At 38.0% G+C, this 140,731-nt stretch overlaps 14 protein-coding genes and 3 non-coding genes across 26 annotated transcripts; 5 read left to right on the top strand and 12 right to left on the bottom strand.

Annotated features, from left to right (window-relative positions):
• The first annotated feature begins 7,939 nt into the window (after positions 1 to 7,939).
• On the top strand, positions 7,940 to 13,696 carry LOC131304842 (uncharacterized). The gene is made up of 14 exons (XM_058332276.1): positions 7,940 to 8,188; positions 9,410 to 9,554; positions 9,964 to 10,031; positions 10,148 to 10,201; positions 10,292 to 10,375; positions 10,458 to 10,543; positions 10,833 to 10,913; positions 11,340 to 11,470; positions 11,608 to 11,649; positions 12,232 to 12,308; positions 12,386 to 12,476; positions 12,557 to 12,638; positions 12,932 to 13,004; positions 13,291 to 13,696. Exons 1-14 carry the CDS (start codon positions 8,085 to 8,087, stop codon positions 13,457 to 13,459), a joined length of 1,287 nt encoding a protein of 428 aa, XP_058188259.1. The 5' UTR covers positions 7,940 to 8,084; the 3' UTR covers positions 13,460 to 13,696.
• Positions 13,697 to 14,142: 446 nt separating this feature from the next.
• LOC131304839 (protease Do-like 1, chloroplastic) lies at positions 14,143 to 19,712 on the top strand. The gene is made up of 8 exons (XM_058332272.1): positions 14,143 to 14,595; positions 14,853 to 14,975; positions 16,419 to 16,590; positions 17,031 to 17,068; positions 17,838 to 18,040; positions 18,199 to 18,347; positions 18,527 to 18,661; positions 18,995 to 19,712. The coding sequence occupies exons 1-8, from the start codon at positions 14,186 to 14,188 to the stop codon at positions 19,070 to 19,072; spliced, it is 1,308 nt and encodes a 435-aa protein (XP_058188255.1). The 5' UTR covers positions 14,143 to 14,185; the 3' UTR covers positions 19,073 to 19,712.
• A 217-nt stretch (positions 19,713 to 19,929) lies between these two features.
• Positions 19,930 to 25,259, bottom strand: LOC131304840 (carbonic anhydrase 2-like). Its single transcript, XM_058332273.1, has 10 exons — positions 24,945 to 25,259; positions 24,074 to 24,132; positions 23,543 to 23,689; positions 22,947 to 22,995; positions 21,971 to 22,087; positions 21,491 to 21,544; positions 20,979 to 21,064; positions 20,628 to 20,733; positions 20,349 to 20,507; positions 19,930 to 20,125 (listed from the first exon to the last, which is right to left on the bottom strand). Exons 1-10 carry the CDS (start codon positions 25,230 to 25,232, stop codon positions 20,087 to 20,089), a joined length of 1,104 nt encoding a protein of 367 aa, XP_058188256.1. The 5' UTR covers positions 25,233 to 25,259; the 3' UTR covers positions 19,930 to 20,086.
• A 1,478-nt stretch (positions 25,260 to 26,737) lies between these two features.
• LOC131304841 (uncharacterized) lies at positions 26,738 to 28,570 on the bottom strand. The gene is made up of 2 exons (XM_058332274.1): positions 28,014 to 28,570; positions 26,738 to 27,859 (listed from the first exon to the last, which is right to left on the bottom strand). The coding sequence occupies exons 1-2, from the start codon at positions 28,256 to 28,258 to the stop codon at positions 27,781 to 27,783; spliced, it is 324 nt and encodes a 107-aa protein (XP_058188257.1). The 5' UTR covers positions 28,259 to 28,570; the 3' UTR covers positions 26,738 to 27,780.
• A 547-nt stretch (positions 28,571 to 29,117) lies between these two features.
• Positions 29,118 to 36,616, bottom strand: LOC131304836 (phosphoglucan phosphatase LSF1, chloroplastic). Of its 3 annotated transcripts, none has more exons than XM_058332268.1 (10): positions 35,967 to 36,616; positions 35,602 to 35,721; positions 34,426 to 34,878; positions 33,925 to 33,993; positions 32,530 to 32,651; positions 32,045 to 32,260; positions 30,956 to 31,061; positions 30,624 to 30,736; positions 30,344 to 30,488; positions 29,118 to 29,892 (listed from the first exon to the last, which is right to left on the bottom strand). In XM_058332268.1, the coding sequence occupies exons 1-10, from the start codon at positions 36,339 to 36,341 to the stop codon at positions 29,773 to 29,775; spliced, it is 1,839 nt and encodes a 612-aa protein (XP_058188251.1). In that variant the 5' UTR covers positions 36,342 to 36,616; the 3' UTR covers positions 29,118 to 29,772. The 3 variants fall into 3 exon arrangements, with proteins under 3 accessions (XP_058188251.1, XP_058188252.1, XP_058188253.1); XM_058332269.1 differs by having other exon boundaries at positions 34,426 to 34,882; positions 35,615 to 35,721; positions 35,967 to 36,612; XM_058332270.1 differs by lacking the exon at positions 35,602 to 35,721 and having other exon boundaries at positions 34,426 to 34,882; positions 35,967 to 36,612.
• A 3,355-nt stretch (positions 36,617 to 39,971) lies between these two features.
• LOC131304837 (uncharacterized) lies at positions 39,972 to 42,938 on the bottom strand. The gene is made up of 2 exons (XM_058332271.1): positions 41,910 to 42,938; positions 39,972 to 40,333 (listed from the first exon to the last, which is right to left on the bottom strand). Exon 1 carries the CDS (start codon positions 42,766 to 42,768, stop codon positions 41,947 to 41,949), a length of 822 nt encoding a protein of 273 aa, XP_058188254.1. The 5' UTR covers positions 42,769 to 42,938; the 3' UTR covers positions 39,972 to 40,333; positions 41,910 to 41,946.
• Positions 42,939 to 54,431: 11,493 nt separating this feature from the next.
• LOC131304826 (probable phospholipid-transporting ATPase 8) lies at positions 54,432 to 64,069 on the bottom strand. The gene is made up of 11 exons (XM_058332247.1): positions 62,954 to 64,069; positions 60,062 to 61,410; positions 58,330 to 58,440; positions 57,969 to 58,245; positions 57,494 to 57,582; positions 57,293 to 57,401; positions 57,013 to 57,222; positions 56,766 to 56,891; positions 56,379 to 56,477; positions 55,845 to 56,036; positions 54,432 to 55,262 (listed from the first exon to the last, which is right to left on the bottom strand). The coding sequence occupies exons 1-11, from the start codon at positions 63,344 to 63,346 to the stop codon at positions 54,669 to 54,671; spliced, it is 3,549 nt and encodes a 1,182-aa protein (XP_058188230.1). The 5' UTR covers positions 63,347 to 64,069; the 3' UTR covers positions 54,432 to 54,668.
• A 7,775-nt stretch (positions 64,070 to 71,844) lies between these two features.
• On the top strand, positions 71,845 to 83,072 carry LOC131304828 (serine/threonine-protein kinase BLUS1). Of its 8 annotated transcripts, none has more exons than XM_058332255.1 (22): positions 71,846 to 72,055; positions 73,640 to 73,733; positions 73,825 to 74,310; positions 75,378 to 75,632; positions 75,906 to 76,030; positions 76,174 to 76,218; positions 76,323 to 76,404; positions 76,518 to 76,586; positions 76,656 to 76,826; positions 76,933 to 76,998; positions 77,746 to 77,814; positions 77,914 to 78,057; positions 78,203 to 78,276; positions 78,767 to 79,021; positions 79,928 to 80,019; positions 80,150 to 80,214; positions 80,912 to 81,037; positions 81,118 to 81,160; positions 81,253 to 81,299; positions 81,649 to 81,722; positions 81,803 to 81,854; positions 82,790 to 83,072. In XM_058332255.1, exons 3-22 carry the CDS (start codon positions 74,143 to 74,145, stop codon positions 82,835 to 82,837), a joined length of 2,070 nt encoding a protein of 689 aa, XP_058188238.1. In that variant the 5' UTR covers positions 71,846 to 72,055; positions 73,640 to 73,733; positions 73,825 to 74,142; the 3' UTR covers positions 82,838 to 83,072. The 8 variants fall into 8 exon arrangements, with proteins under 8 accessions (XP_058188240.1, XP_058188238.1, XP_058188239.1 ...); XM_058332252.1 differs by having other exon boundaries at positions 71,847 to 72,027; positions 80,147 to 80,214; XM_058332254.1 differs by having other exon boundaries at positions 71,847 to 72,027; positions 73,640 to 73,750; positions 80,147 to 80,214.
• Positions 83,073 to 90,444: 7,372 nt separating this feature from the next.
• Positions 90,445 to 90,583, bottom strand: LOC131305852 (small nucleolar RNA snoR77). The gene has a single exon (XR_009193405.1). It is a non-coding gene; the product is annotated as a small nucleolar RNA snoR77 (small nucleolar RNA).
• A 494-nt stretch (positions 90,584 to 91,077) lies between these two features.
• Positions 91,078 to 91,175, bottom strand: LOC131305797 (small nucleolar RNA snoR1). The gene has a single exon (XR_009193355.1). It is a non-coding gene; the product is annotated as a small nucleolar RNA snoR1 (small nucleolar RNA).
• An 11,081-nt stretch (positions 91,176 to 102,256) lies between these two features.
• Positions 102,257 to 104,083, top strand: LOC131304835 (uncharacterized). Its single transcript, XM_058332267.1, has one exon. The coding sequence runs from the start codon at positions 102,498 to 102,500 to the stop codon at positions 103,017 to 103,019; it is 522 nt and encodes a 173-aa protein (XP_058188250.1). The 5' UTR covers positions 102,257 to 102,497; the 3' UTR covers positions 103,020 to 104,083.
• A 3,996-nt stretch (positions 104,084 to 108,079) lies between these two features.
• LOC131304834 (universal stress protein A-like protein) lies at positions 108,080 to 110,934 on the top strand. The gene is made up of 4 exons (XM_058332266.1): positions 108,080 to 108,355; positions 110,008 to 110,129; positions 110,355 to 110,473; positions 110,703 to 110,934. Exons 1-4 carry the CDS (start codon positions 108,172 to 108,174, stop codon positions 110,809 to 110,811), a joined length of 534 nt encoding a protein of 177 aa, XP_058188249.1. The 5' UTR covers positions 108,080 to 108,171; the 3' UTR covers positions 110,812 to 110,934.
• A 994-nt stretch (positions 110,935 to 111,928) lies between these two features.
• Positions 111,929 to 115,089, bottom strand: LOC131304827 (PWWP domain-containing protein 3-like). Its single transcript, XM_058332248.1, has 2 exons — positions 114,964 to 115,089; positions 111,929 to 114,813 (listed from the first exon to the last, which is right to left on the bottom strand). The coding sequence occupies exon 2, from the start codon at positions 114,748 to 114,750 to the stop codon at positions 112,234 to 112,236; it is 2,517 nt and encodes an 838-aa protein (XP_058188231.1). The 5' UTR covers positions 114,751 to 114,813; positions 114,964 to 115,089; the 3' UTR covers positions 111,929 to 112,233.
• A 3,484-nt stretch (positions 115,090 to 118,573) lies between these two features.
• Positions 118,574 to 119,359, bottom strand: LOC131304832 (large ribosomal subunit protein bL12c). The gene has a single exon (XM_058332260.1). It carries the CDS (start codon positions 119,288 to 119,290, stop codon positions 118,721 to 118,723), a length of 570 nt encoding a protein of 189 aa, XP_058188243.1. The 5' UTR covers positions 119,291 to 119,359; the 3' UTR covers positions 118,574 to 118,720.
• An 828-nt stretch (positions 119,360 to 120,187) lies between these two features.
• TRNAP-UGG (transfer RNA proline (anticodon UGG)) lies at positions 120,188 to 120,259 on the bottom strand. The gene has a single exon. It is a non-coding gene; the product is annotated as a tRNA-Pro (tRNA).
• Positions 120,260 to 122,190: 1,931 nt separating this feature from the next.
• LOC131304829 (monodehydroascorbate reductase 4, peroxisomal) lies at positions 122,191 to 127,531 on the bottom strand. The gene is made up of 7 exons (XM_058332258.1): positions 127,190 to 127,531; positions 126,104 to 126,155; positions 125,116 to 125,196; positions 124,577 to 124,695; positions 124,171 to 124,390; positions 123,304 to 123,422; positions 122,191 to 123,108 (listed from the first exon to the last, which is right to left on the bottom strand). Exons 1-7 carry the CDS (start codon positions 127,307 to 127,309, stop codon positions 122,377 to 122,379), a joined length of 1,443 nt encoding a protein of 480 aa, XP_058188241.1. The 5' UTR covers positions 127,310 to 127,531; the 3' UTR covers positions 122,191 to 122,376.
• Positions 127,532 to 136,801: 9,270 nt separating this feature from the next.
• On the bottom strand, positions 136,802 to 140,090 carry LOC131304830 (MYB-like transcription factor EOBII). Its single transcript, XM_058332259.1, has 3 exons — positions 139,897 to 140,090; positions 139,640 to 139,769; positions 136,802 to 137,553 (listed from the first exon to the last, which is right to left on the bottom strand). The coding sequence occupies exons 1-3, from the start codon at positions 140,030 to 140,032 to the stop codon at positions 137,139 to 137,141; spliced, it is 681 nt and encodes a 226-aa protein (XP_058188242.1). The 5' UTR covers positions 140,033 to 140,090; the 3' UTR covers positions 136,802 to 137,138.
• Positions 140,091 to 140,731: the final 641 nt, after the last annotated feature.

Raw genomic sequence — 140,731 nt, 5'->3', positions numbered from 1 at the left:
TCTCCCCTCAATGTGTCACATCCATCCTCTATTTTGGAGAAATAGAGGTGGATTGGAGATGCTCTAAATGGGTTTTCAATTGGACTTGACATTTACTTTTTCTCCCCTTCTCTCTCCCTACAAACACCTCCATAAGGAAAAATTATCCAGTGCCTAGGAGCTACCCAATAATTTCTATTCAAATTGAGTTTTGCAACTTGAAATTTCAAGGTTTTAATGTTGGTTTAGGACTTAGAAGAATAATGTTAAGCTAGAAACTACTCCTATATAGGACATATTGTCAATCTTAATTGTTTGATTCTTTTTGCAAACAAATTAGAGCTCTTGATGTATCTTTTGATTGTTTGAAAAAAATTGGTCTTTATTTACTTACTAGCTTGTTTTTGAGTCCTGCTACCGGTACAGATTTTTGTGCACAGATTATGCACAGATTTCGTTGTGGGGCCCACCACGGGTCTCACACAAATCATCCAAGCCGTTCATTAAATGTAAAACATTTTTTCAAGGGTCCCTGTAAAAAATAAGCTCAATCCAATACCTATAGGTGTTTCATCCAACCATCTAACTTTTCATTCAAATTTTCGGATAATGAAAAGTTATACGATTGGATTGAGTATCTATAGGTATCGGATTGAGATTATTTTTTACGGGGACCCTTGAAAAAATATTTTACATTTAATGAACGGCTCGGATGATTTGTGTGGGACCCGTGGTGGGCCCCACAACAAAATCTGTGCACAATCTGTGCACAGATTGTATGTGTGTGTAGCATTTCTGCTTGTTTTTTTACCTCAATGACGGATGCTTTTTACTACTTATTTTGTTCCGCATAATCGTGCTTTATTTTATTTTTTTTCTTAAAAGTTTGTGCCCCTCACCTTGTGTAAATTCTGGATCCGTCATTGCCTACCATTGCATTTCACCGCTCATTGACGTGGTGGTGGGCCCCAAAAAACCTACCACTACTCCAGCCAGCGGTGGGTGTAGACTTTTTGAACCCACCAACACTCGGGTTTCAAATTTCGGCTTTTATAGAAGGCCAAGATTAGTCAAGGTAAAAAAGGTTAGATAAATTGGGGCAACCAAATGACCCAGTTTGTTAACCCTTTCAGCCTTGGGATTGGACTTAATAATCTCAATGGCTTTCTAATTCCTTGTTTGGTAACCCAAAAACTACTCCGGGCTATGAATCCCATGGAATTAGCAAGACCCCAAATTGGGGGTATTAGCAATACCTCTTAAGACTTGGTATCCATAGTCCAATCCTAACCCCTTCTCATTAAAAATATTTGGTTAAAAGTCATAATTTTCTACTTTTTTTATTCGCCTTGGTAAGACAAACCAAATATTTTTTGAAATATCGAAGGACAAAACAAGAAAAAGTTCAAAAATCTTAGCGAAACTTAACCTAGGAAGGGAGTAATGAAGAAGTGATTGACCTAATGCTATGTTTGTTTCGAACTTTTGATAAACTGTTCCTACATAAACTTTGAATAGAAGTGTGGCTAGAATGACACATTTGCATATATTTTCATGCATAGAAATAGGAAAAGACTGGGATCGTTGGGCCTCCACATGGCAATGCGTCTGAGGCATTGAATATTCGCTCTTTAGTTACATACTTTAAAAAAAGAGAGGTGAATATTCAATTGTGGTGTCGTTTTTTTAACTTCTTAAAACCGCAATTCTCTCTCTCCACCACATGTGTGTTGGGGAGAAAGTTTGGGCTTCGCACGGTAATGCCTATAGGGCTTTGAATATTCACTCCTTAATTATATACTGCTTCTAACAAAGGTGAATATTCGATTGTGCATGGTGTCATTTTTTTGATTTCTTGGATCACATGTGTGGTGGAGAGAGAGTCGGGGCTCTACGTGGCAATGTCTGTAGGGCATTGAATATTCACTCCTTAATTACATTTTTAAAAAAAAAGTTGAATATTCAATTGCGGTTTCATTTTTTCGACTTCTTCATGGTGACCTATTTTAAAATATTTTTTGAAGAAATGATAGAAAAATACCACCATGAAGACTGAGTTTGGTTGTGAAGTCAACTTGTAACTACTAATAACCATAAAAACTTCATTACTTTTCATAATGAGATAAAGTAAGAGAATAAATTCTTTACATTGGCAATCCCAATAAGGTAAGAAAGGATTTGGGTGCCGAGCGGATACCCATGGCGGTACCACGGGGTACCCGCTTGGCGATCTCAGTCGTCCAAACGTATTTTGGACGATCCAGATTTTGTCCCTCTCTCTCTCTTCACTCGACCGCTCTCTCTCTCTCCTTTTTTTTCTCTCTCTAAAATCCGGACCCTTTAAAACACGTTTAGATGGCTGCAATCACCGACCGTCCAGCACCCAAAAACTTCTCCAATAAAGCAATAGGACTAAAGTGGGCCCACGGAGAATTGGAACCTCTATTCATAAAGAGTGGCCAAGTTTCCTATTCGTGAGGTCCAAGGGCCCAGCCCATTGGTGCATGGCCTTTTCAATATTCTTGGGTGACAATGACATCGTCTGGTCCACTGTGTCCGTATCGTATTAGTATTATTATTTTGATATTAAGAATCATGTAAGCTAAAATACAAATCTTTCGAAAAGATGTCATCCATGGTAATACTTATTCGACGAGCGCATAATCGAATCGTGTTTGAGTTGACACGACTGACACAATTAATTGCAGCATTTGTAAAGGTCACGTCAAAAATATGTGACCATTTTTTTATTGATAGGTGGCACCGTCGAGTCATATTTTGTTCGTGTCATGTTATTCTAAGAATTGTGCAATGAAGAATGCGAATCAAAGATTCAGTTTGCGTAACAATAATATGTAAGTTAACAATTTGCGTAACAATAATATGTGAGTTAATACTAATTTATTAGATAGGTGTATCATCGTAGTGTAATTGAGTTGACACGACTAACACAATTAATAGTGGCATTTTTAACGGGTCCGGAGGAAAGTGTTGCGCAAACTCATGCTGCGCACCGCAAAACGTTGCCACCCCAGTCTCGCTCCGACAATCGAAAACGTTCACTTTGTAGAGCTTGTCAAGTAGAACAAGTGTGCTAAAAATCAGCTCGATCGGATATTATTAAGTGCCTCATCCGAATATTATTATCTTGAAATTATTAAGTGTTCCCAAAAAATAGTGGATTTTATCTAGTGTTAATAATTTCAAGATAATAATGTTCGGATTAGTCACATAATGATATCCGATCAAGCTAATTTTTGGTACACTTGTTCTACTCGACGAGCTCTATGAAAAGAATGTTTTCGATCGTCGAAGCGAGACCAGAACAACGGCTTTTTGCAGTGCACAGCACCTTCCCCCAGTTCCTTTAACGGCTTCCAAATTTAAAAAGGCTAGTTGGATATCTCACGATTCTATTTCACAACCCCTAGACAATTAGGCTCCGTTCCGAAACTAAAACTAAGTCCTTATTTTTGAAGAATGCAATTTCAAGTTCAAAAATTATAAGCTTATTGAAATCTAAAAATATGCAATATGGATCTTGTTTGGAAGATCTCGATGAGATTTTTTATACGATGGAAAAAAAATTGAAAATTTATTTTTCATTTATTTTATTTTTGAGTTTGAAAATGTAAAATAAGCTGTTTATTTTTTAAGAAGGTTTCTGTAACGGGCCTTAATCTTAGATTCAGTTACTAAAATATAGAGGGATATAGAGGGATGAGACCATTCTTATCCCACGGAGTATAATTTTACATACATGGTTAGTTAGGGCAACAAATATTTTGACACAATTAAATCGGAGATTCACGCAAATAATCGAAGTCGTTCAATTTGTTTAAAATATATTTTTAATAGCTCTTGTGAAAAATTAACTCATTCGGATATAAGTAAAAGCTTGATCGATTCATTTAGTTTTTATATTGTCAAATTTAGAGATACATACCGATCAAGCATTACTGATATCTCGAGAAAAGGAAAAAAAAAAAAGGGAAAAAAGAACTAGGGAAAATGACGGCCAATGACGTATTTTGATAATTAATACCCGCCAAAAACATTTTCAATATTAACAAATATTCTTAACTTATCGTTAACAAATATTAATTATCAAAATACGACTTTGGCCGTCATTTTCCCAAAGAACTACGGTATGAACCAAGGAAGAATTTTCTTTTGGAGCTTCTTCGAAAAGGGGGAAGAAACCGACGCAGAGAGTGATGAGGATCCTGTGGCCCCCAAAAAAAGGAAAAAAAGATTGGATTTTACAAACTTTTTCAACAACCACCACAACTGTCAGTGGAGGAAAACAAGATTGGATTTTACAAACTTTTTTTAGGATCCTTCTTCCCGGGTTCGGTCAGAATTGGGGGATGCAGGGTGCTGTGCAGTGGTCTGCGCAGTATCGTACTGTACACCTTTGAATCGTCGGATCGTGTATTTGAAGGCTAAGATCTCATCTCGACAATGAATAACTTTCGATCGTTGGTTGCCAAGATGAGATTCGAGCCGCTGAATTTACGATCCGAGGATTTAGAGACACGTAGCACGATGCGGTGCACCAACCCGAAGTCCGGTCAACAAAGAACAAATTGGATTCCAATCCCTCATCCCTTTTGTCAAACTTTCTTTGTGCGGAGGACATGCTATTGGGTCCACCACTCCAATTTGATGTGATGGACAAAAGCAAAAAGTACTAGTACTATATATAACCATGGTGGTGTGGTCCTAAAATAGAGTATATGGTCTAATTGTTTTAGTGATCCCAGAGCACGGTCATGTGATAGCTCTGGAACCCTCTAAAATCATACGTTCTCGTTGAGTTTACGATTTAGTGTACAGACCCCACATAAATATATGGCCGTGTGAAGCTTGAATGATTCGGAGCACCTAGTGACTGTGCTCAAGGACTAATGAATTACAAGTACTCTAGAATACGCCATCCTCACACCATCACTGACCCCTTTTTTTTTTTTCTTGGGTAATGCAGGGTAGTGTTCCTACAGGCACCCTTCCCCGTAGCTTTTTCATTACGTGTGAGGTGAGGTGACTCTAAGAGTTGCTGATTAGGAGAATCGAACCTGAGATTATCAGAAGAAACAAACTCTTAAGTCTTGAACCAAGACCACTTGGCTAACGCCTTCGGGTTCTGATCCATTATTTGTGTCTTCTGAAAATGAGTTAAGGTTGGCAAATACTACTTCCATGCACCATGTTAACTTCTTTGTCGTGGCTTTTGATACAATGACGTTATCCTTATCTACGTTTGTTTACTCTGAAGAAGATCCTTATCTACGTTGCATCCGAAGAATTAAATGATCAACTGAGAGCAAGTCCACCGGCTTACAAATTCCTTATCATTGTCAAAAACCAATAGAAATCTAGGTAAAATCGCGATTCGTGCGTGCCAAACAATCAAATCGCTGTCAACATTTGGCGATCGAAGTCATTATTTGCAGCAAGTTTGGCTTTGCCAAAATTTGTCATATAACCTCAAACCAATCGTTTTGCGACAAAATTAGAGCTCCAAACCAAAACCCTCTCCAAATTGATCTCACGTCGATCTGAAGGGGCAAGGGGGGGATCTCATTGTTCTTGACACAATTTAAAAAAAAAAAAACTAAAAAGTTATAATAATCAATAGATGACTAAAAAACAACCGTGACAAAGCTATTTTGGCAACAATAGGTGTACTGAACTTGTTCTAATAGAATGAAGTTGGGTCAAGGTCCTAGATAGTTCTTCTACTTGCTTGCTCTTTATTTGTTTCGATAGGAAATCATCCATTATCTTTTATGATGTTTGAGGTGACTTAAATTGATATATAGTTGAACAAAAAATATTTGGTGACTCTCTAAATGGAGATGAATCCCCGTATATTTAAGATGCAAATAACTTACTACGTATATGTCTGACGTAATTGAGACAAATTTAAATGTGTTGTGCGTTTAAATTGAAACAAATGTTAGATATGTTTTTATGAAATATCTAGAAAATATAAGTTTAAAAAGTTTGGAGAGAAAATTGAGTCTTGGAGAGGAAATGAATGATTCTTTTTCACAAAAACAGTGATTTCATAAATGCAGGTTTTGAATAATACTTCGTATGTTTCAATTTGTTTGTTTGTTGTTCTACTATACCGGGGTATAAATTTGCATTTTTTAATTGATCATATTCTTTGGATGCAATATGGACTTTATTTCATAGACGTCAGTTAGCTCTATTAAATGAAGTTCTAAAATTGCATAAAATCTTATATATAAAAATTCCTTAAGAAACGAGATTAAGGTACTTATAATTTATTTAGGTTCCCTTGCTTGTTTAGAAATGATGAATGCAATGGATTGAGTTAAGCAACGTATATAGAAATAACATATAATGAGGCCCGTTCCACTTTACAAGACAGATCATTCTCTCACAATACATTACCTTTAAACTTATTTTAGTTAGCGAAACGGGGCCTGAGTCATAATTCATAGATTCTGACACATATTCTCCTCCATAACTACATGATCTTATGAGATTGTTACACTTTATCTCAGGCCACATGAATGTGTGATTTGTAGGGCATTGGGCCGCTGCAGCCCACCCTGTAATTTTCTGTATTTAAGGCATGGGAAGAAATGTGTGTGTGAAAGTCCAAGGAAAAACCCAGATTCTCTTATATAGGCCCCAATGATAAAGACCCATTTAGTGCCATTGGCTGCCCAATGGAAATATGAGATAGTAGACCCATTTTAATGAAAACGAAAAGAATGACTACACCATACATCAAATGTGCATACAGCGCATATATACAGATTTTGAACCCGTCTCGAATCTTACAAAAATGATTTGAGCAACTCGTTTTGCTATAAATGGTTTGTTTAAGGCCCTGAAAAAACCCAACTCAATCAGATATCGGTAAAGATGCTTACATTTTAAAGCAAGATTGGATATTTCGTAAACGTCTTTACCGAAATATCTGATTGAATTTATCTTTTTTAGGGACCCTAAACAAATCACGTGAACAAAACGAGCGACTTGTATCATATTTGTGAGTACGACCCGATTATGTCTCAAGAAATATTCTCTAAATTAGCCACATTATAAACAGACAATTATATATGAAAACAACTTGATTTTAAAGTCTTCATCAGTAATTTTGCATCCCAAAGTAGTAGAAAAATATATTCTCAATAAATAACCAAAATACAAAACTTAAACTTGAATCTGGTTTTTAAATCCTAAAAGTCTAAACACCTTGAAAAGGCTTGGGCCGCCTATTGCTCGAGAACTTGCACACTTCGAATGGCCGCGAGAACTATATTCGGATACAATTTGTGAATAATACTTCGGCGATTATCGTTGAGTAATATGTTTTGGGTACCGTGTCATGTGTCACCAGATATGAATCGGTAAAATGCGCTCCATCTGTTATGTAATGAAGCACATCCTACTAATATTTTGGTGACACATCGCATGATACTCAAAGATGGTCACCATATATAGCATTACTCGTTCGGATATGCGTCCAAAGCATTTTTCGATTCCTCGAAATTCAGAAACCATTTTTCATAGCAACATAAATATAGCTAACAGGGGAAAGAGAATAGCTAACGCATGCATGCAGTTTGTGTGGAGCTTACACGCTCATGAGTGTGGGTGTGGGTGTGTACTTGGGGAGAGATAATTCAGTTCCCTTGTGGCAAGGATACGTGATGCCTCAACTCCTCTTTTCCACCACACATTTGTATGGGCTTCACAAACTTTGTGATGGGATCCACACAAATGTGTGGTAGGGAGTGGTGTTGCGGCACCACGTGTCCTTGTCCCGGGGCAATGAATAATTTTTTCGTACTCAGAGAGTCGAGTGTGTAAATGGACGTGGTTGTATCATTTTTTTTTTCATAGAAGTGCCACGTCACTCGATTCCGTTATTTCGAAACGCTGAAACAGTCGTTGAGGGCCGAGAGAAATGGGCGGGAGGGAATCCGAAATTCCCTGTTCCCAAACAAACCTCCTCCGTCCTCCCGACACTCCCTTTCTCTCTCACTCCTTTGATTAGTTCTTCCATACAAGAGAGAGAGAGAGAGAGAGAGAGAGAGAGAGAGAGAGAGAGAGAGAGAATGTGGTCCATGTGGAACTGGTTCACGGCCGCCAAAGAACCTCCACCACCACTGGTGGTGGTTCCGCCGCTGTTTGACTTCCCTCCCCTCGCTGCCCGCACCAGGTTTTCCTTCACCCCAACCTTCGACTTTACATGTATCTCGATTGCACGTGATTTCGTTATTGGACTTTTTCGCTGTTGGGTAATTTCTACATACACACCACCTATTAGGAGTGATTCTAACAATCTGAATCATTTAGTAAGCCTAGAGTTGATCGGGCATTGGCGGCAATCTTAGAAATGAGTATTTTTCTTGAGAAAAATGGATGATTAAATTTCATCCCATTAATCAGAAATGATTTAATTTAGGAGGTCATCAAGATGTGATCAATTTGCTTCTTCTTCTTTTTTTTGGAGATGTATGAATTACATGCCTGGAGCTACAAAATGAATGGCTCAGATTGTCAACATAGATTGTGGGACCCCATGTGATTGAGTGATGTGTTTGAGAGGTGTGTTCGAAAATGGTGTGTACCTAGCAAGGCTCTTTCCGTATCTTGCTATATTCACTATTCTGTTGCTACGATCGAATAAGTGTTAGCTATTCTCGATATTGCTAGGGATAGGTGATTAAATGAAGTTGGATTTTAGATTGAGAAATGCTAAGTGCAAAGAAAATGGGCAAAGAAAAAACCCTTAAAGTGTACATGAACGGCTCAAATTCACTGTGCAGTAAATCTGAACCGTTCATGTACACTTTAAGGGTCTTTTCTTTGCCCATTTACTTTGTCCCTAGCACAACCCTTTTAGATTAGTCTTTTGAAATTGGAAAGGCCATGGTTTGTTCAGACCTCAAAACATGTAACTATGATTGCAGAAATTATTATCCCCAAAATATCCTCAGTTATGTCACTTATGTGGGATCAACATGGGAATGGTGTTAAATTATATCAGTCTCACATTGATCGGGTATGGATTCTGCGAAATGGGTGATTAGTTAATAATATAATATAATATCGGGACATCTCACCTAATAGCTTAAGCTGGATATAATTTTTCTTCAGATGGCCTACTAAACCAAAGTCCATACTAGAAGTACCTAAACCCATTCCCTTCTAGAAGGAAGTTTTGCATTTCATATTAAAATCAAGCTTTTTAATGGACGGAGAAGTTTTTTAGTTCATTTTGCTTTGCTGCTGCTATTTACATTTGTCGAATCCGTGTTGTTATTAGAAACAAGCATTGCTATATTTTTTTTTCCATCGAGTTCGGTACTTCTTTTAGTTATGTAGAGATGTTTTAGAAGCAATCACAACTGTATCGATCCCTGGTGTGGTGATGCAGGATGTTGGAGTCATCCTATAACTTGTTATTTGGAAAGCTTGCTTTGAGATGCCTCTTTGAGGATTACTTTGAAGAAGCTAGGCATTTTAGCACAAGGATCATGCTAAAGCCCATTGATGACCCTCATGTAGATTTGATTGCTACAGTATCCTTCTGTATGGTTACAAAGATAAAGCTAGTAGTAGTTTGTTTTATTTTGCATGCTTATGCTTTTTAAAAGTATAGAGGCATACCAAGAATACTGTTTTAAGTATCTCGATCGTTATACCTACATGATATTGGTGATACATTCCACTGATGCATTTGTGACACAACACATGGTACCCAAATGTGGTCACCATAGCTTTGCACTCTTCAATGAATGCAGAGTTTTCTTTCTGTACATTTAATATTGCAACTTTTAGCTTTGAAGCTGCTAGGCGGAGTTGGAGGCCATGCTTTTCATAAACTTCTTTTTGTGAAACGAATTATGTCACTGTTCAAAGGGTATTTTTGGTTCAACAGTGGTTCGGCCATTGGATCAAACTATATATTGTGCCCCTTAGCATGTCCAGGTTTCAGGTCCACTTGAGCATAAGTCCGAGGAGAAAGTCGTAGGAAATGCACAATTCCGCTGGCAAAGGTAGTTTAGTGTTTGTCTTTATCATGTGATGTGCATCAACTGCCTCATTCTTCAATTCAGTTGAGATACTGATATTATCATTAGACAATGAGTGACGATCTATCATTTCCTCGCAGTGATGTAGATGATCCTCACACATTTGTGGACCTTTTTGCATCAAGTACCGATCCGTAAGGAGCACTTCGTTCATTTAAAGTTGTTGGTATTCTGCTACAACTTATCATCATTTGTTAATGTATGTCTTTGTGCTTTCATCATAGGGTCCTACTAATGAGGTCATGTGCATACTACCCTAAGTATGGTTTTGGAGCATTTGGAATTTACCCTGTGCTTTTGAAGAAAAGGTCGTATCCTATTCCGACACTAATTAATGGTTCTAGCTCGTGGGAGCAATGCGTCATCTTTGAATGGATTTCTGTCGTGCAGAGTTGCTTCTGAAGATTATGGTGTTATGGGCTTGAGATATGGCTCATCAAATCTGTCAGTTGGAGCCACAGTAATGCCTTTCTCTTGTATGTGACCTGCCTTGCAAGTAGATATTCTTTGTTGGGATTGCAAATGCTTAAATCCATTCATATGTTTGCATTCTACGGCAACTTTCCTAAGGAATGTTATCCTATCGTGGTTTCAAATTTGCTTGGAAAGCCACGTTATCCGCATTTCATTTAGCCATTGCTTGGCTAACCTCTAGGGGCCACAATTTGTTCAGTGGACTTTTGGAATTCTGGATGTATCATTTACAGAAGTATATTTCAGAGATATGAACGACTGATGTTGAATGTGTTGCTTTGTTCTATCCAGCGGGAGATGAACTGCCAAAAAGTGCGTGGTTGGTTAGCAAGATGGGATGGCTAACTGCTGGGGTGCAATATGAACCACAATGTAAGTACTTGACACTTCATGTATCATCATCACATACCCGTTGGATGGTTTAGATAACTTGTCTTATGTTTAGTCTGGAAGTCTGCTAGAATAACTGCTTATGAATGTATTATATTCTTATTTTCTGGTGTACACTTGAACATAAAATTTCCTCGTAAGAACAACAATAAGCCATGTTAGATATCACCCTTTTTGGAACCTGTGTATAAAGACGTAAGCATTTAGACATCGAATGCCAAGAGTTTGGTAAAATGTGCACCTGTTCGCATCCAGGAAAATGCCTTGCGAAATTTTTTCTCAGGCTATCTATATCTAATTAGCGGATGGTGTACTATGTTGAACCATATGCCTGATTCATCTCTGCTTATTTCATTTCACGTGTAGAATCTGAATTTACATTCTCTTGGTTAATGCAATTGTGCACAGTTGGAAGCAAAGATAGAGCAAGATACAAAGATTTAGCGAATTGGAGTTGTGCTATTGGATACGGACTAGGATCAGGCAGTCCTTTGAGCCCATCTTTTAATTTCGGTCTTGAACTTGCCAAAAGTTCTCAGGTTTGTTTCGTTAGAAACTCGCAACTATGGGATTAGTAGTGCAAGTGTGTCTGCAAGTTTTTGACTAGCATAACCATGATTCTTATATAATTGTGGCCTTTTTTTTCACTGATATCTTGATGGAACCTGCACTGCAGTTCATTGCCTCTTTCTACCAACACGTGGTGGTCCAAAGAAGGGTATGCTACCATCTCTCTCCCTCTCCCTAAAATATCAAAAACAAAAAAAAAACAAAGAAAGAAAGAAATTTTAGAACGCTGTGAAGAGGGGCAATACAATGACCTTTTTTCTGAAAAACTTGAATAGATTTGAAAGACGGTTAAGAGAATTAGTTGATACTGCATGTTGTGTAGTAATAACACAGCTAAAGCGACATGGATATTAGCCCATTAGGTACGCGGCATAGGAGTATCTATTTTATGCTCTGTACCATGCACCAGATGAAAGTGGGGAACCTAATGGAAACTGTTACCAAGAGAAAAAAATTGGCGAATAACTACATTAAACACCGAGGGAGCATATAAATGTGAAATATAGCTTACTATTTCAAAATTGGTTATGGTGAGAAAATTGTTCATTCTCCTTTAGTGCTGAAGTTGAACCACTGCCCAGCTTCATTTGGTAAGCTTTTTACTTGACTTCAACAAATTTTTCAGAAGAGCGTCATTGTTTCCTCTTAGTGTTTGCTTGCAACAAGCTCATACTACTAACCATGGCTTTGAAAATGGTGTACATAAAAGCTGTTTGTTGCAATTACACAGGTGAAGAATCCTCTTGAAGAAAACGAAGTGGTTGGAATTACCAACTACATAGATTTTGGTTTCGAGTTACAGACAAGGTACTTTTAAGTGATTGCTGCGATTCAATTAGTGCTGCTTGGAATGAGATCTAAAGTTGTCTAATCTTTCGGTAAAGGGTTGATGATGTCAAAACCTCAACGGCGAATCCTGATTCCACTTTCCAAGTTGCTGCATCTTGGCAGGCCAACAAAAACTTCTTGTTGAAGGTAGGGCTTTATGATAATCTGCAGCTGAATCTACGGATGATTGCATGTTTAATGACCATGTTCATGCACCATCTTATCAGGGGAAGGTCGGACCTCTTAGCTCATCTGTAGCTTTAGCATTCAAGTCATGGTGGAAACCTTCTTTCACTTTCAACATTTCAGGTAACTGTAGATGGAATAAGATTTCTGAAAATAGAATTGTTGGGCTGCCAAAATCGTTGAGCTCTCTCTCTCTCTCTCTCTCTCTCTCTCCTGTTTGGTTGAAATTTTCTTGTGACATTGTCAACTTGCCTTCTGTTTTACATCTAGATTTTCTAGCTTGACAGATTTTTGAAACTAGTTTTTGAAGCAAAATAATAATGTCGTCAATGATTTAACTAGTCTTTGCTCACAACTTCAAAAGACCGAAGTATTCACGTATTTGACGTCTCTCTGCTGATAAAAACGGTCCACAGCTACTAGAGATCGCGCGATAGGAAAGACAGCTTTAGGGTTTGGCATCCGCATCGACAACGTTAGAGAAGCAAGGTCAGTGTATTCACCTTGTTTCCTTCAAACTTAGTATTCCCATCTCTATTCATCAATTATGATGGGAGGGCAAGCCCTGTGTTAACAAAATGAGATTGTCTTATTCACGGATGCTCCATGAATAAGACATTCACGGAGGTGAGCAATTTGGGCCGTCCGTTTTGACTTCAGACGGTCCGGATTTAAATGCAACTTTTCTTGAAACGGACGCACGCGATTCACCTCTGTAAATCCCTATTCACGGAAAAGATTTTTCCTTATGATGTCCGTCTTATATCAAATGCAGTTACCAAAGAGCTGATCCAAACTTTGTAATGCTGACACCAAACAAGGAGCATTTGGCAGAGGGCATTCAGTGGAAAATTGGGAAGAGACCTGTGCTTCAGTCGGATTTAAATTCTGGCAATTTTGATGGCATGCCGAGGGAGTTGAGACCTCTGGGGAAAATTTTGTAGTTACACTGTTAAAAATGGTTTTGAAATTTCTGTTTCTGGCATGTTTGGAAGTGGGGCATGAGAACTTTTGTTTTCTTCCTGATCATTTGGGTTGTGGCATGTGGCAAGAATTAGACCAATTGATAAGGTTTGGATAGTCATGAAATTTTCCACTTTTTCCTTTCTTGCTTTTCTGGCACAATGTAGAACTTTCCTTCTCATGCCCAACAAATCATTTTTTGGGATTTTGGGACTTTTTTTTTGGGATTTTGGGACTTCTAAAGTCAAAACGGTCCGGCTAATCCCCGCCCATCAAACGGAGTATAATAAGCAATTAAACATGTAATGACAAAGATGTTTGGATATTAATACATATTTCGTGAATATCAATATATTTTTTTGTGTAGGGAGTTACTTTCCAAATTGTTTATTGCACTCCCCAAAATCAATTCATATTGATTTTGCCACTCTTCAAAAGTTAACAATTTAGGGGTGGCAAAATCAACCTATATTGACTTTGGCACTTCCCGGAGGTGCCGTTCACAATTCGGGGAGTGGCCCTCTGGATATATATATATATATTTCGGTTATCGATACTCTTTTACATATTATCGTCGGTTAGCATGTTCCGAATAAAAAAGTAGACAAACAAAATGGACACATGAAGTACTGCAAGTTAACTATATAACTGCCAGTAACAGAAGTCCAATTTCTCTCTCTCCCCTCAGCAGCTGTCACAGTAGAGGAATGGCTGCACCATATTCCTCACTCATTTGCCCACACTCTTCCTCCTCCCCAACCCTCTCTCTCTCTAAAACCTCCCCCAAACCCTCTCTCTCCAAACCTCTCCTCCTCTACACAAACCCTAACAACAACAACAACCGCATCACCTCTCTCCTCTCCGCTTCCCTCCGCACCCCCTCCTCTCCTCACAACGATCCTCTCGCCGACCAACGCACGTGCGCTGCTCTGGATTCCTTGCTCGTGCTCTGCGCCTCTGCAGCTCTCTCTTTCACTCTCTTCGTTGCCGACGCCGATTTGGCTTCGGCCTTGGTCGTTGGTACGCCGAGGAAGCTTCAGTCCGACGAGCTCGCTACGGTTCGTCTTTTTCAAGACAACACGCCCTCCGTTGTCTACATCACCAATCTTGCTGCTCGGTACGGTTCTTAGCTTCGTATCGTGTTGAATTTGACTCGACTTCTAGTTCTCGTTTCGGTTCATTATGTTTTGATTATAAATAAATAAATTGGTCGTCTTATGTGCTTTTGTATTTTTTGGTCGCATTATTCACACTAATATACGAATTTTTGTGGATATATAATTGGTTAATGGAGCTAGTAGTGGTAATGAAATTCATGAACACCCTGTTAAAATTTCCTGGAGCCGCCTGATGTGCTGTAATGGGTGTGTTTAGGCAGGATGTTTTCACATTGGATGTGCTGGAGGTGCCTCAAGGGTCTGGATCAGGTTTTGTCTGGGACAAAGAAGGTCATATTGTGACAAACTATCACGTGATTCGTGGTGCATCTGATGTCAAGTAGGTTTCTTTTGTTCCGTTTGCATGATGCATTTTCTTGCATATTCCTTTATGTTTGTTTCTTAAAGTTCTGGACTAATTTCATATACTAGTTCCACCTTGTTTTTATGGCCTCAATTATTTTTTCCATGAATTGCGATAGGTTCTAGACTTCTACAGTAGTTTGATTGCTATGAAGCACTATCAGAAGTTATTTAATCGGAGATATGTTTGACTGCCTAAAGATCAGGGTCAGGCCATCAGAGGCAAAAGAAGTGGTTTTCTTGAGAGATTAGTTTGCCTTTTCTGTTTCACCTGAAGTAGCACCGACAGCTGTAGACAACACAACACTAAATGCTGACACGTCCATTTCGAAAACATGAAGGCAACAGATGCCTAGGACTGGGAAGAGATGTACATTGAGAGAGAGAGAGAGAGAGAGAGAGAGAGAGAGAGAGAGAGAGGGGCATGGGCGGTGCGGGGCTTGGTGTTCATATTTGGGCTGCTCCAGGGTTGTACATAAGAACACATGCATAGTCTATGGGAAGAAGGGAAAGAGAAAGATGCACTTCTCCCTTGAAAAAATTAGGCAAATTCACACCAAAATAAACTTGATTTCTCAAAATGTCGACTCCATCAGTTAACCATTTGCTAAAGTTTTTGTGGTTTTGTTTTGTCAAAATTCTTCTAGTTTAACTAGAACTAAGACTTCTTTGACATTTGGGGATAGGAATGATAACTAAGATTAAACATTGGAAAGTTCTGAGATTTGGATTGACTTGAATATTATGGGCCTTCAAAAAACCATAGAGACTGTAAAACATAACTTAATTAGGTTCACACCAATTAAATAAGATAAAATAATGATCCATGTTCATTAGAATTACAAGTTATTGAAATACCCCAATCCTATTACCTCGTCAAAGAAATCGACTCATATTATCAGGCCTCACTTACCTTTGTTTGGATTTAGATAAAGATATTCTCAAATTAGCCCTTAGCGTGATTGTAGAATGTTCCAAGGCTTTTCCATATTTGCATTTTTCCATCTCTGTGAAAACATGATCCAGACTTTTGTGAAGCAAAATATGCTACCAGATTTCTTCCTCCTTACTTGTTTAGTTGAGCGGAGCTGGTATTGGATATCTGGGAACTATTTTGTACATACTATAACTGTATCTTCACGTCATTCCTGTTTTCTTGATTTTACCTTTTTCTTTGCTTTACACTTTTTTTAAAGTTATTTGCTGCCATTATACGTGTATAAATTTTGTTTTCCGTCTTCTGAGATGCATGATTCCATTAGGATCATAGATGTCTAAACTTGATGACCTAGTACCTTTAATCTTGTCTAAATATTTCTTCAAATCATTTATAAACGTAATGAACTTAATGATTACTTATCGAAACTTATATTTTATAAGATGCTTAATGTAATATTGATTTAGCGTTGATTCTGTTCAGGGTCACTCTTGGTGACCAGACAACTTATGATGCAAAAATTGTTGGATACGACCAAGATAAGGATGTTGCCGTATTGCACGTTGATGCACCCAGAAACAAACTGAGACCTATACCTGTTGGTGTGTCGGCTGACTTGCTTGTAGGCCAGAAAGTATATGCCATTGGAAACCCTGTGAGTATGCCCAGCTTTTTCCCCCTCTTCTGTTCTGCTTCTACTTCTCCATCAAATTTTCCATTTGTGCTTATTATTGGGTCATTTAATTGATTAACTTTTTCACTTGTGATCGGTATGGTGTTAAGGATCTCTAGATGGGAACATGAAGAATCTAGGACCTTAGAAAATTAAAACACAAAAATGTAAATTGAGAGGCATAAATTGGTTTACATCATTTTGGTGGGAGAATAGCCTTATCTAACTGCCAGATGTAGTCAGGGATGGATCATCAAGATTAATGATGCTTGCTGTATAGTAATTTTCTCTTGTTACCTTCAAACTGGCCTATGAGCCACTAAGGGAAATTATGATATTTATATACTGATAGTATATATTTTGGTGAACCTAATTGTCACACCAATTTGTCTCTTTTGACTTCTACCTGAATGCTTCTGCAGTTTGGACTTGACCATACACTTACAACTGGTGTCATCAGGTATGTTGATTGTGCAGTAAGTTGAATTGCATAGTTTAATTGGATCCAAATTGTCCGTGAATCAGTTCGAAGTTTAGAATTTTTAGCGGAACTGTTCAGATTTGGTCTTGTGAGAACTTGTGCTGTGTTGGTAAAAAATGTTGCTAAAAAGTAACTTCATTTCAATCCAGAACGAAGTCTGGAGAAATCATGAAATGCTGCCAAAACAAAACTGTATACATGTTGTTGACCTGTCCAGCATAACGAAAGAAGAGACTGACGTAAGTAAGGTCCATTAGAGGGCAAGCTTTCCATTGTTTCGTAACTGTTAAGATTTGGGAAAATGACGGCCCAGGACGTGTTTTGATAATTAATACCCGTCAAGGACATGCTGAGAACATTTGAGTACATTTGTTAATACTGAAAATGTCCTTAGAGGGTATTAATTATCAAACACGTCCTTGGCCGTCATTTTCCCTTAAGATTTTGGTGCCTGGTCTGTATTCTTTTTGTTTGCACTTCAGAGCCATCTCCAAGTAGCAATTGATGTACACATGATACAGTGACTACTGAGATCAGGAAAGTTTGTAATTGCAATCAACTAACAAAGAAAAATGCAGAATTTATTCAATTTACCAGGATAAAGTAGGAAAACTGAAGCCTACCGATTAACTTGTCAGTTCCATCTGTATTATTGCCCTCCTTTGATATGGATACATGTTATGATTATATTGGCCTGTGGTTTTGTCAAGGTTCACATCTTATTAATGCATTTTTAAGTACTTTGTAGTGGGCTTAGAAGAGAAATCAGTTCTGCTGCTACTGGACGTCCAATCCAGGATGTTATCCAGACAGATGCTGCCATCAACCCCGGCAATAGTGGTGGGCCACTTCTTGATAGTTCGGGAAACCTTATTGGGATAAATACAGCTATATACTCTCCTTCTGGTGCATCCTCTGGTGTTGGTTTTTCAATTCCAGTTGACACGGTAGGTTATTACTTTGGCCGTTTTCCTTCCGTAAGATTTTACAGGTGATGGTCTGTATTAAGGCATCATTTGGAATTGGTGAGGAAATAGAAAATGCTCTCTCTCTCTCCCTTGCTTTTGGATGAATCACTTTATCTACATTCGTGTACATTCCGTAGGTAGGTGGCATTGTTGACCAGTTGGTGAAGTTTGGGAAAGTAACAAGACCGATATTAGGAATCAAGTTTGCACCTGATCAGTCAGTGGAACAACTAGGAGTTAGTGGGGTGCTTGTCTTAGATGCTCCTCCAAACGGTCCAGCTGGCAAAGCAGTATGCTCGTTTCCCTCTTTATGATTTTTTCCTCCTGTAACTGAGATTATTTTGAATAGGTTCGGGGTGGAGTCTCTCTTTCCTTTTGCTTTTGATCTAAGAAGGTTCCTTTTTTTTTTTTTTGGGAAATTGACCTAAGAAGGTTGTGATGCAAGTAAATCGTTCTTTTTCTCCTGCAGGGCCTGCTCCCTACTAAACGTGATGCCTACGGCAGGCTCATATTGGGGGATATTATAACATCAGTAAATGGAAAGAAGGTCACTAATGGGAGTGACTTGTACAGAATTCTTGACCAGTGTAAAGTGGGTGAAAAGGTACGCGCTAATTTTACCTTTTGAGATTGTTCGCGGTATTATTCACAGAGGTATTTCAGTAATTTAGTAGATACACGACATTGCCTTAACCACAGTAGCTGGGACACTTTGTCAGAAACATCTACTTGGAGACCACGCTGATTTTAGTCTTCAGCTGACTGCATCTCACCATAAATCATAATCAGGCTACTAAGGCTGATTCCAGGATCTTCTCGACATGGCTTAGAAGATTGCTATAATGTCGAAATTGAAATTATAAACTTCTTATGTAAGAATTCTGGTCAAACGAAATGCAATGTTTTAATATATATATTCAATCTTCTTTGCGCCCAGGTGATTGTTGAAGTGCTACGAGGTGATCACATTGAGAAGATCCCAGTATTGCTCGAGCCAAAGCCTAATGAATCATAATAGCTCAAATGAAAACAGCATGGAAATCCAGATACCATACAGATTGCAGACATGAATACTGCATATTGAATTCTGTGTATTAATTGTTTCACAAATATGGGCGTTGTACATATTCCCGCTATTGTGTACAATGATGCGAGCAAAAGTGATTCGATGGAACTGTTACAATATGTTTTTCCCTGCCAGTACAAAGGATCACTAAGGACGTGACCAGGAAAGAAGGGCTCCCTTGAGTTACATGGCCTGTGTATTTGTGAAATGGATGCAACTTTTAACAGTCGATCCAATGCTTCCTGCATCTATACATACATATACAGTATTCTACTTTTCTGAAAGTTGGGATCTTCAAACACAACGATCCGAAAATAATGTGCGTCACATTGCTTCCCTCATCAACCTCGAGTGGAAATGTTGCGAAGCTGGGAGATGTGACTGTCCAGTTAGTTACGGCTGGAAGGCAAGAGTTTAGTTTGCAGTTTGCACCCTTCGGCCTTGAGTTAAAGGGTAAAAGTGTTCGGATCATGATTTGCCTATGAATTTGTATAGGTAAAGAGAAAGGCAAGGACACACACAGTCCATTTTTCTAGTCAAACTTTATGATGATTCCAGTTAATCAGGTTTTGCAGTTTTCATCGTCCAATCAGGAATTCCTTTTTTTGTATGGTTAGAGCATCTCCAATAGTTTGAGGCATGTTTTTCTCAAGCGAAAGTAATTTTTTGACTTGTTACAGTAGTATTTTGTCAACAAAGTTGATTGTATGGTGCCCAAGTTGGGTTTTTTTTTCTTAACATTTAACCCATCACGGTCATCGGATCACTTGCGTCATTTCATATTAGAAGATAGCAACACAAAAATATCGATGTCGAAAGGCTTTGCCATTATTATTATGTACTTGGAAAGCACTGAGGAAGACCTAAGTAGATTGGAATTCTGCATTACTTAAGTTGTTCATATGGACAAATATAATGGAGAGAGCCTCTCATCTCTGCAAGGATGGCCTCTAAGCATTGTCCCTAGAGCTTCCAATGCAGTACAGTTGCAACATCTTTTACCTACCAAAGAAAGAAAAGAAAATTGCAGTGTTGAAAAAGAAAATGAAAAGAAGAATTGTGTGGTGAATTCGGTATGGAAAGGTGCCATTGGTGATCTCCATTTTTATTTCTTGTAGATTTATGCTCAACTTAAATACAGAATACATTTGCAAGAGAGAGAGAGAGAGAGGTTAGGAGACAAATTAAAACAAGGGATCACCGACGATAGATTGATGTTTCATACAGAGAGGGGGGGAGAAAGGCCAAACTCGAGCCCCCATAGCTCGAAAGATCCCTTCACGAAATCGTAGTAACCGCCTTTCAATGCGAGAGTTTTCTTCACCAACCCATCTCTCACAAATGGATAAGTTAGCAGGTTTCCGAGCGATACATTCACCGCCTCCTGCATCACATTTTTACATACATCAAAAATCGAGGATGGTTGCCGTTGCTGAACCATACCACATAATTCCGGCTTTAAGAAACTTATCAATTGGTTCGAGATGGGGTGCCAAAAACTAACCTTTTCACAGGTAGCACATAGTTCTGGGAGTGGCGCATCCCCACATTCTGCTTTAACCTTGGCCTTAGCAGGTAAACCGATTTTGACCCAGTCCTCAATGAAATCACTGCATATTTCAAACAGCCAAAGAGGAAGAAATTACAAGTGCATCTTCGAGATGTCAATCTAAGGTCAATCAGAAAACAAAAAGCGTTTTCGCTTTTGAGGCGAAACTGTCTAAAGAGATGGAAGTGGCTTTCCTTATTCACAAAACAGTACATCTACCGATACAAGTTAGTATTTATCCAGGATGAATCCAGTACATCGAACAACATTGCATTCATCCCGGAGAGATACGAATGCAGTGCTTACGTAGAGGAGGTGCCGTCGAATGTGAATGACATAAGCCCCTTTATCCCACCGCAGCTGCTATGCCCAATTACCACAATGTTCTCTACCTGTGGATCAATTCATCACAACTTTTCCCAATTACTTCCACATTTGTGTACTCGTAAATCACTCCTGTTCGCTATATGTTACACCGAGTAAAAGGGTATATCATCTGGTGACAATATTATCTAGCGATGATTACTGAAAAACGTCAATTTTGTGGCTTCAAATCTTACGGGGCGAACAAAGACGATGATTGAACAACACAAATTTTGTACTCATCAGTCAGTGCAGAATGATTTAAGGCATTTTGAAGTTACTTCACTTTAATCAAACAAGCCACTATCTCACCATTAATTCTAGGTCAATTTTCTATATGGATTTGTACTTTGCGTATCATTTTCCAAGTATATAACACCAAGCATGCGTAAGTTGGCCTGGACGCCTGAGAGGCTGAGATATCAAAAAAGAAAATGGAAAAAAAAAAAGTTCACCTTGAGATGAAGAACAGCGTACTCGACGGCTGCACCAACTCCAGAGTACTTAACCTGTTGCACCATACAGAAAGAAAAAGAAAAAGAAAAAGAAAAGAAAAGAAAAGACAAGAAAAACCCATTTCGATAAATTCACAAGTAATCCAGCTACTAATGTTTAAAAAAATAAATAAAATTATTGTAGTAATTCATGGAATTCAACTACAAATACCTCCAAGTATATAGGAGAAGGGCAATGTAGTACTTCGGATTGGTACTGTGCTGTGAGGTGCACGCACCTTCGAGCTGTCGGATCGTGTATCCGACGATCGAGAGCCGACGGTTTAGATCTCATCTTGGCAACCAATGATCGAGAGCCGTTCATTGCCGAGATGAGATCTGAGCCGTCAGATACACGATCCAAAAGCTCAGAGGTACGCAACACGGTGCTACGTACACCACTGCACAGCACCGTCCCTGTAGTTTTTGGTAAGAAGTTACCTTGTCATAAGGAGGGACCATGTTGGCAACGTTCCGGACCACAAAAGCCTCCCCGGGTTGGAAATCCAGTACGTGCGACGGGCAGACCCGCGAATCCGAGCACGCAAACACCATAAACTGCGCGCCGCATGCTAATTCATCACTCAACGATGCGATACACAACCTATGTATAATTTCACAGTACGCACGTATACTCCAAAATCTCGATCGTCCATCTAGACAATTAGTAATAGTTTGGATTTGTCGATAGTGTTATAATGGACGGCTGAAATCTGGACGGTCCGATTAGTGTCAAGACGCGTCATTTGCTTAGATAAGTGCTCCTGACGCTCTAGAGACATTCGTCCGGGGTTGATATGAGACTCAATCTGTGGTGATAGGGATAGGAGTGGGCATCATATCGTGTCATCTCATGTCAGAATTCTTTCAATCCAAACCCGACTTGTTTAGCTTTCCGTGTTGTCGTGTCATATTCGTGTTTCGTATTAGAAATAGCGGACCTTAACCCGCTAAGTTCGTGTCCGGTTCGTGTCGTGTTATCGTGTCCTTTCATAAATCCTGCGTCGTGTTCACATTCGTGTCAAAATTCTCTCAATCCTAACCCGACCTGTTTAGCTCTTTTATTATTGTGTCTTGTCATATTCGTGTACCGTGTCAGAAATAGCTAATCCTGACCCTCTAATTTTGTGTCAGGTCGGAAATTCCCACCTCTAAATAGAAACCCTTGGAGCACTCTTAATATTTTTCCTACGCGCACAAAATATCCTAAACTGTTATTAGTAGTATTCCATAATTAATGTACCATTTTCTATAGGATTTTGATTTTCGCGCTCCATTTTTTAATGACAACGCTCCATTTTGCTCATGAAGTTATTGGTAACTTCACGTAAAAAGTAAAACGCGAAAATCAATTTCCATTTCTATAACCCAAATTTATTTTTGAGGAAGAATCAATGATAGCCATTCAATCACGTACTTTGGGGCTTTGGCCTTTGGCCAGTTCGGCATGTAAAACTGGATTTTTCCTGCAAAAATTAGAGTTTATTTATTCGTAAGAAAATCATGTTTTCCAAATATAAAAACGACACATTTATTAGTCGATATATACATAAGAGAGATCCCGCAAGCTTTTTGCGTCTGACAGCCAGAGATTAGAAGTCTGCACGCGAAAAGCATGCGGAATCCGTCACTAGAAGTGCCGTGTGTGTATACACACATTCATGCATAGTCCGTTTCAAACGAGGACCACAACATTTTAGTTAAAATGTAGAGCTCTTCATTTCTCCCATTTTCTGATCGAATTTTGATGATCCAAGCCGCTCAATGTGATCAAAATATGATTTTAAGGAAACTAAATTCAACAACAAAAAAAGATCGGGAAGGACTTCATCCGAATAATTTTTTATTAAACGGTTCAATAAAAAACTGCTTAAATCAAGTCATTTCTGGTCATTTTTTTTGCTGATTTCTCTAGTACCCTTAAAATCACATTTTGATTACATTGAGTAGCTCGGATCATCGAAATTCGATCGGGAAAAAGAAGAAACGGGGAGGAGTAAAAGATTTGCTCACTCATATTTCTCTCTCTTGAAGTAAATGAAGCCGTTTTTGACCCTCTCAACCGGGTTAAAAGAATCCTTGGTGGCCCCAGCGGTTGTCAGTTCGGCTGTTATTTGCTGGATCTTTGCCGCTGCTACTGGTGCAAGCTCACCCTTCACACTGTCCATAAAAATTACATCCAAAAATTTATGATTTCTTCAACCCAATGGAAACAATATTTGGGGCCATCTATTGATTTTTTTCGTCGATAGAAACACTTTGGACGCAGATCCAGATATAGATGCGTCCATAGCAGTCCAATGTACGTGTATGAATTTTACGTGTGCTATGTGAGGCCCACGTGCATGCATCGAACAATTTTGGACATATTTGTGTCCAAATCTGTGTTCGAAAATCTATGTCCAAAGATGTATTGGTTTAATTTCATTGGACTCGTGAGGAAAACGAATTTGAATTACCAATGCGACAAAATTTCTAGAGTCGTCACTAGTGGCCAATAAAAAATGAATATATTCCATGTATGGCTCATGAGAGGCAAGTCACCTGAGAAGTTTCTTGAGTCCTACAATGGCCTCCTCGTATGAACTCCCCATATCTTCTCTCTGCAAATCAACAAACAATAATCTATAGATACTATTAAATAGGTGTCAATATAAAAACTAAAAACGCCCCCGGAGACATCCATAACGAAATCCTCCATCATCCATAACGAAATCCTCCATACTACAGTAACAAACTCCCGAGTCACAAGCATTGCTTTTGCTTTCCTATCATTTGGGTTTGACTTTTCTTTTCTTTACTTTTCTCTCTCTTTTGCTTTTTCTTGTTTATCGATCGTGATCATTCTCATGGAACCTCACAATATATTCGACGATATGTGTAAATAATATATTTGACATTAATGCCTAGTTTCCCGAGTTCATGTTTCAACGATGTGTATGTACAACCAAATATGATTACAAAACATATATATGAATGCAACATATATATTTGACAATGCCTAGTTTTCCCTAATTTTTGTGGAAATTTGATGGGGTGTAATGTAATGGACAAATATCTATAGTTCTACTAATAACAAAAAGCTCGAAAAAACCTCAACGCGGGAGGGTTGAGGGCTTAGAAACAACATAGAAAAATTCCGTTTTTATTTTATTTTCCAAATTATAACTGTATGTCCAGTCCAGCTATCATATGGGCGATATGCATATACTATTAATACAAGTACGTGTACATATTCACAAGAGCGAAATCAAGATCGATCTTCATCCGTGAGACAAGAACTTGTCAAAGTTTGTATATTCCTTGCTAATTATATATATAATGCACCAAATGTAATAGTTAATTCTGTTCTTATAAAATGCCTCAACACAGCTCCGCATAAAATGCAAGAGGGAGAGAGAGGATGGTAATATACCCTAGAGGGGGTGACAATGGGGGCAGCGGTAGCGAAAACGGGTTTGCTTCGGATGAGAACCGGGGGAGGAGGAGAGGCGGTAGAGTTAAGCCTAGCGGTTATAACTGGAGGTCGGAATACGGCGGTGTTGGTGGTGGCTCTCTGGTGGAGGAGAGAGAATTGGGATAGAGGAGAGAGAGAGGTACTGAGGCACGAGCCGTTGGTCGACATTGGCACCAATGGGCTACAGACTTGGCTTGGCTTTATAAGGAGTAGTTTATAAAAATGGGATATTATCATGCCACTCATTCAAAATCCCCTCACAACCCCATCCCATAAATGCATGCAGTGACGGAGTCAGAATTTTTTATAATGAGATCGAAAATTTGAACTATGTGTAATTCATGAACGAAACTTTTGATTTGTTTTGAGGAACGAACAAACTAGCACTACCTTTGCGAATTTTGTGGATAGAGATTCTAGCTTGACTCCTTTTTGTACAAAACACTTATATGGACTGGGGCAAAAATAAATTTTAAAGTGGGGTCAAATTAATAAAAATTGGGTAAAAATTATACCTATCTCTATGAAAATTTGATAGTCAGTAGGATCGACTGCCTACCCTTGTCTCTATGTCCCTCCGCCACTGAATGCATGAGATAATGAAAGCGAAAGCTTGAGAAACCTGAGCTTCTTCTTCGCTTGCCATGCAGATCGATTAGGTCTTTTTTTATTTTATATTTTGTGGAGAAACCTAAAGTGTTTCATTTTTCTTTATCACTCGGTATCCGGCCGGTTTGGATTGACTAAGTTGGGGGACCAATTTCACCGTCATCTACTAGCAGATCCAATTAAAATTGAGGTAAAACCGTGTATGCATGGACTGCCCAACAAGGAATCGATCGCATAAACGCAGATGGTTTGGCCAAATGAACATGAGAAATCAAATACTTTGTATGAGGCGAATGTGTTCGAATCTCGCAGAAGTCAAACATTCCAAATCTTGGGACCACCGGAGGTTTTGTCTGGTTGTTAATTTCAAAGTCCCGAAACTAGTCGAGGTGTATACATGCAAGTTAATCCAGACATTTGATTATAAAAAAAAAAAAGAAAGAAAAAGAAAAGGAATTGATAGCACACTGATGATAGTCGAACTCGATCAAATCCCAAGCCAAAGACTTTATTGTTAACACATGCTACCATTTTAAAAAAATAAAATAAAATAAAAGACTTTATTGTGGCAAATAGGTCACAATCTATGCATGCATGTTACAAGGAAAAGTGGCCCGATGCATGCAATAATTTTTCCCCACGTCCCTAAAGCGGTCAGATGCATGCATTTAATCTATTTTACCGGCGCTTTTAATTCTCGCCCTGCAAATTTTAATAGTTTTTGATATATTTTAAAGATGTTTTCACATTCGCACTCACGCATGCGCACACAAATTAGACGTAAATCTAAACATCGAGATTATTAGTTATATAAAGATTTTTTTTTTTGTTTTTTACCATTCATCTACACCAGCCTATTTATATATCGATTATCTTAAAAGACCAAATTAGCTGCATAATGTCGTGGAAAAATTGTTTGACAAATCTGAGAATGTACTATATTGCTAACATTAAAAAAAAAAAAAAAAACTGCTTAAATTCGCTATTAAATCAAGAAAACAAATGTCTTACAAAAAGGGTGAGATTTTCTTAGATATGACATGGTTCTCTACCTTTCCTTAATCTAGTTTTTTTTTATAACCGAGGAACAGCTCTATAGCCGAGCCACAATTGGACCCAACTGCTCAACCCAAACCTCGGGGCAAATTAGCGTAGCCACACCAGTCACGACCCCCCACTAATTACTATCAGGATACTCACCTGGTGGGGAAACGAACCCCTGATCAAGGGGAGTACTTTCAAAGTCAGTCATTCGTCCTTACCACTGGAGCAACCCTTGGGTGTGTTTCCTTAATCTAGTTGTTCTATTTGTGGCACTAAAATTCTAAAGAGAAATTCTATGTACACCATTTTAAACAAAACTTGATCAGGACACAACTGTGTCTCGATCGTTCGATGCACATGAGTCCACAGTCAGATACAATTGTATCTGGAATTGTGTTTCAAAGTCGTGCGTAGACTTTTGGAATTCAAAAAATCTGCAACCCAAAAACTCTTAATCATTAATCAAGGTGGAGATGGGAGATGAATGGATACAAGAAAATGGTGGACAATATTGAAAGTGGAAGTGATGGGTGATTGGAGGATGGGTGATGGGCATGCAACTGATGAGAGAGATGGATAATGAAGATAAGGCTTTATCTCTAGGACATGGTTCTAGGTTGTAGTGTGGAAGTGAATGGATCAAAACTTTCATCACTCTATCTCTTCTCAAACCAGTAACAATTATAGTATTTTTTTTTTTTTTTTTGCCTTCTGGTCTGACAACAAGATCTTTGGAGTGGTCTGAGATGGGAATGAGACTGATGGGACTTTTCTAGCTATCTTGTGAGCCCTAGCAACATCAGAAAACTATTACTATGTGTTGTTTTGCACCGTCTCGTAGTGTTCCGGGACTTTTTTTTAAATATGCATTTGAGTGGATTCCACCAAAAAGTGTATGTCTCAAACCTCGATCATACCTCAATGGCACCATGTGTGTTGTAGCAAGGGCCAGAAACCTAGTTATGTGACGGTGCTCCAAAAGCAATAGTAATCGCTCGCTGTCTACCCCAAGTCTCACTCTTTCTCATCGTCTCTTCATGTGCTGTTAGCCTGCGCACTATAGTTTCATGCTGCTGGACTTTTCAACAAAGTGCGAAACTTATAATCTTGCAAATCAACAGTTCTTTCGTACTAGGTTGAATTACACCGGCTTTACTTCTGCTAACATTTTTTTCTCTATCCAGTGGCATGTTTCAAGAGAAATGCTCTTTTTTTTTTCCCTAAAATAAAGAACGTACCATATGATCAATAACAACAACATTTGTACGGAGTATTTGTTATTATGTGAGTAAAGAATCCATTTCCTATCACGCATACGTTGAAATGCATAGTGATCTGCAAATTCCAGATCGATCATCGCATAAAATCACTTACCCCAGGCTCTTCAACAGGGTCGGAATTGAAATTAAAAAACCATCGAGAAGATACTGTTCTACCATCTTTTGTCTCAGCTGAAACCGGAAAACAATGGATTTGCTCAGTGAAACAGATTGCTGGATCCCTGCACGTACAGACTCACACAAGTAGATAGAGATGGAAGGCAGGGGGTGCTTATGACTACGATAAATGGTTAGAAATCTTGGAATTTTATGAGTGAAGCAAACTCGGAATGTGAACATTGTTTTGCCATCATGTTGACATTTTCTAGTGCAGATTTCGTCTAATTTTACTATGTTACGGTTATCAACCCACGCGTGAACATGAGACCCTCGTCAATGGTAAAACGTTGATGCGAGCAAATACGTGTGGTATGACACATTGGATGATACCGCAAATAATGATACTGCAATCATATGTTTTTTTACTAGGAATTCTAGTTTTATGGAGGAATTCCACTCTCCCCCATGGAAATACAAAAAACTATACTTACACACAATTATACAAACATACACCATTTTGTGGGCTCCACACACTCTGCACCTCGAAGTGTGTGACACTAGGGCTGCAAACGATCCGAGCCGCTCGCGAGCGGCTCGGAGCTCGGCTCGATAACGGCTCGGCTCGGCTCGGTTCGAGACAAAAACGAACGAGCTCGAGTTAGTCGAAACTCGGCTCGAATTGGCTCGCGAGCTCGATTATATTATATATATTTATATATATATATATATATATTTTTACATATTTATATTTATTTTTATATATATTTATATATATTTGTTTCATAAACGAGCCGAGCTCGAGCTCTGTAAATACTTCTCGAGCCGCGCTCGAGCTCGAGTTCTGCAGCTCGTCACGAGCTCGAGCCGAGCTCGAGCCAACTAAATTTTTGGCGAGCCGAGCTTGAACACTCTAAAACTCGGCTCGGCTCGGCTCGTTTGCAGCCCTAGTTACACACAAAACATGTGAATAGCAAAACTTGAGGGAAGCATCTTTTGTGTGTGTGTGTGCGTGTGTTGAAGGACATTTGGGCGTGTCAACATTCTTGTGCCATTTTGACCACATACCCACTATCTTTTCCCTTTGTGTTAGCATTGTTGATTTATGCTTTTTCAGATGAATACCATTGCTCAAGAGGCAACCAAAATGCCCAATAACATGAGTAAAATGCTTAACATTCCTTATCTGGTAAATATAAAACAAAAGAAATTAGATAAATACAGAACAACAGCTATTTTCCGATACTCAAGGCAGGTAAGAAACAAGAAAAAATGAAGAAAAAAAGAAAAGAAAAAGTATAGTCGTTGCTCAAGCTATGACCTTCTTATTCGAGCCACGATTCGCCCTTAAAATACCATGCCGTGGCGCCTAGTTCTACAGTGCAGAATATAAAGAACCAAACCAAATGCATATAGAACATCCATACTCAGTGAACGCATTTGCTGAGACTTATTACGTTCTGTTTTCCTCCTCTTGCCTTGCAGATAGTAACGTCATCAATTCCGACAAATTTTGCTACTAAACGTAGAAGTATGAGCTTATACTTGGAAGGTTCCATGCCTTGATAAGCTTATTTTGCAGATGAAGAATCACAGTATGCTCATTCTCTCTCTCTATCTCTCATCGACGACGCATTGAAGTGTCTAACACGGATACCATGTTCTACCTTTCGTAGACAATTTCTAACTTAAAAGCCAGGACTCAGGAGGGTACCACGTACTTCAATTACCACTCAGCCAAATAGAACTATGCTCAACTACTTGGGGGCTAGTCTAATTGGACAGACAGAGAATGCAACACATCGAGCTGCTTTTGCCAGCATAAACCGCTCATTTTCTGTAAGTGGCCTCTCGATCACCTTTACAATATTTGCATCCTGAAACATGGCAATGTGGAACGAAATCGTCAACAATGATGATAGATGATCTTGATGGATACTACAGACAATGGAATTTCATCAAAGAAGATTTGAATTATTCCCCAAAATGAATTCCAGTTTCAACCCCAAGGGGTTTGGTCGAGTAGGCATGAGGTAGCAATCAAAGGGCTTGCCCCCAATGGGTCGCAAGGTCGAATCTGACGAATGCCAAACATTCCAAACCTTGAGGCCACTAGAGGTTTGCCCAGTTGTTAACTTCAAGGCCCCGGGATTAGTCGAGGGGCGCACAAGCTGGCCCGGGCACCCGGTTATCAAAAAAAATTTGAATTCCAGTTTCATGTCGATATTTGATACCTTGACATTACTGTCATTCTTTGGTAGAGGGAAAACATAGACATTTTTCGATAGTTCAAAAGGACAAGAAGTTTCAAAAAGGAAACACACTTGCCTTCTTTTGTTGTTGGATGGAAGGCTTCACACTGGCAGTGTCACCAACCACAATTAAGTTGTTGACGTTCCCCCTGTCATCCCTTTCTGTGGGCGAAGTTGTTGAATGCCTCCATTGCCCATTAGTGATAAACTTATAGTAGTACCTGAAGGTGATAACTTATTACTTCTAAACTTATCGATGTGGGGAGAAGACATAAGATTACTACAGGTCCAATCACAAGCATCAAAATGTCACAAGACTAGTCAGATCTAAGAAACAGAGAGGGGAAGAAACTTACTTCCCTTGTGAAAGTCTAACTTCAACTTCGTATCTTGGGCCACCCTTGTGAACAGCTTTCATTGGATCTTTCCAGTTTCCAGTGAAATCTCCGACCAAATAAACTTCCTCTCCCTGAATTGAAAGACAAAAATGAGAAAATAGCACCATCAAAGCTGATTAGTCCAAAGATGTGAATCAGTTAACGAAAAGTATTGGCAAAAAGCTTAAACGATTCAAAATCCCTTCGCATTTGTGTTCCGAGTCATTAAATTGACAAATTTTCACTAAAGTTTTAAGTGTATCTAAAATATGATACAAAAGAGACAAACAAAGGTTTAAATAATGATTTACTTCTTGCCCATTCCACACAAAAGTCACGGCATGGGTTGGAGGTCCTTCATGTTTGCCCTGTTCCGCCATTGCTATAAGATCCCATGTTGCCCAGGCAATTGCTGGTCTGCATTGAAATTCCAGCAACTCCTTTTAGAGTTATTACCAAGGAAAATGCATCATGAGCCTGAATATATAGTATCTTTCCAGCTTAAGATGTGTGCCAATAGTAATACGTAAAAATGTAGTGATCTTTCAAGATTTAAAACGGTGCAACATAGACCAGTTAATGCACAAGACCCAAATTTAGGTAGAGGCCATAAATACAGCGGCCTTTGATCGAAAAAGAGCTATGGCTCCACAAGAGCCTACTACATTTTATTAGCATAGTGAAACCAAAGTATCTAGGATTTCCGGCTTGTTCTGCTTTACAAGTGGCTGAATTGCACTCAGTTCTGCATATTTTCCCAGAACAACGGAAGACAATACCATATGTGAATGAAGATATCAGTCTGCCAATGTTAGGAAAACAGACACACACACACACAAGAACTATGTACCAATTGCCAACTACAAACACTGTGATGCACTAGTTAAAGCATCCAACTCCAAACCAGTTGACTAAGAGTGGAGAGGCCGCCCAGGCTCATATACTAGTTTTGGAGGAGATAATTAACCAATGTGGGACAAATCCCAACACTCCCCCGCACGTGCAACCCCAGACTCGCACGTGGAGAGGTAAACAAATGATCCATAACACTTGGATCACAACAGGGGGGAACAAATTCTCCGAAACCCTAGCTCTGATACCATGTTAAAGCATCTAACTCAAACCAATTGGCTAAGAGTGGAGAGGCCGCCCAGGCTCATATACTAGTTTTGGAGGAGATAATTAACCAATGTGGGACAAATCCCAACACTGATGCTAGTCAACGGCGTTCTGAAAGAGATATTTCTAGTCATTGCTTACATACTGTATCTCAAAAAAAAACATGGGAGATATTAACAATTGCTCCTAATGCTACTATGCTGAGAAGTGGGAAAACATTTGTGAGTTCAAGCAGATCGACCAAATGAGATATGCAAGGGTAAAGCAGTCAATGGAAGAACCTGTCAGGCTTGCAAGAATGTAAGCCGGTGACATAATTGTAGGCAACATGAAGGGAGGTATCTGTCATCCAGTGGAGGTATGCAATTACACAAGCAGGGGATCGATCAAACCCAGTGGTGCAAGTGATGTAAACCCGATGGTTCTTCTTCAGCAGACGTAGAAGAAGACCCACACAAAATGGAAGTTTCTTCCTCATATCAAATGAATCTACCTCCCTGCAAACAAAATTAAAACTTAATGTTAAGTTTCATATTATGGCAGTGGTGAGCAATGTTTCAAAAGTTTCAATAGAGATCCTAGTCATATATGCCTCAATACATAGGATTGTATAAAACTGCTGGTGCTAGATATAGCCAAAGTGTCATTCATATGTCCTGGATAAGAAGGTGGACAATTTTGAGAGAACTCAGGATAGAAAACCCAATCAAAAGTTGAGAAAATTATATTCTAGTTCCTTCTAACACCAAGAATACGTTTCAAATACCTTATAGGATAATTAATCATAAGGATGTTAAACCCTTGGCACGATTCATTTATTGATTTGGAATTAATTCCCCAATTTTCTGCTTCGACACCACTCTGGAAATTCAGCACAGCAGTGACTCCCTGGTGCAGACATTCAATGACTGTTGTAAGCAAGGCAATTACAAGAAAGAAAAAAAAAAAAACTAGATTCTTGAAGGAAAAAGGTCAAGGGCATCAACAGAGCAAATAAAAACATGTAGACATAAACAAACCAAAATAACTCCAATAGTCCTAGTAAATGCATATTAAAGGGACTAATTAAATTCATCCTACACTAGAATAGAACTTTATTGATAGAATTTGTTCAAATTACTAGCATCTGTTCTGATTAAACTTTTCTCCTTGGGTTAAAGAAATGTGACATCCATGAAAGGATAAACATGATAGGCTCCTCAAAAGAACTTTCCCACCCGAACAAGAGCATACAAACTTTATGCTGTAAAACAGATACAAGCAGTGGTTTTGAAATATTTGTGTAGATATAAATATATAAGTCTGGAACACAAAGATATTTCCTGTGCTAGATACTTATATGCACAGACAAACTATACTGGCCTTAAAAAAAAACTGAACTTGCACACTGCAGAGTGCACAGTCAGAGTCTCAGACAAGAGGAGTCCCTATGTTACTAGGGAACTCTACTACCCTAGCGAATTACGTTTTGGTGCGAACGTTCCAAAACATAGTACACTACCGTTCCAAAACGGTAAATTTAGCGATCCAAAGCGATCCCCTTAGTTTTCCCCAAAATGTCAACTTATAAAGGTGAAAATAGAGAGAAAATGGAATTTCAGTGGGAGAAAGTGTAAAAAGTTCAGTCTTTATACTCCTTGAAATGTGTTTTGTATGAATAATTTGACAATGTTTAGTTGCACTGGATGTTTATCGCTTGGAAGGGTAAGTTCTAGTTTTGTTATCTATAGAAGCCTACCCGTAGCGCATCACAATTTAAGCATGTGGCGTACCGCATTCCTGTTTCTCATACCGGAACGATCCGCATTCCAAGTAACATAGAAGAGGACACATTAACAAACTACGGATTAAGCTGCAAACAGAATAAAATATACTGTTCTAGTTTTCTAGTTGGAAAGTTTAGTATTGCAGAGATGATTAGTAGACTAGTTGTCACAATCAGGTCTAAACCATCTTACACTCCTTTCAGTTCCCCAGAAAGCATAATGAAAAAGTTCCATCAAAACATCTCTTTCACAGTGCACATACATCATTTATGTACCCTACTACAAGTTGTTAGATAGGAATAGGAATAATTAAGCACGAGGAAAGTTATAGGTTTACAAAACAAGAGTTAACAGAAATGGACAATACTGATAAAGATTGGCATATAAATCCTCACCGCATTTGACAAAGTCTCTACATCAGCTCCATTTTGTATACATGATCCCACATATATCTGCTCCGTAATCTAAACAAAATGGGAAAAAAAGAATTAAAGGGATCATGACTGTGATTTTGAATGCTCTAGAACCACTTGTGTGAAACAAGATCGCCAAGGAAGCTGAGAAAATGTTCCAATGCAGCGACTACAATGTTTGAAACTAAACCTTGATTCATGTTCTCCCCAATTCTTTCAAAACCATAGCAAAGATCCATTAAAGGGAGAAACCGAACAAACCACTTTTAAGAAGCAAAAGTACAAGACAGTAATATGACCGTGTCCATAACTTTGGTTTTAAAGATGTGGTGGTGGTTGGGTGAAGAATTGTGGGGGGAGAGTACTGTGTGACCATGACTGAATAAATTAAAAGAAGACAATCAGTATTGATCAATTTTTGTTACCACCGTGATTTGGCAAAAACTCAATGCAAGTATAGAGCAAAAAAAATCCATATCACACCTTACTGTAGTGCATACCAAGAGAGTGATTGTAGTACAGCTCCCCTTTTGAGCGATCCAGTGCCTTGGTATATTCATCCAATGGGAAGCTCCCATGGGCCCATTCAGCATCTCCAGTGTCTTCATCCGAGAAAAAGGTTACAAGTTGGCTAAGGGGTGCAGCCATTGTGCTTTTTTGCACTTGTGGATTAACATGTCCGTTTTGACTGCTCAACTTCCATCCTTGAGGTGTTAAAAACTTCGATGAAAATACTACAAATCCAGAATTCCCACTGCCCTCAGTAGATGTTCGCAAGTTGGACGGCAGTACAGTTTTATCCCAAGTGGCAATAGGAACGCGGCCTCTATTAAACAAAATATCACGATCATTGATAAGATGCAGTTGTTGAATAGGAAACGGAGAGAAGGGTCTCTCAAGGACAAGGCTACAAGGTCCAGATTTCTCTTTCGTTATCTTCCTGCACAACAAAGATGTATAGGTTGATAATCTAAGTCAAGAAACTTAACTAAATGCAAAAAACCTGAAGGAAAAGGCTGGGAAATAAAATGTTTAGATCTCACTTCCAGCAGGGAAGAAGTTGATCTTCCATAAAATTTGATAATAGAAAAGCAGTCCCTAAGTGGTTTCACTGATATGTTCTTTGTAAAATGTTATTGTCGCATCAAAATTAATAAATATAGCTATAGAAGCTACACAATTACATGAAGTACAAGCTAATTTGCTATAAAGATTGATCACCCTAAGGAGGAGTATAAGATACTCCAGAACTGGAAACACCTTGAAACTTATATGGCTGTAATCTGTCAATATAGAAATCAAGTATATCGCATTTTTCTATATACTCACTTAGCTGCATCAGGTATATCGTGAATTTCTATGTAACCTTTATGCATCAAGAAAATCATGAAATAAACTGATTGCTTTTGTCTAGTAAGTGGCTCCTAGACATATATCGCCAAGCATAGTCATGCAGTGTAGCTTCATCGCTATGACTATAAGATGGCTTATACTCTTAAGGTTTAGACTAAAGCTAACATTTTGAAGTGGTACACGTTTGATTCCCAATGGTCAGGTTACATCTCAAATGCAGCAAAATATAGGTTTAGTACCATTGACACCCATTCCCGTAAACACAAAATGATGTTCAAAGAGTGTGAGACGATTATGGAAAGAAACGTGCATTCCATACTCTGTATCACCAAAGTCTTTGATCTCAATAAGCTTTCCACCAGATGATTCACTCGCCTTCTTCAATGTGTCACCCACCATAATTATCCTCAACTTCTCCGCATTACCCTGCATTACTCTACTGATTAGGTCCCCTTTGGTCTGAATTTTCATTTCGGGATTTTGGTTCGTCTTTTATGATTTTTTTATTGAATTGGGTTAAGTTTTTCACATTAATCATTCATCATAACCATATAATTCTAAAAAGTAAAAATTTTATGACCAAAAGCAAAATAAAAGTTCACTAAAAACGAAAAAGTTTGAAACAACACATAAGTACTTATTTGAATGAATTGAGCTCATTAACTAATTACCCCTTTCTTGAGCGAATGAACGAAGACCTTGCCATCAACAGAGAGTGCAAACCGAATACCGAGAGGCTTCTCGAGTGTAACCATGTACTCGTTCAGATTCATCTTGAACGTCGAATTACCCGAAGAAGAAGAAGAAGAAGAAGAAGAAGAAGACATCGCCAGAATCCTAGATATCCTCCCATTGAATCGACACTTGCCCGCACAACCCACCATTGATCTTCCATTTTTCGAGCCTAAAAAATCTTTCCAGCCCAAAAAAGAAGAGGACACACTAGTAACTGCCTTGGCGAATTTCTCGGTCGATGAAAAGCGGCTTCTTGGAAATGGAGAATATTGGTCCAGAGCTGCGAAATTGGGTATCTGGAGTGAGGACATTGGAGAAAAATCGGGGATGTAACCTGAATAATGCCCGAAAGTCCTTAGAGGTTTTTCTTGGGTTAAAAACAAACAGTCTGGCTTGGTGGGTATACTTTGCGCTCAACTTTCGTGATCGGAAAATTGGGCGAGTGAACGGAGCGGGATTCGAGCTGGTCCGGTCACCGGGGGGTAGCCTGTGTTCAGTGTGTATATGGATGATTGAAGAAGAAGAGAAGCCACAGAGTGTCAGTAAGAAAACAGCGCCATGTGGACCCACTTGCACGTGGATCGCGAGCGCCCAGGCCGTGACCAGAACCATGGGCTTGGCTTTTCCTATTGGACTTGAGCTTGGGCCTTCAGCTTGTACTAGTTCTGTTCTCCGAATAGTTCTTGTGTGTTTTCTACTCCAAAGAACAAAAATAAAAAAGAATTGTTCTTGTGTGCATTTTTTTTTTAAAAAAAAAAGTAGCAATCTTGATTTCAAGGTCGCTACTTTTAGACTTGATTTTTTTTTTTTATACCAATAGAGATGCAACTAGTTCGGATTTTGGAGGATTGTCAAAACCCAAACTAAGCCATGCCCATGGCCCTAAAGTATGGGATAAAGCTAGCGATCAGCAAATTACCTGTGGGTCTAGAAAACCAAGACTTTCATTTTTTTTTGCGAAAACCCGGTGTGCTTTACATCCAATCAATCCGTCAACCAGTCCAAGTTCCGGTCTAGTTAAACCTGAGTTCCTATCCGGGGGATCAGGCCTGTGATGGCACAAGCCTGAATAGGGCTCATGTTAGGCCTAGGCCCAAGAATACCGGATTAGTCTCGGAGTCAGACTCGCATGCCATCTGGGACTCAGGGGGATCTGGCCCTCCTGTTAGACTCAGGGGGCGTGCTGTCCCTTTTGAGGGGTAGCACCGTGCTGCCCCGTCGAGTGGGGCCCGTTTCGGTCTTACTCCAATTGATCATATTCACTTTGTAGAGCTCGCCAAGTAGAACAGGTGCGTAAAAAATCAGCTCGATCGGATATCATGCAATACCTGATCGAAACACATTTATCTTGAAAATAATGGATTCAAACTATTAGATCGAACCCATTGGAACCCATTATTTCTAAGTTAAATGTGTTCCGATCAAGCATCTAATAATATCCGACCAATCCGATTTTTTTGCACGCTCTACTCTACGAGCTCCACAAAGTCCACTCGACAGGACAGCACGTACCATTATGCCCCTCAAAGGGCCAGCACGCCCCCTGATTCCTGTTACATTTCATCAGTGGAACCCATATACAGTATGTTCTTAAATGTTGCTAAAATTAGGTAGCCCTATCCCCCAACAAAGCTATCAGAAGACAAGGTAATGATAATTTGATGACTATTACATCTCATCTGTTTAATTTAATGCCTTGTTCCCTCCAAACTTATGCTACGCTAAATCCAATTTGTGGATATGTTTCCCTCTTGCCACACCTTACCTGTCAATCAAGGTCACATGTAATGGCCAATGGCATTTTTTTATTTATCAAAATAAAATTAACACTAAAAATTTAAAAAAAAAAAAAAATGAGGTGTCGCGTAACTAGGGGAGAGAGGTAAGATTTTCGGGACATGTTATTTCATCTACAGTAAGGTCTGGCTCTCTCTAAACTTTGTACTATATGATGAAAGCAGATAATAATAATTTCTTGTTGATCACAGAAATATTTTACTGTATTATGTAATGGAATTTATCATCCATTCTAGAATCTACAAGGGCAGTAACTATTTTGTGATTATGAAAAATAAAACATTTTCATTTATCAGAATTGTTTTCACAATTCAAACTCCATAGCTGGAGAATTTGGCAATAGATCCAAATATAAGTTGGAGCCAGTTTGCTTTTTTGTTTTCCTTTTCCAATGGGAAGTGGGATCGATCCAGTACTAAAGTGTTTAAGCAAAAAAAAAAGTATGTGCACAGAAAATATCCTAGTAAATATCCACATTCTTTTCGTATAACTAGTAAAAACATAAAAATAAAAATCCTATTTTTGTCGCTAAGAAAAGAAACTGATGTCTGTTTCCAAAATAAGATGTTCCCACTGAGAAGTTGAAAACCATCACACTTCAATTCTTCTTTTCTCAATATATAATTTCGATAGTTGCGATTATTGCCGAAATGAAATGTGGGCCAATAATTGTGACGCGCAATTTGCGCATTAAACCCTTGTATTACTAGTAGATAGATATCCTATTTTTGTCATTAGGAAAGAAAATGATGTCTCACCAACAAAGAAAAAAAGGAAGAGAAAAGGTTTTTTTCCAAATACTAGTAAATGAAACAAACAGGTTGTTTCCTCTGAAAAGTTGAAAACCTTTCACACTTTAATTTGTGTTTGATCAAAAAAAGAAAAAGAAAAATTCCTCTTTTCAATAATTATTTCTTCTTTTCACACTTTAACACCTTATCTTCTTTTGTGCTCCCAATACCTCACCTAACAAAGTCTAGATGTGACCTCATATCTTTTTGCATCTAATTATTGTACGACCTTAAAAGTGTATTAATAAAATACTAATTTTCTATTTCCCCACAAGGTTTTACTATTATCTACTAGGATTACCTTTTAAAGTTCTTTTTAATAGTATTTCTTAAAAAAAGTTCTTTTCAAACTTTAAAACTTTTACTACTCCTATATTAATTGTATTTCTCTATATTGTAGGGACCCTTTTATCACGACATTAATTTTCTTACCAATGAAGTGTATTTATTGAGTTCGCATTTGAAGAGTGATTCTTGAAGAGAGGAAAAACTTATCAAAAATAATTGCCAATATTTATTTCCTCCCTGAGCAAATTTTTCGTTGATACAACCATTCCAATTTGTTGTAATGAATGACCTTTTCTCTCTTTTTGTCTACAAAATCTTTTCCATTATGATCAATTTTTGGGCCGCGCTCATACTTTCAATCTACACTCTCGCTAATTTTCGTAGTTTTAGATGTGATTCAACAACGCTTTCAAGCTCAGACTCCCGCTCACGCATCCACACGCAAATTTTATGACTTGGGTCAAAACCACTTCAAACAAGCGTATGATGAAACCTATTTTAATTCTTTATTTTCTATGTGAATCTACACTCTTAGAATCCTTGATATAGACGGATATTAGAAGAAAATTAGGTGGATTAACTCTTTTGGAGTATTTTACTTGCCTGCCAAGCCAATGGTCCAAAAATGGTCCCTGAAATAAAATTAGCAACTAATAATCGCCAAAAACTATTAATAATCCCGTTTTGGTGTGCAGTCAACGTCAAAGCATTATACAAATCTCTTTCAAAAAATACATTTTTCCTATACCTCTATTATTGATACGTACGTACCTTTCGCAATGCCTTCAGATTGTTTCACACCTCAATCTCTATTATTGGCACCTGGTCTGTTTCGGCAATTGTGCGTAAGTAGAGCTTGTAAGCCTGTAGTGTTTTGAGCAGGAGCTCGTGTCTTAGATTTTGATAATTTTGATTCACTCTTGTTTATTGTGATATAATCTTTACTTTGAGACTTTTGAATGTAATGAATTGCCTGTTACTAAAAAAAAAATTCGTGTATTTCGATTTTATACAAAAATCCTAAGTACAAAATAAACATTGAAAATTAAAATTATTTACAGCTAATTAAACAAGCGAAAGAAAATTAAAGCTTATATAAAAGAGTACCTTTGTTACAATAGCAAAAGATTTGTCTATCTATTATTCACATACTACAAATCGATGTCCTTAATCGTCCGACGCATGTGAATCTCATTCAGTAAATGGGGAGATCAGGCAGCATTCGTAATACTTCTTCCAAAAGGGAGTTGTATCGATTGACTCTGACTGAAAAGAAGCTGAGAATGCTACGGAAACAGATAGATGTGCGTATATTCGAATAATCCGGAACCATCCGATGAATGTAATCATATACGAATGTGAAAACCACGTACATCAAACAATTCCGAATCTGCGTACGTCCTCCATCTGTATGTAATGTATTCTGTGTCGGTAGCACTTTCCGCAAGAGGGCTGCTACTCCCCCCCCCCTGACACACACACCCCCCGGCCCCACCTTCTTTTTCCCAATTTACCCCCCCCCCCTCCCCCCTCTCTCTCTCTCTCTTCCTTTTTTTTTTTTCCACTTTCTGCTTCTTTTTTTCCCTTTTCTTTTCCAGTTTTTTTTTTCATTTTCTTTCTTTCCGGTTTGAATTTTTTTTTCTTTTTAATAATAGGTTCAAGTCTAATTCTAGGCTTTGTAAAGTAATTGAAAGAAAAAAAGTGTTTCAATTGATCATGTTTATCCCACTGTTTTCTTTTTCTTTTTTTTGTCCTTTATAGATTAAAAAATATAGTTACGAAAATAAGTGTTTCAATTTTCAATCCGTTTGAACTGGTGCAAAGTTGTTATTTTTCTGATCATTTCATCCTAAATGGTCATAATAAATTTTTGGCTCCAAGGGTTTTCAATGGACACCCTAAGAGAGTCTTAAAACTAAATAATGAGTCTTAGGGAGTTTGTTGAAAAGTCTTAAACCAAAAAATTCATTATGACCATTTAAAATAAAATAATAAAAAAATGATATTTGCTCTGATTTAATTGAATTGAGAATTAAAGCACTTAATTCTTGAATTATATTTTTAAATATACAAATGGTGTATTTATAGAAATTAAATAAATAAGATATAAGTAATTAAATAAAAAAATAAATTAAAAAGTATGGGGGACCCGGGGGCTCTGCTGCCTCCATTGACATAGTAACCCCTAAAACGTTTCCGTTTTAGTTATAAAAAAATAGAACCCATCCATTTGCAATCCTATGGAGTATAAACGTGATTTGAAGCAACATACTACTGAATCAGTTAAGAAGATCTATGCTAAATAATGGTTAACAAATTTATAAAATTGTACTATAGTTAAAAAAAAGTAATCCTGAATATAATATTTGTATTATGGATTAGTATGTCGTTTGCAAAATACATTTCGTAATTAGTTCCCGAACACTAATTGTAATCTTAATGAATTTTTTGCTTTACGACCTTTCAACGAGCAACTTAAGACTCATTATTTAGTTTCAGGACTCTCTTAGGGTGTTCATTGAAAGGCTTTGGAGCCAAAAATTTATTACGACCATTTAGGATGAAATGATCAGAAAAATAACATCTTTGCACTGGTTCAAACGGATTAAAAATTGAAACACTTATTTTCGTAATTATATTTTTTAATCTATAAAGGACAAAAAAAGAAAAAAAAACAGTGGGATAAACATGATCAATTGAAACACTTTTTTTCTCTCAATTACTTTACAAAGCCTAGAATTAGACTTGAACCTATTATTAAAAAGAAAAAAAAATTCAAACCGGAAAGAAAGAAAATGAAATAAAATGAAAAAAAAAACTGGAAAAGAAAAAAAAAAAGAAGAAAAGAAGCAGAAAGTGGAAAAAAAGAAAAGGGAGAGAGAGAGAGAGAGAGAGAGAGAGAGAGAGAGGGGGGCGGGAGAGAGAGAGAGAGAGAGAGAGGGGGGGCGGGGGTAAACTGGGAAAGGGAGATGGGGCCGGGGGGGGGGTGTGTCAGGGGGGGAGTAGCAATTTACTTTCCGCAAAAAGCACTGTACCATTTCTAGAACGGAGGGAAAGCCTTCCCCGCTCCGGCTCCGTTAACGCTCGCGAAAAAACCCACTAGGTCTTTCCTATACGGAAGATACGACTTCCTCTTGTCAACTTCCTTCGACGCTCGAGTCCGCACGTAAAACACCTCGTGAGCCGACGCCGCCTTATCGCCGCCGCCGGCGGCTCCCTTGGCCTTCCCCTTGCCGGAGTTCCGCCTCTCCTTCGAATCCTCAGTTTCCTTTACGTCGCTAGCAGTACTCTTCGGAGTCAAAAACACAAACGACGAGCCCTTCCCGTCGCTGTTGCTCCGACGGAGCAACAGCAAGTCTCTTAATTTCCACCGCTTCGACGCCGATCCAGTCGAATTGCTCTTCTTACATCTAGTCTCGGCGTCAAGACTAGGCGAGGCTAATTTCACCGATTTCGGCCTCCAGACGCAGTACGTTCCCTCCGGTACGCGTTCCAACTCGTCTACTTCCGATGAAGAGCACGACGACGATGGATCCTCGTCGAACAGCTTCTTCAGCGGAAGTAGAAGAGTCGACAGATCACGTTTTTCATCGTCCTTAGGATGATCACGATTATCTCCGAATATTATGTCGCGATTGAACACGGGGAAAATCTGGCGTAACTCGCAAGCGTCGTGCGAGATCTCTTCCGCCTTTTCGAAAGCGAATTCGAAGTCGTCGGAGGCGCGAGGTCTCTCGTCGGCGACGTCGGCGGCAATTTGAGCCCGTTGATCGGAGGAGTAGCTGTTGAAGCTTGGACAGAAGGATAGAAGAGGTTCCGTGTCGTTCGTTTGCAGCTGCTCAGGCTTTCCGTCTGCTTCCATTTGTTGTACTGTTGAAGGAGGGGAGGGAGAGAGAGAGAGAGAGAGAGAGAGAGATGTGTAGTGGTGAAGAAGGGAAATGCGAAACCGGACTTTTAATACTCGGAATTTGGAAACCTGAAATGGGGAACGGGGGACGTCGAGCTCATATTTTTATAGAAGAGTGATTTTGACACCCTAAATTGTTAATCGCACCCAGAAAATCAAAAGTGGAGTAAGAAGTTGGAGAGAGTGTGAAAATCACTCCATTTTTGTATGGGGAAAGAGAATAAGGCCTCGTTCTAGAAACGGGAATAAGTATTTATTTTTTAAGAAAGTAATTTTATGCAAATAATTTTTTTAACAATATAGATTTTGTTTGATAGATTTTATTAAAATTTTTTAAACAGTGAAAAAAATATTAAAATTATTTTTTATTTACTTTATTTTTGATTTTAAAAATGTGAAATAAGCTGATTATTTTTTAAAAAGATTTCTGGAATGGAGCCTAAAGGCCCGTTCCACTAACAGAACAATAAGCTCAATTTGTGAATAAGTTATTTACGGCAGTGCACAATCTTACTAGTCCGTCTCAGCATTCAATGGTCCGGATTTTAAACTCTTCCTCGGAAGACTTCTTTTAAAATTCGGATCGTTCAAAACAATTTTGACTCGTGAGATCGGGCGTTGTAAAACTTAGTTTACAGAGCTTCCATAAATAAGTTTTCTCATAAGAAAAATATCTAGCTACCATCCTTATACACCACATATCTTCGTGGGGCTCGATCGGTATCAAGTCTATGAAACCCACATAAATATGTGATGGATAAGAGTATTGAGGCATCACGTGACTATTGAAAAATTACATCCCAAAGTACAAAGCAATGCTACAAACACAAGATCCCTGTCCATAGTCTGGACACGATTTTATTCATAATCGTCGTTTGATGCATGCGTGTTCCGCAGAATAAACGTAGAGTCTACACACATCAAATCATTTTGAACATAACTATGTCTGAATCTATGCACAAGTATCTGAATCCGTAGAATTGTTGTAAAATGGGTGACTCTCGAATAATTATGAAATGAAAAAAGATCTTGAAAAGTCACGTGACGGTGCTTGGAAGGAATAATAACCAGTATGAAAGCTATTATATATAAGGTCAAATTTTCTATACCGAAAACGTTTTTTTGTATCTTTGTCTCCGTGCAGTTCAAAGCGGACCTCACCTTGACTCATAATAATAAAAATACCTCTCCCTCAAGTCACGTATGCAATATCATTAGTTTCTCTTTCTCTTGGACTCTTTATTGATCAGACAATTTTCGCAAAGACAAATAGTAGTACTCTCTGTCTCTTTTTAAATGCCTCGTTTCGTAACTCCAACTTATTAAGAAAACATCATCATTATATCTTTCACATCAACTTTTACGTCCACTTTCCCTATTTACCCTATATGGATACATCATCATTACACTTTTACTCACTAATTTTTCAAAATGAAATCTACTTTTAGGGACAAAATGGAAAATGTACCAATTTTTACTCACTAACTTTACAAAATGGACACTTATTAAGGGACAGTCCAAAATAAAATACTGAACTTTAAAAAGGGAACGGAGGGAGTATAAATCTAACCACACAAAAATCTGGTAGCATAGCAATTTCTCCTGTAAGAGTGATGGCCATGGCTAGGATTTGTCCATTCCATTGACTATTTTGATGCTCGATCCTCTTCTTACGTTTCGTACGTTTTTCAAGCTTCAAATTTTCCCACGACTCAGACCATATTCACACCTTAACGACGCTTCTGTGTTTACATTACAGTAATAGTTACAATACGCAATTGCTTGCAATTTCTTTGGAACCCTCTATTTTAGTTTGACACCTTGCTATGCAAGCGCGAGTAAGAAAAAGTCTACGTAACTATTGCATTGAAAAAGATCATACACAGCTCGCCCACCCGTATAGTTAGCAGGAAGGATGTCACTTTTCGGCTAATGGCTATATATCTTCTAGGGAAAAGGAGTTAGGAAATCTGATACGACCGAGCGAAGGCAAAAGAAAGGATGGGTGGTCTGGGGGTCTTTGTGATTCGACATAATAAAACCATTAGTAAGGCAAACCCGTGAAATACCCCTTGTGTCAAAGAAACATATATAAAACACTACGTAACCTTATTGCATTGAAAAAGACTATACACAACTCGCCCCTATAGCCAGCGGGGAGGATGGCACTTTTCAGCTGATGGCTATCTTTTAGGGAACGAGAATTAGAAAATCGGGCACACCAAGGGCCAGTAGAAGGTCTCCTCTCGACTCCATTCCTGTTTCAATTCTAGTTATTGTCAGTACACAACGGGTGGGTCTATTTGAATCGTTTCTTTCTCGTTTGCTTTGGGAAATAGATCGATTCTTTCATTTTAAACTCAAATCCGTTTTGGATTTTCCAATCAATGAAAACTGCTAGTTCAAGTTATCGACGTTAGTATTTTTGTTCTAGTGCTGGATTTCTCTCCCGTTTAACAACTGCGTAGAATTTGGGGTCATAGAACATTCTGAAAAGGGGGGAATAAATTGATTAAGATGTTCATTTTCCAAAACAAAAAATAAAAATAAAAATGATTAAGATGTTTCTATAGCTAGCCAGCCACGATTGAAACCAACACGGATAAGGAAGAGCCTGGACTTTATTACCCAGAAATTCCAAACTGGAATTTAAGGTGGGCTTTCTAGAATATACATCAAAAGCGTGGACTTTCTAGAAGGAGAATATTAATGGGGACAAGAATAATCAATTAAGAACAGCTAGCTAGCATAGCATAGAGCACACCATACGGATAATATGGAGTAACTAGTCCCTAACTTGTCTGCCAACTATGGAGTAATCACTAATCAAGACCGCGTCCGTTTCGGGATTCAAGTATGCAACTTTTACTCTTTATGTACGGTTCGCAGAAAAAAATTCACTCAATTATGTATTACTCTTATTTTTCTATCTTCCTTTCTCTCCACTTATTACTCAAAATCCAAAATTCCAAAACGAGAACATGGTCCGAGTGATCGTGCCAACTTATTCGCATGTCAATTAATTTCGGAATCCTGAAACTAACAAGGCAAACTTCCATTAGTGACCCAAAAGATGAATGATTGCTCTTTGAAGATTTTTGAACCTGATATTTCAAGATGGAACAAACCTCTAAGTCTTAGATCTTTGACCATCAGACCAAATGACCGACCCAATTGGGGTTGGCATGTACTCCAGTTGGAAATCCTGCAACTTCAGGAGTTAAGGCTTTAATTAATACTAGTACATTAATTAACAATGGGGTGAGAGTGAAATTTACGAATGCATGGGGCTAAGCAACTTGGGTGTTAAGTATATGGTTATTTATTTATATTATATACAATTGTGGACCTTATATATTTGGTTTTATATATATATATATATATATATATATATATATATATATATATATATAATCTTACTGCACGCGTAAGTGCTGACATAATATGCATGAACATATCATAACACCGAAGATTAGAAACAATTTATGACAAACCTCTTCAAATAAATTTGAGTTTTTAGTTTCTTCATTTTTCAAAGTTCAATTAGTTTCTTACTTTTTCACATAAAAAAATGAAGAAAGAGATGATAAAAACGAAGATTGTTTTAGGATTCTTTGTTTTTTAAGTTATATCCTCAACAAATTTGAGTTTGGATTCTTTTAAATCGAATAGAATAATTAAGTAATCTAAAAAATGAAGAAAGATAATAAATAATATTACAAATTAATTGGTACGTTAATCTGCTTTTAAAAGTCGTATCGTAATTAAATAATTCTCCTGCAAACAGCGAATTTTAAGTTTCAATTTGAAGTTTCTCAAACTTATTTCTATTTCCATGCGGAAAAACAAGAAAAATGGAAATTGTATAAAATGAAAATAATTAAAGCAGCAACAGGTCAACTATTTGTTTTTGTTTCTAAATGATCTTGGGTGAGTATTTCATTTCTTTTTCTATTTTTTCTCTTGTTCGAAAACTGGAAAATAATAAATAAAGTCAACTAGTCAGGGTAACTCAAATGCCAAGTTTTCAATGTCAAACTAGCTAATCAAATCTTTTGAAGGCTTAAACATTAAAAACCATTGACCGAATATTAGGTTACCCATTGTACAAGAAAGTTCTACTAGTACTATACTTTATTTCTCCCCTAAGTTTTAATTTAATGTGTAATATGACATATGCATAAGCATGAGTTTTATTAAATCATATTTGGTAGACCTTTATCTAATTATGTAACCCTAAAATCTAAACTAGGTTCAGATTCCAACCACCTTGAGGAGGAGCTAGCTCAAAACTATTTACCCATTTTCTTCTGTACTGGCATTCCCATTAGGGGTGTTATTCGGTCGGTTCGGTTCGGTTCGGGGTGGATTTGCCGCACCCCGATCGGGTTCGGGGTACATAGTCCGGAGACCGATCCCGACCGGTATTAATTTCGGTTCGGTTCGGTTCGGGGTGGGTTCGGTTCGGTCGGGGCGTTCGGGGCGTTCGGTCCGCCCGAAATGGGCCTTAGTTGGGCCATTCTAAATACTAACAATAGACTACGGGCTATATTTGGGCCATTTTTTCACCCATATTTGGGCCATTTTCACATGTTTCTCACCCATATTTGGGCAATTTTCAACCTTAAGTCAATCACCCATGTTTGGGCCATTTTTTCACCCATATTTGGGCCATTGTACGGTTTGTACCTTCTTTCTTTTTTTTCAAACACCAATTGAAAAAAAAATTAACATACAACAACAGGGAGAGTATAAAAAGAAGTGCTACAATGCTAACATCCATTTGTTTTTCCAACCTTCAGAAAGCTTACTGGTATCGTATGGAGTAGCCATGGGAGATTTTTTTTTTTTTTTTGCTTAACTCGTTGGAATTGAAAGACCTAGGAAAATAAAAGGCACTTGAAACTTGAAAAGAAAGCATAGAAGAGTAAAAGGGTCATCTAACTAGAAACAAAATTTTCTCCTAGTTCAATAGTGCATAACCTATTTAATACCTGTGCAAGTTCCTATTTAAGTGGTCAACAAGTATGCTCAAACAATTACAACTTTCACAAGTACTCTTTCACCTTTTTTTTTTTTTTTTCCAATCGATTGGAAATATCTTCTACACTACTATATATAACTTGGAGGACTTAAAGTAATTTAGAACAGAGAGAGCAATCGATTGGAAAATTTTGCAAAAACGTCCCCATCTTCGCCCAACTCCGCTTTATTCAAAAGGAAAAGAAAAAGCCACGGTTATTTAAGGTGTAAAATTGAGCCAATGTGTGGAACAGCATTCCCAATCCAGGCAGAAGAAATTGGATTGGTAAGTAATATCACCCCTAGGCCCCCTCTTTCAAGTCAAGTCCTAAAAACTATACTTGATCTGACCAATGAGAGTAACAAAGTAAATAAATCAAGCAATGAAATTCCAAAAAAAAAAAGTAAGAGCCAAAAGTTAACCATTCAAAATTTTGTTGGAAGTTAACAAATTAAAACAATAAGAGCCAAAAAATTAAAATAATTTATATAAATATATAAAATATATAGTTCGGTCGGTTCGGTCCTCGGTCGGTTCGGTCGGTTCGGTCCGCATTCGGTTCGGTTCGGTTCGGTCGGTATAGATTTCCAGAAAACCGAGACCGAACCGACCTAGGTTCGGTTCGGTTCGGTCCACCCCGAACCGAAAAAAAACTCCCTTGGACCGACCGAAGACCGAACCGATCGGTTGATTTTTTCGGTCTTTTTCGGTCCGGTCGGGTTCGTAACAGCCCTAATTCCCGTGCATTCTTGGCTATATATTGAATCATGTGAAAAAATCTTGAGAGATGAGAAGATCTTTACATGATACATTTAATTAATGACCATTGTACAAGAAAGTTCTACATTTATTTCTCCCCTAAGTTTTTAATGGGTAACATCATAATATATATGTCATATGCATAAATATAAGAGTTTAATTTCATTAAATCATACGGAGTATTTGGAAAACCTTTATCTGATTCTGTAACCCTAGCTAAAACCTAAACTAGGTTCAGATTCCAACCACCCTGAGGAGGAGCTCTACTTTACCCATTTGTTCTGTACTTGTATTCCCGTGCATTCCTGTCTGAGGGCTGCTTTTCCCTCCTGACACCCCACCCCCCGGCTCCACACCCCATTTTCCATATTACCCCTTCCCCTCCCCCCGTTCTTCTGCTCCACACCCCATTTTCCATATTACCCCTTCCCCTCCCCCCGTTCTTCTGCTCCTTCTTCCTCCCATTTACTTTTTTTTTTCCTCCCTTCTTCTCCTGCTTTCCCCCTCCGCCCATTTACTTTTTTTTTCTTTTTCCCTCTTTATTTTCTTTTTGTTTCTTTTCGGCAGGATTTTTTTTTTTTCGTTTTTTTTCTCTTTATTTCCTTTTATTTCCTTCCACTTTGAATCTTTTTTTTTATTTTTCAATTATTTTCTTTATTTGTTTCTTTTCCCATTTACCTCCATTCTTATTTTTTTTTGGTTAACTCAAATTCTATTTTCAATTAAGATTACAATTAGTGTTCGGAAACTAATTACGAAATGTATTTTGCAAACGACATACTAATCCAAAATACAAATGTTATATTTAAGATTACTTTTTTTTAACTATAGTACAATTTAATAAATTTGTTAACCATTATTTAGCATAAATCCTCTTAACTGATTCAGTAGTATATTGCTTCAAATCACGTCTCTACTCCATAGGATTGCAAATGGCTGGTTTCTATTTTTTTTATAACTAAAACGGAAACGTTTTAGGGGCTACTGTGCCAATAAGGGCAGTTGAGCCCCTGGGTCCCCCTACTTTTTAATTTATTTTTTTATTTAATTACTTATATCTTATTTATTTAATTTCTATAAATACACCATTTGTATATTTAAAAATATAATTCAAGAATTAAGTGCTTTAATTTTCAATTTAGTTAAATCAGAGCAAAAATCGTTTTTTTTATTATTTTATTTTAAATGGTCATAATGAATTTTTTGGTTTAAGGCCTTTCAACAAATACCCTAAGACTCATTATTTAGTTTCAAAACTCTCTTAGGGTGTCCATTGAAAGGCCTTGGAGCCAAAAATTTATTAGGACCATTTAGGATGAAATGATCAGAAAAATAACAACTTTGCACCGGTTCAAACGGATTGAAAATTGAAACACTTATTTTAGTAACTATATTTTTTAATCTATAAAGGACAAAAAAATAAAAATAAAACAGTCGGATAAACATGATCAATTGAAACATTTTTTTTTTCTCTCAATTACTTTACAAAGCCTAGAATTAGACTTGAACCTATTATTAAAGAGAAAAAAAAATTCAAACTGGAAAGAAAGAAAAGGAAATAAAATGAAAAAAAAAAAACGAAACTGAAAATAAAATGAAAAAAAAAAACGAAACTGAAACTGAAAAGAAAAGGAAAAAAAAAAAGAAGAACCAAACGGTAAAAAAAGAAAGAAAGAAAGGGGGGGGGGTAGAATGGAAAAAAGGAGGTGGGGCCGGGATTGTGTCAGGGAGATTAGCAATTTACTTCCTGTCTCTATCGAATCATGTGAAAATCTTGAGAGATGAAAAGATCATTAATTACATGATACAATTAATGACCGAATAACACATGAAAATATTTATAGAGACAAAACTACGTAACCAGAATTTGAGAGATCTATGTATGTTGGTAAGATCTTGTGTCCCCTAAATTTTTGGTATTTTTTGCTTTATCTTTTTTGAATTTTTGTTAGCTTCACTTTATATTTTTGTGGATTTCTAATAATCCGTCTCGACAAGATGAGTTTAAAAAGTAAAAAACTATGATCAAAAGCTAGCAAAAAAAGTTTACAAAAGATGAAAAAAAATACCAAACAACTGATAGTATTTTTTTGACTATGGTGTTATACAACAAACGAGAGAAATCAGAAAAGTATAAAAATGTGGACCGAAGTTGAAAAAAGTTTACGAAAGATGAAAAAAAATAATAAACAACTGATAGTATTTTTTTGTCTATGGTGTCATCTCGTATAAACTTTTTTCAACTTCGGTCCACATTTTTATACTACTTTTCTGATTTCTCTCGTTTTGACGAATGATTAATTCCAAAAATTAAGATGAATAATTTTAAAAAATTATAAAGAATAAAAAAATACCTAACCAAAAATTTAGGGGAAAACTTCACACGATCTTTATTTAATTTCCAAATTTCTAACAACCAAGAAGGGATACTATGGTTATGGTTATGGTTATGGATAAACTTCCGTCACTCCCAAGTTTCATCAACCACCCTTTTATTACTTATTATACTACTTTTCCTAATTACTAATATTGTAAGCCCATATGGGTGCGTCAGTAGAAGGGTTACCTAAAAAATGACCGGAGACACCGAAGTCATTCCCTGAACGGATGATGCTATAGTGTCCCCGGTCATTTTGGAAACACCGTAATTTTTGGCATAATTTTACCATTAGGGAGCATAACTAAAATCAATTACAAGCATAACAGAACCCAAACAAGGCATAACCAGGGAATATCCAAAAAACCAATCAAAGCGTAACTAAATCCAACCAAGGCATAACAAATAAGTTATGCCCTGCTATGATTTTGGTTATGCCTTGCTATGGTTCTGTTATGCTTGTAATGGGTTTTGGTTATACTCATAATGGTTTTGTTATGCCAAAAGTTACGATGTCTCCAAAATGACCGGAGACACCGAAGTCATTCCCTGAACGTCTAATAATGCAATTAAAATTTAAGATAAACAAACAGGTGGAGTCACGAACAAGTATCACCAAACGTACGTGCACAATTAAACTAGCTAGAATCCTACTCCTATTATTTAGTATTAAGTTATCTTTTTCCAACAACCCAATTTCTTTCTTTTTTTCCAATAAGTAAACCAGCAAAACTGATAGTCTGATACGTACTCTCTCCGTTTCTAAATGATCAAGAGTACTCTTTTTCCGACATACAAAATCTATGATGTTTCAAATAATTTCATAACTTTTGTCTAATAAAACTAATTAAGATCTATCCAACAGAGTTCTTTTCAGGTCTGGACTTCTTACAGTCCGGACCGTCCGGACCTCTCATTTTCCGATCGATTTCCCATGATCCGAGCCGCTCAATGTGATCAGAATGTGATTTTAAGGGTACCCGTGAGAAATCAGCAAAAAAAAAAATCGGGAAGGGCTTGATCCGAATAGTTTTTTATTGAATGGTTCAGTAAAAAATGCTCGGATCAAGCGCTTCCCGATCTTTCTTTTTTTCTGATTTCTCTCAAGTGCCTTTAAAATCACGTTCCGAACACATTGAGCGGTTCGGATCATCGCAAATCGATCGGGAAATGGGAGGTCCGGACAGTATGGACCGTAAGAGGTGTGGACCTGAAAATAATTGCTATCCAACAATATTTATATTGTGCATATATAAAATATTATAAAGAATTGAAAGATATCAACATTTTATTGAGAGCTCCGAAATAGTATTGAAAGTAGAATCTCATTTAGGAACGGAGAGAGTACTTTTTTGGAAAGTAAGAAATTCGAAAGATAAATAAGAGGAAGACATGCAACACAAAAGTAAAGCTACAATGAAATAGAATTAATCATCAGGGAAACTAGCTAGCTAGCTACAACACCCAGGCCACTCCAAGATTTCCCTCCTTAGAGCAAGTTTATCAGTGGAAATGCATATTACATTGTGAACAGTTCACAATTCTATTTTACCTATCAACTTTTTATTTCACAACTACTCCAATACTATCTATTTTACCTACCACCAATTAAAATATACATTTCTCACTCTTTCCCTATTATATTTATCATTTTTTTTATTTCCCCAACTGGCCAATTGCAGAGAAGAAGGAGGGAGGAGAGAGAAGAAAATAATTTTTTATCCTTAGCTAGTGAATATAGTTGTTAGGTAGAAATAACTATCAACTGTTTAAAAAGGAAAAATAGAGTCATGTTTGCTGAAGCTGCTGCAAGGTTATTTTGGCGCCTTAATGAGGTAAAATAGCTACAAATGTTGGTTTTGCTAAGCTGATAAACTTGCTCTTACAAGCGCTATTGATCACATGAAGAAGATTAACCAATCTGTGTTTGTCATTTGCGGAATCGGGATATGGGTTAATAATAACAAGAACTAGACTAGCTTGTCTACAGCGGCGGTCCAAGTGATCGCAACCGTCAGATAGTAGTTTTAATGGTTGAGATTTAAAAAATGAAATTCCAGGGAAAAAGTTTTTCAAAGTTTGGACCGTTGTATGCAAAGATGATCGGTTGTGATTGAACTGAAGAGACTCTCTACAGTTGGACTACAAAGAATCCGCGTCCAAACAAAAGATGGAAAAAATATTCGAGTTGGTAAATATTAATCTTGGAAGACCTCTATTTACCAGATCCGGGATGCTACTGAGCAATTCTCTACCGAGCGGATGCAGAACGGCTAATCCGGCTGTTCATCTCGGCATGAACGGCTCTAATCGAATCTGAATGCATATAAATTTAAATCGTCCATTGCTCGGTTAAAATCCGAATCGTCAATCACCGAGATGTGTAGCCCTAGCCAGCCAAGAAGAAGCCCTTTTTTTAAACCACAGAACGCTGTGAAGACAATAAACTGTGTAGTCATCGTTTCGTATGTACTTGTATTTTTTTTTTCAAAAATAAAAAATAAATAGGAGTAAAAGTTTAGATTGTTTGTGGGCCCACTAAGTGATGTCATCTTTCTTATCTTTATCTTATAGATGTGGATCCACTACCCAACGGGGTTGGTGTTAGGTTGAAAGTATTTTTTTCCTTTCGCAATTTCACTCCAAGACTAATGCCATCATGCAAGTCAAGATATTACTCATAACCAATTAGGATTGGCTCGGTTGGTTAGGACTCTTGCATCTCAGGAGTAGGTCAAGAATTCGAGTCTTTTTCACCTGCGTGTAGGTTATTTCTTGCATTGGTTGAGTCATAGGATTGATAGTCTTGTATCCCAAGTTTGTACTTTGTATATCTATAATATCATAGTATCTTCTAACGACGATTGACAAAAAAGAAGTCAAGAGGTTACTCGTGATTTTCATCATTATGTTGAAAAGATGACATAAAATCAGGAAAGTAACTTGTAGCGGGCCCCTTTAACGGATTTGGCCGAACTCACTTTGAATGTCAATTCTTCTTCCATTGCCATATTTTTCATCAATATTTGGACAAAACCAATTTAGGGCAGAAAACCCAAGAGAAATTCTTCCGGTGCATTCTCATTAGGGCAATTTTTCAATGGAAAGTAGGTGTATATCCATACAGACAAAAAATGAACCAACCAAAACAGCCTAACGATTTAACGTTGTCACTGAGGCAATTGGGAATCCTAAAATCCGAATTCACATTAAAAAATCCAAAAGTCTTGTGTTTGACTCATGCAGACATCGATTTGTCGTATCCATTCCTTCATCGCGCAGCCATTGACAACAAAAAAGAAAAAAGACAAACCATTTTTCCCGAAAATGTTATGGTGAAATGCCTTCTTATAAGTTCTTGCTTTGGATCATTTTAATCATTGTGAACTTGTTTCAATAATTAACGAATTCTTTTCTTTCGCGGATAAAAAAGAATAGACTATAAGATGCAATGGACGGTTGAAACAATAAATCGAGCCAATTTTCTTCTTCCAGGAACAACAAAAACTGAAACATTGAAAGGCACATGATGTATGTCCTAATACCTATGCTTCACCTTGCAAAACTACATATATTTGTACTATAGACCTATTTGTTCAAATGCTACTTCAACATGTACATGGAACAAAACAAGAAAAACGAAAGAAAAGAAAAGAAAAAAAAAAACTAATCACATAACGGAAAATGTACTCTGTTTCATAACTCCCGACGACTTAATCTCTCCGTCAGATGAAATATTTTGTCCTCCAACCGCGCAGGTAACTCACTAGAAATCTGAGTCTCCGAACCCTCCAAACGTCTGATTTGAATGATGTCATGGTACATAGGTCGAAACCGAGTTTGGAAAGCTCTATATGAAAAGTAAGGAAGCAGAGTGGAAACGACGACGAGAAGGGTCACAAGCCAATAGAAAGGACTAGGAGCACAAGCTTCCACTAGAACCTGATACGCTGTAGTAGATACCGTTGGATTGAGGGAACCATAGATGACTAAAAATGCATACCAAAAGGCAATGCTGCCCCAAATGAAAAGATGTTGGATCCAAGTGAAGTAGTTAATGGAAAGGGCCATTTGGCAGTTGACAGTCCACACCACGGAAGTGTACATGGTAGCACCGAGGACTTGGTAGTCAACTGGTTGACCGTCTTTTCGGAAGGCCTGGGGAATGGAGGAGTTGGAAGTGAAGAAGAAGATGATCATGGAACTGATAAACCCATTGCACATCCAGCCAAGTATGCGGGGCCAACTGAAGAGGATGTTCTGTACTCCCTCTTGATACAGCATAGGATACTGCAAAACAAAATAAAAAGTAGGATTATTCACCAAAACGACAACAACAACAATAACAAGAACAGCAGAAACATGAAAGTAGGATCAATGAATGGCATTTCTCATTTAAAAGTCAAAGAAAGGAGGTGGGAAACTGTCAATAGATAGAAAAGAGATAAACAACTCAAGTTTGGTCATGCTTAATTTTTCAGTACAATCACTTTTGATTATTGTGGCATGCCAGTTGTTGAATCAAATGTCATTTTTTCAAACAAGGACCAACTAGAACAGTTACAGTGACACGGTAATGGCCATTTGGTTTTACTACACTAGGTCTGGCATTAAACAGCCTGCATCATTTACAGAATGGGAACCCAACAGTGTTTCACCATCACGATACAGATACTAAAGTTATGTATCAGTTTTGGTAGCATAGATAGTTTCAAGTTATAGGTTTATTTAAGAGGCTGTTTGATGCCACAACATTCTTTTTGATCCAGAGAGATTGTTTCCTCGTGAATCCTTGTATAGGTTACACGAATCCTAGTTTTCATTTTCTATAAAATATGCGTCATAGATGAAAGGAAGAGAAAAAACTTTCACCTTGAGGCAAAGTCGCGCAGAAACATCCTGATCGAACACACCTAGAGCAATCACAGGAAGTGAAGTGAAGAAGACGTTGTAGAATGACATGTACCAGTCATTATATGCAGGTTGGCCAGAGAAGGAAGCATAGGCCTCGAACCAAAAAAGTGTAAAGCCAAATGCTATGTTCTTATAGAAGAAGTAGCATATCTGCATTCATTGAGGGATTAGAAGAAAAAGATCAACTAGGATGAAACAACTGGTATATATAGTGATTTGACTCTCATTATCCCCAGATGTAGCAAAGCATGACATGATTTGGCAAACTTTCTATCTATCAACATTCAACAAGCACAATTCAATGTCTTATAGATGGAATTGTCGAAATGGGAAGATAGACAGGCTCTGTATCTATTTTTTTTATGTCAGAGAATTCTTATTAAGAGAAGTTAAGCGGCAAAAGATAAAACATGGCCACATCCAGTAGACAAGCTTCGTGAGCCTATTTTGCTATTTCCAATGACAGGTAAAGACACATGGAGGCTCAATTACCATCATTGATATTCGCCTGTAACACCAATGGCCATGTACCAACAACAGTCGTTCAAGAAAACGGAATTGACCTATTGAATAATCACTTGCCATCACAGCCTGTCAACCACAAACAAAAGAAAAGGAGTCAACAAGACAAAATATTCTTACCCTTCAACTATTACTTCTGACGAGAAATGGAAAATAAAAGAGCAGGGCCCATGGACATATTATCCGCAGGTTGCAATAAGAACAAACAATGATGTGTGACCATACATGAGTTTATTCTCCAATTATTACCACAAATGTTAAAACTAAAGAAAAAATAAAATGTCTACGCTTCTGCGAGATTCAAATCACGCTGTATCACATTAGCTCATTCAAAGAGTTCATATAGAAAAGACCAACCTGCATCCCCTCAACACCACTAATGCCAACTCCAATATCAGCCTCTTGAAGCATGCCAACGTCATTTGCCCCATCGCCAACTGCTAATGTTGTCTTACCAGTTCCCCTTTTCACCAATCTCGTAACCTGCATACCTTCAGTGGTTTTATCAGATTACTTTGATGGCAGTTACAACAGAATGACTTTTCTTTGAGAAAAATACAAATAAAAAATCTCCAAATACCGTTCAGCAAGATGAAAAACTTACAAGCGCTTTCTGTTTGGGTGACGAGCGACAGCAAATAACAGAAGCACATTTAGTGGCAAGCTTCAAGAATGAGTTCTCTAGATTCTTGTTGAGAGCATAAGCTAAGGACTTGCCATCGATTATCAAAGCAAATGAGACAGAACGTTCTTTAACCGAACCAACTTGATCTAGTCCTTCTCTTATTTGTTCTTGTACACTTTGAATTGAAGCCTAAAGAATCATATTTCCACAATTTCAATACCAGGAGCGACTGTTGCTTAATTGAGTACAAATCCTTTACCTTATCAATGGCTTCCTTGTCCCCTTGTTTTTCCAATGCTTTTATATCTGGCTCATCTAGTGTGATCACTATCTGCTTCATTTCTTGTCTTAATAAGCTACAAGCATATCTGTTAGAAACACCACAGTTATTATATGCAATTGCAGGTGAGGAAGAAAAGAAGACGACGAAAACGTGTCCATGTAACACTTCTCACCATACCCAATATTAATTGCAGTTTCCATTTTGTCGCCAGTTAAGACCCATATCTTAATCCCGGCCTTTGCTAGCTTGTCAATGCACTCGGGAACCTATACAAATGGAGATCAGTACTAGATCAAAATTTCATTACCCATTACCTCCTAATTATTCAGGCTCAATTCAAAGTGTCAATAGAATTGTGCCATGTGCAACGTGTGTGAACTTTACTAACATCTTGTCATCTTTACCCTTTCATTTATAAATTAGTAAGCTATCCATTTTTTTAACTCAGAACAATCCTCCACTTTCTCTCTCTCGTTTAACGTCTAAAGATGAACATAGAAAAGGTTAGGGCAGAAGAAATAGAGTGTAGGCTTATATAAGAGTACATATAGTAAAAGTACAGCTCCAGTTAACAGACAAAGTGCAGAACTCAAAACTGTTTAAAGCATATAAAACTAAGCAAGGAACATATAAAAGCAACTCCACTACATACCCCTTTTTGCAGTTTGTCCTCAACAGCTGTAGCACCAAGGAGAATTAAATTTCTTTCAATCTTATCAGCTGCAGCATCCACCAATGCATCTCGGTCTTCACTGACGGAAGTTTTGGCCTTTATGAACTCTTCTTCCCATTGTCTGTACTCTTCTTCACTTAAAACACGGTATGCAACTACCAACGTACGTAAACCTGCCTCAGCGTAGTTTTTGATATGGTCCCTGGTCTCAGCCTCAAATAATCGTCCTTTTTCCGAGAGCCTTTCAAACATTACACTGAATTTATGTAGACAAAACATGAATTCAATATTGATGACTTAATACAGGAAGTATAGACAAGGTGTTCAATAGGAATCAAACCTATCAGCACCCTTGCAAAGGAGTAACAGTTGATTCTCCGGATTCCTTACAATTACAGACATTCTTTTACGAGCGCTACTGAACTCTAAGACTTGAAGAAGCTGGTAAGACCTGAAATGAAAACCTAGTCCCCTCAATTGCAACTAAAAATATGACAAGAAAATTAAAATAAATCTTAAAAAATGAAATAGACGGGTCACAGACCAATGAAGAAATAGAACGTTATACGAGAAGATGCCTTGCTTATTGGTTGCACCTCATTTAGCCTCAATTGTATTAGTTTTGAGTTTGTATGCCACAATAAGCAGTTTTTCCCTTGAGAAAACCATTGGAATGGTCCAAGAAGGATGCGCATTTCTAATGTCTATAAATAGTCACCTCTCGGAATTCAGAATCTCAGATTATCAAACAAAGAGATTAAGCCACCTATCCCTCAGCATGAGATACTGTGCACAGCTGAATTGGCCCTGCGGTTTGATCCTCCTATGTAAGGAGGCCTTTCTGATGCAATATGCATGAAGATACTGTGACAAGCTCAGAAGCCTTCTACCGCAACTCTCTACGTCTAAGATCTTATCTGCTATCACCTCCTTCACTTTTGGGTGGTCCTTCTCACGTGCTTACCATCTCCCCAGAAGAGTCCAATCTGTCCACCTCGAGGCCAACCTCCACACCGACAGAAATACTCATTTATAGAGTTCCCCACCATACTTTGACAATAAAAAATAAAACATCAAATGCCCCTTCCTGTTTTCTTGACATGCATTGACAAGAGGATTGAAGATGTGGCGTGCTCACATTTTGTTGCTCATCACACCACGAACGTCATGTTCATAGATGTAAAGTTTTAGACACTGTAGTTACTCTTTGATTTCAAAGACTTCTATCAACTATTAAAAACTTGCACAAATACCTGCATAATATAACAGTTGTAACGAAAGGTGTTGCAGAATGCAAACATGATATAAATGCCACCAAACGGTCATAGGCACTTCCTGCGTTTTTTTCCTCATCTTTTCCTCATTAAGGTAATAAACAACAGAGAGAGAAAGACAGAAATATGTAAAACCCAATCAAAGTGCTAGACTATGGGTGATGCAAATGTCCACAGCCAACAAGGGTCCTCATAAACAAAACTAAGTTATAAATGCATAAATGCAAATAATAATCTCTCATGGCCGGCACCAAGGCTGGCTTTGAATTTTTAGGGGCCCGATGCAAGCTTTTTAAAATGGGGCTTTTATATAATTCACAAATAAAAAATTAAAGTGATAAAAAGATAATTTAAACAAATAATACAAGAATTCAAAACCATAATAATAAAAAGTTGGATAATCATTCTATTAATTTGGCATGTAGTAATGCAGTATTACTTAAACGTCACTTTTTTTGCATTTTTCACAGCAAAAGCAGTAATTAAGCTATCATAGTCAAGTTTAGCTACCATATTTTGGGCCATTTGTTTTGGACTTCCATTTAAATTGGGCCCTGAGTTTTATTGGGCATTTTCCTACTAATTACATCTGTAAACATAATATAATGGGCTAAAAATTTGGGGGCCCCAAAAAAAAGAGGGGGCCCGATGCGGCCATATTCTCGGCGTATGCTCAAAACCGGCCCTGGCTGGCACCTGGAAGTTAGCTGCTATAATCAGTCTTTTGCTTCCTATATTCTCCCAATGTAATGTTCTCCAATATGAAGAATACATGGAATGACTACAGAAAAACCTCACCTGTCAACCTTGTTACCGCTCTCATTGTCCAATTCGTGCAATGAGATGCTCGTTTGTTTTCTTTCAAAGAATTCAAAGCCAAGCTCCCTCGCAGCAATGACAAAGGCAGCTTCATCTGGTGACTCAGCCTCATACGTAATCTCACCTGATTCATTGTCCACATCTGGAATGGCTGTATGACATATTGCCAATACCCGAAAGAACTTTTGTATGAAATCTGAATCAGGTTGATTAACCCACTGCCCATTCATGATACGTTCATCTCTAAAATTGAAACCCTTAATTGACTTCCCCGATTCCACTGAATGACCAGTACTTCCCAGTAAGTCTGAGGAAGTATCGCCAACCCCTTTTCTCATTGTCAGCGCTCTCTCCACTTCTGTCATGCCACGGCCATAAGCAATGCCCGCAATTGCACATTTAACAAACTCCATAGAGTTGCACGTCAAAGTACCTGTTTTGTCAGACAGTATAGTATTCACTTGACCTAGTTCCTCATTCAGGTTAGAAGTCCGTGCATGCGCAGGTCGATCAGTTTCCTCATCATACATCTCCTGATCTTGATTGATGAATATACTCTGCAAAACCTTTACAATCTCAATGGATACATACAGCGATATCGGTATTAAATACCCATACAACAAAAGGCCCGTCAAAAAATGAAGAAATGCAGCCAGTGAAGCTCTTTTGGGGTCATATAACACTTTTGTATCATCTGGCCGAAGATACCACCTTCGAAGCTTTCCCCGACGAATGTCTTTCTTAGTTTCAACTCCAAAAACAAAAGACCCGACAACAGAAACCAAAATAAGTACACTGAAAAGGATGTATACAATCTTATCCATCCTCCTCTCAATCTTACTCCTTTTAGAAGGAGGATCTGTTGCATTTTGCATCACTTTCGTGTCATGCCCAGTAAACACAACAACTCCATAAATATAATCTGTATTCCGGAGTTTAGAATCTCTTAGAAGAATCTGCTGTAGGGAAAGCGCGAGTTCTTGACCATTATAGCACAATGATCCGACAAAGGAATACAGATCTTCATTTGGGTCCTCACACTTGATCACTGCCTTGAGATTCTGCAAAGAAGTTTCATCACGTAGAGGGGCTGTGACATCCAACGAATGTTTCAACTTCAGATTAGTCTCTCCATCAAGGTTCATGGTTTCAACGTAACAAACTCCATCCTCGTAGCTAGATGAAAGCAAAAGCAAATCAGCAGGGAAATATTGATCCTTGTAAACCTTAACAAGATCACCAACACGTAGTTTCTTCCATCTGGTGTCAGTGAAAGAACCACTCTTACTATCAAATACTTTGACCTTTCGGTTGTTGGCCTCTATGTCCTGAAACAATTGGAAATTATCATTATACTTGAACATTAAAGGTGCAATTTTTAGCTAACTTAACACAAGTCAGGGAGAAATTTCAAAAGGAGTGAAATAAGCCAAACAAGCATTAGACAATGCCAGGAAAACAAAAGGATTACGATTCCAGTCGTGAGGAAAAAAGCAGGGAAGCAGGAAAGTAACAGTTAGCAAAATAAGACTTATCCTTTTTCAGTGGTATTAATGAACTAACTCCAGCATACCTTACAAAAGCAAACATAACTCAAACCGTACTAGTTTCATCGGTCGTTTACAAGATCCTCAAGAAAGAAGTTCACTTTTCAGTCCTCAAATCATACGAGCAGCCTCAGCTGATGATGCAGGAACATAACAATACAATGGCCACATTTTAAGTACCTGAGACTTCTTTTCTGGGTCAAGACATCGCCCTAAATTACATGGAGAGAAGTGCATATTGGACTTTCTATGAATCAGAGACATCCAAGCAATAGGGCTTCTATAACAGACTAGCCTATGTAGGCAGTTATACTTTGCCGTAGGCCCCTCACAGATGCAACCTATTAACAATTTGTACACCTATTAGATTTTCAACTGCCAAATTAAGCACATTCCGAAACCAATTTTTTAACACTTCTCTTCAGAAGCAGAGTTTCAGTGTTAGATTTCAAAAAGGCAGCCAATGAGTGTGGATTAGTGAAGAACAAGTCCATTTTGTCCATCCCCAAAATCCAGCATAAGACATACATAAAGTGAATTTAAGTCAATGCACATAGGATGCGAAACAAGTGACAGAGTTTATTTCGTAGACATAAGATGTCAAATGATTAAGGATTAAATACGGACATATCCAGCTGATCCATTCAAAATGGCAGTGCACAAAAGTAGATTCTCTGAAACCATATGGTCCATACTTATTTTTTCCAGATGGTGGAAGCCATGATCTTCCATTTGTGTCAATGTTCCAGCAGCAGCTAGTCCTATGCTCTATCAACTATGCCAGTACACACTAGAAGCTGAAAGCAGTAGCTTTCAGATACATTAGCCATGAGTTCCAGCAAACACAAACAAATTAGTAAGTTGACTACTATAAATTTGCCACATAATCTTCCTGATAATCGTGGCAATACCAATCATGCATCAAGTGGTATCGCTGATGTTGTTAGTAACGACAAATTTCCTTTTATTTATAAGACTTTGTCAGTTTATCTTTTCAACAAGGGTTGTGGAGTGTTGATGATTGATACTTCTTATACATATATTTCTTTCCACCTTCGCTATTACTCAATGTGAGGTTAAACAGCCAGCATCTTGCTAAACTATATTTTTTCTCTTTCATAACTGAATGGTTTTGTTGAACAAAACCCCTAACAACTATCAAAATGAATAAGGATCAAGCATCATAGATTCATAGCATAACCAAATTCATCAATGAAATTCTTCCACAAAAACTAAATCAGATGACATAATGCGAGCCATCTAATACAACTTAAGAGACCAAAAGCATCCAAATTGAAATGTGAAAGCAAATTAAAAATACTACCTGCTTTCTACGCCTCCAATCTTCCACGGCTTCCTTCACCATCGTAGCTCCAATCACCACCATCAAAGGCGCAAGAACGCTGATAGGCGAGTACGGAGCCAACGGACTAAACGAAACACAAGCCACCACAAGAAAGTACATGTTTGCAACCCGTCTAAATTGCTCAAACAACGCCTTGGGGATAAAATTCCAGGCTGTATACTTCGTAGTGGAAACATAATTACCGCCGTAGTTTAGCTGAACAGCCGCCGGATTTTCCAGATCATTGCAATACACAACCCTCGAATAACCCTTTTTCCCAATTTGTCTATGCTCATCTCTAAACGGAGACCGTAAACAAGAGAAAGAATACAACTTGCTAAGATGAATCCCTCTCCTTCTACTACCCGGCATTTTCGCATTCAATTCACAGCTAGCTTCTCCCAATAGAGAATTGGAAATATATTCAACTACCCAAAATTGTCATTGCCATTGACATTTTTCTTTGCCACTTCATTCAAAAAACCTCACTAGATCATGTAAATGTGCGTGATTTTTCCCAATAAAGAAACAAACATTGATCTACAATAATTTCACTACCATATAAAATATATCCTCAATTGAAAGATCATCAAAAGTTCAAAACAATCTAAAGAGCAATAGACAACAGAACTTGCTAAACACATGGCATTTGTGTCGAAAGATGGAAACTTTTGGTACAAAAGCATTACATCAATCTTAATCACGGATCTGATTCGAACTCAAAATCAAGGGAAATTGTATCCCAAACTTCGTATCTCAACTAAAATGAGCTGTAAAACAAACTCCAAACCCGAGAAACTGTTAATCATGGATTCATTACTTTAACCTCAAGTTCTAGAGAATTTCTTCCTTGTGAGTTTTTCCAGCACTGGTCGGCGTGACAATGAGGTCTGTACAAAAAGAACGTGCCTGTACGTAACTATTCTTGTACTGTATGTGTGTATGTATATGTGAGAGAGACGGAAATGGAGATTGGGAAAGGAGGCAGGTAGGGAGAAGGTGTGAGTGACTGTGAGTTCTAGAGAGAGAGAGAGAGAGAGAGAGGGGACGTATTAGCTTCTTATCTTTGAGTCTTTGTCGTTTTGACGAAGCAAAGAAAAAGGAGAAATGTTAGCGGAGCAAGTAATTATGGCCTGGACAAATTTCACTTTTATTCCCTCAACTATTCAGCTTCTGTCTAATTCATCCTTCATCTATCAATTAACTCTGTTGTGTTCTTAAAATTTTCAAATTGGTATTTTCTTATATCCCAGGTTCCCAGGTGTCCGAGCTGCACATTGACTAATTTATCAACTTCGTCTAAATTTGATATTCACTTGTTCCAATTTTGTGTTCCTATCTATTTACTGGACGAAAGTCGCTGTTCTTTGTAAAATACTAAAAAATATTATTATTCTCAATTATAAAAAAAATATTACTAATCAAAAACTCATACTTTTTTGTAGGCACACTGCTCTTTTGGTTGTTTCTTTTAAAATTGAAGAATAATGTCCTTAACTATTTTTTTTATAAAAAAAATTCTTAATACGTTGTCTACATATAAACGCTACTTATTTACAGCCTCATAGTTGACAACAAATTTTTGGCATTAACCATAAGACTGAATGACGATAATGAGCCTCAATGTCGTCCCCATCTCAATTTTGACCCGGGTAGCAGAACTTTCGTCTTCGTTCAGTAAGCAGATTCAAAATCCAAAACAAGACTAAAAAGATATCGACTTGAAAACTTCAAGGACTTAATAGGCATGCTTGACCAATTAAACATGAAAGTAGAAAGGAGCTTAATAGTTAGAGGGGTAGAAGTGAAATTTAGCCTTGCAGAGCCCCCATTCGCGGGCCTTTTGTTTCGTTTCTCTGACACATAAAGTGGCCATTTTTAGTTGGAAAGTTCAACGACCCGAGCGAAAAGCCACATGGCAGATTCCGATCCTTACACGTGGCGGATGATTTATGACAGTCAATCGTCGGTGCACGATGGGGGTTGGGGTCTACTGTACGACGTCGTTTTTTTTTTTTGAAAAAAAAAGGACTCTTATCTCATCAGTGGGAGACGCTGGACAAAAGCCCGAGGTCGGTCCGGTTAGTTGGTTTGTTTGTTTTTCATACAATTAACAAGTGTTTGAGTTTTTTAATTAGGCCGTAAGAATTTTTTTTTCATAAATTCTCTAGTCTCGACGTAATATTTGATCGAAGCAGTGAATAAATTAGTCGATTATGCGTAAACTTACCCGCACCCGCTGACTCCTCACGTCAAAGTTCGAACCAAATAATACGCTAGACAGAAGTCGCTTTGGTCGGGCCACCTGATAAAATGCGTCTTTTTTTCTTTTCGTGTATCACATGCTTTGTGGGCCCGTTGATGATGATATTTGGGGAATTGGAAGATGCCAACATCTTGTCATAGAACAGTACAGAACGACCAATCTGATCACTCATCTAAGCAATAGATGTCTCGAATCTTAACCGAATAATGTATGATTCAAATTTATATGCACTCAGATTTAAATCCGAACCGTTTGTGCCTAAATAAATAGTCAAATCAGCTGTTCTACACCCCGCGACAGAGAGCTACCCGACATTATCCTTGGATTGTGGGGTTGCTGCTGTAGAAAATCCAACCAACAGCTCGAGGCAAGCCAGAGGAATATTCAATAGGATGTGCGCGGCTCTGTTTCGACGTGTTATAAGATAAATTATCAACCATCTCACATCTATCGAGCTGGTTGAGAAGGTTGAGACTCAGGTGTCAGATTTATGAAACTGGAACTGGGCCATAAGCTATTTGGCAAAGGCGTCGTTTGTGGTGGATTCATTCTTTCAATCTGCGATAGCATGAGCTCAAGTTGGTGCGCCGGACTGAAAGTTGCTCTTCTCCCTTGCCTCTCCCCTTGGCTCCGTTCCAGAACACCTTCTTAAAAAATAAGTACTTATTTCATATTTTCAAATTCAAAAATAATGTAAATAAAAAATAATTTTTTAATTTTTTTTGCACCGTATTAAAGATCTCAATGAGATCTATCAAACAATATCCATAGTGATAGGAAAATTATTTGCGTAAACACATGATTTTTAAGTTTGAAATTGCCTTCTTAAAAAATAAGTTCTTATTTGGGTTTCTGGAACCCGCCGTCTCTCCGCCCACCTTCATGAGTGTGATTGATGGGTCAGACTCCGGCATTTGTTTCCATGCAGCTTTTTATTTTTTGTTGTTTTGTTTTGTTGCTTTAGTTTATTGTTTATTGTATTTCTGGACCGGTAGTGTCCGTTTTTATTGTAATGTTTTTTTATATAGAATACCAGCATTTTCTGATTGGTAAAAAAAAGAAGATAAAGGTGCAGTTACATAGAAACCCCCTCATCTGTACGTTTTGGATACAAACACCTTCTAACCTTTAAAACGCCTAAAAGCACCCCCTCATTTGCTGAAAATTAAAAAATCGGGGATGCTGTTAACGGAATGAATGAAATGACAAATATACCTTTCTTATATTACACAGAGCAAAACTCATCTCCCTCATCTCATCTCATCTCATCTCCCTCCATGTCCTGCTCCTTTTGCAGAGAGAGCATCTTCCTCCCTGTCCTTCTCAAAGGAAGCTTCCACATCCTCCCACCAAACCACTGTCCCTCTCGAATCCACCCCTCTCCTCGCCAAATCCCAACCCCACCCCCTCTTTCCTCCAACCCCAAGACCTTCGTCATTTTCATTGCCATCGTCGCATCAGCATCCTTGACCTCCCCTACTCCTTCAAGTGTACCGGATGGCTCCTCGGCCTCATCACCCTCTCTGCCATCACCCTCCCAACCTACCACTGCATGATGCTTGTTGTCCACTCCCAAAAGAAGCTTGAACAATTGGGACAATTTTTCAAAATATCCTTCTTCGGTGACTTGGGTTTTATCATGTGTGGCCCCGTCGGTAGGTTTAGCGTGGACGTGATGATCATGCTCTCCCAAGCTGGGTTCTATATCAGCTACCTTGTATTTATAGCTAACACCTTGACGTATGTCTTCAATTGTTTGACGAAATTGCCTAATGGAAATTTTTTGGGGTTGTCGTTGAAAGCTGTTTATGTATGGGGGCTTTTTCTGTTTCAATCGGGGAAGAAATAAAATGTATTATCACTACGAATTTGGGGTTGGGGTTGTTGAGCAATCTGGTGCAGTTGGGTTTGCAGTTTATACTTATATGATGAAACGATGTCGGCAACTACTTTTATTTAAGAGCAATTGTGAAACAAGGTATTTGTGACTTGTGTTATGTAGCTTCTTAGATCATAAATGGATTATTTGGTTTTGTTTCTCCTTGCCTTTTTGCGATTTTATACTAAAAGTGTGTTTCATCTGAAAATTTATCCTTGCTACTGAGTACAAGTGATTTCTTTTCAAAGAACAGGTTGTTCCATGTTTCATGTTTGGATTGCGAATTATAGTAGGTGTTTACCCAACAGAATGTGCAATTTTTTCATTTCGTTTGGGTTGGGTGTGGTTGTGTATCGTTTGAAGGGATTGGGATGGTTTTGCCGTTGAATCGGAGAAGAAAGACACGAAAGAGTTTGGGAAATTCTGGGTTTATCTATTTTGCCAGCTTCCATGGAGTTGTGGATTTGTTTGTGTTGTTAGCTTCCATGGCTGTCGTAGGAGAGAGAGAGAGAGAGAGAGAGAGAGAGAGAGAGAGAGAGAGAGAGTGTGTGTTAAGGGCATTTTTGTCTAAAAATGCCAAAACTAATGTCATGTGCCCTTGCAACAAACGGTTCTGAAACGGAAGGGTGTCCCCTGGGTAACGGTAATACATGAGGGGGTGCTTTTGGGTGTTTTTAGAGGTTAGGGAGTGTTCATGTCCAAAACGTATAGATGAGGGGATCTTCGTGTAATTTCACCAAAGATAAATTCTCAATTAATTTGTAAAATGACGAATTGGTTATTTTTATCCGTAACCAATTTTGTACAAAGTAAAAAATAAATGGGTCGGTTAGATTTTTAAGCAGTTTCAAACTACTCTCTCCGTCCCTAAATAAGTGTTCGGCGCGTAAAACTAGGCCTTCAAAAATATGTATTTGTTTTGTTAAAAAAATTAATTTTTTTTTGCAAATCAATAGATAACAATGAGTTCTATTAGATTGTGAAAAAAAATTAAATTTTTAATAAAAAATATGCATATTTTGTAAAGCCTAGTTTTGCGCGCCGGACACTTATTTAGGGACGGAGGGAGTATGAATTAAGGCGGGTTGGGTGGGTGACAAATTTCAAAAGGGAAGAAAGAAGTTTAAATAGTTTTTAAAAAAGGAGAGTGATTTTGCCACTCACCTTTTTGTTAAGTCACTTTTATTTGTATCTTTATTAGATGATTTGTTTTGTGAGAAAAGAGAAGTGACATTAACAAAAATGAGAGTGACGAAATCAATTCCCTTAAAAAAACGAAATAACAAGATCAACAAGTGACATTTAAAAAACAGCAAGGAACAACATTTTAGGTAATTGAATAGTAGTATTAGGCAATAAGTTTAACAGCAAAATCAAACCATAATTAATAATTTAGGATTTAACGACAATTTAATTGACATTCTTCAACACACATGTCAGCGATATCTTCCCCAAATGCACGTGGTAGTATGGATTGGGTCGGGTCGGGTCGATTTTGCAGGTTAACAAGTCTTGTGCAAGTGCAATGCAAAATAGAGCGTTGCTCGTCTTCTCGATCGTCTTTCGTATCTCTCGCTTCTGTATCGCCTCGCCCTTCTATATCGCTTCTCTTTTGATGCCAGATTTTTTCTCTTCTGTATCGCCTTTTTTTGTTTTTTTATCAGAGGGGTAATTTTGTCAAGAAAATACTTGGCAGGATATCATCTACGGGCTCAACTTTGTGTAGGACCTATTGGGCCATTGTCATCCCAAGAAGGACCGGCCAAGAAGGAGCCCATTTTTTGTTCTCCCTTGTGTTATACGTTTAAGAAAACAAGTCAATTCAAGTGAACAAGAAAACAAAAACAGAACCCTCAAAGTCAGTTGTTGTCTTTTTCTTTCCCGTATGAAGGGGGTTAGAAAACTACTACAATACAACATATTCTGGGCATCAATGGACTTTGGGGTCCTGAACTTTGTCCACATTAATATTGAGATCCATTATACGAATGAGATTAAAATCAAGGTGAAATTACACGGACACCCCCTCATCTATCTGGTTTGGACACTGACACCCCCTTACCTTTAAAAACGCCCATACACACTCCCTCATCTACTGAAAAGGAAAAAAAACTCAACGCCATTAACAGAATGAACGAAATGTCAAATATACCTTTTGTTATGAAATGGAGCAACAAGCATACGCCACACTTCACTCGATCAGAAATTTCTTTCAACCCTACTCGATCATGGCGCCTTTGTCTCTCTTCCTCTTTCTCTTCAACTTGCATTGTAGATCATGGCTAACCCTAGATTGTGAAGAAAATCTAAGTTTCGAAGAACATCGGATCGTGTACACTGTAGAAAAGCTGTAGATCGTGGCCAACCCTAAATCGTGGCAAACCCTACTTTGGAAGGTATGTTTTACATGTAAAAAAATCTTAGATTTTCTTATTAAATGGCACAAATGTAGATGTATATGTTCATATTATATGATATATGAATACATGCATTAGTGTTTTTGTTTGGGAATAGTAGGGTCTTTTGAAAGTTGTTGTACAGTGGTGACTTCAATAACCTTTAAAAATTGGGGCTTTAGTTGTTTTGCATTTGCTTGTCATCCATTTTGTATTTGAAGTCCTCAAGGGGGCTTTTTCTCCACAACGGCAATAGGAATCAACCCAGTTCTGGGTTTGGTTGGAGTTGTAGCTCTAACCGTGAGAGAGAGAGAGAGATCTGATACAGAGTGAGAGAGGGAATCTCCGATATAATATGGATGGCAATGCTGAGAAATCGGCTAAATCTTTGACATCAAGAATGTGTGAAGAAGAATTAATAGTAAAATAAAGTAAAAAAAAAAACCTATATTTTTATGTAGTTCACCAACTTTGTAGCTGAGAAAATCTTTCCCAATGCATCCAACGAATAATGGAGACTATGGAGTAATAAAATTAGGCGTGTACAGCATGCATTTATACATTTGATTTGTATGTATCACCAATTGCGGCGCGCAGTACCCTCTGACCAAATTAAAATCCTAATAATTAGCAGAAACGCCTATTGTATTGAATCAAACTTCACAAACCAAACGAGAAAATGCCGCTTCATTTGCCTATGCAAGTTTAGAGATATTATTCGGTCCTTTTGACAATTGCTATAGGAGTAGTGGGTCGTAAAACAAAAGAAATTGATTTCTACATTTTTCTAATTGATGCAAACACTCTTTTTCGTCTTTTAGTGGGTGAATTTACGGAACAGCTCCTAAAATTTGTTAAAAAGATGCAAGGATTGTTTGTAAATTCACTTATTAAAAGACAGAAAAAAGAGTGTTTGCATCAATTTCCTTAAAAAAAGAGAGAGGTACTTCTTACTATCTAAGCTCGTCTATAAATCTCCTAAAAATGAAATGGATCGTATGCAGTAGTTTTATTAGAAATACTATGAGAGACTAAAATAAACAATATTTATCGGGTCGTACTAATATATATTTTAAGGATACTAATATGGAAGTGCGTGTATGCTATCCCGTCATCTTTGCAAGAGAGTATTGCCCCGTCACATCACACCACTATTCATAAGAGTCCTCATTGCACCTATGGTGGAACTGAAGCTAAGGTCCACAACATATAAGTGGTGTTCAGAATATGTTTAGCCCCATTGACCTGCTATAGAGACTTAAACCCGAGCCTTACCCGACCAAGTCCAAATTTTCAATCACGGAACCAACCTATCGTTGCTACTGGAGCTAGATTACCATTGTAGTTTCGGCTAGGTAAGGCCCATATCTCAAGGCCTGTTTTTGCCAGAAGTATTCATGTGTGTGGGCTTATTAGCCCGTTTAACGGTGTAAGTACCGGGCTAGCTAGTCCCCAAACCCAATCTCACATGAGATTTTGTTCCTTTGCATTTTTTATCAGTGACCATGATTTGCAGAATACTTCTTGGAAAATACTAGTCGTTATAGAATTTTTGTTTTTTATTACCTCATTTGTCCCAATTTAAATGCTCCCTACATAAAGACGTGTCATTTTAACTTTTAATTTTTTTTTTGTATTTTTCGTAATATTTTCCGGAACTTTTTTGCACTGTTTGAAAGTACTCATTAAAATCTTTTGAACGATGCAAAACAAAATTAAAAATTAATTTCGAAAGTATTTTATTTTCCGAGGACAAAGTTACACGGTCTCCTATAGCATTTAAATTAGAACGAGGGAGTACTAGTTTAGCTTTTGAGTGAGTTATTATTATTTTTTTTTTTATAAATCTTGTATTTATTTCAGGAGAGATAGAATATTGGAGACAGAAATTATTGGATAGAAAATATGAGAAAAGAAAAGGGTAGTTTGTGGTTTATTTGGACAAGTCAAAAAAGTAGGTAGCTCTTGAAGTTGAGCAATACAAGGGGCACAATTTTAAAACACGACTCCAGATAAAACTATGTTTAAAATTGTAGCAGTTGGTCATTGGACGCCTTTGTAGCAGTTGCGTTTGAAAATTGTATTCCTACACTTTTTTGGATAGAATTTAAACCTTGTTCGGCTTAAGGAAATAAGTATTTTTTTTAAATAAATTCTTATTTTATGAATTAAAGATAATATAGTATGCGAGAATGACATGTCTCGTAAAAAAGCTCGTAATTTTCGATTATATTTTCCCGTAAATATCTACGCCACTTCAGCAGCCAAACAAAAAACTGGGAAAAGGTATGTATCCTTTTTGTTTCCCCGATGAACGGCCAGGATTCGATCGCACAAACAAAACCCGTAGACGAACATAATATTTGCGATTCCTCACCTCCTCGTCTCTGGTGGTGTATATGGCGGAGTAAACGAAGATATTTCATCTTCCGACGACGCCGTATTGGTTTTCTCTCTCATCGGACCAAGTCAGTTCGAGCTTCTCTCGTACGGAACTGCAGCGAAACCCTAGGTCCGTACTCGATCAAGTACTGCATATCGTACGTATCGACAATTCAAGCGGATATATTTTTTGTATGTATAGTTATTCAAATTTACCTCTTGCTGTTGCTGTTATTGCTACGTGTAATTTAGTTGTTTAATCGAGTGTAGGGGCTTGTTACTTGGTGAATTTTGGGCGTTTTTTTGATTTGGTGCGATTGGATCAGGATCAGGATCGAACTTGAAAGGTGCGTCTTTTGTTTGCTGGATTAGCCAGAGATCTTGTGCGGTGGTGTCGACACTTACTTTTCACCTTGTTCGTATCTGCGAATCGAAAAACTGAATGCAGAAGTTGTGGAATGTTGTTAGTGATTGACCGCCCTTAGGGCACCAATTGGGGCGCACAAAGTTGCTCGAAATTTATAATTTCGCATATAAGTGTGAATGCGTGTACATAAGTGCGAAATGGGCCTTGAAGTCTTAACTTTTTTGGCATTCAGTGAGTTGTATTGTCCACAGTTCAATGTTCTAAAAGTTGCTAGGCGCTAGTCGGGCGGTCAGCCACCTTCGAGCGATTAATCGGATTAATCGGCGCATATTAATTAGTAATTGGCGAATATTAATTAGTAATCGGGGATTAATCGTTAGTCGGACCTAATCGGATAGGCCCCGCCAGTGATTAATTGGCAATTAATCGCCGATTAATTCCTTGTTTTAGAACACTACCACGGTTATTAACCGATTGTTGCAATATTAGTGTTAATCATTGGTTAAATCGTACCGATAATGTTGAAGCTAAATTTTGGGCGTTTTTTTCAATTTAGTTCGATTGGATCAGGATTGAACTTGAAAGATGCATCTTTCGTTTGCTGGTTTTGGGGCGGAGCCTGAGATCTCAGGAATTTAACTTTCGTAGCTTCGTACATGCTAATCAAGAACTGAAAGTAATATCTATGCAAAACTATTATTGATTGACCGCCCTTAGGGCACCAGTTGAGGTGCAAAAAGTGTCTTGATGTTCATGAAATTTGAAAGTAAATTTATAAACATGTATGCATAAGTGCGCAATGTGCATTGAATTCTAATTTTTTGGCCTTAAGCGAGCTGTACTGTCCACACTTATTAACTCATGGTTAGCAGAATTCAAGTGTTAAAGAGGGCAAAGTCGTAATGTTGATGGGTTTGCTTTATGCTTGGGGCAATTTCATTAGAATTGTGCTGTCAAATTCACAAAATTAAAGTAATAATTTGATCCGATTAAGAGAAAAAACATGAAAGTGAGTGGGGTCAAGTGACTCCACTTGACCATGTGGAACTCCGCCCATATGGATTGTGATGGATTTGATTGTCTTATTATTGTTCCGTGAATTTGGATTACTGAATGATCTGATAATGTAGTAGCTTTCGGGGGGATGTTCAGCCTGTTGTTGACATTTGTGATCAGTTTTCTGTGCATATCTATTTGTTGAGGTTTTTGAGATGTTGATTCGTGACTGAATCTCCATGACACTGCAAAATTCTTATTGTTCTTTAGTTTAGGTGCAATGTGTATGTTGTAGACATTGGTGGGTTCATCCATTTTTTTCTCCAAAGTCCCCTGGTTCATAACAATTTTCCTTGCTCTGTTCATTTTATTTGTGCAGGCCTATCTTCAACCACCTCTTGTTGTTTGTTGAACTTCTAGAGTAGATTTGGCAATTCGTACATTGATAAAAGAGGGTGCAGTTTTTTCAGAAGGTTTGTGGACATTGCTGGTGGGCCTATAGTTTGACTCATTTTCCCATCAAAGTAATCATTTGAAGTGCTTTTGAAAAATGTTGTTTCTCAGGGTTCATATGGCATATGTGATGCGCAGTGCTGGACCAGCTTGATGAACCCAGACTATCGAGGCAGAGTACAATTATTTTTAAGCGTCACAGCTTTTATCTGCTAGTACTGTTTGAGGGTTCTCAAGTTCTTCTAGACTTCCGAGTCAAATGGTTCCGATGTTACATTTGATTTTGTATTAAACACGAAGAGGATGTTACCCTGTTGGAAGGAGCCTTACATCAACTTGACTTTTGCTTCCTCGCTGTACTTTGTATTTATGTTTTCTGGGACAGATAGAAGAAGATAATGTATTAATGTAATGTTATAAGAAGAAACCATGGAACAGGTTTCAGAGAAAAAATATCCCCTCAATGCAGCAGATTACAAATTATATGAGGAAGTTGGAGAAGGGGTCAGTGCCACTGTTCACCGAGCTCTTTGCATTCCTCTTAATGAGATAGTTGCCATCAAGGTTCTTGATCTGGAAAAGTGTAATAATGACTTGGTATGTGGGTTGTTATTTCGATTGTTTGGTTTATTAGTGGATTTAGCCATGGTTATTTTGTACTTTTTCAGTTTTGTTTTTTGCGGCCATATTGGATACAAAATACACTTCTTCTTTTTTTGGCTGCAGAACCGACCCACTCTTTGAGATCATCTATTAATAAGGTTTCATGCATCTTTTCCTATTGTATTATTGGTGGGAGCTAGATCAGGGGCCCTTTAGATTTAGATCACGTATAGAGTATCCTTGATACTGTTTTCTTATGTTCAGAGGGTACTTATTCCATATGTTCTTACATCAGGCCTTATAGACTATCATAGGACCACCATCTCATAATTCAGTCATTGGCATCATAAAAAGGAATTTTTGAATAGAGGAACTTGAACCATTTTGCTTCATTTATCTATGTCGGTCTTCTTACAATTGATGGATTTAAATTGTTGAAAGCTAGTCAAAATGATTGCATTAGATGAATTATCCAATTCTTTCCTTTGTTGTTGGAAAAGAGCTTTGAGTGGCTGCTCTAGTTTCTTGGTACTAAAACAATTTTGTAGCATCTTTTTCTTTGCATTTTAACAGATATATAAGCTTCCCATGTGTGCGTGAAGCCGTGAAACCACACCACAAGTTACCTGAGGAAGTATTTTGTCACAGTATTTACATGGACGTGAAATAGTGTGAATGAGGAACAAGAATAGGAAATGAGCGAGTCTTTTCCCCTAATACTCTTCTTGTTTTGTTCTTTTCAAAGCTATTGCTCAGTAAATTAAACCTAATTCCTTTCCCATCCTAACTTCCTACATTATAAGAATTATGATGTTGCAAATAGTGTTCCTACATGAACAGAGGTTTCTCCAGCATTTATAAAGTTATACATGGGAGATGTCTCCCTTGCTCACTTGTAGGGATGTGGACTGAAAATTTTGTTGCATATCCTTATATTCTGACTTGGGGCACAAGTATATTTCCGTGTTGCTGTCCTTACTGCTAAAATATATTTAAGGGTTCAGTACGAAACATGGGACTACATACATTCATGTGATGGTTTTTCTTTTTTAATTGCACAGGATGGAATCCGTCGAGAGGTACAAATGATGACGTTGATTGATCATCCAAATGTATTAAGAGCGCATTGCTCCTTCACCACAGGCCATAGCCTTTGGGTTGTGATGCCATATATGGCTGGGGGTTCATGCCTTCATATAATGAAATCGGCTTATCCAGACGGTTTTGAAGAGCCCGTTATTGCTACGTTGTTACATGAGGTTCTCAAAGCTATCGTCTATCTTCATGGGCATGGGCATATCCATAGAGATGTGAAGGTACTAGTGTCCCACTGGGTTATCTTGTTTGTCGACAATAGAGCTTCTAATGCTAGAACATGCAGAAGTATCCTGAAAATACAGTTTCTGATGGAAAGCGTTTTGAGCCTGTGTTAGTTAATTGGTTTCCTTTAGGAAATACATCCATTTTCTCTTTTATGCGATGCGTATGATGTTAGCTGGTGACTGGTGGAGAAAGCCACTTTCCTGTCCTTTGCTTCATTTGGCCGTGGGTTGTTGTTGTTAGTTATGCTACTGATCTATTCTTTGCAGGCTGGCAATATATTAATGGATACTAATGGTGCTGTCAAGTTAGCAGACTTTGGGGTATCTGCATGCATGTTTGATGCCGGGGATAGGCAGAGGTCAAGAAACACATTTGTTGGAACTCCGTGCTGGTATAGTTCTCCCTCATGTCTTCAATTTTCTGCAGAGTGAGGTCATATTATCAGTTCAACCTGTTCAGAGAGAATGGGTTCTTACTTCTTACTGACTTGAGCATGTTATTTGTCATTTTTTGCCTTTGTGTTAATGTTTTCAGGATGGCTCCTGAGGTTATGCAGCAGCTGCATGGATACGACTTTAAGTGAGTTGACTGATTTTAGGAGTTATTATTATATTGAAATGTGAAGGATCATGCTAAAGTTAGTTTAGTCGACTTGTAATTTGAAGATTACTTATGTGTTACAGAGCAGATATATGGTCATTGGGAATAACAGCACTTGAACTTGCTCATGGCCATGCCCCATTTTCTAAGTATCCACCTATGAAGGTAAGTGACAGTCTCTTAGATTTATCTGTGTATCAATGCAATAAACTGCGGATCTGTTATTCTGAAGATAAATGCAATGTGATCCTTCTCCCTTTTTCTTGCTTTCATTGTAGGTTCTTTTGATGACACTACAAAACGCACCACCAGGTCTTGACTATGAGAGGGACAAGAGATTTTCAAAGGTTTGTTCTATTCAGCTAGATTTTCTCTCTGGTTCTTGAATATCGTTCTAAGATGCAGTATCTCTACAGTCTTTCAAAGAGTTGGTAGCTGCTTGCTTGGTGAAGGATCCAAAGAAACGTCCCTCGTCAGATAAGCTTTTGAAGCACCATTTTTTCAAACAGTCACGGTCAAATGATTATTTGGCTCGTACTATTTTGGATGGTATTTCCCCCTTGGGCGATCGTTTTAGGATGCTGAAGGTCTCTTGCTCCGCCAAGCCCTTTGTTTTCTCATTCTGAATTCTGTCAGAGAAAATGCACGTGTCTGTCTGACTTGTATGGAAATTTTTGAATTTTTCTTTTTCAGGCAAAAGAAGCCGATTTACTTGTACAGAACAAGGCTTTATATGGGGATAAGGAGCAGTTATCACAGGTGAACAATATGCAACTTACATATTTTGAATGCATCACTCTTGCTTGTGTTTTTATGTTTGACAGTAGGCTGGTACACGTATACCAACTGGGCTTGGTATACTAGGGGCATACACAACAATGTCCTGGTTAGGACTTGATCCCGACACCTCCCCCTTGGGGTGGCAGGGTTGTTGCTAAATCTGACTATTGGCGGGATATTCTGTGATATGCCAAAATTTGTCCCTCCTTTTATCATGTAGATATAAACGGAGGGTCCTGCAGTTCTTCATGAGGCAGTTGGATCAATATAGGGGCTAGGTGCTGATATATATGCCTTCATTGGTTGTATTATCCTTGGCCCGGTGGGAAAGCGCTCTATATATATCCCTTAGTTTGTTGAATTTCATGCACTGTTGTACAACAAAGGGACCCATTAGCAACACACAATAACAATGACTTTTGAAATGAAATGTTAGTTGCTAGCGAATAATATTCAGCAGATTGAGTAGATAGATGAAAGGCGGGGTTGGGGATTATCAATGAGCCCAGCCATGGACACTGGTGAGCTTTTGAGATTGTCAAATGGTGTGAAACCTTCTACTACCGTCATTGCTTGTATTATGCTTTTGCTATTAAATGACAGTGGGTGCTATTTCGTTTCAATGCATGATACTTTCATAAGTGCAAACAAATTCCTACCTAGTTAATCGGACATACATAAGCACTGAATATTATTCAGGTTTACTGAGTTTCGGTTTCCTTGCAGCAAGAGTATATCCGAGGAATCAGTGCCTGGAATTTTAATCTGGATGATTTGAAGAATCAGGCTGCCGTTGTATGTGGTCATTTCAATTACACTTCTAGCGATATGGTTTAGCTGCTGAGAAACATTACATTTAGTTTTGGTTGCCCTCCTGCGCTATGTCCATTGCAGATTCAGGATTATGATGGTTCTTCAAATGATGGAGACACAAAAGTTGGGGGGAATCGAAGGGACAGACGTGATGACATTGGTTGTCTGACAGAGAGGCTATCCCCAGAGAAGGCTAATCAGTTAGATGCTTCACCTCAACTTGATGTATCATTCTACCTTCTGTGAACTGATGTCTCTATAGTTTTTTCCTCCTTTGGCATTGTTTCTCTTTTTTTCCTTGCTATATATGTGTTCCTTTGGAAATTAGCCATTGGTTTCTGATGCCTAATATCCACTTTTGTTGTACCAGGATGGGACTAATAACATTCATAATTTGGAGGGTTCACTTGCTGTGTTTCCTATTCAACCTCTTCAGGCACTCAAGTATGATGATGTGTTCTTTTTACCCTCAGATTCCTTAGCTGATAACAATCCTGCTTTGGAAATCTTTATTGGGCTTAGAAAATGTGAAATTGTGAAATGCTATTCCATTTTGCGTCGTTTGCTGCTGTCATCCATCTTTTCTAATACTATGTTCTAGAAATCCAATAAACGCCCCTTCAAACGCAAATACACTAATGTGGGCGATCTCTGTAGTTGTGTATGTATGTATATCAAGTTTCGCTTACAACACATACCTCTGTACATAATACGGTGCATATTTTTTACTTATGTATGCCATTAAAACCATGATGTTTACAAGTTCTGGGCCTAGGGATTCTTCTAGGTATAGAATCTACTTAACACTACCAAATCAGGGTTGGGTATTCACATAATCTCATACTCCTTTTATTGTTAATATGGTTCGAGTGTCATGTAATAGTCTTTGGTAAATCTACACTGTTAGTTTCTGTAACCATGTATGTCATTGCAGAAGTTGTTTTGATGTCTGCAAGGATGATGTGGGTACTGGTAGCCCAAGTTGGAAAAATTTTACTAGATTGAATTCTGAACAGCAGAGTCAAATACAGTCATCACAAAACGATGATGACCAAGAAGCTGGGAGAGATGTTGTGAGACTGAGACAGAGTAGCTCTTTGCCTCATTTTGTAGTTTCTGTTCAAAAAGTTTCTTTGAGCAGTCCCCTGCAGCAGGAAAGTCCTAAAAAAGTTGGCGGTGATGGGGACAGGTACTTATGCTTCTCCTGTGTAGATTTGTTATCGTTTTTTCAAATTCCTAAAGTGGTAACTTTAGTGTTCATTGCATTTTGTATTTTCTAACCTTAAGTTTTATATGTATCTTAAATGGTGGTAGGGTCAGGGAAATTATAGGGTGAATATCTGTGCTTTGGGGAGTGCTATTCACCAATTATTACTGTAACTTATGGCTGATGGTGAACTACTAATAAATCATCCACACCCTGTTTTCATCCTTTGTATAGCACTATTTTTAGGTAGTGCTAGTCATCGCCTATTACCTGTGTTTTTACTGTTGTCATCCGAAACTTATGACTCAGTAGTTAGTACCTGTTCATACTTATGAGATTCAAGACTTTAGAGTTCAGAGATACTTCTTTGCACGGATCACATCAACTACTGCACATAAATGAAAGATGAGGGTTCGCAAATAACTAGACGTATTGATACAAGCTGGTCAGTGTTCAAGTATTTTGCTTATACGGGATGTTGACCGTGATTGGTTGAGTGTTTATGGTCTGGGTATGATTACCATAGTCTGGATGATGCTCTTGTGTAGTTGTGTGGACTATTGAGGCTGCGCATTTTCCAACTGCAGATCCTTTATTGAAGTTTATCTGGCTAGTGTTTTTTGATCCGGAATGTTTCTATCTGTTCTATTTTTCTCTAACATCTATGCATTCGAGGAATCGCGTTGGTTTGGGATTTAGTTTTGACTCGTGAGATATGCTCTCTATCTGGTGCATATGTGTCGTGCAATCATTTCTTTTCCATCATGACATCATCTTTTGTAGTTGTCTCCACTGCTTTCTCTACTGCCATGTGTGAAGAAAACGGAAAAAGAAAAGAATTCTAGATATGAAACATATTGACATGGTTGTCTTTGAACTATTGTGAAGGGAATTGGTACAAGTGAGACATCAATCGGATCGGAACTATAGTGGTCCATTACCAAATCGTCAAAAGAAAGACATCAATAACCTTACATCTGGTAATCACTTGGTTATTGCTTTCTTTGACGTATTGAACTCATCTTAATGGAGTCTGATGATTGTGTATTGTTTGTGACGTCTAACAAATCTGTTTGTTTGACTATTGTGGCATCTGTGCGAAAGCAGAGGACACATCAGGAGCAGTGGTCCATAAGGGGCGATTTAAAGTCACTTCAGCTGAGCTGAGTCCTAAGGTATATTATGTTTATATGTTCTCGTAAAAGTCAAAAAGCAGGTCAGCTCTATCCATGGGAGTATATATGTCCTGCAGTAGCTATTCCTTGGATAAACTTGTTGTTCATGTTACTTGTGGATGTGAAATTTCTCTCCTCTAAGGTCATTCTTGAAGGCTTGGAATAGATAATGTTCAACTCATTTAAGTGATTTATGTTGGAAGATAGTTTGCAGACACTTGAATAGTTGGAACACCTGCAGTTGTGACTTTTAGTCTTTTGCTAGTAGTGCTCCCTGAATATGACTGTTGGACTATTTTCTGTGGCATTTATGTGATGTCATAGATGCCAAGATGTTTTTCCTCGTATTTTCTGTCGAAGATGAAAGTAATAAGCCGAGGAAAATAATCAAAAGATCGGAACAAAGGTTTTTTCTGGACACACAGCAAAGTATTGACCGCTTCGCAGATATTGCAAAGCAGAAAACATTTGCTTCCATTGTTGCATCCTATAGCACGGTGGTTTCATGGAAAAAGCCTTCTGGTGTTAGGTCTTTTAATCTTACCACCTAAATGCTCCGTGTTTTCTGCATTTTATCCCCGTTTTACTCTGTTTAAACTTTCGGTTGATGTATATCTTCGGTGTTGAGTATGGCTCTTAGCAACTTATCTTTTAGGCAATGGTTTTGTAACCATTGCCTTTCTTTTCTCACCTTCAGGCCCCTACAAACTGCTTCTTCAATCCAGTTTCTGGAGGTTTAACTACTCCAATTACACCTGCTCTTTCAGCTGGTTCAGTTCTTCCATCATTGCAATGCATTTTACAGCACAACAATATGCAAAGAGTATGCATCTAACAATCTTGAGTGTTATTTGTTCTTCGCATTGTTTGTTTGTAAATAGTTTTATCGATGAATTTTTACAGGAAGACCTACTTAGATTGATCAAACACGTGGAGCAAACCTCTGGTATGCATCCCCTTCTATCATATGTTACTGGCGGTTGTATCTTTTATGAGTACTGTTGTTACTACTGATTTAATATTACACCTCTAACACAGGCAGTTCCATGGAGTTCTCTGACGTGGGGTCTAATGACATTTCTCTGGTACGGGGTGCTTGTCTTCTAAAGAATTCATTCTAAAATTGCAGTTTCGCAATATACCTGTGAGGAAACAGTATTGTTCTAGTTTTTTATGATTTTCAATTAAATTATCTGTCCCAAATCTACAACCTTTTACGATAATTAGTTTCAAGTAAATTTTGGTGTTCTAGTACTTGCCATCGACTTTTTAGAAGAAAATGATCAAGAATTTCAACTTTTGGATTTCTGAGCTAAATTTGTCTGTGGCTTGGTCTTTTCCTTTCCTTTTTCGAAGAATCAGTTGATGCGCTTGTTTAGACAAACAGCTTCCAGATGTTTGCTTATGAAACCATGAAATTGTGACAACATGCAGGCACCTCCTGCTTCTACTAGGGAGTCTACTAGGGAGGGAGAGCTGCAGTCTCAGGTGATTCAACTCCAACAAAGGTATGATACGACATAATCTCTGTCTGTCTCTCTCTCTCTCTCTCTCTCTCTCGTTGATGCAACCTTGTTTCAAATCTCAGCATTGGGAGTCTTGTTGAAGAATTGCAGAGGCAAAAGCTGAAAAATGTTCAGGTGACTTTCTTTTAGTATCTGTTTTTGAAATAAAGGCTATTTTGCTGCTGTTAGAAATCCTTGGGGTCCTCTCTGGGATATTCTATGTTGTTCAGCGGTTTACCCCTGAATTTACTTTTCATGTGTATTACTGGTTAATGGTTTTCCTGTACAAGGGCCAGAACTAAGTTACGTGCAATGCAGATCGTACCAGAACGAGGAACGGGAATGTGATATGCCACATGTCTAAATTGTGGAATGCCAGGGGTAGGCTTCTATAAATATCAAAATCAAAACTTCCCCTTCCAAGTTCCAAGGGATAGAAATCTAATAAAATTAAGTATAAGTTACCGAATTATTTGTGCAAAATATATTTCCAGGATCATAATGACCGTATTTTTTCATTTTCTCTCATCAAAATACCATTCTCTTTGGATTTTTACAGTAATAAGTTAAAATTTTTGGATCACTTTGGATTGCTATATTTATCGTTTGGAACGGTAGTGTACCATGTTCCAGAAAGTTTGTATTGGTACGCAATTCGCTAGGATAGTAGCGTTCCCCGGTAACATAGGTCCAGAAGGAGCTTGTTTCCTCATTAATGCTACTATGCCCATTTTTTTTTTACAATGTTTTGTTTACCATCTGATCTACCAATAATGAAACTCAGTACGATTGAGTGCCCTTTTGTCTTTATACTTTTGCCACTAGCTCACTAGAAAGAAGGGGAACGCACTCTTTTAACCCAACCAAGGGCGCGCATTCACATGATCTGTAGTCTGTACAGTATTTCACACATGAAATTCACTTGTCCTATGCCAAATCAAGGTGGTAAACAGAAGAATGTGGTTCAGTTCTGCGTCAAATTGACATTTTTGTGCTGTGTTTGGTCACTTTTTGAGTTTTGATATTTTGTAGCTATCGGATATTAGTGTCTTACTTTTGCTGGTTTGCAGTTGGAAAAGAAATTGAATGCTTTTATTAAGAAAGAGGAAAAGATATGAGAATGATGGTGAAAATGATCAAGGCGCTTGTCCACTGATTTGCCTCCAAGGCAGCCAGAGTTCATGAACATCTGCAAGGTACTTCCCAATATATAGGCAGATTGTATTATTTGTGTACCATATGTACGACAGTAAATCAGGTCCAAATTTTGAGTAGCTGTTCGTCGAGCGTCAGAATGTTGTATGTGTTGTAATTTGTTGATTGGGTACTGTAATTATATTACACATTTCCATATTGTACACTCTCCCTGCCCCCCGTAGATGAGTATCGTAGTTCCATAATACTTTTGACCTGTTGAAACTGTCATGATAAACCCAGTTAATTGGCAAAAATCAATGGTTTGGATTAAGAGTCTTAAGGAAATCTGAACCATTAGTCGCGCCAGCGGGAATTGGACTGTCCCGTCCGGTCCAATTCCAATTCACAAGTCGGTGTTCAATGAAAGAACTTGAGATATGCATACTGTTTAAGGATCATGCAAATCTGGGTCTTCAATGGCACCAGGTTAGCTAAGGCGATTCTCAATGACAGCATGAACGCCTTTCTGTGTCTCAATCAACCTAACTTTTTGCGTAGATGTACCACGGGCCATACAAGATGAACAATTCATATTACCGTAAAAAATGAACGATGGAGCTTGCAATGGGGGGCGGAAACCACATGATAAAGAATTTAAACTCCTCTTATATCGACTTCACTTCGGATGGCTGCCAACCTTTGGTTTGAACGAAAATACTCCTCTGCCCGCCCTAGAAGTAATGACATGGAACAACTCCATTGTAAAGTTCAAGCACTTGGTCAGTCTCGTACATTAGCGGAGTCCGAGGTCATCGTTGTCCGACCATGACCACGAGGTCGGAGATGAAGGTCCGCCACGGGCTTTTGCTATTGATCCAAGTATTTGTTTCACCCAGATCGTTAGACTGACCCCGAAGTCATCGTTGACTTCCTTTTCACCTTGATCGTTTGACCGAGTCCGAAGTCATCGTTGACTTTCTTCGACTTCTTTAAATGATTTTGTCTTCATCTCCATTATGATTATTGGTTCCTTTTATTTCTTACAGTACCAAATTTAATCCTTTTTGGTGAGATTCTAATATTTCTACCTGCCTTGGACCATCCCCATGTCATTGCTGGTCAAGGACCATCGGAATGGAGATCATGCGCCAAATAAAATTCAGAAATGATATTGGTACCGACGGGTACCGTAGGGAAAATGCACCGACGGCCGCGCACCTACCCACATCGGATGCCGTTGATTCCCGCGAAGACTCACTCTTTTCTTTTTTCTTTTTTTTAAATTTTTGGACGGCTCGGATCGGCCGTCCTGTGGCCTGAGAGGGCCCGACGCGGCTGTCGGTGCATTTTCCCTACACTATTGGTCGGTACCAATAGCAGTATTCAATAAAATCTATGCCACACCCGATCTTTGTTCCAATTGGTGGGGGTGGCTTGATTGTCGGCATTGCTGATTACGTGGAAAGTAGATTTCCGGAGGTAGGAGGGAACATCCAAGTTTGTGGACTCCCATCCTATGTGAGCCTTTCTGGATACACAATTTCAAAAGTGATGTGACGTACCATTCGTTGAGGCCAAACTCACCCAAATGTAGTAATAGAAAAGCGCAAATGTGTGGCTTTTTGAACGCAATTTCGTGTTTAAATTGGACCATATATACAGTGAGAATCATATACTAGCACTGATCACTTCCAATCGGAAATTGAGAAAAGGACTCAGATGGAAATGCTAAGATGGTGAAACTATTGCAGGAAATATATACGCAGGAAAAAGCTCAGGGAAGGGGGATTTTGGAACCGGTCGATGCCCTGGCCCTTGCTGGAGCGCAAGAATATTGCAAGTATTATGGGCTTAACGGGCTGTTTGGCTGGTGGATATAGAGGGGGATAAGATATGCGGCCTGATTACTTCTCCCCCTTCTCCTCTTCTCCGGTCTTTGGCAGAGAAAAACCCTACCTGGATTTCGCCCCTGATTTGCCAAGATCGGATTTCTAATCCACCCCGCGGGTGGATTTGTAACGACAGGGGGTACCCGTCGTTGGATATGCGGATGGGTTAAATTACTTTGTTGGCCTTGCTTTTTCCTTTCTCAGGGGTTGTGGTCCATTCTCTCATCCCACAACGAGACTGAGAAGAAGAGAGAGAAGTGAGAAAAGAGAGGAGGAGGTCGCCGATTTGCATCCTAGTGACTCCACCGCCGTACATCGACGGTTTCAGCTCTCTACCTCGTCTTCCCCCTTTGTACTCAGGTATTGTTGGCTTCTCCATTGTTGTACGGATTGGGTTATGTCGATTTCTTCTTCCTATTTTGCGATATGGTTAAGCCCTAATTTGCGAAATGGTGGCTCTGATTTTGACGATTTGAAAAAGGTATTTGAACTGGTAAATTACTAAATTCTAGTGGTCACCTGTATACACTAAAATTTCGACATGAAAATCAGGAACAAGCACTCGATTTGCATCTAGCAAATTAATTATAAAGAAAACGAAAAGGTGATTGATCTGCTTCTTTGTATGACGGCCACGCATATGACGATCCAATGAAATACTAATTTTCAATGTATAGAAAATGGTGAGCTGATCTAATAAAGACTTGGTGGTAATATGCATGGCTCAAACCTTGATTCTGGTAAAATTATAGAACTGTGCGCATTTCCAGAGTATGAGACGGAATACATGATTTGGTTTCTCAAACCTAAATGGTTGCGGTGACGAAGACTTTTAGTCCAGGTATAATTTTGGATACCAAAAAGAATCACGTGATCCTTTTATACTCTATTTAAGTCACGTGATTCTTTTGGTATTCAAAGTCCAAAAATAATTTCGATCCGATTTATGTGTGTTATATCTATTTTAATATATAAAGGGAGAGCACCACTTTGGTGTCTCCCTTTTTTGTCATGCTTTTTCATTTCCAAAAATACCCATCAAACGTGTGAAAAAAATGTTCAAAAAATCATGGGCAAATATGTAAATTGACATAGCAGTTACCAAACCGAATTATCCTCTCTCTCTCCCCTCCGGATCTCCTCCTCTCCTCTCTCTCCGTGCAATAACTGATCGGACAAAGTAGTGCACACTACCCCATGTATAAATGCAGTTACTGAACTCTCAACAGTTATATATCCTCCCTCATACTGTAAACTGTAAAGCAAAACCCAAAAAACTATGGCTGCCTTGGTCATCCATCCACACTGTAATGTAATCATCTCCGACTATCTACCACTTCCACAAAAGCAAATAAAGCACAGGTTGCACCAATTACTTTATGTCCTTTACCAAATATTTTCTACTTCATTCCTTTTTATTTTCTATTTCCTACTCCACACTAAATTAAGACCCACTTGCAAGATTCACTTTTTTTTTTTGTCAAGCGGAAAATCATACATTAACTTAGATGATCAAAGTCTACAAGCCAGATAACCGGCATTCACAAGTCCACTTGCAAGATTCACTTTTACCCACCGAATTTCACTGTCTTTTTTCTCCATGTTGAGTTTTTTTTTTAAAGTATCATGCATCAAGTTTTGAAGTTTAAGAGTTAAGTGAGAAAGAGAACTTATGAAGCAGTTTGATGATGTGGTAGAAATAATTAATAAGTCTTTCTTTTGTGTTCTTTTTTTGGTTATCATGCATCAGTTTTTCCGTCAAAATCAATGTTAATTTGAAATTTTGGGTCTGAGTTAAAAATTTAACATACATGCTCTGGGATGAATTCAATCAATATTCTTTTTTCCCTTCTACTCCCTTCTACTTTTTCCGGTTGTAAAGTATTCTTTTAATTCAACCAGTTTAAAAGTTAAAAAAAAGTATCGCACAAATGCACTATAGAAGTTTTTTTGAGCCTGCAGCCTTTGTGCGCGTGTGCATTTTTCTATTTCCTAAGGTATAGAAACAGAAAAGAAAACACAATTACGCGCTTTACATTATTTCACTAGAGGCCGAGGCACACGTGATGCGTGTGCAAGTTGAATTTTAACAAAGTTTGATCAAATAACAAATGGGAAGCATTTGTGATCGCGTGTGCAAGTTGAATTTTAACAAAGTTTGATCAAATAACAAATGGGAAGCATTTGTGCATATTTTGATCGAATTTTGCCATTTTCTAACAAAATTTGAGTTGCATACGCATCGCGTGATTTTAAATTTGCGGTAATACCACAGCTGCTGTCAAAATTATCCGTAGCATTTGATGTCTCTCAGAGCGGACCCAGGGCTCTGCTGCCAACTCCAAGGCACACCAGCCCCTACCCACCCCTTAGAACGGCAATGTTTTGGGAAAGAAAATCCTTACCCTCTTTATTTGCAACTAGAGGCCGAGGTACACGCGATACGTGTGCAAGTCAGATTTTCACAACGTTTTTGTAAAAATGCTTCCCACTTATTGTTTGGTCAAATTTTCACAAATGTTATGAAAATCCGACTTGCACACGCATCCGATGTACACGCAATGCGTGTACAAGTCGGATTTTCACAAAGTTTTTGTAAAAATGCTTCCCACTTATTATTTGGTCAAATTTTCACAAATGTTGTGAAAATCCGACTTGCACACGCATCGCGTGTGCCTCGGCCTCTAGTAGATATAACGGGAGATCATACTCGTCGGCCAAGAGGGTGGTCATACTCGTCGGCCAAGAGGGTGGGGAATAGATCAGAGAGGACTGAATGAGAAAAATATTGTTTTGAAGCAAGAAAGACAAGTAACAGGAGGAAAGGTTAAAAGAGAGGAGGGGACGAAAGTACAGTAGTTAGTAGTATGTCTGTTTGATTTAATTGATGGGTAAACTCGTCATGTCCATCAAACGTTCGTGGCACTAGTAAATTTAGTTGTGGCATTATCAGTTACCTATATTATAATCGTGACATTATCAGTTACCTATATTATAAAAACACAGGGAAGGGAAATTGAACCTTGGAAGGTTAAAAGGATCTCCCCTTTTTACCACTAGGCTACCCATTCTTTTGATGCATATTGGTCTAATAAATGTATTTATTATATAAAATCAATCATATATATATAGTCCTCTTTTCCTAAGGACCACCTCATTTTAATAAAATAAGGATCTCCCTTTTCTGATCAAATTTTGATGATCCGAGCCGCTCAATGTGTTCAGAACGTGATTTTAAGGGTACTCGCCAGAAATTAGCAAAAAAAAAATCGGGAAGGGCTTCATCAGAGCAATTTTTGTTATGTTTTTATCAAACGGTTCAAATAAAAACGGCTCAAATCAAGCCCTTTCCGGTCATTTTTTTTGCCGATTTCTTGCGGGTACCCTTAAAATCACGTTCTGAACACATTGAGTGGCTCGGATCATCGAAATTTGATCGGAAAAATGAGAGAAATGGGAAGGTCTTTATTTTAGTTAAAATAAGGATCTTCTTATTTGAAAATAACTATATATATATATAAACTGTTTTTATGGCTTAATTATGTTTTTATGGGTTTTTTTTTAATGTATTGGACTCAAAATTGATCCTTTTTTGTTGGGCCCAAAAAAATGGATTGAATTATGGGTTTTTGGTTGATATTTTGTGGGTTGAATTGTAGATTTTTTGATGTGGTTGGGCCCAAAATATGACCCATGAATGAAAACCGGTTGAGCCAGTTGAAACCGGACCATATTATCTCAACCGATTCCGGTTTCTAAAAGTCTCAAACCGGATAACCGGTTTCGACCAAAAAATAAGTCAAAACTGGTCGAAACTAGACCGGTATCACCCCTAAATGATAAGGTTGTCTTTTCAATTCTTTGTGGTGTGATTTGGTTCTGGTTAGATTCCACGTATATATTGGTTAGATATTGATTCCTAATTTTTAGAACGGTTTAGAATGGTTCGATTACTGATTTTCTAGAAAACTGAACCAATCCAAACCGTGTGCACCTCTACAATGTAGTGTACATTCATATAGCAAGGATTGGATTGGAAACGGACCGTGGGACTTTTGGTCCAGACATGAATTGTATTTTCTAAAATTTGTGACTCTCGAATTAGTAATTGAATGGGAAAATGACGGTCCAGGACGTGTTTTGATAATTAATACCCGCCAAGGACAAACTAAGAATATTTGTTAATGTTGAAAATGTCGGGTATAAATTATCAAAACACGTCTTTGGCCTCATTTTCCCAAATTGTTGAATTCATAAGAAACTCGATCTAATCCAGGCCGTGAGCAGCTTTAGTTGGGCTGAGGAAAAGGAAGTAGGGGCCTAGCCCAAGACTGAGTAGCAGAAATTGGTCTATCGTTCATAGGAAACCTTGACCCAGACCTCATTCTTACCCTCTCGTTTAGTGAAGAACCCCCTTTGGGAGAGGATTAAGCACTTGACACTTAAAATGTTCATTTGAAAATGAAAATAATAAGTCCAAATAGCTCGTCCAAATTAAATTTTCTTATTTTTTGGGTAAATAGCTTGTCCAAATTCTAATTAATTACGTTCACATATACATACTGAACATAGCTGATTAATTACCCTTAATCCACAACACCGGAAATGGGCGCCTTTTTTTTTTTTTGAAAGGGAAAATGGCCTTTGAATGAGCTGAAAAAATCTGCAATTCCTTTCTTGCCAAATGTATTAATAGTACCCGTGGCTACCGAAGCAAGCTTCCGGGTGATATTGTGAAAGAATTTTCTACTTAGCTTGCGCCTTGTGGCGAGGACGCTGCAAGGTGAGCAAGTATGTTGCCTGATCTAGAATAAGGGAAGTTGAAGAAAAGATGAGGAAGGCTCTCTCATATCTTCCTAAGCATAGAGGGCAGATGGGAGAAAGTTTGAATTCCTTCATTTATAGTATTTGGTAACCCCTCCTTTTTTTTTTAACAGGAAAAAAAATTTCATTAATCTTGAAAATATTAACTTATCTTTAGTTCTAAGCCTTTCATTAATATCCGTCCAAAGGATAATGGACTGGGAATAAATTTAGACCGGATTGATTTAGGACGCAAGATTTGATGTGTCCATAGCATTATTCAAGAGCAAATACTTGTAGCATTCTTCCAGGTATTGAAGGAGAAACCATCCATTGAACTTGATCAGGCCTCACTGCTAAGTCCTCACCTCTAAATCTTTCCCTAAAGTTTCGTTTGTTGCTGTCACAAACCGGAATCGAACAAACTTTTAACGAACACAACACGAGTTTGGTCTCAAACAGGATTATTAGTTTATAAAAACATTAGGATGTGTTCCAAACACGTAATAAGTACTTATTTTTTAAAAAGTCAATTTCAAATTCAAGATAAAAGATTTATTGAAATTTAAAAATATACAATATGAATCTTGTTTGAAAGATCTCGTTGATATCTTTTGAACGATGCAATTGAATTTAGAAATATAAAATAAATACTTATTAATAAGGTGTTCTCGACCGGGTCAAAAGGAAACTAATGCAAGGTGTCTCCAATCAAAGACCAATTTTCAAGAATTTTAAATTTCAATTATTATGAAATCTCACTTGTTAAACATTGATAAGGGGATAGACGAACAAAAAACAAACGAAGAAAAGCCTTGATATTACCATTTTTTTTACCCAAAAAAAGAATGGTTGAAGATAAATGGAAGAAATATTATTATCTCGGGAAAAAACAGAATGTACTTGAGCTTACTAGACCAGCTTCAAAGATTGGTTAAAATCTCAGCAAATCTGAAGAGCAAAAGCTTTGATTTTATTTCCGAGCAGATTAACACCTCCCTCTCCATTTTTTCATTCAAGAAAAGGGGGCTGCCTGAATTTCTGCTCAATACAACCAACAAATACACACACACACACAACCACATACTCCTACCCTAACCCATGTTTGTATTGTAGTAATACAATCTAGTCAATGCGTTTATATCAAGAAAAAAGAGAAGAAAATCCAAAGAAAAACTCAACGAACGAATCTGAGCATTCTAATATTGGGACTCGAGTGAACTCAAACTCGAGCCGAAAAGAGTTTAGTTTCCTTTTATGTTCTTTCTTTTCCTTGCAGAAATATATCTACACAAGTATTGATAATCCAAATAGAATATCATCTCAAAGGAAAAAGGGCAGAATCATCGGAATGGGTTTCTGCTAAATCTTGGGAATGGTAGATCACAAGATCTCTCATGAAATAAATCACAAGATATAATCAACTACCAATACCCAAAAAGAAAAAAAAAAAAAAAGATGTATAAAAGAAAATACTTGGAATTTGAACATATGGGAAACACAGAGATTGAAGAAAAAACACAGATGGGGGCTCAGAGGGTTGCTTTATTTGCTCAAAGAAGAGACCTTTCGAGGCACTTCTCATACAAGAGGTGTCAGAATAATAAAAGCTTTGATCATCTTTGCCCTAGAAAAACTGGAAAATTTCTAAAATGAAAGAAGAAGAACAAGGAGGAGAAGAAGAAGAAGAAGTGATGCTGCAGCTAGAGAAGAGAAGAGAGTCGTGAATTAGGGTTTGTGATTTGGAACAGAACTGGAAACTCGCATATAAAGATTGTTGCTGGGCTTTTTTAGGGTTACTTGTTAAATGGGCCATTTTCAGCCCATGTGGGCTACCAGGGGATCTGTTTACTGGGCCCTCTCCCGCATCAAAAGCCCACCTAAGCATAGTGAGATATTCAATGAACGAAAATTGAAAAAGCTTACACCTTGTTTGGTTGTAAGGTAAAGTTTTTTAGATGGAAAAGTTGCATAGGGTTGCGTATTTTTTCGACCGTAGTGAATTTTTTTTAACATTTTAAACAAATTTTTACTTTACGAGTAGAGGTTGCTAAACACGTCCAAAAGGTAAAAAAAAAATATTTTAATTTTTTTTTATCATCACTGAAGACGAAAAAAATATGAATGACGAAGTAGTCAAAAATTTCGGAGTTAAGTTTCTCGATAACCCCATCCCTTTTTCAAATATTTAAAAGGAAAATATTTCAATGCACACATTCACTTATATTGTGTGTGTTTTCAAAAATACCAACCAATATGGTTGGTGTACTCGATAATAAGCAACAAAAATGGGAAATGTTAGTGTACATTCCAAATTTATTTTTTTTATAGCTTTATTCAGGGTAGCTTATGCGTATTTCGACTAATTTTAGAAGACCAGTCTCACGGTGGTGGCTCATTTATAGCCGAAGAAAAGCTAAATATGAACTGATCCCACAAAATTTGAGAGTACTTCTAACCCGATACTTATAATGAAGCAAACTCCTAAATCCCAAATTTTCACTACTAAAGCCCTTCAAACTGGTAGGTCATACTTATATGAATATCACGTCATATGATGTTTTAACTTTTTATCTTGTTTGGCCTCCTATAATTGTATTAAGCATATTAAGGCTCCGTTCCAGAAACCTTCTTAAAAAATAAGCAGCTTATTTCACATTTTCAAACTCCAAAATAATATAAATGAAAAATAATTTTTCAATTTTTTTTTCATCGTATAAAAGATCTCATTGAGATCTTTCAAACAAGATCCATAGTGCATATTTTTAGATTTCAATAAGTCCTTCATTTTTAAGCTTGAAATTGCCTTCTTAAAAATAAGGGCTTTTTTGGAGTTCCGGAACGGAGCCTAATTTTATATTTCAAAAAGTGTGGCCATTAAGTTAATGAGAAAAAAGTGTTATGAAATCAATTAGGAGAAGGAAAAAAAAAATGTAGCTCACATAGTCTAAAGAAATTCCAAACGGACAAAATATTTGTCCTCAAATGGCCACTTTTTTTAAGCTAAAATTAAGATTTGATAGGTCTGCTTATTTTCTTTTTTTAAAAAAAAAATGATGGTGCTAAGGCCTTGCCAAAGGAACTTAGAGTTCGGCCCAATGATCATGTAGCGTTCTTTTAGAGCGTAACAGCTCTGGTAAGACCTACTCTACATTGGTATTTACTTATGCGTACAGTCTCGATTAACAACCCGATGCTTTTAACTTTCTTGTTAAAAAAAAACAGGAATTGCTGATTTCTAGAACCTCATTAAATCAGTATTTCTTTATAAGATATCAATCAGGCAAGAATCATGGCAGATCTAATTTGTGAGCAATATGAAAAAGAAAGTAATGTGAAGGGGGAACAAACGAGGGGCCATATCTACCCACGTGCGAGACCCATGCAGAGTCTACATGGGTACAGCGAAGGCGTGGAAATAGAGCCAGTGGTGTTAACCGCGACAATTTCCCATATTCGCTGACATCGGGAATCATCAACCACCTTCGCCTTCTCTCTCTCTCTCTCTCTCTCTCTCAACGTACACTATCTTCGCAACTTAGTGCCTCGGTTAGTTTACGTAAACATTGACTAATCTTTGTGAACTCGACTCCACTTTTCATTGACGAGAGTCCCATTAAAGTCGCGCGGGGAGAAGCCTCTCAACTGACCCCATTTTTATAATTTTGCGACATCGGAGATTTCATTCACGAAGTTAAATGACATTTACAAAGCGATTTTATCATAACAGTATGGCGAGTAGATCGCATGTTAAAAATAAATGTATCGAACTGATCAGAGACTACTATGAACTCTACCGAAGAAAACTCTTTTGAACAAAACTCGACAAGGGAAATCAACATTTTAGTCGAAAAGCTAGAAAATGAGTTGGATAGATTCAAGCATGCTACACAAAGTAGCGATTCGTTATTTTGGCCTTAGTTAAATGAGCATTTAATTCTTGTAGGAGCCCATTAATTTAGTTGGAAACCCACAACAATATAGTGAACAATATACCCAATACTGAAAAAATTTCAATTCTAACATGTAGGCGTGTTTTAAAAAAAAAGAAGAAGAAGAGAGAAGCGAGTGATAAAATTCCGGGGGCACGTGACCCCGGGCATGTATTGGCTCCGTCCTTGATAGCACATACTCAGTAAGTCAAATAACATATACCCATAAGAATTGATAACCCCGGGAGATTTTTGAAACTGAAATATTAGGAGGAGTGAACCGAGTCTCAAGTCTTGACCAGCAGACCATATTCCCGCGGGGTTAAATATTGATTATGTATGTATATATGTCGAGTAGAGATCCGAGCAGCTAATATAAAAAACCTATCAGGATTGCGGAAGATAGTTGGCTTTGATTAAAGTAATACGTAATGGATAATGAATGGAGTACACGATTTAAATAGCTCCGAAACCCAAACGGGGCGCAATACTCATTCATTCATTCCTTGATCACTCATTCAGTCAAGCCATTCTAGAGAGAGAGAGAGAGAGAGAGAGAAGAGAGAGAGAGAGAGAGAGAGAGAGAGAGAGAGAGAGAGAGAGAGAGAGAGAGCTCCGTAGTACTGAAGAAATGCTCCGCAACATACGGGGGAGCATTTCCCGATCAGAGATCCAACAGTAACACAGAGTGCTCTCAGGATTACAATGTTGACTTCCGCGGATTCAATCTGTTTCTGAGTTCTCATCAAAATTGATCGGAAACAGCAATCGCAGCCCAATCCGAAGAAGATGAAGCTGTGATTTCAAAGCTAGCCTCCGTTTATTCTTTCAATCAGAGGTGAGTTCCTTTTCTCCGTTAGACGACAATGGTTTAATCGGTTTCTGGTTGTCGTTTCAAATTATGATCTGCATTCCTTTGTTCAAATTGTTGCGGCATTGTATGGGGCTCACAGATGATGGAAATAACCAACCCATGTTTGTCTGACCCCTCGCGTCACCATCTCTACATAGGTACTGATATGCACACACTTTGTCCCTGTGATTGATGAACAAACCGAGCGAGTCGAGTAGTATTTTGTTCGAATTTCGTTTTAAAACTTTATGAGTTCCGAAAATAAGCTCAAATTTGCATATGTTTATCTGGGCGATCTTATACGAGCTTTTACTGAATTATCTTGATAGTTTGACATCTTTTTTTTTTTGATAGGCAAATTTTTTTTTATTAAAAACTCTATAATGGGTATGTCGAGAAGGAAATGGCAAACATTATTGAGAGGGAAAACCCAATCCAATCATATGCAAGCCACCAAACCGAAAAGGAGAAAAAAATTACCAACGAATAGTTGGAAAAAATTACAAAAAAAAATATGACAATTCAGATTTTAAGTCGAACAAGTCAAAATTACAGTAGTTTGACATCCTAATAGATTATAAGTCGAACAAGTCAAATGATATGGCCCGGAGGGGGCCAACACCCATGCTGTCCAGCCCCAAATTCAAAAATTTCTTTCTCGCATGTAACAAAAGCTTTTTGCATGCATCTAGCCAAATGCCTAGACTTTTTTCTTGTTTAAAAAAATCAAAAATATCCTAAAAATAGTTTGTCCAAAATTGAGTCCGAAAATTGTGTTCGTAGACTATTTGATTCGAAATAATATATGGGTATATCTAGTGTCAATGTCCCAACGATTTGTATTTATAAAGGTAAGGTCAAACTTTTCGATCCTAAATACATAGACCTAGCTAGCATTACATTTATTGATATCCACATGACCATTATGTCTCCCGTTTTGCTTTAACAGAATAATACAGATCTAGAAAACTAAGAGATCTAGTAGTACAGAACAATATGTCGATAGTAGGGCCCAAATAAACAACTATGCCCATCAATAATTTTTTGAATTGACAACATAAATATCAAAGTCCCATGAGAAAAATCCTATGTATGCATGATTAAACTAATATGAACATGATAAATTGATAATGCTTTTTTCCTAAAAGGATGTGAACCTTAATTGAGACTTTGAATAATGACTCACTTTTTCCAAAGATTTAACTAGTTTCACTTGACTCAATTAACACACACTTTGACCAATGTTTAAGGTAAGTAAAATTATTTGTAGCTAATTAACACCAAATACATTTGTAACTAGCCAAGATTTGTTGCATGTTTCAAATTAAATGATCGCGCCATACAAACTCATTCTTTACAAACTAGAATAACACGTAAAAAAGAAAAGCATATAAAACGTAATGAATCTGACCTACTAATCCTTAGTCTAAGCACCTAGTTCAAAAGGTTAACCTCGAATTATACAGTAACTCATCAAGATTTATTATATACTATTCCCATTTCACATTTTAGCCGATTTGGGACTATTGTTGCCCAATATGGACTCCCACGCAAAAATTATACTCCTTCCGTCCTTAAATGTTTGACACTTTTGGGAGTTCTAACTTTTAAAAAACAAATATTATTGTATTGTGCAAAAATCAAGTGTCCAATCTTACCCTTCTAGTGTACTTTCAATAGTACTTGAAAATTTAAATTTGAAATTTGGTGCCCAAAAGAAAAGGGTAACATAGGAAATTTATCATATTTTGCTTTTGACTTTTCAAAATGGACAAATAATATGGGACAATAAAAAGCATGAAAGTGCCAAACATTTAGAGACGGAGGGAGTAACAAATTAACCAAAAAACAAGTAACAAGTAAAATCGTAAAGTATGCATATGCATATTCCATGAATTATAGAGTTCCTTTTAAGAAAACAAATTGATATGTCCCATATGTATATATAACTTCACTTTTTTACGGCTTACTTAAACGTTAAATTTAGAAAAATTTGTAACATAGACTGAAGCTAAGAATCAGTTAATATTCCAATGTACGCACTACATGCACCATAGATGTCTCCGAAAAATACTTTGGCTCCCGCCTTGAATGGCTTATTTTCAAGTAAAATCAATTAGAGAGAAATTTATTTACGGCTACGTGCAATCTCACTGGTCCGTTTCGGCAATCAACGGTTGAGATACGTTTTTTAACTATTACCGATAATAAATACTTTTTAACGTTAATAATTAATTTGTCTTTAATGTGAATCGTCCAAAACACTTTTGGACGGCTGAGATTGGCCTCCATAAACATTATTTTCGGTAGGCCCCGTTAAAAACTTTTTTCTCAATCAATTAATCATCAGTCAATTCGTCTCTTTCTAAGAACCTGAAAGAAATCTCGAGAATTTACGTTTAGGATTCAAAGCCATTAATTGTTTAAGTTGCATGAAGAAAGTCAAAACATATCTTTAACCCCAATGTACTGGAATCACATGCACTCAATCTTTTTACCGATCGATATTGAGATTCGATAATTTGCAATTTTTGTATCAGGTTCAGCTCACACTTGCAGTAAGGATCTTATAGTTAAGGCCTTAATAATATTGGTTGACAATGCTAGCTTAAGTCAACCCTCTTCTTCTTTTTTTGGCCTTAAAAAAAATGTTGACTTTTTAAGTTGCACAATACATTTAATTGGGCACCCGTGAGTGATCGGTGGGTTTGGAGCCCCGAAATTAGTCGGGATGCGTGAAAGCTGACCCAGACACGTGAGTTATCAAAATAAAGTTGCACGAAACAGAGCACATAAATTTCTACTCTTTCCCATGTCGCCATTAATGTTTATGAAATCCGGCATTTTTAGAAGAAAAATAACTTCAAAATCCACATGTTTAGAGATTCAAAAAACTTTTTTTTTTGAAGGCAAAAAAATAACAAAAAACAGAGGGTTGACTTAAGCTAGCAATGTCAACCAATATTATTACCGCAAGTGTCGGCTGAACATGGTAAAAAAAAAATTTGCAAATTATCGAATCTCCAATTCGATCGGTAAAAGGATTGAGTGCATGTGACTCCAGTACATGCAGTGGGGTAAAATATATGTTTTGACTTTCTTTCATGCAACATAATCACGCCCCTCCTTAACCACGGGTACTTCGTTGCATTAACCAAGCCGTCGTTTGGCAAAGAATTTGCCAGGAGTATTATCCATTGCTAATACATATCGAGGAGTGCTAGGGACAAAGAAAATGGACTAAGAATTGACCCTTAAAGTGTACATGAACGGTTCAGATTCACTATGTGCAGTGTATCTGAACCGTTCATGTATACTTTAAAGGTCAATTCTTTGTCTATTTTCTTTGCACGTAGCATTTCTCATACATATCTCAAGGATATAAGAGCACCCGCAATGGGAATAATCAAAATCAATAATCAAAATATGCCACATAAGCATTTAATTATCTATTTAGTCTATAATCAATCTTAACAACATCTACCTCCACATTAGTTATTTTTGCATCCCTAACCAAAAAATCCCTCACAATACACGATGCACATTTAATCGTAAACGAGTTCCAATTACGCACCCGACCACACCAAATTATTCATCTTGATGAGACGTTTCCAATGTGAGGTGTTTTTGAATTATTAAGTTTTGAGTTTGGTTATTGGTAAAAGTTGTTAAGTTTGGTTGTGGAATGAGTGAAATTTGTTATTTGCTAAAAGACTTGTAACTTTGTTTATTACAATGTGTGGTATTTTTTAAGTATTATTGTTAAATTTGCTTATCCACACCCATTTGCTTATTATAATGGGGTAGGGCTGTCCAAGAAAAATTGAGAACGGTGAAACTGGTCCGGACCAAATCGATCTGCGCCTTTTGGATTTTGTCCGTGGATTAATGGTTTTGACACGGATTCGAAAATTAAAAAACCGTGAGATACGGATTAGGATTGAATTTTCACTTCAAAATCGTGGATTTAACGAACCAAACCGTGAGATATTTAAAAAATAAAAAATATATTATATATATAATATATGTATGTGTAATATTTATAAATAATTATAACTGCATTAATTGTTATGAATTTTTTAAAATTTTTTACATTAATGTGACAATATATAAAACTTAAGAGGTAAACTGTAATTTCGAAAAAAGAAAAAACATAAATTTAAAACGGCCTACACGATACATAAAAAAAAAATAGGAAAAACGTAAATTTTATAAATAGATTACATTGCACTCCGAAAACGTGAATTGGTTGCTGCCTTTTATTTGTTTGTTGTTTGGCTGTAATAGTGTAATGTTATGAAATGTAATAACTAATAAGTGTTTGTACTTTGCAATTTTAATTAGCAGTAACATCATTTTATTTTTATGAAAGAAAATCCGTAGATAACACGGGAACTGAATCATGACTCACGATTCAGATTGAAACCGAACCGCGAGACTTATGATTAGGATTGGATTGTATTTTTTAAAAATCGTGAGATACGAATTATGATTGGATTCATAGGAATCCGATTCACTCCGGACTGTGAACAGCCTAGTTTGTACTTTGCAATTTTAATTAGCAGTAGCATCATTTTATTTTATGAAAGAAAATCCGTAGATAACACTGGGACTGAATCATGACTCACGATTTAGATTGAAACCGAACCGTGAGACTTATGATTAGGATTGGATTGTATTTTTTAAAAACCGTGAGATACGAATTATGATTGGATTCATAAGAATCCGATTCACTCCGGACTGTGAACAGCCTACAAATGCTATGCTCTAAATAAGGTACACCTTGTTTATCCAAGTACACTACATAGTATTGCGGGCGGCTTTTTATTAGGGAAAATGATGACGCTTGGCAAAAACAAAAGCTAAATAAAAGATTATTACTGCAAGTGTCGGCTGAACATGGTAAAAAAAAATTGCAAATTATCGAATCTCCATTTTTTTTTTATTTATTTATCCGCATCGAATCTCCAATTCGATTGGTAAAAAGATTGAGTGCATGTGATTCCAGTACATGCAGTGGGGTAAAATATATGTTTTGACTTTCTTTCATGCGACATAAACAAATAGCTTTGACTCCTAAAAACAAACTCTCGAGATTCCAAAAAAAAAAAAAACACAATGGTTATTTGGTGTAATTTGAATGCTAATGTACGAAAGCTTATTATAAGGTGTATTAATTAAGGACTTTATTTTTTTATTTAAAGTACGGAGTAGTAGGTTTCGAGATTTTAACTTTAACAACAGAATTATTTAGAATATGTTAAACATCCTTATTAACAGATTTTGAATCTGTTAAGGATCCCTAGGAGTTGAAAAACGGTTTAGCTCTAAGAGCGTGAGTACTAGGTACTTTTTTGACTGATCTTTAAATTTGAAGTAACTTCGATTCAAAGTTGATTCGAAGCCAAAACTCTTTTTTTTTTTTGAGAGAGGGCAAGAGGGTACGGGGTCGTAGTAAACAATGGTTGTGGTGAGACGACTCGTATTATGACATTATGTCTCGTTTTCTATTGGATTGCGATGTCGATTGTGGTCACAAATGCTTGTCATGTGAGATTAAACCGGAGAAAGCACACTCCAGGCCCTATGTTTTCTCGTAATCCTTTTTTTGTTAGCCTCGTCGAGCAGGCCTATATTTTAGATCATGTTATAGGATATTGTAGATACACGAAGAGATACATTTGTGCATGGTTCATTTTCCAAAATTCAAACTAGCTGTTTTTTAAAAACCTTTTTCAAGCCCAATGGACCCCTACAATGTTACTATATAATCGTCGAATCAAATCGATTTTTTACAATAAGCGATCCAATCGATTAGGCTACTACATTGAACGATTCTGATCAACCGTGAGATCCAAGACGAGTACCCCTTGTCATCTTTGCACTAGCTCTGAAGGATCAAAATGACAATTCAAGGGATAAGACATAGCAAAGGCAAAACAAACGGAGTGGGGTGGGTGTTCTTCACGGATCTTTGGGTTGGTGTTGTGCGGTGAGGTGCACAACACTGAGTGCTGCGCACCTCTGAGTCCAACGGCTCGGATCTCATCTCAGCAACCAACGATCGAGAGCCATTCATTGCCGAGATGAGATCCGAGCCGTCGGGTGCACGATCCGAAGGCTCAGAGATGCGCAGCACGGTACTGCGCACACCGCTACACAACACCATCCCGCAATTCGTTCTTAACGAATGGCCCCTTGGAGGCAAATTAAAAGGAGTGTTTCACAAACTTGGCTTCTGCCTGATGTGTCTCTGTCTCGTTAGACGTATCCTTACAATGTCCACTTTTCTCAATCAAAATGGAAAACCTTTCCTCTGCAAACATAAACTTCCCCTCCCTCACACTTCCCAAAGAAAACACACACACAAACACCATACTAGTAATTCGGATTCCCTTGGACTGACGGGGATGTAGTGTGTGGTTCGAAACGTTCGTTTTGGCAATCAGTTGTCTTGGATTTCATCTCGGCTTCCACAGATTTTATCTACTAGAAAGTCGTCGTTTATTTTTGTGATTTTTCTGAAATTTTGTCAATTCGTCGAAAAAATTTATCTATGATCATACTTGAAATTAGTCTTGAGAAAAAACAAACAAATAGATGCTCCAATGTTTTAAATCTTTTTCATCTATAATGGATTTTTTTATTAATCTTTGAAATTGTTACAAAGACTAAAAGGGCAAGGAATGATAGCATCAATTCAAATCCTAAGCAAAGCTAAGAATAACCTTATGTTCATCAGAGTTCCAATTCCGAAGTTAGCAAGCAACTAACCAAGAAAATACTCATTTGAGACCATGCATAACACCCATTGATCAAAGCTCACAACACAACAACGGGCCAAACATTTTCATGTTTGGTACATGAACATGCAAACATTCGTTATTAGGACTGCGGATAATGTACAACTAGTAAAAGAAATTACCTATATGAGCATACCCATGAATGTAAACAAAATTGAATTAGCAAACAGATGTGTGAATGTATGTTCTAACTTTTTTGACATTGCAAGTCACTTATCGGTCATGTTAACATGTTACAAGCATAAAGGTTCATATATTGTTCATATTTTCTACCATATTTGAATTATAACTAGTTCAAACAAACCAAAAAGCCAAAATTTTGACCAAAAGATGAAAGTTGATTTAAGAGAAAGGATATCAGTTTTTCTCTTTTTCCCTTTATTTGTTTTAATATCGCAAACGGGGCCACCTAACAGCCTGTAGTTCTCATTATTTGTTTGTCAATGTAATGTCCTTGCCAAACACCTTCAATTGTATAATTTTTCAAAATGTCATGCTCTCCCGTCCTCAATTTTCGTATTGCTCTTACATTTTCAATCATTGCAGTTGTGAACTCTAGTAGTTTTTAAAACATTTTAAAGAGGCTTTTCTGCTCGCGCTCGCGAATTATGTGACTTTGGCAAACACCAACAAGGTTTTGGCCATGAATTGCCATGGGGCAAAAGGGCATTATTGTCATTACACGTTCCCCTAGTTGTCGAGACTTTCCCCAAAAAGTAAAGTCGTACTTCACTGCTAAATCACTAACACATGATGGTCCAGTTCCAGGTGAGAACTTGCATGATTCAGTCTCAGGTGACCCTATTGCTGTAGCCCATCTGTTCACATTATATTGGCCCGTGTGGCTTACGTAACTAATGAGCACTTGAAAACAGCTCCTTATTTCACATTCGCACCTGGGGTTTTATTGCTTTAGCTCGAGGAGTGCTAGGGACAGAGAAAATTGACAAAAAAAATATTCTTAAAGTGTACATGAACGATTTAGATTCACTGTACCGTGCATCTGAGCCATTCATGTACACTTTAAGAGTATTTTCTTTGCACCTAGCATTTCTCCTTTAGCTCTCCTTCATTCCACACATGGACCTTTTTACCCTTTTCAGAATTAACAACTGGGGTATAAATGCATGAAACAAAAGAAACTCCATTCCATGTACTAGTACCAAATCATAAATCTTTCTCTCTAAACTTAGAAAACTGCATATATATTTCCTATATTCACATCTACAGGCCATATGTACAGACACATACACGTAAATGAGAGAGAAATTGTGGAGAGAGAAATCAAGACTCTTGGAATTCTTGGTCTTTTGCAGGTCTAACTGATCGCCGCCGCCGCCGCCGTTCAATCAGGCAATCGAATGGAGGAGAACCCGTCTCGTGTTCCGCGTGAAAGTGGGTCCGGCGAGGCATGTTGTTCAAGAAGGGGACCCACAACAAGGAGTAACTGCCGGCGGCCGGCGGAGGACGTCTCCGGAGATCTGAACGAGTGCTCCGGCAAGCATTGCCAATCATGCATCGGCGGCCTTGTGGCTGACTGTGTAGCCCTCTGCTGCTGTCCCTGTGCTGTGGTAAGTTTCTTTGCTCTTGCGTTCTTTAAGGCTCCGTGGATGATGGGCAGGAGGTGCTTGGGGTTGGGGAAGAAGAAGAAGAAAAAGAAGAGAAAATGTGAGGGGGAGATCGAAGGGAATTCAAGAAATGGGAGGGCAGAATTGGAAATAACGGAAACTAGAATTGGGTTTGAAGATTGGGAAGCGAAAGATGGGGATTCGAGTGCTAGGTTTGAGGCAGAGAGGGTTTGGTTGGAGTTGTACCAGTTGGGTCATTTGGGTTTTGGGAGGGTTTCCTTTACTGGAGTTCCTTCTCAAGGTAAGGGCAATTAGGGTAGAAAAATATATATTTTTCATGAACTTCAAAGTCCTGGTAATTTGTTCATTCAATATGGCTGGAGGGTAGGTTTTTACACTTTACTATCTGGATTGGGAGTTAAGTGTTCCTCATTTTTGCCCTTGGCCATGAATTGTACTAATTTGTAGAGGATTATGAGAGGAAAAAATGCCTTTTTGGTTCCCCCACCCCATTTTTCTTCCTCTTCCCCTCACAGTTTGGGAAAATGGGTCATTTGGAAATTTCGGGTTGTTGTTGTCCATGTTGCCGAAAAAGTCAATTGGCCATGGATTGTATAGCTGATTTTCCATCATTTCTCTCTCAAAGTGAAATTGGGGGGGGGGGGGGGGGGGGGGGGGGGGGTGTCGGAAGAGTTTTTTCCTAGAAGCTCAAGTGAAGGTTAAACAACTGGATGGATTGATTTGAGCTTCATAGCCAATCCTAAGGCTGCAATCAAAGTGAAAATGTCGTAGTCTAGTGAATCCCAGATTAGAGGTTCTTGTTTCCAAAGGCTGCAATCACTACCTTTGGGCTATAGTTCTGTTTTCTGAGTTCGACGATTAGGGGTGCATGTCCAAGCAGCTTCTGTTTGGTTGATACCAAGGGGGACAAATCATCATCTGAGGAGCCATACAAATGTTTGAAATGGGTAGCGTATGTGCACCATGATTGGGATTGGAAACTATACCAATAGTAGCTCGGCATCGGGAATCAATGACTTTTTCAACACCCGAAGGTAGCCGCACAAGCCCATGTGCAGCATTTGATGGTGATGCTTCATCTTGGTTTGAGCTCTATGAAGGTCAACTTTTTCCCCTGCCAGGCCTGCCTCGTCTTTAATTGTACAGCTGTGGAAGTAGATCTCATCTCACTGAGCCTGCCTGAGGCTCTAGGCCCTGGCACTTCTGTTTGTAGTTTGTTCCTTTGTCTTTGTTTTTCTGTTTCTTTGGCATTTTTGTGCTTCCCGTTTGTATTTGGCTCAGTGAAGAAATGAAGAATTGGTTCCTCTTTATGTCGATGAGAAATGCTCGAGACACAGGTGCCCGCACGCACCATCTGATGCGCGTGGATTTTACGTTAATCGTACTGGACTCATGCGATCTGAATAATTCTGGACACATCAATATCCCGATATCTGTGTTAAAAATGCTCATACTTGCTGCACTGGCTGCTGCTGAGCTTTCTTGAGATACGAAGCCAACCCCAACATTGATTTGCTGTTGCTCACGTAGGCCTAATTAGCAATCATTCATGCGAACCCACGTACGCCTAATCCACCAATTTGTGTGGCCCACGTAGGCCTAATTAGTAATCATTCAGAGCTCTTGGGCCACCACGTGGCCGTGCCCTTAGTCTCTCCCCACCACACGTTGCAGGGTTCTCACACTTAGTGTTGGCTCTCATAAAAATGTGTGGTTGTGAAGAGGCTTGGAACACCACATGACGGTGCTCCAAGGGCATTCAATAATTTTCTTCATGCAAAACTACTCTCACTTCTATGGTCACCAAAGAGTTAGTTTTGTTCACCCTCTACTTAAGAGGGTGAACATTATCCTTCTTTTCTATTGGTTGAAATGATGTGGACCATATCATAAAGTGATGTCATGCTTACCAAAAAGTGTATTGCATGATAAGCATGACATCACTTTGTGGTGGAGTTCACACCATTTCAACCAAGAAAGGGTAATGTTCACCCTCTTTTAAGGAGGGTGAACAAAATTGCACTCGGTCACCAAAGCTTTTGTGGTCACCTAATTGACAAAAGTTTTTTTTACGGAGGCTCAGTGCATGAACAAGTATTTGTTTACAGAGCGGCGCAATCTCAGCCGTCTATTCGCTCAATCAATGGTTAAGATTCTTTTTCAATTATGACAGGTCATAGATTAACTTTTCCTCAAAAAATTTTTTATTAACATCTTAACCGTCCAAAATACTTTTGAACTGTCACGATTAAGTATTGTAAATACTTGTTTACTGCACGTTCGTAAAGAAGATTTTCCCCACCTAATTATCCATAACTTTAGGACCCCTTGACCGAACTTTTTAGGGGAAGACAATCTATATGAGATTCTGAGAACGACTTTCATTTCGGATCTTTTACGTCGTTCTTACAGAGTAATTTTTTTTAAGGCTCCGTTTGTTTCGATGTAAAATATTTTTTTAGAAAACAAACTTCAAATTTTTATTTTTCAATATTTGGTTGGCATTTAAAAATATTTTCAGAAATCGACAAAATAGTGTAGAGAGAGAGGGAGAGCTTCCATGGTGGAGAAATATGAGAATATTAGAATTGAATGTAGGTCAGGACTGACGATCGAGAAAACTGAGTAGTAAGAATTGAAGTAGAAGGCAGTTGGTTCATTTCGGAAAATAACTTCCGAAAGATTTGAGGGTATGTTATTTTTATCCAATTAATGAAAAATGTTTTACATGTAAAATATTTTTCTTATTTTTTACACAATTAAACACTGAAAAATAGATAAAATATTTTACCAGAGAACATGTTGCGTCCAAACAAATGGAGCCTAAACTTGGTCTACTTTTTATAGTAGTAGTTTTTTGATTCCTCCCGTCAAATCGAACAATGTGATGTAAAAATTGTACCCCCATCTAATACAGTAAAAGTTAAGAGAAAACAAACAAAAATATAGTAGGAAAAAAAGTCACAAAAAAATAAGGCAGAGAGCCATGAAATAATTAACCCGTTCTACTTTTCCTTTTTAAAAAATATAAATACAATAATTTTTTTCAATTTTTCAAAAGATTTTATCGAGATATATCAAACGAGATCTATATTACATATTTTTTAATTTCAATAAGCTCTTTTTTTCAACTTAAAAATAAGTATTTATAATATTTTTTAAGACTACCGTTAAAGTCACTCTCCTGCAAATGTATTTTTAGTGCAAAAATATATTTACAGATAAATGACATTAACAATAAAAGGCGTGGAAATTAGTCCCGTGCAGCACGACGACATTTGGGGGCATTCAAACGAGACAACAGGACCACGTGTCCCTGAAAGTGCGCAGGAGCTGTAGCCATCAACCGTAGTTTTCCCCTTTGAACAATCAGGGCTGTTTTGGGTAGTGAAAAGTTTCTAAATTTTTATTTGTAGTCGAGAAGTTGTTAAGTATTTTCGGTAATAAATAAATTGTTGAAAAATGTCAAATTGTTTCGAATAGCGAATAGGTTGTGGATAGGTTTGTGAATAGAGTTACTGTAGCAAAAATACTTTTTATTTACAATTTTTTTTCTTCGTAAAAACGAGATGATAAAATGCTAAATTATTATTTTTAGTGAAAACGGATGATAAAATTCGCTAAGTTTTTATTTTTTGATAGTAAAAACGGGAGCTCAAATTTGCCTGTGCTCAAGAATCGGAGAGAACGATAACCCCATTTTTCCTCGATGTGGTCCTTTCGTTAGCATGGTTGGAGTATTTTTTAGTAAGCGTGGATGAATTTTTTACTGGTGGGTTTGGATTAAAAAATTGGGTAACTTATTTTTTTGTTCTTATTCAATTTTTTTTTGCATTTGTTTGTTTTGAGTCAAACTTTTGTGACTTATTGATTCATCTCGACGAGAGGAATCAAAAAAGTAAAAAATTTTGATCAAAACTCAAAATTTTTTGAACAAAAACAAAAATAAGTCAGTAAGTCAGCTTTTTTTTTTACTTATTCTTGTCTTTTTGAAAAAAATTATGAGTTTCGATCAAAATTTTTTTTTATTTTTCGATTCCTTTCGCCTAAACGAATCAATAAATCACAAAAGTTTGATGCAAACTAACAAATGCAATTTTTTTTAATAAAGACCAAAAAAGAAGTTACTATTCCACTTTTAAAGCCAAATGAGGCCACATCACGTTGCTCGAACCGATGGGAGAAATTTTTTTATTTTTTATTTAGAAAATGTTGATCGCAGCCCCATGAGCGGTAGATAATACTCCTATGTAAAACACATGCATTGATTTCGGAGAAAAATGCATTGAAGTATGTGAAAGTGTATTAGTATTATTGGTGAGAGATATTGAAATCCGAATTCGTTTGACATCATTGACACGTTATCGATCACCTATTGAGCGAAGGGTAACAAGATCCATTGAGAAAGAAAAAAAAAATTCACACTTCCCTTTTAATTATTGAAGGTCCCTTTTTTTTTTGTCTTTATTTACATGAAAGTGTCAAACCCGGGGAATTCCTATAGATTTCCGATGGATAACAATCCATCTTTCTCGCTTTCGCTCTTTCTCCCAATCGATCGCGAGGGTTCCGGGCATGAAATCCATCACTATACCGAGCAGATCATGAGCATTCACATCTCGGTCGAACGGAACTGTGCGCGATTAATTATAGTACTACTTTGTATGAAAAAAAAAGTGACTCAAGTGATAATTCTAATTTAGTAATTTTACGTAAATTAAGACAAAAAAGAAGAAGAGTGTCAATGGATAAAAAGCAGCGAGCGTGAAAATCATTCTCTTTTAAAAATTAAAATTATGAACCAAAGTATAAAAGTATAAGTCTCCGTTCTAGAACACCTCCTTAAAAAATAAGTACTTATTTCACATTTTTAAATTCAAAAATAATATAAATGAAAAATAATTTTTTAATTTTTTTTTGCACCGTATTAAAAATATCTATGAGATCTATCAAACAAGATCTATATTGATAAAAAAATTATTTGCATAAACATTTTTTAGCTTGAAATTGCCTTTTAAAAAATAAGTACTTATTTTCTTTTCAGGACCCGTTCTAGAAACCTTCTTAAAAAATAAGTAGTTTATCTCACATTTTCAAACTCAAAAATAATGTAAATGAAAAATAATTTTTTAATTTTTTTTGCATCGTATAAAAGATCTCATCGAGATCTTTCAAACAAGATCCATATTGTATATTTTTAAATTTCAATAAACTCATAATTTTTTAGCTTGAAATTGTCTTTTTAAAAAATAATTTTTTTTTTCTGTTTCTGGAACGGGCTTTAAAAAAAAAAAGAAAAAAGAAGAAGGAGAAGAGTATTTTAGAAGAGAATAGTAAAATAGAGAGGCTGATGCACTGTGTGTCCAAAGGTCGTTGTCGAATTCCACACTCCTCGTGAACAATCTCGACGCAAGAGAGAGAGAGAGAGAGAGATAGAGAGAGAGAAATGGAGGTAGGATCGGAGCCTACTCGGATAATGGTGGGAGTGAACGAGTCGACGATCAAGGGCTATCCTCATGCTTCCATCAGCAGCAAAGGAGCTTTCGAGTGGACCCTCAAGAAGATCGTCCGCTCCAATTTCTCTGGCTTCAAGCTCCTTTTCCTCCACGTCCAAGTCCCCGACCAAGACGGTTCTCTCTCTCTCTCTCTCTCTCTCTCTCTCTCTCTCTCTCTCTCTCTCTCCCTCTCTATATATATATATATATATATATATATATATGTATAATATATATACGAACGAACGTCCTTCTTATCGTTTGGCTGTTTGAGTTGTTTGACTTGGTGTTTGTTTTCCCGATTTACTTTCTGATCTCCGTATATGTCACTACTTTGAGAAAATGAACTTGATCGTACATCTGTTAATTGATGAATGAATGTGATCGTGCGTCTGCTAATTGATGAACTGCCTTTCTGTTCAACGGTAATTTGACAATGAACTTGTAATTAGGGCCGTAAACGAACCAAGTAGCTCATGACTTGACTCGGCTCAACTCGCTTAGTAATTGAGCCGAGCTTGAGCTCAAGTTTTGGCCTCGTTTACTAAACGAGCCGAGCTCGACACTCAAAAGCTCGGCTAGGCTCGTTTTAAGAGGCTTATTAAGTAAATTAGTCAGGGAGCTCGAGCTCGAGTTTTAGGCTTGTTTAATAAATGAGCCGAGCTTGAACACTATGAAGCTCGGCTTGTTTACACCCCTACTTGCAATCTGCTATTCCCTTTGTGAGAAGAAGTGTGTACGGCTTGTATTGGGTATTTATTTTAGGTATGCTATTCGTGGCTCCTTGTGTGAATTGTCCTCAACATGGAAAAATTGATGAGTGAAACATGTTCATGTGATTGGAAAGCGGTGTCTATTGCTGAGCTCAAGGGGAATGGTATTGTTAGCTCAGAAAGTCTAGGAACACAACTTTAGAACGCGATTCGGGAGCCATTGGATTTATGTGGGTGCAGATGCATTGAATGGCTCAGGACACAGTTGTGTCCTGACTTGTGTTCTATGTTTTCCTAACATGCTTCCCTTTCTATGTCCAGTGCCTGAGCTTGTCAAGGGTAAGTGCAGTTCGGTGACATAGTTTCCATTGCTGTTTTATTTTTTGGAGAATCAAGGTTGTGATTTGTTAGTCATGACTTACCTTTATGGTTTCTCATGTTCTTGGTTCACTTCAATAGGCAGCGAATATCGAAGGCAAATGTATGGAGTTACCTGCATATAGGTTTTGAGAGGCGTAGCATATCATTTTCTAGACCTGTCTACAAGCCTATAACAGGATAAATCCTTGTGGTTTGTTTGCTCTTTAAGTCACGTAATGCGGGTGATAGAGTGTGAGCATTGAGCAAGAGTGAGTTTGAAAATGTCTTTAAAAAGATCCCAGTGTTAAAATTCGTGAAAGCGAGGATTACACTCCGGGATTGAGAGCGGAAGTGAGAGATCCTGCAGGAGGATTATGTGACTTAGGTTGTGCTTATCATATATAATATCATTGATGTATTTTTGCAACATTGGTGTACAGAATTTAAACTTGCCATGAGGGGAAACACTCTATTCGGTTTTGTCTTCCATTCTTCTGAAATCTTTTTGCATGTCACAAATAGGAAAAAGATGTGAGATGTCAATGTTTATTTACCAGGAGTATTAAACATGGACATTCATGTACTTGAACAACATAATTGCATCTTTGAGTTGGGAAGATAGTAATAGCTTGTTCTTAGATTTGGGTCTATATCTAGTTAAATTACAGTAGAAGAGTACCAGCTGATAGCTTTTTGTTCATATATTTTGTCTAGGTTTCGATGACATGGATAGCGTCTATGCATCACCTGATGATTTTAAGAGGATGAACCGCAAAGACATGATAAGAGGGCTTCATCTGCTGGAGTACTTTGTGAATAGATGTCATGAACTTGGGGTAGTGTTGAAACTCTCTTTGAAGGCCTGCATGACCCTCTTCCTTTCTCTTTCTCTCAGCTGCTAATGCAACACCCCCCCCCCCCCCCCCCCCCCCCCCCCCCCCCCACACACACACACACACAGAGTCGATATATGGACTGTTCAGACCCACCTATGTCGGTAATTTCAATTGTAATGTGATATTTGCCATTTGGTTCTCAATCATTGCAGTGGAATCTTGTAGGTTCCTTGCGAAGCATGGCTTAAGAAGGGTGATCCTAAGGAAGTAATCTGCCATGAAGTGAACCGAGTCCAACCAGATTTCCTTGTTGTCGGAAGCAGAGGTCTTGGCCCTTTTCAGAAGTACGTTAAGTTTAACTATTCATAAAGCTATGATCTCATATTGTTCAGCACTTAGTATTTAACTGTTTGGGTATCGATGAACAAGGAATGAACACACACACGCACAATTTGTATATTATCATAGGTTATCGATGTATGATAATATGATTTGTAGTTTGTGACCAGAGTAGTGTATGATAATGTTCAAAACAATTTCTGATTAATTACTCTTCCGAATCTGATTTTGCAGGGTTTTTGTTGGCACTGTGAGTGAATTTTGTGCCAAGCATGCTGATTGCCCTGTCATCACTATCAAACGCAAGGCTGATGAGGCTCCTCAGGACCCGGTCGATGACTGATTGAACCGTGATATGCTTTGTTCTTGTAGATGTCTTGTATATGAAATTCTTCCAAGTTTGTTCTCCAATGTAAGAGTATACTTCTTTTCCGGGAAAATAACTAATCAGAAAATTTAACTTCCATGATTTCGTGTACTGGGTTTGAATGTCATCTGGGAATAAGGATTGCACTGAAAAATTGATTTGGCAGGTGATTCAGTGATTTGGACTTTTTTGTCCCCTGTTTCCCTTGACTTACTTATGTGGTAGTATTAGTTACGTGGAGATGCTGATCTTGCAAAGTTATGGATCAAGAAACAGCCAGTTTGCTGCCATTTTGCTCTTGCGGACTGAGACCTGTCTGGTTTTTCTGGCTTATTTGCTTAATACTAAGCAATCAGGAAGACAGCATTGGCTATTGGTCTGTCGTCTTTCCAGTTAGTGAGCCGTGTGATGGGAAACCTTCTCGCGTGGTTTGGAGATCACTGTCAGATTTTTGGATTTCTAGTTGGAGTCGCATTCGTTGACAAAACCGCCCTAGGTTCCCTCCAAAAAAAAAAAAAAAAAGAGTGAAATAAGCAATGTTGACCAAACGGGATTTTCTCATGCTTCTGTTTTTTTGTCATCTTGCCTGTCTGATTTATATTGTTCTTAAGCTTACTCTTCCTCTCTTATGGCCATTTATGAAGCCCACATAATCGGACGAAGTGCGAATTCATTACCAAAGGCGCACTTGAGATAACAGAAGCTTTTTTATTTCAATCATGGAGGAAATGAAGCTGAAAGAGGAAAAAATGACATTTTTGGCTTTGTTCGGTTCTTAGTTTAGTTTTGTTTTCCAATTATTACCCTACTTCTTTCTCCAATCATTACCTTATTTCTCCAATTATTACTTTCTCATCTCTCTCTCTCCAATCATTACCCCTCTCTTCAATCATTCTTAGTTTTTTCCCTTGTTCCCTAATTACGCAGAGGGGCAGGTCGCAGAGGTAACCCATAAAAATGTAGACATAAAAATTAATTCACAGAGGTAAATCAGGCGTCTGGGCTTGCGCGTGCTCCTGTGAGAGAGAGAGAGAGAGAGAGAGAGAGAGAGGCACTTGAAAGGCAATGTTAAGGCAGTTTGTAGCACAGGAAGTAAACGAAAGCAACCATCCATGCCAAATTGATAGCCTATGGGGTAAACTCTTAACTTCTCCTACATTCGTAGAGGCATCTTTAAAAGCAATTAGAATCAGAGACCAAAGATTACACAAAGACAAGAAGCAATGGCAGCACCTTGAAACGGAAACATGTTAGGATATTTCAAGCGAAATCTAGTGCGAAATAACTGCAGAAAAGATTCTGGTTTGTGGTGTGAGCACACAACGTTAGGTTGCAGTTGGTGGGTTCGGTTCAGGATTACCAAAACGAAAATAAACATCTTCTCTTCCACCACTCCCTTCACGAGAGAATGGACTCGGCCATTGAGCTCACCTTCTCCAACAGCCCTTTCATCTCTCCCTCTAAGTTGGACTTCATCTCAGCCAACTTATTTCCATCACAATTTTCCAGCATTTGTGTCATCATCTCAAGTTTCTGCTTTATGAAGAGAAGTCGGGACGCTTCATCAACATTAGAAGCCCCAGAATTCAAATGCTTCCTCTTTCTACCAGGTCGAAGATTCTGGTACATTTTGTAGTTCAAACCATCCAAATATATCGCACTTCTAAATGCAGAAATGAATCCCCCCATCATATCAACCACATTTTTGTCCCTCAAACATACAGGATTCAGAGCCGCGGATTTCACTTCGGATACCACTTCCTCTGTAGATGCATTGATTTCCATTGTGTCAATAATCTTCTTCTGACCCTCTTTTGGTGGCTGAGGACTTGGGTAATCAGATGCGTCGCCCGCGTCATCAAACATCAAAACAGGAAGTTGATCAGCCGCCTTGGTTGTAAAACTCGCAATTTTCAGGGATTCTGCTTCAGAGTCCCTCTTAGTCTTGAAGCAGGAGTATCGAGCTATCGAATGCAGGCTTGTGAAGGGAGGGGATAAATATTTGCTTATTTTCCTTTTCCTTGATAAAGACACATTCTCAGTTTCTTCTTTGGCATCACTGTCATCATTCTTTGAACTAGATTCTTTGTCATGCTTAGTTTCTTCTTCTTTACCCCCACTACCCTCGTTTTTAGCCATCAAGACACTGTTCTCCATAGATTTAGGAGACCCTAAAAGCTCTACCACCTTCCTACTCCCCATCTTTTCCCCCGAGGGAGAACGGAAATCACTGCCACCCTGATTTTCCTGTTCTTCACTGCCCTTCCTTTTCTTCTTACTGTTGACCTCAATGACCTTGTGTTCTTTCATGAGTTTTGCTACGCTTCTCCTCTTCCTTTTATGGAGGAGATTATCCTCTGATAACACTCTACACTTCTGCAACAATGGTTGATTCATTCGGTCAAACCCATTTCGGCCCGGGGAAGAAAACGAATCCTCTTTCGATGGACCACTAAAATCAGTATCCTGTTCCCTATTTTCGTCTTCCAGCTCTTCCATAAACTGGGGTTCTTGGTACACAGCCAGTTTTTGCCCTCCTTTTGCTCGATAAAATGCTGACAAATAACTCCTTAACACTGTGAGATCAAGCAAACTGGTGCTAGAACCAACTTCTGCTATACACCTCAGGGTTTCATACAGTTCTACAGGTCCAAGCTGAGGAACTGATAGTATACTCATATCATACTCAGGTACAAGAACCCCTTGCTTGATTCCAGCATTCTTTGCTAATGGTCTAGCAAGCCCAACCCGATTTTCCTCCGGTATACACGAGCAAGTCATTTTCAGTTCCACAAGCCTACCAATCTCATCAAGAGCTTTCTGCAAAGCATTCACAAAGCTCTTGGAATCACTCTGCTTTGACATTTCTTCGAAACCCTCCGCAAATGGTTTCAATTGGGATGGGGTGCACCAAGAGAATGAGCCATCTCCAAAGTATCCAACAAGCAGCCGCTCCCTCTGGTCATACTTTCTTGCATACTCCGATGCATCCGAAGGATCGTAAATTTGTCCAGGCCACCAAGGGTGACCCCTAATTTTCCCCCACACAAAGTCACCTACAAAATACTCAAGCTCTTCATCAACTGCGTCCTCATCCTCCTCGTTCTCGTTTCCAATAGCATTCACCTCGTACTTCCTCTCTCCCTCACCTGCCGCATCCCTGTTGTCGCCCATCTTAGACTCAAAAACTGGAATTTCCATAGATTTCTCATCTGGGTCTCCCCCATTTCCAGCCATTGACCCGTTGTTATCTCCATGCCCACCATTTTTCCCATTTTCCTTCCCACTATCCAACGAGCCATGAACCTCCACGATAAGCGAAATCCCATTGTGTTCAGCTCCATATTGAGGCTTATCCTCTGGCTCATCTGTCACTTCAGCATCTCCAACAAAAATCCTAGCCCCATTTTCATGAGCTCCAACACCTAACCCAAGTTCTTCATCACCCACACGGGCCACATCCTCATCCTCATACTCTTCCCCATCCTCCTCGTTCTCGTTACCATCACCATTCACCTCATACTTTCTCTCTCCCTCCCTCGTCACATCCCCATTTCCACACATCTCAGACTCAAAACCAGGAATTTCCATAGATTTCTCATCTGGGTCTCCCCCATTTTCAGCCACTGACCCTTTATTATCTTCATGCCCTAAATTTCCCCCCTTTTCCTCCCCACTATCCAACAAGCCATGAACCTCCTCAGAACTCAAAATCCCATCCTGTTCAGCTCCACATTGAGCCTTATCCTCTACCTCATCTGTCACTTTGGCATCTCCAACAGAAACCCTAGCCTCATTTTCACGAGCTCCAACAACTAACCCTAGTTCAGACCCATATCCAGATTCCTCTCCATTAGTACACGGGGCAACCTGAGAGTGAGGTGGTTCTAGGGTTTTTGTTGTCTCTGTTTCCATATTGGGAAAGCCTTTTCCTTTCCAAACCCTCTTCAAATCTTCAAAGGATATATTGTTTAACTACTGTAACAGAAACAAGTAAAATATTGAGAACGAGATTGAAACCAACAAGTCTTGCTATGATTTTGGCTCTGGGAAAAAAAAAATGGAAACCGCTACACAGACAGATTATACTATTACGTAGACAAACAGATTAAAATAGATAGGGAATACCTGTGGGCTGTGGGTATGATTTTTATTATTAGCACCATTTTCCACAGGAATTTGGGTATCTCATGGGGCGAGAGTGTGTACTATGGACTATGGAGAGAGAGAGAGATGGGTCTGCGCGGTTTTTTGGAGAGAGAAATACTAAATTTGTGATTTTGAAAGGGAAAAAGAGCAGCTGGAGTCTGCTGGAAGCTTCATCAGTTTTTCCGGCTGCTCGATATTCGTGAACTTTTTAATGAAGATGTTTTAGATATTGCTCATCCTTTGTTCATAGACATTTGCTTTGTTTTAAAAAAAAAAAATGAAGAAGAACGAAATACATAACGTCATAACCTCAAAAAAGAACTTTAGCTTATTCTTTTTGCGTATAGTGAGGCGGACACGTGGGAAAATACGGTCGCCATCCGTGAGCCACTTTGTCCTAGCCTTAAAAGAGGGTGTTTCTAAACGAATAATGCTATGTTTGGGTTGGTGTTTGAAATTTTTTTGAAAAATAAAAAGTATAATAAGTGGAGAGAAATAAAGAAAGAAATATTAAAAATATGAAAAATCTAGAGGGAATTTTTTGAAAAATTCTTCTTGGCATAAGGTTTTAAGAAATTTTTTGTTGCAATCAGAGGGCCCATCTGCATTCCCCCGTCAACCGAGAAGATAAAACATGCGTTGAATACGTTCTGGAACGGGACTTTAATTCAGTCTTGTTTTGATTCGGGGAATGTTCCCCCTAATTTAAATTAGACTTATTATGAGTTGTTTGGCAAAATAAATCAAATGATTTTTTTTGTTCTTATTAAAAAAAAATCTCATTTTTTTTGCGTTGATTTTTTTAGGATTGTTGATTCTTCCTGATGAGAGAAATCTAAAAAGTAAAAAATTACAATCAAAATCTAATTTTTTTTAAATAAAAACGAAAATAAGCCAAAATGACCCCGTATTTGTGCCGTATTCCTAAATTGTCCCACTTTGAGACAGTTCATCAGGCCGATTAGTTTGTGTGACACGGTGTTCAAAATCATCACTTAAACTTTGGTCCACCATCTTAGACCTTTTCTTCAGGACCTCATCAGCCCGTTTCAATCCAGCTTCATACCCAGTCGTCGTGGTACGGATAATGTCATGATTGTTCAAGAAATAGTTCATAATTTGAAGCATAGGCAAGGTCAAATTGGTGGAATGCTTATCAAGATAGATTTTTGGAAAGCGCCTACGATATGTTAGAATGGGGTTTTTTCAGCAAAGTCCTTCACTGGTTCCAATTTCCCAAACCTTGGATTGACTTGATCATGTCTTGTTGCATCATCAACTCCTCCCTGTCGATATTGGTCAACGGTTACCCTACTGAGGAGTTTTTACCTTCTGAGAGGTTACCCTACTGAGGAGTTTTTACCTTCTGAGAGGTATCCGGCAAGGAGATCCGTTGTCTCCTTAATATCTCTACCTTATGCCTTGAATATCTGTCTCAGTGCTATTTCTTTGGCTTGTGATAGCAAACATACAAAAATTAACCTGTCCATTGTCTTTTCCTTTGACAAACTCAATAGCCAAACACGGTGTAAACAGATTGTTCCCACAAACTAGAACGCTGGAGACAAATTCAAGACGAAATGTATGAAATCCAATTGCTAGCTCTGATTGAAGGCAAAAAAAAAAAATTCATGATTTCCATTAAACTTGGAAGCATTAGTTAATTTGCATCGACGTAATATATATAGATATAAAGATATATGCAAGAAAGTAAATTTTTTTTTTTATAAGTAAAATATATGCAAGAAAGTACCAAGATCACTCTCAATTGGATATACCTGAATCTATCCCAATGATCATCCGATGGATAGACCAAGTGGTTGGTCAATGCTCCCTTACCTCGCTTGATATTTGAGTTCAAGTCTTAACACTAAAGGTTTGGTCCCTAAACGATAATTGACATCAGATGGCTTGAAGATAATTGTGTGTCCTTTTTCTATAGAAACACATCGCTTTCTTGGTATGATCAGGGAAGGATGGTTCCTAATGAACTGATTCTGAGATAATGGGAAGCATGACATGAAAGCAGCAGCCAGTTCAGCCTAGAATTAGGGAGAGAGTATACTAGTTTACCAAATTTAACTTCATAAGCATACAAAGCCAAGGAACAGCGATAAATTTCTATCTACAACTCGACGGAGGAACCCTGCGCAACAGAGATTTTAAATACACAAGTGCAAAAGCGTGTCACAGCAAACCAATTCCATATGAAGATTGCATCCAAAATCCATTGCCCCATTCCTCTATATATCAATGTATCCACCTCCATAGAGTGACACCTCAAGCAGAGAATATCACAAAACAAGAGAAAGCCAAAGAAGATGGGATGCTTGGGAAAGGGAGAATAGAACTAGGCCTATGTAATTTGATAACTACAACTCAACACTAGGGTCTCTTTTTTATGTTTCTTCTGTTGGGAGATTGAGGACAGTTTTCCTACCAAACCTATCTACAGCCATTCAGGTCTGTCAAAACTAAAAACCAATGCTATGGTTGCAAGTCAACGCAATGACTATTACATCTCTTTCCCTAATTTTTCCTAATACAGTATATGCCAAATGATTTCCATCCTTCAGGATTTCATCTTTGTGCTTCAAATGCATTGCTTGGATAACAAATTAGAACATTGTGTAACAAGCTGTTAGCTATAATTCCAAAAGAGTAAGCATGAGAGGAATCACTCAACGTAGTAATTATCAAAGATCATCATCATCATCTGAGATTTCTTTTGTTAGGACATGAGGTACCAAGAGAAGCCTAAATCAAAACACAACTCATTAGGGCCGCTGGATAAATATAATAATGTTCTCTCACACATGTTTTTCCTCTTAGGTTAGGATACATTTAGGCTTTCTATGCTTTGGCAACGCATTATAACCACTGACCAGTAGGGCAACGCATTACATATAATACTCACAAGTCACAATTCACAAGCATAAGTAACACATGAATGGGCTAATCCCCTCGTCATTAGAAGCCCAAATAAGGTTCTCATCTTGCCAAATCCTGCCAACTAAGAAGCGCAGTCACTTCTCCGGGCCTTTCGTATCTGTATCGCAGACGCGTCAAAGTCAAACACAGACATGCTTGGACGTGTTCCCGACATGTGAAAATATGTGTCCGAGTATATAATTGTTGTTTACTTAGTCGAACCATTTTGGACACTTTTATCTTTAATTTGAAAAAAGTGAATCTTTATAGAATATATGAATTTTACATGTATATAATACGTAAATCTTTATTTGCATTTAACGTATTGTGTCCGTATCCTAGTTTTGGGGCAAATCACGAGTCTGCGTATCCATGTCGTGTTGTGTCTTTGTCATGTATCTGTATCCTTGCTTCTTAGCCTAACAACATACGCACATTTCAAGATTTAGGCCCCGTTCTGCTAAGGTTCTTATTTTTCAAGTACTTATTTTTCGCTTTACGAGATAGGTCATTCTCTCACAATACATCATTTTCAATTCAAATAATAAGTACTCATACTCATTTCGTTACCGGAACAGGGCCTAAGTAAACAGTATAACAGCAACAATACATGTAATGCACACATATAAACACGTAATCAAAAGAATGCCAACTGAAATTCAAGAAGATTTTTTTCTTTTTGGTTTCAATTCATTACCCTACCAGAATACAACTTTACGTGACTACAAGCACAATGGATAATTTCCTTCCAAAATACACAAAACTAAAGAAAATTTACCACAACCGAATCAAGTTCGATTAATCTCTAAGCAATGGTGATCTTAGCTCCGGCCGCTTCGAGCTGCTTCTTCGCCTCCTCGGCCTCCTCCATAGAAATCCCCTCCTTAAACTTCTTGGGCAGCCCTTCGATCAAATCTTTCGCCTCTTTCAACGCCAGGTTCGTCAAAGCCCTAACCGTCTTGATCGTCGCTATCCTCGCGTTGCTCGGCACCTCCTCGATCACCACGTCGAACTCCGTCTTCTCCTCGACCACCGCCTCGGCTTCCGCGGCCGGCGCTGCGGCGACTGCGGCGGCGGCGGCGGGGGCGAAGGAGGCGGCGGAGACGCCGAGCTTGTCCTGGAGGTACTCGACGAGCTTCTGGGCGTCGGCGAGGGTTAGGCTCGAGATCTCATCGCCGAGTTTTACGACTTTTTCCGGGGCTTCGACGGCGGCGACGGGGCGGAGGAAGGTGGCGCGGCGGCGGAGGGGTTTGGGGGCGAAAAGAGCGGATTGGAGGGGTAGTTTGGGGAAAGCGACGGAGGGGGTAGGGTTAGTGGCGAAGGGAGTGGGGTAAGGGGGAAGATGGAGGGTGGTTGTGGAGAGAGTTGAGGCCATTTTGGGTTGAGAGAGAGAGAGAGAGAGAGAAGAGGTGGGAAGAGAGTGAGAGAACTGAGAATTGGAGATAGGATAAGGGGTATTCGACTATGGCTACTATAATTGGTGGGATGGTGATTGGATAGGTCGTTTAATTTGTGTGCGCGTACAAAAGCAGGAGCGCAATTGAAAAATGTCTTTTAAAAATATTACAAACTACCAAAATCTACGAAATCGAGAATTGAGAATACAATTGCAGCATGAGAATTAAGAGCGGGAGCGAAGAATACTTTCATTATGTGAGAAAAAGGTACCGACACTCCATGTAAGGTTCACCTTGGGTCTTATACAGATAATTCTCTTATGCGGCAAGCTCCATCTTATTACTATCTACAAATTCGAAACTTCATTTTGTTCACGATAATTTTTATTTTTTAAAATGTAAAAATTAAATTTATCCAGATGTAGATAAGTGTGCTTGACCAAAAGATCAAATTTTGTTCAGAATCATCACTTATCGGCATCCGAATGAATTACTCCTAAGATTTTACTAAACCCATTAAGAATTTATCTTAAACAAAATAGGAGTAGAAGTTTCGGATATTTTTGCATAAATGTATTGATTAAACATTTATCAACATCCGAACGAAATAAATCTTTTACGGTAAACATTAAAATTTATCTTGAACAAAATAAACGTTCCAAATTTGTGTGGAGTCCAAAGTGTATAAAATCAGTACACATGAAAGACGTATAGCAATTTTGGTACAAAAATGTTCGGAGTGAGATGTGGTTCAAGGATCGTTGACAAAATTGCCCTTCATGCTTTGCGGAAATACATAGGCGTCGTGGTCTGTTTCCAGTTTTTGAGTCCCCTGATGGAAAAGGTTAAGTTTGGCAAAACAGGAAAAAAGGAAAGGGGCATTCCGAGAATCGAACTCGGGACCTCTCGCACCCAAAGCGAGAATCATACCACTAGACCAAATGCCCACGTGTGTAGAAAATCTGAGAACTTCTAAATTTTAAATCAACAACAAATGGATCTGTTTGTGACAAATATTGAATTTTGGTAAACCTAACGGATTACAAATGGTATCCACCAAGTCAAGGCCAGCTTAGAGGATAGGCAAAAGAAGCATTCGCTTCGGGCCTAAAAAAAAGGTATAAATGAGGACCCCAAATATATATATACAGAAATCTTCAAGTAAGGACCTTATATGCGAACCTCCCATTTCTCGTCTTTCCCGATCTGATATCGATGATCCGAGCCGCTCAATGTGATCAGAACGTGATTTTAAAGGTACTCGCGAGAAATTGGCAAAAAAAATGACCGAAAAGGGCTTGATTTGAGCAGTTTTTATTTGAACCGTTAGATAAAAAACAAACAAAACTGCTCGGATGAAGCCCTTCCCGGTCTTTTTTTTTTTGCTCATTTCTCATGGATACCCTAAAAATCACGTTCTGAACACATTGAGCGGCTCGGATCATCAAAATTTGATCGGAAAATGGAGGTCTGCATTATATTAAAATAAGATAGTCCTTATAAGAAGGGGACTCTATATATGTATGTATATATGGCCCCAAAAAAATTTGCACTAAGCCTCCTTTACATAAAATAGTCTCAATTAAAATTTAGAAGCTACAAAATAAGTCCAATGATGGATACACTGATTATCAATTTCCATAGGCCATAATCCATTACGGCATTACACTAATGCCTTGTTTAGATGGGATTTTGAAAAAAAAAAAAATCAACTCAAAAAATATTCGTTACCCTTACTTCCGATCATTACTCTCTATTCCCTCCAATTATTATTCTCATTTCTCTCTCCACTTATTACCCTTATCTTTAATTTCTACCCTAATTTCTCTTTTCACTCATTATCCAAAAACCAAACTCAATTTTTTTTCAAAACACCATCCAAACAAGGCATAAGAAAGGCTGTAAGCGATCAAAAAAAGAAGGAAGAAACGCTTGACTTTTGAGGACTCGAACAGAAGGGACACAAAGACCGACGACCGTGGACTGAAAATACTATCAAGTAAATTTATTATCTTGAGCAGTTGATCTAATTGATAAAAATTTTAGGGTTTTTTTTTTAATTTATGGTGATGACTACTATCATAATGTGGGGTTTGAATTGTTTGATTTTAATTCATGGGTGTCCGATTGGAGATCACTTCATATATAAACTATATATTCTTATATTTGTAATGGAAAATCTTCTGTAATGATTTTTATATGAAACTCTTTGTAAATTAACTTTTGTATGGAAAATATAGAGATGTCTCATTTAAGAGATTCGCTTCCGTCCTTCAAAACTTATGAGCTGGCCCTGCGCCAAGTGTTGCAGTACAAATTAGTCTCTTTACGACGACAGTAAACATATTAAATGCTACTACCATTTTTCACGGACTATTGTAAGTGGAATTCTTTCCCATATCGCAATTCAAATATAGAAGCGCCAAAGAAAGCTTGTGAAGGGTTTGATCCAAGTACTGAAGAGTTTCACAGATTCTATTTTCAAGTCATTTGAACCATAATTACAGGTGTTCTTAACCTGCTCAAAGTAATTACCATATTAAGGGTGTTCTCTTGGCCTTGGCCTAACCATCACTCCAGGACCGTTAACCACCTTCTTTTCATTCTCCGATGTCGACTGGGCTGGCTGTCCCGATAGCAGACGGTCCCAGATTCACTATCCTTTTCCCTCGTTCAGCTGACCAGATTTAAGCAACAATTCACATCAAGAATGCAGTAGACAAAGAATCAACTTCAACATTAGAAACCTAAGTTGAGTGGTACGTACCATGTACTCTTATGCATTTGACCGGAGGTTCAAATCTTACCAAGTACAATTAATACTACTACCAACTTTCGCCGAGGAAAAAATTACAGTAGGAGCTGGAGATCAAAAAAATCATTAGGAACTGAGGTATACTTTTGCATTAAACACTCTATTGATCCTTCTTCTGTTTGAACAGATATGATCTCACAAGATCTGAGTATTTAAATTCCCCAGCGTTATGAATGCTACAACATGGCTATTACAGTATCGAAGCAACGAAATAAAAACCCACAAATTCTGACAACAAATGATCTTTTCTCACCACCTCCGCCGCTTCCTCCCATACCAATATGCAAACGCTGCCACTGATGCCGCCACAACCACCCCAGCCGTTGCATGCCAAGCATACAATGGTCTTTTATCCAGAACAAGAGCGGAACCACCACCATCACGAGGAGGCGGTGGCTGCAGCAATTTCTGACTCTCTGCCAACGCGTATCCCAAACCTAGCTTCTCAAGCTCACCCAAGTCCTCAATTGCTGGCCTGAGCCTTGTGACCTTGGATATAGCCTCATATTGCTCTTTGCTTCCACCTTCTAGGAAGGAACCAACAAGATGACCCTTATTAACCCAGTACGCCCCAAAAGTATTTCCCGAGAAATCGCCAAAGTGGACTACCTCTCCTGCGTTGTCTCCGTAGAACTGCCACGACAATGTGAAGACTCTGGAATAGAAGAAAGGCAGGTAGTCGAATTCGTTTGTCTTTTCCAGATCCATTATTGCAGCCACGGCATGTCTGGCTGATTTCCGTGCTGAGTCAACATGTTCCAGCCGGCGGGTTTCGCCGAAGAGCTTGACCGGAAATGCGGCAACGTCGCCGACAGCGTAGACGGAGCTGTCACTCGCCTGCATTTGTCCGTTTACTTTGATCCCTCCCTTTTCCATAGTCAGTTGGCCTTCAAATAGGGCTGTGTTTGGACGGATTCCAATTCCCACCACAACCATATCAGCAGGAAGCCAACTACCGTCCTTTAGGTTAACGGCCGTAACCTGCACAAAAGCATAGCAGCCCTATGTTAATGGAAGGCGACGGGTGAGACATATGGTGAAATAACTTTCCTCTGATCTGCCATTAACAGATTTTCAACATCAGAAAAATGGGCATATGCTGCAGAAATGCGAGCAGCAAAAGTTTCCTACGCAAAAGAATTCCGGATTTGGAAAGAGTGTAAGTGAAAGCATCACCTTTCCATCAGAGTCCATGTCAAATGATGACATGACAGTTCCTTTGATGAATTTTACTCCTTTAGCAATGTAATAATCCTCGTAATAACTCGCAATCTTTGGTGTAAATAAACGGGCCACTGCAAGAGCAAAAAAATAAAGGACTCAAATGTATACACAATGTTTCTCAAATACTAGTTTTGTCAGTGCTGAAGATAACTAAACACGGGAACCAAGAGAACTTTACTATGCTCACAATTTTTTGCAGGAAAAACAGAATCATCGTATACATGAAATGAAAGACTACTAAAACTAAACACGTCTCCAACCACAAAAGTAGATATGATAGCAAAACAAATATTGAAAAGGTCCTTGTGCATCCCATGAGAATGAACGAGATTCTACTCCATTTTGTATTTGAAGGAGGACGCAGAAATTATTCAAAGCCACAGACTCTGCTTTGGTTCTGCTAGCCTGCAAGGCGCTTCGGAAAGGTATATACCAGAATGGGTATTTGTACCCCTAAAATAAGGCATTCCATTGGAAAAAATTTACAAGCTGGGAAGCCTTATTCAACTACAAGAACAAGCGCAAATAATCAGACTCATAAGCAAATGTTCCATGAGCCCTAGCACAGGGCATCACCTGTCCCTTCTCATGAACCATAGGACAGAGGGGGTTGAAAATGTGAAAAATCTGGCTGGATCGAAATTATCCAAAATATTTGAGCTACAAAAGATTTTTCGAACGGGCTTAGCATATTGGGAAGCTTGGGAGAATTGGAAGATGACCATTCTATTTTATCATTGCAAGGGGATGCTCAAACATGTAAAGAAATTTAGGAGGGGAAACATCAGTTATAAAAATGGCTCCAATTATAGAACTTACTTGTATGTGCCTCTGGAAAAACCATTGTGACATTTAGTTTATTTATCACCAGAGATGCAGCACACTCCATCCCTATGTAGCCACCACCAATGACAACGGCATTCCCACCGATACAGGATTGCATCACATCAACAAGCCTGGTTGCGTCAGCCAAATCACGCAAATAGCACACATTTCCAGCATCTGATCCGGTAACCCCAAACTCTTCAAGCTTCAAGGCCTTCACATACACAACAGACGCAAATCAGTCAACAAATTCCACCAATCCTTCGTCAACAACATCTCATTTATTTGCGGGCATGTTTTGCGCCACAAACAAAGGGAAATACGTGCGCGCCGATCAACAAAATTGTGCTTATTTGATACAATTGAAGTATGTGAACTAATGCAAGGTTAGTGTCAATACCCGAGCACCTGTTGCAATGATGAGAAACTTGTAGCTTATAGTTTCACCAGTCGCCGTTAATAGTGTTTTCCGCTTCACATCTGCTGACTTAACCCGTGTTCCAAGAACAACTTCAATCCCTAGAGAGAGGGAGATAGAATCCATCTATTAGAGATTACACCAAGAGAAAACCAAACAAACTAAGCCTCTGTCCAAATCAAATGGGGTTTCAGCTAACAAAAATACTGCGCTCATCAAAATCATAAGCGTAGGGCTCATCAAAATCATAAGCGTAAACATAAGTCTAGCTTTGTGTGCTGTAGACTAATACTTAACTGAATGAATGATCATTGAAATGCGCATTCACATTTCTACGAACGCAGCCTTTACAAAGTAAAAAGTCAGGGAACACAACCATAACCCTAGCCACCATACACATCAGACATATATATACATGTATACATGTAGGTATATCTATATATCTATCTATCTACACACACACACATGCATATGTGTGTGTGTGTGTGAAATGAATGGGGCATAACAGGGGGAAAAATTACCATGTTCCTTGTACCATTTTGGGGTTAATCTTTCCTCATTGGCACCTACACAAGTGTGAAAAGATGGGAGGCGTGCTGGAGCTGCATGTCATCACAAAAGTAAATGTCTGTAAATCTAAAAAAATAGAGATGGAAAGAAAGAATTCAAACTTTTAAATTGCCCTTTTAGACGTTTAAATTGAAAATCATGCTACATACATTTCATATAGAAATCTGCAAGCATGGGCAAGAATCTCAGGACAAGAATTCCACAGGTTTTATATGACTTCCACAGATTTTCTCAAAAAAACAAAAAAAGGCGGGATACGGGGAGAAAATTGAAAAGTACTAGGAGAAGCACTCTTTTTACATCCCTTAATTTTACTAGATGATGGATGACAACCTCACTGTCAAAAGACTCACTATTCCGACTTTTTCATAAAGGCAAGTGCAAGGTTTGGATAACTTCTAAGAGATTACCAATGTAGAGGAATTATTTAGTACTAATAACATCATCGTTCCTATTTCCAATTACAATGGTTTACCTGTACACATTTAGGGGGTATTTGGGAGGTAGATTATGGATTGTATTTATCCATTCTGCCACAATTTCCGTTTGGGAGATCCATTCCCAGAAGAATGGATTCTCCCACAATCCATTATGAAAACTACACTTTAGAGACAAAATCTGAGAATCAGCCCTGAGGAGCTTTTCCATTATCCATTTAGTGATTTAGAGACACAAGCATGAGGCACGTGGAACCTCCAAAAGAACTCTAACTAGATGCCAAGACATTTTCACATAGAAATGTTTGTAAGAATTCCAAGAAGCCATGAGGTGGTGGTGAGCTTGCACAATTGCAAAGAGCACACAAAAGGGGAAACAAAGAAAAGGGCACAACATTCCATTAACTATGTAAATGGCTCATCTAGCACATTGGAAGCATCATGTGACTTAGAGAAGAACTGAAACTTAATCACACCCATGATTCTGAGGGTAAAAAGATACCTTCTGGGAGCAAAAAACCTTTGCTTAATGCAGGTCTCTCATAAGGTACAACCTGCAAGAGTAATAGAACACACTAAGCTATCCCATATTAACGTAATATAATGACGATCATCTTGCATAAACTTCCCTGAAGTAAACAAATCAAACACGGCATCAAATAAAAAATACAGTTTGAAGAACCAGCAAAAACGTTCATGAAAATGATCATGAGAGTGAAAGAAAAGACATCTGAGTATTGGTTATCCAACAGGTATGACATTCCTCTACGAATTTCTGCATTCAAACGAACAAGATACCGTCGTCAAGATTTGTAATCAACTCTGTATCCATTCCTGTCAGTCAAACAGGCCCTTTTGGAGTTTTTCTACATTCTCTCACCATTTCCGTCTCCAAGTGAATATCAACAGCCCACAAAGCAATCAGAATTGTTTCACAATAGCCAACTACAGAAAATAAACTTTCAGAAGTTCCAATCATACGACAGACGTTGTGTATGCTCAAAACATTGGAAACCAAACACAGTGAAAAAACAACCACCCAATAACTTGAGCGAGCAAACCCTTGCCTCAACAAAAGCTTTCCACCATCAATACTATGACCAAACAAACGAAATGGAACAAAATAAACAATTAATGAGACAGTAGAGCACAAACCCAAACATAGCAACCTACTAAGATATGGAAATAGAGAATAGATATATAGAGAGAGGAGGAAAAACATACACAAAAAGAGAGAGAAACAAAGGTTAATTACACAACACTTGAAACCAAACATGGTGACAAATAGATAGCTCATTAACTTGAGCAAGCACAAACCTTGCTTCACAGAAGCTTTAAACCCATTATTGGAGACTCAAAAAAATTAGTCTTTATAATAAAGATCCAAAATTTAGCATGGTTAAGAGTGGATTGGTTTCCTAAAAGGGAGACAGTGACCAACTAATGAAATCAAACGAAATAATCAATAACCAAAAAAAAAACCCCAAAAAATAGCAAATGCGCACGGAAAAAATTAGCTACCCAACTACAGATGGAAAGAGACAATGAGAGAGGAAAAGAAATTCAGAGAGAGAGAGAGAGAGCTTACGGATTCTTCAGAGATGATGCAGAGTTCGCCATGAGAGACACCTCTCCTAGTGAATTCAAGAGCGGCGTAACCAGCTGCAACCCCTCCCCCTAGTATCACGTACACGAAAGCTCTGCCCATCCAATCTCTCTCTCTCTCTCTCTCTCTCTCTCTAAAACCCAGAACTCTTCCCTCTCTCTATATATATATATGTATGTCTATCAAGAATTTCTTGGGAGGGTCACTGGATTTGAATTTAATGGAGTGAATACATTTCCATTGCTCAGAAGGAAAATTGGAGAATTTTTAATTCTGAATTTTCTACCCATCGGCCATCGTACCTACTCCATGTTAAAACGGGTGAGGATGAAGAGAGGGATGGTGCGTATCTTGAGTAATTTTACCATAATGTCCCTCAGGTGAGCAATATCCAGTGCTCGTTTGTCTACAATAAGAGCTGCAGAAGAGCACGAGGACCACGAAGAGTTGGATTTACATTTAACCGCGTAGGGCTGCAAACGATCCGAGCTTGAAAACATTTGAGCTCAACTCCTTCAAAACTAGTCTAGCTCAACTCGACTCGACTCGACTCGGATCACCTCGAGCTCAAAGAATCAAACTTGAGCCCAAATAGTTTTATTATCGTAGTGTTCAAGCTCGGTTCATTCACTAGCTAAATGAGTTGAACCTTCACAAATTCGGGGTTAACTCGTCTTTACTAAATGAGCTCGAAACTCAAACTGGATCTCGACTCGTTCGACGGAGTCTCGAATTGCTTGCAAACAGCTCGATTTGTTTGCAACCCTTTGATTGCCAAAGGGCAATTGTGAGATGCTATGTTTTTTTTTTTGATCCACTGTGAGATGCTATGTTAACCTTCCTAACTTTTAAACGTATTTTTAGCTTTTAACCATAGCGCTATTTTTTTTTTTGCTTTTCTAAACACCTATTCTTTGAAGTGCACATCTCACTTCACATTGTAATGTACAGTATGATAAAAATCAGTTTGATCAAAGATCGAAAGGATTCATAGAAATATAAACCTATGGCCAACGTCGTTCTAAACGTAAACCAGCAACTTAACTTTTGTAGAACAAATGTGATGCGTCAAAGTAAACACTTGATGCCCGATTAAGTTCATATCATGCATTGCGGAGCTTACGAGATGAACGTTTTGGATTACTGGCTCGGGCGATGCATCATTGGGGTTGATGTGGAGTAAAAGAATAAATACTCCAGTTTGGAGGAGCATGGGGGATAAGGATTTGCATGAGCTTTTAAACCCATATTACCCATATTTTGGCAGGAGAATGGAAGTGATTGGGAAGTGTGATGGTGACGATGAGGATAATGAAAGTTGGGGTTTTGTCTCGTTCTTTTATATAACATGCATTTCCTCGTCTAACTGAATTCTGGATGAGGCTTCCAATCTCTACCACACACTCCCTGTTCTTGCTCCATTTAAAATTGTGTCCTCTCTTTTCCAAATACCCTGTGTCTTGAGATAAGGGGCAAAAGGGAGAAAGATAAACGACCCCGTTTCGAATTTCATGTCTTTTCGGGTTCGTGGTGACAACACAGTTGGTAGCATAAGCCCGTCATTGACTCAATTGTTTGCACAACCCCAAAGATAGTAGTGATCGAGAATAGGCCGTTTATTTTGTTTTGCGGCCTTAAACTATCTCTTACGGCGTTACCATGCCTGACGCTTTCGGTTGAAGCCTCACTGCATATTACACTGGATTATTTGTTCACTGACATAACTGTTCAAATAGACAATTGGCTCCTTGGAAAATGAAAAGGACACAATGTGGGATTCCTATCTTAGGACATGAGCAAAATATTGAAATTCTTTGAGTACTCGTCATTTGGTAACGAATCATTGTTTACTTGAAGATGGAGTCTACAGATAACCATTGGGAAAAGTTGGAGTAGCCTAAGAGCATTCGCAATCAGGATTGCTACTCCACCTTTTAAAACTATAATAACAAACAAAACATCATAAATAGGGCTGCATCAGACTTGGCTCATAGCTCTTTATTATGAAAAATATGTAACTTTGCTACAGTCACTAGTTTAATTAAACTAGCCACTATTCATTCACTTCTCCTTATTTTAATGGGGTGGGTTTGAATATTTAATTGAGTAGAAAGTGAGAGTAAAGAGTCTGATTTTGCTTAATTATGTAAAAGTGACTAGCTAAATTTAAAAAAAAAAGAATTTTGAGAATTAATTTGGTCCAAAATTTGGTAAGACTGATGCGGATGCTCTAAGGCTAGGATAGTTTCCCTCGTAACCATGCTTAGAGTGGGGCCTTAAATTAACCTAGTAGAAATTCTGAGGACCAACTCCCAAACCATGCTTAAAGTAGGAACAAGGGATGCTGACCGATTCGGCTGTTCATCTTGGCAATCTACAACTCGAATTGATCTTGACCGAGTAATGAACGATTCAGATTCGTATGCGCTCAGATTCAATTTAAACCGTCCGTATTAAGATGAACAGCCAAATTAGCAGCTCAGGAGCATCCCAACGCCAAAAAGAGAATGAGAATGAAACCTCCCCAATCTCCAACCTTCTAGTCTGCTGTAGTCAATCAAAGTGTGAACCCTCGACTATTTAAAAGTTTAATTTCCTAAAGAGATGGGTAAATTTGTTTTTGTTTTATAGTATATACTAGTGCATGTCCGTGCCTGAAGGCACGACTCGAGCAATCAATTATGTGCGCACATGCAGTATCTCAACCCCTGACCAATAATTTCAACTTTTCGAAAAACAATTACATAAAGTTTTAGAAAATCTAAACACCAATCAACATAGTATGACAGAATAAATTTAACATAGTAGAAATCATCATTCATGGGATAAGAAAACCCTTGGTTTAGAGATGAAATACCAATCAAACCTAGCAACTCTCAATTAACGTTTCATAAAATCTAAACGCCCAATTAACATAGTATGCCCAAAAAAGTAGGAAGAAAATTCTAGAAATTGTCCGTGCCTGAAAGCAAGACGCAATATAAATAAGGGAAATGATATTGGCACTCCAAAAATTGATGCAGACACTCCAAAATCAATGTAATTCCAAAGCCATTTTCTTTTATTTTTGGAGTGCCTGCATCAATTTTTGGAGTGCCAATATCAATTCCCTATAAATAAAGTATCATTTCCTAATAAATACAAAACTTCTTGATACTATATAAATTATAAATATATCTATCCTTGTAATTAAATCCCTAAATCATGGGATTATAATTGCCCGAGTAATGGATATGATCGGTTTAATGGTTAACAAATACTACCTTTTTTGTCTAGTCCCGTTCGAAGGAGAGGAAAATATATATAGATTAAATTAAATTGGGAGGTAGTCATGTAGATTTTAAGGGTTTTAAAATCTCTTGTGCAATTTACATTTTCTTTCATATACTTATTCCAATAATTCCGTTTTTTACCAACATTGTCACGCCCTGCCCTGCCCCGCGCACGGCGCCCTATGCGGGCCCGAGCCGGTGCGGCCACGTGCCCACGACGATCCCATCCATCTTTGTACAATATTGTCCGCTTTAGACGCCCAAAGACCGTAAACTTCCCAGTAGGGTCACCCATCCCTGGACTATCCCAGGATGAGCACGCTTAACTGTGAAGTCCCTACGTTCTTCGGCCCTTCCTCACGGCTTTAAAAGGCTTTGTACAAGTAGGATGGATCATTCCTTATAAATTGTGAGCTGCCCCCCCTCAACTGGCGAGTAGGCTGTCACAAACATGGTTTGCACGGGATAGGTTCCTTTATAGATTCAGATTTTTATTCCTTTAATTCTATTTTTTACTTATTCCTCTAATTCGGTTTTCTCCCATTTATTCCTTTAATTCTATTTTTTATTATTCCTCTAATTCTGTTTTCTCCCATATCAGAAAAACATGTAAAACATAAAAGGAATGTAGAATAAGGGTGGAGATTTATGCATAAAGATCCCATATCTGGAAACCTGTAAAACTTAAAAGCAATGTAGAATGAAGGGTGAAGATTTAAGAAGGGGATAAGTTAGGGCCGTTAAATTTATGCACATAAGATTCAAATACTGAGCTAATTTATTATATAGATTTTTGTCACACCCTCTCGTTGCGCCACGTGTGCTGGACTCTCTATCCCACAGGGAAAATGATACTCCGTATGTGCTGCAAGCATTGGATTTAGTAGGTAAACCATGAGGGTTGAACACATATTCTAATATTTTGCTACAACATTTTGTTGACTTGTTAATCGTACATATAATCATTAAAAACGTAAGGTGTTGGGGAGAATAACATCTTTGACACATGACGAAAGTTACTGTCAAGATTAGGAATCCGCCTCGAGAGGATGACGATCTTCGAGAATGGGACCCCTTAAAGAACCGCACCCAATTGATCGACGGCAAGTACAGGGAGATGGAGCATTCAGAGAATTTTAACGATTGGTTTCTTCCATTGCTTGCCAAGTTACCCCTTTTTTTTCTTTTCTCCATATTCTCAAGTTTCAACTTGAAACTTTAATTAAAACCTAGACTTCTGTAGTGTTGTCATTTCTAGAGTCTCGAGGCCCGGCCCAAACCCTCTTTATGAACGGAGTATGTTTATATTGGTGGGCTGGGCCTGACAGATCAAAGTGAATAGGCACAGGTGTCTGTACTGGGCCAGAAGAGAGTGGAAGAGCCCATGACGAGACTTGTTGGATAATCTAGATTGCTGCAAATTAACGAGCTGTTCGCGAGCACCGAGGCTCGGCTCGTTATGGGGCAGGCCGAGCTGATCAATATGAAATAAATACTTATTTTTTAATAAGGTGTTCTAGAACGGGGCCTTGATCACGTAGGAAAGTGAAACGAGCTGAAGTCAACCATGTAAAGCCCGGCGCAGACGCGCAGTAGTCGACAAAAAAGCTCGGCTCATTTATATATATAGGTTCACTTCTTTCATAATTTCTGCAAAAAAAAAAAAAAAAACCTTGGATATTTCGATTTTTAGTTAATGCCGACCCATCATGCATGTGAGTTTCGGATGATGCTATGGTGTCCCCGGTCATTTTGGGGACACCGTAATTTTTGGCATAATTTAACCATTATGAGCATAACTAAAACCTATTATAAGCATAACAAAATTCAAACAAAGCTTAACCAAAGAATATCCAAAAAATCAACCAAGGCATAACCAAACCCAACCAAGTTATGCTTTGCTATGGTTTTGTTATGCTCATAATGGTTTTGGATATATTCATAATGGGTTTTGGTTATGCTCATAATGATTTTGTTATGCCAAAAGTTACGGTGTTCCCAAAATGACCGGGGACACCGAAGTCATTCCCGTGAGTTTCCCTTACATCCTCCCTTGTACTACTTTCAACTCATTTTGCACTCAAAACACGTTGGTGAAAAAAATCCAGTACGTGATCCCCAAAATTCTCTCTATAATAATTTTGGCGTACAATTAAAAAACGCCCACGAGAAATTAAAACCCTCCATTTGTCTCTTTTTTCCAGAAATAGAATTTTGTAAGTATCCGACGACAGATAAAGATCTTGCATCAATCGATCGATGTAATGAAGTATGGGGAAGCTAATGCTTTGTTTGGTTCCCAGGGAAGGAAGGGGCAAAGAATTAATGAAATTAACGCTAATGATTAATTTATGCAATACAGTTTTTTGGTTTTTGATCTTATTCAAAAAAAAAAATTTGCGTTTGTTAGTTTTATGCCAAATTTTTGAGAAATATGGGTGAGTAAGGATGAGAGAAATCAGAAAAGTAAAAAATTATGATTTTTACATAAGTATTTTGGAAAATATCCAAGAAAAAGTACTCTGATTTTTGGACTTTTTTTTGAATATTTCCCAAAATACTTGTGTAAAAGTAATAATTTTTTACTTTTCCGATTCCTTTCATCTTTATTTACCCATATCACATAAAAATTTGACGTAAAACTAACAAATGCTAAAAAATTGAACAAGTGCAAGGAAAGTTGTTTTGTGCTGACTTTCTTCCTCGAACCACACAATCGAATAGAATCTTTTCCAAGACCAATGGGTTGGGTGGGTGGTTGTGGCACTCCCTTATCAATACCTGGGTTTGAATCTTATCGCTGCGAATTACAGCACTCCTTTTCCTATCCCCTCCTATCGATTGACCAAAAAAAAAAGAATCTTTTCCGTTTTCCTTTTTTTTTTTTAAAGATATTTCTTCTAATTTCCAAATTAATGGAGTGGTATCAACTATATCACGAGGAAAAGGAAATTAAAGTCTATCCATACCCACTAATTAGCATGTAGTAGGTTTTTTCCTTCAATAACTGTGTTTCGGATCTGTTTAATTTACACATCCTTCACTGATGTTGGGACTTTGAAATTAACGACTAGACAAAGCTTCACTGACCACCCCAATTTTTAATAATACATAAAAAAAATTTCTGATATTGTTATAATGTCATCATTGTTATCTATCCGACACTGCAACTAATAAAAGCTATGGCTGATAAATCACAAACGTACGTACTTCTTCCGTCCCAAGTTATTGCGCCTGTGTGACGTGAAGACGAAGAGTTAGGCTCATGTCGGACTTGGTATTTGCTAGGCCATGCACTGATATGGGTTTGATATTGGGATAAAAATGGAAAGCAAAGATGGAATTTTTCCTAGAATATATATATACTAGTGCTTGCCCGTGCCTACAGCACTACGCACCCCGGTTGGAATTGTCCGTGCCTACGGCACTTACTAGCTAGTGGCTCAAACACTAAATCGATTAATTAGTGTGTGATCCTCTTCTTAATGGCACGAAAAAAAATTATCCGTGCTTACGGCACTCCCCCAACTATACATTTAAGCTAGCTACAAAGAACTATCAATTTGCTACAAAGAACACTTCGAAATTGACTTTTGAAAAAAAAAAACACTTTGAAATTCAATAAGACTTCAAGTGTGATCACAAAAAGGCACGTGTATTAAAACTTTCCAATGTCAATTAAACTCAATAAGTATCCCCCTTCTCAACAAATGAGTATCCCTTTCTCCACAAAAGGAGTCAAACTACTACAAATTTATGAATATATATATATGGGGCCGGTTCTAGGGACAATACATTTGACAACACTTTTGACAACACATTTTTCAGAGCCCCACGTGAATAATCGGAGCCGTTCAATTTGTTTAAAACATGTTTTTAAAGGTTCTCATAAAAAATCAACTCATTTAGATATCGACAAGGGCTTGATCGGCTCATTCAATTTTATCCTGTCAAATTTGATAAAAATCAATTAAATGAGCCGATCAAGCCCTTACCGATATCCAAATGAGTTGATTTTTTATGGGACCCCTTAAAAACATGTTTTAAATATATTGAATGGCTCCGATCAATTGTATGAAGGTCCCACGTGGAATTTTGAAAAATCTGTTGTCAAAAGTGTTGTCAAATGTATTGTTCCTAGAACCGGCCCCTATATATATATAGTCAGTCTTCCGTAAGGACCACCTCATTTTAATAAAATTCGGACCTCTATTTTCCGATTGAATTTCGATGATCCAAGCCGTTCAATGTATTCAGAACGTGATTTTAAGGATACTCATGTAAAATCAGCAAAAAATAGATGAGGAAGGGCTTCATTCGAGTATATGCAGTTCATATATATCCACGCGTCAGTTTACGTGAGGGCTAAGTTAGGTACTTGTTGAGTTGTCATTTCAATTTTTTGCATGCATGTGCGTGTGATAGTGATAACCCCTTCTACGATTCCTCTCCGAAAACAAAAGAAATGAAAATCAATAGTTCTAAATACCCAAAAAAAAAAAAATACTCAAAAAATATATCTCGAAAAGATAAATCAATGGTAAAACAAAAGAAATGAAAATCAATAATTCTAAATACCCAAAAAAATATATCCTGAAAAGGTAAATCAACGGTACAGTCCATTGTTTTACCTTTTTGGGGTAATTTCACGGTATATTTTTTGAATACCTAGCATTGCCTACCCTCGTTTGAAACCAACAAAGCTGATTACTCCCTCCATCCCAAATTGCTCATCCCTTTTAGGGAATCCAATTTATTAAGGGATGTAAAAACTTTGTATTGTCTTTTTTGTTTTGCCCCTGAGTCTCAGTCAATATTACCGAGGTCAATTTTGTGGGTCTAACTTTTTATATGAAACTCAAAATATGTGTGATATGAATTTTGTTTGATAGATATCAATTATTTTTATTATACAAAATTTTCAAAATCAAGAAAACCGTTATAAAATAAAAGATAATGGACACGCCAATTGAGATGAAAAAGTACTTTTTAAGAGTAAAATTGAAAATTGACCCTGTTTTGATGAATGGTTTTAGAAATGGGACGTCCAAAAATGAAAAAGAGGGACAAACAATTTGGGGCGGAGGGAGTAATTAATATTATCAATCTAAACTATGTTACTCAAAATAAATCAAAAGTTAATGTAAGAGTCATAAAGTACGCATTACGTACATCTAATTTTATTCAGATTGTTTTTTTGTAGTAACAAGAGCCTCATGGACTGGATTTTCCAAAATGAATTACGTCAAATAAATACAAGTCTCTTTTGTGGCTGAATATATAATATCACTATATCACAAGAATCCTCTTGTCCCGAAGTAATTAGTACTTAATTGTATCCATAATCATGTTTTTTTTATTATTTATATCGGCAATAAGATTATATTATTAAAACTTTATACGGATACATCAAGAAAAAGAATCCTAGATCATGATATTGATACTTGGAATAGCAAAAGGAAAAAGACTTCCATTAGAGAGCATTGGAAGAGAGAGGAGAATTAAAACAGGAGGCCAAAAACAGCTGGCCAGAAAAACACTATCTAAAAGAATATCCTATACCAGATAAGAGTCCATATCAAAGCTGGAAAATCCTCCGGGCAGCAGAAACAGATTTGTGGTCCCTCCCATATCCATAATCATGTTTGTTGAGGTACTAACATAAGATTAACAAAGTAGACTATATATATGACATATATTGTACGTACTTTCATTCAACGATGATATCCACCGCAGGAGTACAATATTGATCTTTTCAACAAGAAAATCATGACCTCAAGATAGATCAGGGAGCGGCCGGATCGGCTTAACGGCGAGGCTAGGTCCTCCGGTGTCTTGTACGGTGGTGGCTGCCGTTGTGGTTAGGATTATGGGGGTTGGCTTGGGTGGGCCGGTCTAGGGTTGGGCCGGAATTTGGTTGTTTGGGCTGTATTGTTTTACTTGGGTGTTGGGTTGGGCTCTATTGTTTCTATGTTGTAATCTCTTATAAACCCTTCGGTGTTTGGGCCTTTGCTCGTTAGTGGTGTTTTCTAACTTTTTGTTGGATCCCTTTTTCCCTCTCCCCTTTTTTAATAGAATTTTCATCTTTTGCAGATAAAAACAAAGAGATAGATAGATGTGGCTATATATTATCACTTGCATTGTAGGCCCTTATGTTTTCCTCAAGATAGATAGATATGGCTATATATTATCACTTGCATTCTATACGTAGTACTATTGTTGATACAGTAGTGTCACATAATAATTTTATACACTCTGGAAAAACAATACTATATGAATGGCTTGTAGGTTTTTTTTTTTTTTTTCCCTCGGCAAAATAAAATTTTATTAATCATCGAAACAAAGTTAACAACGATTAAACAGAACCAACAAGAGATGGCTTCACTACAAGGAAAAACTACCGGCAAACCAGCAAAATTAGAATGCCAGCCTTCGACATTCATAAGCTAGCCTCTTGAGACCCGGGCCTTAGGGAGACTGGAAACCAACCAAGGGTTGGCTTGTAGGCTTGTTAAAACTACAAATGCAATTCACAATATAAACGAGTACTACTCATACACACAGATTCCTCCCTTCTGATTACAACAATTGCACATATACTATGATAATATGGAAGTAACAAATGTAAATTAAGTTACTAATTAGGGTGATGAATTTATCTAATCCACATAATTAAGTCGCTGCATGGACCATAAATCCTCCATTGCCCAAGCATTAATCTCCTTTGGCACGTTGGAAAAAGGAATTACGTGAAAGTTGTCGAGGTAGCCTGCTGGAAAAGATGGATCTGCTGAACTTGTTTCAACTGCATGATGAGGGATATCCGTAGCGCCAGACATTTGGCCGGTGCTTGATCGATCGTTGCAGCTGGGATACGACATCGAAGAGTAGGTTTCGATGACTGAACTAGGGTTTTGGCTTGCATTGGCTGAATCAAGATTATGCTCGGAAGTACTTTGTTTGACATGACTAAATGTGTTTGATGGATTAATGCGTTTTTGGATTTTGGTCCTCCAGTAGTTCTTGATTTCGTTATCCGTTCTTCCTGGCAGATGCTTTGCAATTTTCGACCACCTTCACCATCATAAAAATGGTGTGAATACAAACAACCAAAATGAAATAGAGGGTAAAATTATATTATACCCCCTTAACTATGACCTTATTTCACTTAACATCTCTAAACTTTAGAACTCAGCGCTTAAAACCCCCTTAAACTATATGAATCCTAGATATCAAAAAGGCATCACAGAAAATCACAATTTACCCTCTTGTCCGTCAATCATCAACCACGTACCATGTTCTCTTTACCATAACCTCCGTAAAACCACCACATTGAAAACTAAATCCAGTCACCAAAATCAACCAAATTAAGCTATTCCAATCCCAATCACCTTATATCCCGTCATCGCCTGCGATTCTCCATAGCTGACCTTTACAATTAGGTTTCTTTGTTTTCTCCTCAGCCTCATCTAATTTTGAAAATTTACCCTTACATGAAGAGGAATGGTAATTCCATCATAAAATCTTATTTGTCATGTCATGTTTTGCTCACACGGCAAGTTCCATCCAAAATCCTAGTGTTTCGCTGACGAAAGGAATTTTATTGCCATGAGATGAATACTTTAAGGGGGGTTACTGAGTTTTATACATTAGGGAGGTTAAGTAAAAATCAGGCATAGATGAGGGGATTTGAATTTAATTTAACTTGAAATAAATACATGAATGCATCATTTTCAAACTTCAATCCATAATAATATGGGATCAATTTTGTACGTACGGTGGAAAAGCTTACGTACGTTTTCTTAAGACGTGGCTTTTTCTTCTCCTTGAAGAGGATCAGATCAAATCGAACCACGATAGCGAACAATACATAGGCGTTATCATAATATCCGATGAAACTAATTTTTTCTTCGGAAACGAGTTTTCACATCGGGACGGACTAAGAGTGAATCGTGTAAATCATCGAAGGTGTGGACCATGTATGAGCTTTACGTGTCGTACGTAGTACTGGTCCTGTGGTCCATCCAGCAGACGGGAGAGGAGATGGCCGGTTCCTTTTTTTGCGGGTCCCTTCGTGTTAAAATGGTCCCAAAAACGGTAGGGTAGATATCAGCATCGATCAAAGCAAACTGGGCTTTGGCAACTACTCTTTTCAACCGATGGGGAGAGATAACATGGGCATCGATCGAAATGGTCTTACCCCAAAGTGGAAAACTCGATCGATCGTGCTGCCCAATTCACCACGTGCCTAATTTTTTTTTTCGTTTGATAACTAGAAATCTTGGACAGTTTGCGCCCCACCTTGATCGACTAATTATAGCAGGGCACTAAAGTTAACAACTGGATAAACTCACCAGTGGCCCGGATGTTTGATCGATCTCCATTGAATTTTGAACAGCCGATCTCATGAAAGACAAGCGCTTATTGCTTTTTTATGCCCATTTTACCAGACCTCGTGGGTTCACAAAACATGCCTAATTGCATATGATGTACTACATATGCACATGTTTACTTGTACGTGTATGGTAACCAGGTGTAAAATACGAGATTTTTTGTTAAAGAAACCATTTGTACTATGAGTTTCTAAAATGTTGGCAAAAATATGGAATACTTAATTGAAACCCTATTGCTCGAGGGGCGTTAAAAAAAAAAAATTGAAACTCTATTCTAGTTTTCTTTTAAGGGAAAAAGAAAAGAAAAGGAGGGCAATATACATTTTGTGATCAAATTGTTTGAAATGAATTCATGAGGGGCAGCCCAACCATTTTGGGACTTTTTTTGGTCGGCAACAAAAGTTTTATTAATAGAACTCGACAAATGGTACATTGAGAAAAACCAATACAATTATACAAAGACTATGAAACAGAATTAGAGGTTTTAGTATATAGCTATGTATAGATTCTAATTGCAACGTTGCTGTTGAAACAGAATGATTGGTAGCCGGCCAATAATTGGTTTTTATTTTTTCCTTCTTTACTTGACGTTGAAATCTCTCTCTCTCTCTCTCTCTCTCTCTCTCTCTCTCTCTCTCTCTCTCTCTCTCTCTCTCATGGCTTCAAGGATATACGATGGACCCAAAAATGTTAGTACAAGAAATAAGCTAATTGGCTCCTATATATTTCTGTGGGAAAGATTGTAAATTAATGTTATTTGGACTTACCTATTTCCCCACATGGCATGAAGTTCCATGATCAAGACTTGTTCTTCCAGTGTAATATTCCCTCTCCTCACGTCCGGTCGGAGGTAATTCAGCCACCGAAGCCGACAACTTTTTCCAGTACGTTTCAGACCTAAAATGAAATTTAAAAAAAAAAACAAATAAACACAACATGGTCGTAAACCGGCAAGAAATAAGAGGAAATCAAATAATTGGAAATGGCTATGAACTTAATAATTAAATGCGTAATTGATTATTACCTGCGGATCGAGCTAGTGAGTTCCATACACCTTCACCATGATTGGCTATGTAGTTGATGAGGATCAAGTCTTCTTCCATAGTCCATGGCCCTTTTCTCACCTCTTGATCTTGAGAGCTCCATGGTTTTTTATCCATTTTGAGAGAGAGAGAGAGAGAGAGAGAGAGAGAGAGAGAGAGAGAGAGGAGGATAATGAAGTTGGCTGTGGGATATGTAGAGCTAGCTAGTCAATGACAATTGTCATCAATTACTCCATCCGTCTCACTTTGTTGTATCCTTTTTAAGACGTCCCAACAAGTTGTATATATCTCACAATCTATAATATTTTTTATGATTTCAAAAACTTTGTTTAAAATAATGAATTGAGATCTATCAAACAAGATCCATATTGAATATATAAAATATTATAGATTGTGTGATACGGAGTATACATAATTTTTTGGGACATCCCAAAAAAGAAACGGGCGAAACAAAGTGGGACGGAGGGAGCAAAATTATTCAATAATTCAGGAACACCGCCACATGGCACTCCAGACTAGCTACTTTACAACTACACATTTCTATAGAGTCCATATACTTAGAGCATCCACAGTGGAATAACCAAAATCATAAGATTGTTAAAATTAGTAACGTTTCCTTTAAAAAGTGCTTATAATGGTATAACCAAACTTAACAAGCTCTTATCAACTCATCAAATTTTGACTCTTGGATAATCAAAATTAGAAACTTTTTGCCAATAACCAACCTTCTCTCTCTCTCTCTCTCTCTCTCTCTCTCTCTCTCTCTCTCTCTCTCTCTCTCTCTCCCAACAATGTTTTTAAGAAAAATATTTTTAA

Source organism: Rhododendron vialii, chromosome 10a, assembly GCF_030253575.1.
Source record: "Rhododendron vialii isolate Sample 1 chromosome 10a, ASM3025357v1".
NCBI classification, from domain to species: Eukaryota; Viridiplantae; Streptophyta; class Magnoliopsida; order Ericales; family Ericaceae; genus Rhododendron; species Rhododendron vialii.
Note: the sequence above shows the minus strand (reverse complement) of the source record. Positions and strands in the feature narration are given on the sequence as shown.

Coding starts and splice junctions, on each gene's coding strand:
- LOC131304842 (XM_058332276.1), top strand. CDS start 8,085: ATGTGGTCCATGTGGAACTGGTTCACGGCCGCCAAAGAACCTCCACCA. Junction 10,544..10,832: donor CACAGTAATGCCTTTCTCTT/GTATGTGACCTG, acceptor TGTTCTATCCAG/CGGGAGATGAACTGCCAAAA. Junction 13,005..13,290: donor GACAACGTTAGAGAAGCAAG/GTCAGTGTATTC, acceptor TATCAAATGCAG/TTACCAAAGAGCTGATCCAA.
- LOC131304839 (XM_058332272.1), top strand. CDS start 14,186: ATGGCTGCACCATATTCCTCACTCATTTGCCCACACTCTTCCTCCTCC. Junction 18,348..18,526: donor ACGGTCCAGCTGGCAAAGCA/GTATGCTCGTTT, acceptor TTTCTCCTGCAG/GGCCTGCTCCCTACTAAACG. Junction 18,662..18,994: donor AGTGTAAAGTGGGTGAAAAG/GTACGCGCTAAT, acceptor CTTTGCGCCCAG/GTGATTGTTGAAGTGCTACG.
- LOC131304840 (XM_058332273.1), bottom strand. CDS start 25,232: ATGAGTGGCATGATAATATCCCATTTTTATAAACTACTCCTTATAAAG. Junction 24,133..24,944: donor CCATTGTCACCCCCTCTAGG/GTATATTACCAT, acceptor GTTGATTTGCAG/AGAGAAGATATGGGGAGTTC. Junction 23,690..24,073: donor GGACTCAAGAAACTTCTCAG/GTGACTTGCCTC, acceptor TTTTATGGACAG/TGTGAAGGGTGAGCTTGCAC.
- LOC131304841 (XM_058332274.1), bottom strand. CDS start 28,258: ATGTTCACATTCCGAGTTTGCTTCACTCATAAAATTCCAAGATTTCTA. Junction 27,860..28,013: donor ACCCTGTTGAAGAGCCTGGG/GTAAGTGATTTT, acceptor TCTTTATTTTAG/GGAAAAAAAAAAGAGCATTT.
- LOC131304836 (XM_058332268.1), bottom strand. CDS start 36,341: ATGTCCTCACTCCAGATACCCAATTTCGCAGCTCTGGACCAATATTCT. Junction 32,261..32,529: donor ATGATTAATTATCCTATAAG/GTATTTGAAACG, acceptor TTTTGTTTGCAG/GGAGGTAGATTCATTTGATA. Junction 29,893..30,343: donor CCATCCAACAACAAAAGAAG/GCAAGTGTGTTT, acceptor GCCATGTTTCAG/GATGCAAATATTGTAAAGGT.
- LOC131304837 (XM_058332271.1), bottom strand. CDS start 42,768: ATGGAAGCAGACGGAAAGCCTGAGCAGCTGCAAACGAACGACACGGAA.
- LOC131304826 (XM_058332247.1), bottom strand. CDS start 63,346: ATGCCGGGTAGTAGAAGGAGAGGGATTCATCTTAGCAAGTTGTATTCT. Junction 56,478..56,765: donor GTGGTGTTGAGGGGATGCAG/GTTGGTCTTTTC, acceptor TGTGGTTGACAG/GCTGTGATGGCAAGTGATTA. Junction 55,263..55,844: donor CTGCGCGACTTTGCCTCAAG/GTGAAAGTTTTT, acceptor TTTGTTTTGCAG/TATCCTATGCTGTATCAAGA.
- LOC131304828 (XM_058332252.1), top strand. CDS start 74,143: ATGGAACAGGTTTCAGAGAAAAAATATCCCCTCAATGCAGCAGATTAC. Junction 81,038..81,117: donor AGCACAACAATATGCAAAGA/GTATGCATCTAA, acceptor GAATTTTTACAG/GAAGACCTACTTAGATTGAT. Junction 81,300..81,648: donor GGTCTAATGACATTTCTCTG/GTACGGGGTGCT, acceptor GACAACATGCAG/GCACCTCCTGCTTCTACTAG.
- LOC131304835 (XM_058332267.1), top strand. CDS start 102,498: ATGGAGGAGAACCCGTCTCGTGTTCCGCGTGAAAGTGGGTCCGGCGAG.
- LOC131304834 (XM_058332266.1), top strand. CDS start 108,172: ATGGAGGTAGGATCGGAGCCTACTCGGATAATGGTGGGAGTGAACGAG. Junction 108,356..110,007: donor CCAAGTCCCCGACCAAGACG/GTTCTCTCTCTC, acceptor TATTTTGTCTAG/GTTTCGATGACATGGATAGC. Junction 110,474..110,702: donor GGTCTTGGCCCTTTTCAGAA/GTACGTTAAGTT, acceptor CTGATTTTGCAG/GGTTTTTGTTGGCACTGTGA.
- LOC131304827 (XM_058332248.1), bottom strand. CDS start 114,750: ATGGAAACAGAGACAACAAAAACCCTAGAACCACCTCACTCTCAGGTT.
- LOC131304832 (XM_058332260.1), bottom strand. CDS start 119,290: ATGGCCTCAACTCTCTCCACAACCACCCTCCATCTTCCCCCTTACCCC.
- LOC131304829 (XM_058332258.1), bottom strand. CDS start 127,309: ATGGGCAGAGCTTTCGTGTACGTGATACTAGGGGGAGGGGTTGCAGCT. Junction 125,197..126,103: donor AGGTTTTTTGCTCCCAGAAG/GTATCTTTTTAC, acceptor GATGACATGCAG/CTCCAGCACGCCTCCCATCT. Junction 124,696..125,115: donor AAAATGGTACAAGGAACATG/GTAATTTTTCCC, acceptor CCCTCTCTCTAG/GGATTGAAGTTGTTCTTGGA.
- LOC131304830 (XM_058332259.1), bottom strand. CDS start 140,032: ATGGATAAAAAACCATGGAGCTCTCAAGATCAAGAGGTGAGAAAAGGG. Junction 139,770..139,896: donor CTCACTAGCTCGATCCGCAG/GTAATAATCAAT, acceptor ATTTCATTTTAG/GTCTGAAACGTACTGGAAAA. Junction 137,554..139,639: donor CATGCCATGTGGGGAAATAG/GTAAGTCCAAAT, acceptor ATGATGGTGAAG/GTGGTCGAAAATTGCAAAGC.